The 144,179-nt window shown below is 35.0% G+C and overlaps 1 protein-coding gene and 3 long non-coding RNA genes across 11 annotated transcripts; 1 reads left to right on the forward strand and 3 right to left on the reverse strand.

Moving 5' to 3' along the window:
- Positions 1-8,225: 8,225 nt before the first annotated feature.
- Positions 8,226-86,068, forward strand: LOC116162620. 8 transcript variants are annotated; one of them, XM_031476268.1, is made up of 11 exons: positions 8,226-8,452; positions 22,116-22,244; positions 60,836-62,718; positions 62,764-62,892; positions 83,649-83,922; positions 84,002-84,028; positions 84,087-84,374; positions 84,431-84,504; positions 84,619-84,670; positions 85,083-85,091; positions 85,389-85,531. In XM_031476268.1, the coding sequence occupies exons 2-11, from the start codon at positions 22,149-22,151 to the stop codon at positions 85,395-85,397; spliced, it is 2,841 nt and encodes a 946-aa protein (XP_031332128.1). In that variant the 5' UTR covers positions 8,226-8,452; positions 22,116-22,148; the 3' UTR covers positions 85,398-85,531. The 8 variants fall into 8 exon arrangements, with proteins under 8 accessions (XP_031332128.1, XP_031332131.1, XP_031332129.1 ...); XM_031476271.1 differs by having other exon boundaries at positions 84,655-84,670; XM_031476269.1 differs by lacking the exon at positions 85,083-85,091.
- LOC116162622 lies at positions 84,721-85,392 on the reverse strand. The gene is made up of 2 exons (XR_004143567.1): positions 85,248-85,392; positions 84,721-85,169 (listed from the first exon to the last, which is right to left on the reverse strand). It is a non-coding gene; the product is annotated as an uncharacterized LOC116162622 (long non-coding RNA).
- Positions 86,069-100,653: 14,585 nt separating the features above from the next.
- LOC116163789 lies at positions 100,654-100,918 on the reverse strand. The gene is made up of 2 exons (XR_004143808.1): positions 100,778-100,918; positions 100,654-100,726 (listed from the first exon to the last, which is right to left on the reverse strand). It is a non-coding gene; the product is annotated as an uncharacterized LOC116163789 (long non-coding RNA).
- A 5,657-nt stretch (positions 100,919-106,575) lies between these two features.
- LOC116162675 lies at positions 106,576-106,840 on the reverse strand. Its single transcript, XR_004143580.1, has 2 exons — positions 106,700-106,840; positions 106,576-106,648 (listed from the first exon to the last, which is right to left on the reverse strand). It is a non-coding gene; the product is annotated as an uncharacterized LOC116162675 (long non-coding RNA).
- Between the last annotated feature and the right edge of the window lie 37,339 nt (positions 106,841-144,179).

Consider the following 144,179-nt stretch of genomic DNA (forward strand, 5'->3'; position numbering starts at 1 on the left):
AGGACATATGGGCGAGGGATAGAGTATTCTAAACAAAAAAATATTGTAGTTAGTTTGTGTTAATATGTTATATCAAAACTCATTACACAGGGCGTTCAAGATACACAAATATAGGTATATAGGTAAATTTCAGCGTAATCGGTTCATCCGTTCTTTTTTAAATGTTTTCTTAAATAAATGGCCGAGATGTTAAAAAGGCATTGTGAATTTTGGATCTATCAAACCCCAATTTTGGCAGTGCGCCTATTATATTGGTGTCGGCTATCCATATTGAAAACTCGTGCAATTCGATGCATAACTAGCGAAGATGTCAAAATGGCACTGTTTATTCTTTGGTCGATATTGCCAATTCTCAAACTCCTATCTACAAATTTGATAAAGAATCTATTTGCAGAATTACATTGTAATCGGTTGCGCCGTTATTTTTTAAATGGTTGGACGTGAACAAATCGAGCAAGCCTGCGATTTGGGATAATGCATAACAGTATCATTTAAGCAACTCGACGCTACAAATATACAACTAAAAGTGACAAAAGGTGTGACCCAATCTTTTGGCATTGCGCATTACATGTTTTTGGTATCTTGAACGCCCTGTGTAATGACTGTTGGTATAACATATCAACACAAATTAACTACGATATATATTTGTTAGAGAATACTCGCCCATATGTCCTCGCGCCCTTATGTCCCCGCGCCTTTATGTCCCGCGCCCTTATGTCCCGCGCCCTTCTGTCCTCGCGCCCTTATGTCCACGCGCCCTTATGTCTCGCGCCCTAACGGCCGCGCCCTTTCGGCGGCGCCCTAATGTCCTAGACCGGAGCTAGTATGGCTAATTGAATCTTCAAATCTCGGGTTTATCGTTCTGCAATATCAGATTGAGGTTGATAAACCGGAGTGTGGGACTGAGTGATCCCTAAATAATGGGCCACATGCAGAGCTGGGCAGTATTCGATTTTGTAAATACTTTTTAGTATTCAAATCCTTTAAAGTATTCAAATACTTTGTAATTAAATACTTTTATGGAAGCAGTATTGCTAGTTGTACACCAACTACTTTCAACAATATTAGTATTCGAAATATCTTCGCAAAGTATTTGAAATAGTTATGACAAAAGTTATGGACTAGAAACCAATTTCGAAAGAAAATTTAAAGGGCTGTAGCTTTTGATCTAGTAGCCCAATCTTGGAACTGTTTGAAATTATGGATTCTACAGGACTCATTCTATAAGAAAATTTTTTTCCGGGTCGACCTGAGACACTTTTTTTTTCGGGCCTCAAAAAAAGGCAGTGTATAACCTTCCTTTTTTACCAAAAATCGACTACCACATTTACCAACATCGACCACACGACGCAGGGGTCCCAATAGATACGACTGTAAAATAAACGAATTTTTTCCTGTAATCTGAACCGATCACGCGATATCCCACGACTTCCCTGCGCCTTAAGTTTTCAAACGCACTTAATCAGTCAGGAGATTCCACCAGCACCCGTCGTTCACTAAACTCCAACGTTGGTGTTGTGGATGACTGGCCGTTTGTTAGTCGACATCCAGTGTCCTCTGCGGTAGGGTTATTTTTTCCCGCTCTTATATCTCTGATATCAATATGTAATTGAATCAAAGAAATACGTAAACGGGTTCACATTACATAATCAAACAAATTATAAATAAATTCGCTTAATGTTTGTTTATTATACAATTTACATAAAAAAGACCTTAACTGTTGCAAGTAACAGCTCGTAATGTACTTCACCGAAGCGCGAAAACTTAATATAAAGAAAAGTATACGAAAGACGTATAAAGCCGGCTGTTATTTCTCTCGAGAACGAAGATCTACGGCATATTAGGGTATAAAGGTAATAATTGTCTCGAGCCTTAAGCAAATACGGTCGGATGATCTTAATGTCGGCAACACCGCGAGATGTGGAGTAGGTACGTAGGAAAACGTCGGTTTGGAGCTAATGTAAATATGGGGTTGAAGATGTTATTGGTTGTTGCTCGGATTATAGGATTCCGCATAAATACGATCATTCTGTTTCGCTATAATATGAGCGGATCATTCATTTAGAGCCCTCAGGATAGACGTATATAGGTCCGTGGACGAATAATTTAATTTGTGTACAAATAACCGTATCTCGCATTTTACTTTATTCAAAGTGACCCGATGAGGGAATAAACATTCCAATTTGATGTCGGAATAACGAATTGTGACATAATACCTGCATAACTTTAGACCAAGTTTTGCAAAGAATAGAAAATTGCAATTCAATATGCTTCCATTTGGGTTAGTAAATAAAGAAACATTTACTACAAGCAAATTGGAATATATCCCACTCGAATAATGTAAGGAGAAATGGAACTCAGACGTCTATGTTAATTTCTCCGTTTCCTTCCAAACGTTCCTGAAGTTTTCACTAAATTCCTCGTAATTGTTACTTTCACGTTCGCTTTTTAATTTCTTCTTTAATTTCTCACTCGTCCCATACAGTTTTTTAAAAACTCCACTGAATTGTACTTCCCATGATTTCCTCAAGTTTTCCTAAAATTTATTCTTAACGATTTCTAAGGAGTAATAGTGAGTGAGGCCCATAGGCCATTCCGACTTTTTAAACTTGTACTGTAACGCGTAATTAGTATAAACAGATTTAAATTTGTACTTTCTCTTTTAGTTGTTTACTTTTCTGTCGAAATAGATACGTCTTATTAAAGCTTTGTTGTAATTTCTTCCTTCAACATCACAAGAATTTAAGTGTTCTCATGGCATCTGATTGTATTTTTACATATTGTATTAAAAGGTTTATCTGTCCATTGCGATAAGAACGTTCGTTATCGCGTCGTGTAAGGTGACACTTAATTAGTTTCAAGATAAACATGTATTGTCGCCGATAAAAAATAACAGGTGTGCAGTTTATTTCGAAGCTGGCATTATTCAGATTTGGTTTTGATTGGTTTGTATACGAAAATGTAGAAGGAAATTTTTAAGGTGAAAGAGAGGAGATCCGTTAAATACGAGAACATAACGAAAGAAGGGACTTTCTTGATGATACACTGAAAATGTGCACGTTTTATACGTTTTTTTTGTTCTTCGGTTCTTCGTTATCCTAATAAAGTTTTGAAGAAAGATGTTTAAGTAATTGTGCTCAGAGATTTAATGTACGATGTCATCTAATGAAGCTTTAAGCGCTCTATCCGTATACGTAAAAATTAATAATTCGAGTGTAAGTGTCGACCAAGCAGCTTATTGCACCAGCAAAAAAACAGGATTCGCGTCTTCCTCTCCTATTTAAAATATTCTTCCCTCTCCCATTTTCCGCTTCTCCTCTACTTGAACTTGCGTCTTCGAACACCTTTGTTCTTATCGGTGAAACCTGCTTATCTTGGGACTAATTAGCTTACGCAGCGATAACTAATTTCTTATCACAACGAGTGGATTTAAATGAGATACCTTTAACAACTCATTTCACGCAATTAATTCGAGATGAACTTTTAAACACCCACTTTTAATTTACAAACACAATTCAAAATAAAGGTAACTACACATCATTAAATAAATAAATTTAAAGAAAATCAACAATGACTTCAAATTTAAATGATATGGTCGAGATTGTGTTCAATCCCAAACTGGCAATCATATTTAATGTTACGAACAATTGAATATAGACACATACTGTGTTAACACACCACCCACTATAAAGTAAAGGCAATAAAATAAATAAATAAAAAAATAAAACATACAGGGTGACCCATCATTATTATAGATTCTGATACCAAATAAAACGTCCCCATGCTTTTTATAATAAATTTGTACAGTTAAATAAAGCTGTTGTTCGATTACAGAAAAAGATTTGTCGAGGGGAAAAAGCAAGCAGTTGTAGTACAGTAAGGCCTTTCGTTAAGCTGCTCTTCTTATTAAAAGTTAAAAGTTTCTACCGTCCGAAATTATCAATGAATCGCTCCATTTGAATTATAAGGTAGTTATTAATAAAACAATATTGCGTGTCGCCGTGATCTTATAATTATAATTTTTGCTGATGGGTTAGCGATTTCGGAAATTCCGCAATTGTTTTATTAACAGCCACCGAAAATTTTCCATCTAATTCATCAAGCCAGGTTTGTCATCTAATTCTGTGTAGTAAAGCAAAGGGAGGTTGAGAAGCTATCACTGCTTGTGTGGTAGTTAACTGCGCCTAGTATCGCAAAATGTTTCTATCAATCAAACATTAATTTTAAGCCCTGTAGAATCCAAAACTCCAGAATTTTTAGGATTGAACGACCAGTTCAAAAGTTATGAACAAAATAGGAAAAGGAGGATAACTTTTGCTGTAGTAGTCCAATATGATGATCATTTTGGATTGTACACGCCAAAATCTATAAGAAAAAGTCTTTTTCTGCCCTATTTGCTTGCAGATTCTGTCGAAAAAATGATTTCGGTGTACCGATTTCTATCGTAAACTTGCCCTGTGCCAAATTAATTTAGTTTTGCAATCGCTCAAACTAAAAATAGAAAAGATATATTCGCACCAAATAAAATACTCCAAGCGTGCATTAAGTGATTCAAACCGCACCGAAGCTGCTGCACTTCGAAAGTAATTGATCCATTATCAACAAAGACGCACCTTGCCACTAGGAACGCTGGAGTCGTATAGATCCAGTAAGGAAATATCTTCTTTTAAGACAAATCTAATTACATATTCCGAACCATTGTCCATTCTTGTCAGCTTCATATACCACCAATACGAACTACGAACAAACGGCAACCCAAAAATAAAGGCTAAGTTTTAAGATTATAGTTACAAGTTGGCCGGCATTGAAATAAAACCTTGGACCATGGTAATGGCAAGAGAAAGAACTTTTCCAATGAATTTGGAAATGATGTTAAAATTGCCTTGTGCATAGAAACTTATTGTGTGCCAGAATTTTCAAATTTTCACCAAAAGTGCACCTCTAAGCCCAGTTACAAGTACTCAAAGTGTTTGCATTAATTGTACTCAAAAGCGAGTACCTACATTTTAATTAAAGTGCCAAAACCGTCAACGTCGCGTTACGCTGCACAACTTCAATTATCGAAACCAATTATTTTACAAACTTACATACTAAACAAAAAGAAAGCGAGTTTTCTATTCGCCGTCGAGACTCAAGCCGCTTTAAAAGCATTGAAGCTTTTGTCCACCCCAATGGCCGTTCGATCTATAGCGCTGGCCGAGAGGATCAAGACGGGACTTTGTTAGATTCGCTACCGGGTATAAAAACAAAAAAAATGCGTCTGTGTATAAAGACACGGAACGTCAGCAGGTTGAATAGCATAATGCTCCCTTTGAGTGTATTGGAAAAAGGGGAGATACGGTAAAGTAGATTTCGTTAAAGACCATCATGCTCGAATTTGCGCTTTTCTTGCACGTAGTAGGTACACATTTCAAGTGGAATGGGTCTCACGAACACTGTTGCGAAAATCAACACAAATTTGAAGAATTATTTCATTTGATTTGAACTTCCCATTGATTACCTACTATTTGTGCAGAAGGCGCGTTCTCTTTTGATATGTCTCAATGAAGGAACACAGAATAAAATAATATAATAACGTAATAGTATAATTCATAGAGATATTTTAATAGTCAATAATCTCGAATGAGCAATACTGAAATTGTTGTCAATGTATAAGGTAATTTGTTGTAATCGATTGATAAAAAAGCACGACAAATATAAGTCATATACAAATCATGATAGTAAATACAGGTTAAAAGCAACTGGCAAAAAAACTGGTTGCGGGGCAAGCAGGTAACAAAACAGTTCGCAGAATCTCGCCCCCGCGATAGGTAACCTGCCCTTCGTTCAGGGAATTCAAACCTACAGTTGAGAGTCGAGGTCGTTTCTGGCATTAGGTGTTGTAACTAATTGGTTACAGTTATTTGTCATTCCCATGACTGTTAAAGTAAGAATGTTAATTGTCATTTTGAACTATAAGGTTAAGAAGTAGGAGTTGTTGATAGAATGAATTGACAAAGTACATAATATTCTGTCAGTCAATTTTGAAGAATTGTATTCTTTTTATCCAAACAATAAATACATTTTTTGGCCAAAATGTTCGTTTAAAAATAAGGTAGTATACACATCAAACAATTCGATATCTTCCACAAATTTAAATGAATGACCAAAAATATAAATTTAAGTTGGGTCCAAGAGTATGTAATCGAAATATAAACATAAATTAGGCATTACACCAAAAACGTAAACGATTTCACACAAAATGTTAACGGAATTTTTCATTCAGGCTAAATTATGACAAAACAAAAATTTGAAGGTTAAAAAATATAAAATGTTGCATACAAAACACAAACAAATTATGAACAAATTTTGGTAGGGTAGGTATATAAACCAATGGAATTCACGTTAGTTACGTAGTATCGCACTGATACAGGGTGTTTCGAAATTCGCGTACACGGACTGTGGGATGGTGTTATACAACGAAAACTGAATAAAAAGTTCCTCTACCAGTTTTTGATCAGACCGGAACTTGCTGAAGCTTGTTTACTAGCAGACGGCGGACATTTTGAACAACTGTTGTAATTAAATACTCGTCATAATTATAGTTTATTTTTAACCTTCTTTTGTTTTTAAAAATGTGTTATTATTAAGTTTAACCAGTGACGCAGCGTAGGGGGGCGGAGATTTTTAAAACCGCGGTAGCTCGAAAAATAGCGGTCTGATGGAAAACTGGTAAAGGAACTTTTTGTTCAGTTTTTGTCGTATAACACCATCCCATAGTCCGTGTGCGCGAATGTCGAAACACCCTGTATAATGGGTTAGTGAAATAGGTCGGTGGACCTGACTCAAACACAATTGTCATTGTCTTCCGTAAATGCTCTTCATAGGGGGCCTTTTGAATCGATCGGAGGGATCCTTTTAAGGGCGTAAGCTGGGGGATTCCAACCAGCCTTATTTGGACCATTACGTTAAAAGAAAACCAGACTTAATGATACGCCCCTGTATCAGGGTAACTGAAAATGGAGACAAGCGTCCTTGAGAACAGGGCCGTATCTGGAAAAAATTGGGGGGGGGGGGGGTTAAACCATGGAATTTGATTTTGATAATAAATTAGGGATTTAAAAAAAACTGTCATTTTTTAATAGGTGTATGTGTATTATATGAAAATATAAAGAAAAAACAAACAATTTAAAATTTTACAAATAGTAATCATAGTAGCAATTGAATATTTCTTTGCTTTTCCCTCGCAAAACGATTTACCACCTCCTCGGTATCAATTTTAATATTTCTGTGAATGCTTAACAGAGCAAGTCCTGTTAATCGCTCTTGACCAGTAGAATTGCGCAAATAGTCTTTCAAACGTCTTAGCGAGGAAAAGGATCGTTCTGAGGAGGCAGTACATACGGGTAAAGTGGCTTCTTGACTGACTACTATTGTGTTGTCTGTTGTGATTAGTAAAGGAATTTTTTTATCTTGAATGCAGAAAAGAATGAAAAGATGATTTTGCAGTTTAGAATTTTCTTTTTTGAGTAGTAAAGCGATTCAAATACTATTTTAATTTTTTATATTTTACTTACGTTATAAGAATTTATTTTCGGGGGGGGGGGGGGTTGAACCCCCAAAACCCCCCTTTAGATACGGCCCTGATTGCTGATAGTCCGCTTTTGTTCTTTAAATGCTAATAGTTTCGTAGTTATATTACAGAACTGCAAAAGAAAAGGTTTTGTACATTTTCGCCTGTACATCAGTGGGGCAAATTTTCCTACATATTGTACAATTTTTGGAAATAACACGACCGATAACTGAAAATATAAATATCAGATAACTTAAGCCATGTTGCAGGGTGGTGAACCGCCACCGGAAACTTGCGGTGGGATTGGATAGCGTTCGCAATAATTTGTTACCTTCACATCTCATGCGTAGTTTGTGTGGCCTATCCAAGTGAAATAAATAATGGTTATTACCCTCTACACGATATGAACTATTTTAAATATTACAACAAATATTTTATAACTGCTTTGACCTCCCAAGTGAGGTGGGTCTATGATGTAACAGTGAAGATTCTTTTCGTTAATTTCTAATTGTCTGCCTTGGAAGCACACAATATTTCATCGCGAGACGACCGCATGCATGACACATAATTATAATTCCATAAAAATAAAAAATAAAACGTTATCGTCCCCTCTTTCGGCGCCGCCAACGAATACGTCCGAGATGTAGGAATTCCTATCCTATCGTCAGAGATAGTGAACGTGTAGGCCGTTAAATGAACGCAACGCGTTTCGCGTATGTGCCGCTCTTCCACTTGATATGTACATTATTTGCTTCAATTCTGCGGTCAGGTGGTAGCTTACGCATTTAAAATAGCGCGATAGAGCAACGAAAATTAAAAAAAAGACACGAAATCGTATAAATGTGATTATGAATAAGTTATTGTGTAAATCGTTTTACCACTATGTGCGAAAAAGTGCAGGTAAAAAATATGATTTACCAGCACCTACGTATTGATTATTGAAATCTTTTAATTTTGTGGGCGTTCCAAAATTTCAGCACCCTTTTTGTTCTCATTTAGAATTGCACGATTTTATTGCGATCAAAAACCAGTTTCATGAATTGTAATTTACCTTTGAAATACAATATGAATTCATTTTGCTTATAATCGTCCCCTGGAAACGCGAGCCCAGTTTAGGGCGGCAAAATGCCATTTCGCATAGGCAAGATTTTAGCAATATTGATTACTGGAAGCTGCGTACTGTGCGTCTTGCTGACGCTCGTGTTTGTGAGTACAAATTTAAAGTTATCTTCTGCTGGTGGTATAAGAGGTAACGGTGGTAAGGGGTGCCGTTTGGTAAGGGCAGTTTTCGCTTAATGCAGATAACATGTAGATATCAAAATGGTAACGTTCCTGTATAACATGTGTACGCATAATAATCTTATGTCATCTTACCTGTAAATAAAGATCCTTGAACTATAATATTGTATTCATTAGGTACGCATGAATCAACTCTTCAGTGTAAAGATACCTTGGTATGCAAGCCGCGTGTCTTGAATGTTAAGAATAAACAAATTAACAACGAAAGAAAATGAAATAATTTTTCAAATATTTCAACCAAAAAAATGACTTGTTAAGATCCGTGTAAAAATTGTACAACGTTTTCTAAATAACCATTGAATGAAAGATCATCAGTTACAAAACTAACAACTTTATCCTCATTTAAAACCCGAGTTAAACTCATTATTAAATAATTCTCTATTGCCTACTTATTAAAAATAAAATAATTGACGATTGTTTTAGGGGTAGCAATGAAGTAGGTAGGTCAAAAGAAAATCTGGGCGGTAGAAGGGACCAACGTAAAAATTTGTTATAAATAAACAGTCCAAAATGTTATGTTTGGGTGTTACCAATGAGGAAAATCATATTATAAAAATAAAATTAATTCACTATGCAGAATAGTGCAGGCGTTGGATGGACTTGAGTATGCAAAATCTGAGGACCGCATTCTGCTAATTGATTCAAGTTCAAAAAAAGCTTGTAAATTTAGGCTGGTTCACTTTTGTAAAAAACATCGGTTTAAAAAGTTCTAGGGGCATTTCAGACAACATTTGGCCAAATGGGCGTTTTTTACTAATAGTATACTCAAATACTAGTACCGTGCATCAGATATGTCATATCCGAGGTCATATCTATCCAAGGTTTCGACATTGAAAGACCTGTACGAGCGACGCACGCAGAGACGAAATTACGCCATTTATTTTTTCGATTTTTGTTAGATTTCGTCCTGAAGGAGAGGTTTTTAATTAATTGTGGTGGTATACTTTTTTAAACTAGACAAAATTTGCGACAATTCAACCCCTTAACGGACTGTAAGTCTAATAGATTTTGAGATACGTACAGCCTTTCAAAGATTCGTAAATTCTTCAGTTTTACAAGTTTGATCAAATTTGTGTTTTTTGCGCATAAAAACCTCATAAAAATTGTTATAATTTTGATCGTTTAAAGGGCCATAGAAGTCCATGAATTCGGACAGAAGGAGGTCGAAAGTTAACATCCTCTGGTTCCTCAGTTTCTGCCTCGGTTTCTGCCATGATAAGAAAGTTGTCATCTTCTTCGTCATCAAGATTCATCACCTGTTGGACTAATATGGGATTATTGAAAAACTTTTATTATTAATGAATAATGATTCTCGAGATCATTTATAATTTTGCACTGCTGTCTGTCTGTCTATTCCTCTGTCTGTCCGTGTGCACGATAACTTTGTTTAGAAACGTTCAATCGCTTTGAAAATTGGTTCTCATGAGTAAGTCGATTGACTGCATGATATCTAATTTTGGTGATTATTTTAGTGACAATTATTAGTTTTTTTAAAATAATTAGACATAATTAAAGGTTGGCAAATGAAATTAAAAGAGAAATTATATATTAACAAAAAATTCTTACATTGCTACTTAATAACAACATTATGTAGTGAAACAATATATTTATAATTTGGATTGGCGTTTATAATTTTTCACGGCCTACTAATTACTGAGAGGCTGTGAAAATCGATAAACATTGTGAATTATTAGAGATTATCGAGGAGATTATTGAATTACAACAACATAAATACCGACATGTTTATATCGCTAGAAAGGTAGGTAATGAAATCCTGCATTTAATGCAATAAACAAACTTCCATTAAAAAAAATCAAGTCAAGCAATTGCAATTTCGTTCAAAATGTGTTTAGTTTGTGATCTGCGTGGATGAGGCTGTAAATGCCAATAGACACATCACAGAAGACGAGATTGCCACCATAATTAACGGGTCGCTGTGTGATTTCCACGTTTTTGGAGCACTTGAAAGGTAGCCGTTTCATGTCGCACGCAGAGGGGCAGGACGAGGTCTATGATTGGATCGCCTCACGTCCGAGTGAATTCTGGGAGCGATGCAGGTCCGGGAAGTTAGCACCGTCATTGGAAGCACTAACGACCGGACCGGTCTCGATCGTTAGTGCTTCGTTAGTGCCTCTTCATACCTTGCATCAGCGCACAAAGCCGTTTCCAAAATATAGGCACCTTCTCATGCAGCGCTGACTACCCACACTTTTTGAAAGCACTAACGACCGGACCGGTCTCGATCGTTAGTGCCTCTTAGTGCTTCATATCTTGCATCAGCGCACAAAGCCGTTTCCAAAATATAGGCACCTTCTCATGCAGTGCTGACTACCCACACTTTTTGAAAGCACTAACGACCGGACCGGTCTCGATCGTTAGTGCTTCGTTAGTGCCTCTTAGTGCAGTAAATGCATTTGCCATGGAATGATTACACATACCTTATCCGTGTCTAAATTTGTATTTATTGACGCAAACGAATGTGGAAACACTGTGCTAGATGATATACCATTCGCCATTACCGTATTTGGGAAAAGATTGATATTGCGATCTGTTGTGGCATTCATTGCCCCAAACGATCCGTCAACATGCAACATAGGTCATTATGTTTGTTTCTGTAGAAGAATAGATGCAGTTTGGGAACGGTATGATGACTTGCAAAAAGACATACTTGTTGCAAGGAAGAATACCACACTTACTCCGCATTCATTGCTATATGCAATTTAATATGGAATAGAATAAGTTTTTTCAAAAGTTGCCTAAAATATTAAATGTCCTAATGTTAAATCTTAAATACGAAGTTATGCATATATCGACCTAAAACCGAGCCTAAAACCGAAAAAAAATATTTTGTTCTTGATTATGGTGAAAGAATATAATTTTTATTATCTATATTTGTTCAAATAAAACCCCCATTCTAATATTAATTAGTCGTAAATTATAGACCTATAGTTGTCCCTACCATTCATCCAGGAACTTAGTGCTCGTATTCTTGCTGTTCCATAGGAATTTGCATCACTGCTGCCAAAACGAACAGTGTGTGAAAATCAAAGATTATTATTCGTCGTTTATTGAACATACTTTCTTCAGTAGATATCCGCCGGACTAGGGCCATGTTTCTGTCTATGTACACCACTTCTGATTAGTTAATTTCGCGAGTAATTTCGCGAATGGTGTATCCAAATGTGCTGAAGTTTCTCTTTGGATAGAAGAAATCTGTACTTAATAAATTATAATAATATTTATTTTCAAAAACCATGGTAAAGAAATTTTATCATTAACCCCAGCAAAAATGTTAGCACTATAGGTCCAAACAGCTGAGTGAGGGTCATCAGCACTGCATCAGATGGTGCCTATATTTTGGAACGGCTTTATACGATTATGCAAGATATGGAGCACTAAGAAACACTAACGAAGCACAAAACGATCGACACCGGTCCGGTCGTTAGTGCTTTCAAAAAGTGTGGGTAGTCAGCACTGCATGAGAAGGTGCCTATATTTTGGAAACGGCTTTGTGCGCTGATGCAAGATATGAAGCACTAAGAGGCACTAACGAAGCACTAACGATCGAGACCGGTCCGGTCGTTAGTGCTTTCAAAAAGTGTGGGTAGTCAGCACTGCATGAGAAGGTGCCTATATTTTGGAAACGGCTTTGTGCGCTGATGCAAGATATGAAGCACTAAGAGGCACTAACGAAGCACTAACGATCGAGACCGGTCCGGTCGTTAGTGCTTTCAAAAAGTGTGGGTAGTCAGCACTGCATGAGAAGGTGCCTATATTTTGGAAACGGCTTTGTGTGCTGATGCAAGATATGAAGCACTAAGAGGCACTAACGAAGCACTAACGATCGAGACCGGTCCGGTCGTTAGTGCTTTCAAAAAGTGTGGGTAGTCAGCGCTGCATGAGAAGGTGCCTATATTTTGGAAACGGCTTTGTGCGCTGATGCAAGATATGAAGCACTAAGAGGCACTAACGAAGCGCTAACGATCGACACCGGTCCGGTCGTTAGTGCTTCCAATGACGGTGCTAACTTCCCGGACCTGAGCGATGCGGGACAATGGAATTCAACCACATTTATATCAAACGGTTATGTTAATCGAAACTCGGAACTCTATTCCATACATAATCCTATCGTATATGTACAGGGTGCGCCATTAGTGTGTGTGTGGAAGATTGTGGCGAAAATACGTGCTTATTTATTTATTTTCCCTCTCTAGTTCTGGGCCCTCAACAGGCTTACGTCCAATTAGTCATTACTTTTTAGAGGTGCCTCTGCAGACGGTCGTAAGTTGTTCTATACGACTCCGGTATTTATCTTACGAAGTAGGAAAACTGTAGGAAAACCTAATTCGGAGTAGCCGGTAGAATGACCGAAACTGATATAAGGAAATTCCCGAGGAAATTCCCAACTCTGGCACATATACAAAAATTCTTACCTCAGCCCAGGTTCGAACACATTCCGGCAATGTAGCTCGAAAGTAACTAAATTTCACTTTACGCAACGCGATAAGAATAGTTATCTGTGCAACCAGTTGGGAAAAGCACAATTTTTCGTAACGAGCGAATTTCTGCGGAAACGAGCGAAGGGAGTTCCGCAAAATAATAATAATAATATATATTTGTCCAACAGAAAATAAATCAAATTATAGGACAAAATAAGATTAAGTTTAACAAAGCAGCATACTATACAAAAATGAGAAAATATAAACAAGAATTGATATAAAAAAATACACACTATAAAATTAAGTAAAGGTAATCACATATGTAGCTCAGTGTATATGTATAATATACCATTTTGCATAAAAATGCCCCAAACGGATTTGTATCTTTTACTGTTTCCGAGTCCCCATAATGAAAAAAAACTCACCCTGTAATTTTTTTAATAAATACGTTTGTAGTAACAGCACTTTTTATTGTTTAATCGGGATGGGTGAGGGGAAGGGGGAAATAGGTTTGGGAACCACTGATTTAAAGTGATACTTTTCATGATCAGTTCGAAATATTTTCACAACAGTTGTGAAAAGTAAGGCATTTGACAACGTCAACGAGTTTTAAAGTGTCATTTTGAACGTTAACATTATAGATAAATGTTCTTATCGCAATGGCCAGACGAACCTTTTAATACGACTAGATGTTCCGACTTAAAACGTAATTACACTTTTACAACTAAATAAACAAATCGCAATAAATAAAAGTTAACTGTTAAACATTCAACAATTCTTATACAAAACAATGTTGAACTTCAAATTTAAACAAAAAGAACGAACTCCGTGTTTAATTCAAAACCACTTACACTTACTTATTACAAAATTGATATTCCACATACAGAGGGTGGCCCATTATTATAAGTGCCGAGCCCAAACAAACATCTGTGTGACGTTGTTTACACAACAGTATACGCTGCGTTTGGGGATTATATACTATTAGGTACATAAAAATCCGATACAACTGAAAATCGAACGATCTTCCAAATCTTCACGCATTCATAATTTCTACAGCTACGTAGCTGAAAAACAATAGCGAACTTTCTTATTGTGTACCAATTTTCAAAGCGATGGGATGTTTCTAAATAAAGTTATCGTCGAGGTTATCTTGCAGACGAACAGACAGACAAGTACAAATAATGTTTTTTGCCAAATTTTTATTTAAATAAATAAATAAAATAAAACAAACATTTATGGTTGATACCATGAACCATCCATTTTCTATTAGCGATTAACCAAATTTCTCCATCTTATTAGTACCTATCATGCAGATTTATGGCAATTTTGTTGGAAAATATTGCACTCATTTTGAATTCAAAAACAATTGGCTATACATGACTGTAATTATAAATATTGGAAATTTTTATTCCATACGTGGAAACAAAAATTTATATGTTTCCACTGTCTCAATTTGCTAACCAATCATCAAGTGAAGCATCATACTGCATCTGTGACTAATATCTAAATAGCATTGGCTTTCGACCTTCGTCATCATTTAATATGCACTTATATGGTCCACCAATTTGTTTACTTCCGCTCATTAGCATATTTTTTGAAGAAAAGTTATTCAAGGCTACAATTAGTGGTATAAAATACATTCTGCAGTCTACAATTAGTAGATGTTAATAAGGGATTTCCACATGTGTGTATCAACTGTTGTAAAAAAAACCTTCACAAGACCCATCAACTAACCATCAATCTATATTAGGTATTCATTTACAAAGAACGGGGCAATCACCGCCAAAATGATACTAATTGACAAATTAAACTGCAATTTACTCAATTTACTATTAACATTTACCATTAATTAAATAATACTGCTAATGATAACACACAATTCTAAACCTTTTTGTTGTTTTGTAATTATCAATAAAATTGTTATTTCAGCATGTCCACATTAGAAATAATTGAGGAAATATTTAAATCGGTACCGTTTGGTTTGCTGTAGGTACAACGCATAAATAGCCTTTGCAGTCTTTTTTATTGCACATATTCACTTTTTTAAAAATAAAATATTGCTTTTTTTCGAAAATTTCAACCGGTTTTCTCTAATTTCTTCAGGTTTGTTTTGCGGGAGTCCTATAATGGAATACGCCCTGGTTTTTGTTTATCAAAATAAATCCCCCATGTAATATTCCCTTTTTACATGAAGCCATTTGATTATAAAACCAGACCAGACAGTATTTTTTTAAAAAGCCAGATGTGTTACCCAATGAATAGGCAATTAATACGGCTAATTTGTTGATGAATATGTAATAAAACCTAACTTTAGGATACAAGACGCAATTACGTAAATGAAATTGCATTATGTACAATAATTACTCGTACAATTCGTTATGTAAACGTTAATTGTGCCGGATATTTCCCTTTCGTGAACTAGGAACTCGTGTGAAAAAAACTGCTAGAATTTATTAAACCTAATTTCTAAATAAAGAAAGTTTTGAATCTTGGAATCTTTGGTGCTGTGGAGCATTAATTAATGGGTACCGGAAACAAAACCAAAAAACAGAATTGCGAATGTAAACGATCTTAAATCTCATTTTACAGCACGTTTGAAATGTTTAGTGAATGGTACATCTTTACTTCACGTCTTTATCTATAAACGTTCTCTCAAGAAAAGAGATTCAATCAGTACCTATACTTTTTACACTATAACAACATGTGGCATCAGATTAGATTCGTGCTAGGTTTCACAAAGAAATAATTAATTCCGTAAATTCCTCAGTTTCTAGGGACCAATACTTAATAAATAATAAGTGTACAGTTTGTCAATTCCGAGGTCAATTCAAAAAGGCACCACCCCATAATATATGAGCCGCAACAAAAGATCCACGGAAAAACAAAAACACGTCAACTTTATTTTGAAAGGGGACATGGTCGTTCATGAGAACGAAGATCTAATGGGGGTAGAACCAATCCCAAAATTTTAAATAGGGAAGAAGAGTTGAGCGACCCTTCATGTTAAATGCAACTCATTTGTCTTTTCAAAAATATTACACACTTGTTGTTTCTGTTCAGCACTTAAAGAAAAATGAAGCAAAAACCGTAAATACGTTAAAATAAAACAAATAAAACTTCTAGTTTATTTTAATAAATTTTCGAATTGCTGTCCATTATTTTCTATGCAGTAATAAAGTCTCTTTTCAAATTCCTGCCTAACGTTATGAAAAACCTCTACCGGAATCTATTGACATGCCGCTGTGATTCTCCTTGTCAAGTTTTCCAAATCCAGAGGTTGTGTTTTATAAACAACTCGGCTCGGCGTAGTTTAATTGCCTTTTGTCGTACACTCAGGCGTGTTTTAAACAGCGATGCAGGTATAAGTAATAAAAAATTACACTGTCTCACAACCTTTGCATCCGCCACCGAAAGTTTGTTCATTGTCTTTTTTCCTTCCCCTTTTTGTTTGTTACAAAACTGTTGCGTTGACTTTTGTCAAAGTATACAGGATGCCCTTAAAGAAGTAGTAAAAATTGTCCCAGGAATCCAAAATTAAGAATAAGATCGCCAACATCAGACATGAAGATTGGGTATCAAAGCGTTTACGACTTACTAATAAAAATGATTAATTTTCCTCTTGAAATGTGCGTAAGTGTTTCCTTTTCTTACATACTACTGTTTTTAAGTTGTGGGGAAAATGTGCTGGTCACCTATATTCCTAACTCTTTTACAAATTAGCATGGGGTAAATATTAAAATGATCAAACTTAAAATGGAAGTTTCCTTTTTCAACCAGCTCATTGTTCGACCACTTATAGATCTCGAAAAATTATATGATGGGAGGGTTTATTTTTAAAAATTAAGTGGGGTAGTTATACAGTTTTGCAGTGGGACGGTTGTAGAAGTAATTGGTAGAAGTGCTTTTCATTCACTATTCAAGGTGACATGTTTTTACAATGTTTGTTTTCTTTTAAAACAACCAATTACACTAGTTCTTTTGTCCTCCAATGAAATCCCTGAGTTGAGATTTGCTACAAATGAATATAGAAACTTAATTTTTATTAAATTGATTTATAGCACATAACTCAAAGCCTCAATTTTAATATAATTTTTTACTGAGTGCACAATCTTATTATGATGGGAACGAGAGCATTTCTGGTGCTTCAAATGCAATTTACGTGCAACACGTTATGACACAGTTTAGCGATTGTCTTCCTGTCGTCTTTATTGTTTAGATCTGAACGTTTGACTGGCTGTGTTTTGATTTATTTTACTCAAAGGAGGTACTAATTTATGAATGTATGTATATCCTACTCTTTCCTTTTTCCTTGTTTCGTTTCTTCCCGGTATCTTCCGTGTCCCTTTATGGACGTCATTTCTTTTAATATGGCTAGCGAGATCACCCATTTTATTATTATAATGTTTTTTTATCCAGTATTCCAAACAAAATTTTCACCCTGTAAAATGACACTCGAATCCGTTGTTAAAAAAAATTGTTATTATTTATTGTAATTAATTTCCATTAAAATTATCATGATGCCTAAGAAAAAAATTCTTAACTATTCAGAATAAATGTTCGAAATTAGTGATGTAATTGTATTGTAAGTTATATTAACGAGTAAAATGAAGGGTGTAAACGAAAAATTCGAACGTAGTTGAATGTCCCCTAACTCTAAGAGGAATTTTAATTAGAAAGTGCATGTTAATGTAATAGTGTCGTGAGAGTTTACTCCATTCTAGGTATGCCACACCCAAATTAAATCAATAAAAGTGTAGGAAATATGCATCTCTTGTTGTAGTGAAAGTATTTTTATAGGTGTTTAGGGCCAAATTAATATTGTAGTATCTGCACAATATATAAACAAGGTATGTTGAGATAAATCTGGGCCCATAAAGACTATTTTGACACGTGATAACATTCAAAATATGTAAAGTAGGGATGAATAATACACGAAATGCCTATGCGTTGACTAAAATATTTTATGAAACACTTCAACATTATGTAAATGCGCAATGTGCGTGATAAGTGCAAAGTTACTTTATGAAATAGGCCCCAGGTCTCAATAATGGGTGTCCCAAGATTTTTTAAAAATTGAAGACGGATCGTTGGAAGGGCATTTTGTTGATCAATTTGACCGAAACCTCTTATGAATGAAATAAAATTTGCCTTGCATTTTTGGACGTGGCGCTGAGTTGGTACCCAAAGAGTTATTCACTGTGACAGTTAGGGTAGGTACACTTATATTTTACAGATAGGCCTCCACGAAGACTGGTATCCTTTAGTATAATATTCACAGCCACTAAGAGTATTATAATTATTAGCATTACCATCTGTCATAAATCTGTATGTTAACGCTAAATGGTGGGTGTTGTATATTCATTAGGGAATACGGAAACTCACTGGGGTCGTCCAGGGAAAACGTTGATCAATTACATCTTGCATTGTACATTTCAACGCATTTTTTTCTCAAAAATTTGTTAATAATGTAGCTTTTTCCGCGGTTTCTTTTCAAATGGACATGAAGGTATGCTGAGCTGAGCTGACGAAACTTGTATATTTTTTATTAGAAATTTGACTCTGAGAATGAACCCTTTTATCAATTATCAAAATGCACGATAAGTGAATGCTGGGTTTAAATTTACTCTGAGCTGCAGCTGAATAGGTATTACTTTATCGTAATGTCTAGGATGAAGCGGAAATAATGTGCGAGTATTTTCAGGAACCCCCCTCCACAAAACTCCACAATTAAACAAGACAAACTATCTTTTCGGAAAGATTCGATAACGGAAAAACTTCCATCCCTTTTCACCTTTCCGAACCATTTCCTCTTTCTTATCAAGTTATTGCGTCGTCGAAAAAATTCACTGTCATCTGTCTACTTTGGCGATAATACGTGCTCACCTTCAAATTAATTAGCCCACGCAGCGATAACGGAACTTCTTATCGCAACGACCGAACATAACATTTTTACAAATACTACGCAAATGTTTCCAGTTGAATAAAGTTAATTTATACGAGGTTGATCAAAAAAAGAATAAAAATTAAGTACTATCCAAACATATCAGAAAATTAAAAGAATATTTATCATTTTACACCAAATAAATGTGGTCATATTAAAAGTATATATGCTATATGAAAAAAGGTCCTATTCATTGCTAAACCTAGATCAAAAAGTAAAATTTAATTATTATTTCGAGTAAGCTTGTATACATTACCGAAAAAAAAGCATCAAGTGTAAAGTTATCTGAGAAACCATGGCTACTGCATCACTATCCAACTGTTCCCCCCGCATGAACGATATTTGGAAACATTCAAGTGATAACTATCGTCAGCGTATCCCTGTACAAACGCTACGTTCTCGTTGCTACAGAGTGCAGAGGAGTCCGTCTAGCACTAGGTCGTCGTCCCGATTGAGGATATAATGACCCTACTTCTGAACATGGCGCGGGTCTGTCTTACGTTTGACCCATTAATCCCAAAACTTTCAGCAGCCTGACTAATGGAATCAAAAGTGACGTTTTTAAACCAAGACCTAGGACTCCCCCCCCCCCCTTCGCTTTCCTTCGGCAGACATTATTTTCCTGCCTGTATACGAGACAGCGAAGAGCCGTCTACGTGGACATACCAGTCCTTTAAGCATGTTGGAATGGACATATAATGGTCCAAGGATCAGTATCCCATTCCTGATGTAGGCACCAGTTTCTCCAATGATTTTAAAAGAAACGATGATAGCCTGACCTGTAATCCTTCGCCATATAATATTTGGCACGACCCGGCTTAGGTAGCTACACAACTCTTACCTTTCTCCAGTTTTCGGTGAATACCCTAAAACTAGAGAGGTGCAACAAATGTAAGAGCAGCTATTCCAGGTCCTTCTGCAGAGACCCTTTGGTGGGTCTGAAGTTACGTATTCCCCAGAGCCTGGAAAGTGCGCTTCCAGAAGACATGTGAGAGCCTCACCCGCGGTAGACGTGTATCTGTCGCATGGAAGCCTCACTGTGCCCACTTTTTGTTCCGGGTCTTCTAAAAGGATATTCAGAAGTTTCTGAAATTCAGGAAGACCCTATGTGTTATCGAGGTGTTATCAAAGAAAGACCTCTTTGATTTATTTATTTATTATCCCTCTCTTGTTCTGGGCCGTCAACAGGCTTGCACCCAATTACAGAGTGACTCGCATAATGCTTTTTAGAGGAGCCCTTGCAGAAGGTCCTAATACTACTTCAGTATTTACCTTACAAATTAGGAAAACTGCTGGAAAACCTAATCAGAGTAACCGGCCCTGCAGAATACTCGAAACTGATGTAAGGAAATTCCCATCACTGTCACAGATGAAAAATTCTTACTTCAGGCCAGATTCGAACACCCGACCTTATGATCCTTATACGTGCGCTGAGCGATCTTGAGATCTTCCCAGTCCGCAGGCAGCTTAGTTCGAATGGCCCTATATTAAAGATCCTGTGAAGCTCTTTTTGAACTTTTTCAAGGTTCAAGGAGTTCTCTTCGTTCCCCGAAAGGTCTGCAGTTTAGAGCGGCTCATCAGACACCCTCCAACTCGTGATAATATGAGCTATTAAAAAGGAGCTCAACGTCAAATGGATAACCTCCGCACTGTGACGAAGGTAGGGTCTGCTCCCTGATTTAAAACATTCAACGTTGTTTGCAAGTACTCCAGAAGGTCGTCGGCCCTACGAGCTCGTATCCGTGCTGTCCCACGCACCATGGTGTGCGTTTGCACATGGTTGCAATATACTGTCAAATAAATTGGAATTCGTATGTCGATATCGATAATAGGTAGATCTTTTAATGTAGTGGGTAACTGGGGAACTTGGGGCACTACAATTTAATTTCGGCTAAATTTCAATGCCTTCGCTGATCCTGCGGCGTCTTTTGAAGTAATCATACACTTGAGTTTTTATCATCTCTGATTGTCTGATTTATCCCAATATCACTCTTACCTTTGGATGGAGTTCATTGTGATACGAAATTTGTACCATACTATTCGCTCAGATTTTCGGCCTGCAAAACACTAGTACATAAATTATTAATTATTTTCCATCAATTAAACATACCTGGTGGGTTTAATATGTGTCACATAATTCATTCTTCGATTCTGAAAGTCCGATAAACTCATTCCGGTCACTACTAAGTTACTGTGACATTTTGATAAGTACCTAATCTTATATTCATAATCTACATCGCCGTTTCCTATTAAATAGCTCATTAGTATACTTGTGTCCAAACATGATCGTTGGTAACAAAAATGTAATTTTAAATTCCCTTTATTACCTCAAGTGTGCAGTTTCGTTTACTATACTTATTAGTGAGTGTTTTGCTGGCACTTTTCGTCCTATGGGTAAGGTAAGCTCCAATGGGAGATCTATGATCATATTGGTTTTAATAGTGAGGAGGAAGAAATGTTTAAGTGGTCTTTGTTTGGACTAAGCCTCTTATAACATTTGATCGGTTTATCTCGCCAAGTAGATGAAATACAAATTATGTGTAATAATGTAAATATTGTGGTTAAACATCTTTTATTTTTATTCCTTTACCGAGTTTAACAATAAACTGGCAAAATCACGAGATTGTTCTCTTAATTCTATAGAATAACGCTGTATTTAGACAAAAACTTGTTTATGTAATAGCGGGTTGCGCTAATTGAAAATTACAGTTAATGCTTTTAATGCTTGGGAGAGACGGATCTTTTACGAGAGAAGGTCTGAAAATATTGCATGCGTCATATTGCTACACGTAGTTTATAATTATACGCTTTGTGGAAATGGGAACTAAAACTATAAATTAACTTTTTTTATTAAAACTGAATTCTAATGCACTTTAATTAACAGGATTGTTAACCTTTCATCAGTGGGAAAAGTCTCATGGGCCAATGTGTGTCGCGTAAGGCCGCCGGTGCCTTCGCCGCTTCTGCTGCTACCACACATAAGTCATCAATGAATCAGCACAAGAAATCGCAGGTGAGATTATCTAATACACTATGATTGTCCTAACCTCAGTCAGCATCGTTTTCTTGTTTACATAGAGACCCGAATTGTAATGGAAAGGATTATCTTTATTATGCCGTATCCAAGTGGATATAAAAAGCTTTTAGGTACAAGATTGTCTAGACTTAGACATTAGATGAGAAACTGGAGCGTTAATGACTTAATTTAAAGTAAATATTTTATTTTCAGCGGCAATGTTGAAACCTTTCTTTTTTAGCTATGCCTAATTTCATTTCTAATTTTACAAAGAAATTATATTGTGTATTCAATGCTTTCATTTTGAAACAAATCACCTGAATGTTGATAAAAACAAATCGCTTTAGAGAGTGAAGAGGTGATTGATCGAAGGTGTTCCCAAGGAATACCTTTATTGTAGAATTTATATTCTCACACCTTACCAGTTGATTTTTTAAATTATCAAAAGTAAGTTTGGAGTCTTTACTTCCATGTCCATTTTTTGTAGGGGCGAAGCCAATACTTTCAGAGAAAAAATTGAAGGGAGAACGCAAATTTCGTATATATATTTTTTTATAGTTACATACCTCTTAAACGTGAACCGTTGGTTTACGTTTTATTTTGGTCCTTTCTATCATTAAAGTTTTTTTGATCTGTTACTTCCTGATGTCCAAGATAAAAATGAACAGTACGAGGAGATTGGTTACCATAAAAGTTAGAAATCCGTATTGTATCGTAATTTTGCGAACTTGTTCTTGTAGTTTCTTTGCTTCTCTTGGAGTAACCTTAAAATATAAATAACGAAATTACGATATTTCGTATTTTTTCGAATATCTCGGGAAGTAAGCATAATTTTCTAATTGTCTAAACACCATTTTATTAAACCCTTCATTCCGTTTTCGAGATCCCTATACTTTCATCTTGGACACATGGTATGCTGAATACCTATATTGTTTTTTTGGAAGAAACCATTGCTTAATTAATTAAATGATGCAAATAATATCGTTGTAATTGACTTGCCCTTTAACATCAGCATTGGTATCTAAATATAAATTTGTAGTGGCTGTCCAAGTTGGAGTATGGAAATTAGCATAAAGGTGAGGTGTGAAATGTGTGACCTCTATTTCATATTTACGCACCATGAATGAATTCACTATCCCGAAAAAACTCTTAATTTTTAGTTTTGTTCGTTTTACTACTAACTGTCTGAACATAATTATTCCAAGTATGAAACGTAAAGTACGTCCATTAAAATATTGACCATTAATCTCTTTACAACATTGATCTAGTTTATCAAGTTAGTTTATACCGCGAAGATTTTACGCTAAAATAAATTTATTATATGATTACACGGCAATTACCTAACCTTCACGTTTATTTATGTATGCAAGGTACAAGGAAAAATATGTAGGTAATACACATAAGTATCACAATGTAAATGGAAACTAATAACATACTGCACGCGTTCAGACGATGACTGAAAATTGAAGAACATCACATTACCATGTAAGTAAATAAAAATGCGGTCTTCCCACTGCCCTTAGTCCAGAAGCGTTTTCGCGTAGAATGTTAAAATTTCCAATATTGGAGAAATGCACTTGGGATTTTCCACGCCAACTTCTTACACAGACAGGGTGGGATGGAAGGAATTCAGATGCTATCAGAATCCTACGAAATCGAAATGTATTGCGAATATTTAATTTCACCTATCTGTAGTTATTTCAATTAGAAGAAAGTTTTTAATTATTAAATCTAATGCATATAGAATCCGGTTAAACTTGCCTCAATTAGATCTAATGGCGATGCTTACTTAGTAATTATGTCATTAGGAATAGGAATACGTCATTTCTATTTGATCATGATCAAATGCGATACTTCATGAAAGTTACCTATTAGAAGGAATAAGGGTGGACGTTGACTTAGCAATTACATGAATTCCGCTTCCAAATTTCATCTTCTGGATGGTCGTTATTCATGGTATCATAGAATTTTGTAGCAGATGTTTTTAGGAGATATGGAATACACCTATGGAATTCGTAGGTGCGTGAATTAGTTAACACGGTAATAGAAGCAGTACCGAAATGTTTTGTGCCAAACGCTATTGCTTCGTGTAATTGTACATGAAAAAAATGCAGCGCACATTTACCCGTTTTGACGATACAGGGTATTCATATTCCGTGCCAAATACCAACATCTTTTTGACTCACTAAGGGAATATTGCGTCCCCGCTTCTGCTTCGTTGGCCCCTGATTGTGCAAAAAAAGAGCACAGAAGGACCTTGTTTGAGGCATGGGGTACCTATTTGCATTATTTTGGAAGCAATAAGAAAAAGTTACCTTTTAGTACTTCGTTGTCCACGCAAAATTTATTAACGTGAAAAATTTAAATGCAAGTAGGTATATCGCAAATATTGGATGAAAGCTCTATCACTAATATTGTACAGTAGCAGATAAAAGCCAAATTTCGTAATGTTCCCAATCGTATAATTCAAACAGACGTGTGTAGTTCCAAATTTTTGTTCCCACCGCCTTAATTCTGGTCGTTTTGCAGTTGATTATTGCTGCTTTTTGGTAGTAGGCATGATTGTTTTGCTCTTGGTGCTGTTGTTGGTAATGGCGTGGGTTTCGTAATTTACTGGTAATGTTATGGCATAAAATTGCTGCCAATCAAGCACGATGAGAAATATTAATTTGGTTTTTGTTATACCAAGACGAATCGGGATAAAGTGAAAATCCAAGATATCCCCATAAAATATAATGAAGTAAAATTTACAGAAGTTGTTTTCACGACATGTTTCGGAACGAACCTCGTTCCATTTTCAAGTGTTAAACGAAAGAGGATATAATAATCAATACATGCTAAAAAAAGGTTGTGAGAACTAAAGCCTATGTAGTAATTAAGAGAGCTTTCCTAGGGGAATAAAATTTAAAAAAAATAACAATTTACATGTCTGAAGGACAAAATTAGCCAGAATTACATAGCGGGGTCTTTAACTGGGCGACCCAGGGGCGACCGCATTAAACGTCCGATGACTTAGAATTAAGTAACAAAAAGCAAAGCCGACATTTGAACAAAATTAGAGGTTAACTGAAAGAAAGTTACGAGGAAATTGGCGAAACCAACGCAGAGTAGCCAATATAGATACCAACCTAAAGTTAACAAAATTAAATAACCAGATCTACAGGGAAGTCGGTAATATCGTTGACCAGCCCAGGGTCGTTTTTGTGTGAAAATCGTGACCCGTAGAAAGGATGTGTTCCGGCAAACGAAGATTTATTGCTTTTTATGTTGTTATTCTTGATGGCAAGGAAATGGTCTCTAAATCGGGTGGAAAAGGAGCGACCCGTCTGGCCGATGTAGAAGGATTGACAAGAGTGGCAATTTAGTTTATAAACCCCAGAACGGTCCAGTCCAGATTTGAAAGTTATATTTAGAGAAGATATTTCAATTTCTTATCACAGGAAATGTGGGGGTAGAATGGGATAGATCTAAACAATTTGTCCGTGGCGATATCTTGAGGGATTAAGGTGGTGGAACAAGATCTAGTGATCTTATTATAAAGTTTCTCAATGTTTTGAAGGGGATAACAGTTATTTATCGCTAGTTGTCTAATGATATTAAGTTCCTGATTTAAAAAATTATCACTTAAAGGTATTTTAATTAATCTTCTAAGTAAAGCATTGAACTCAGCTAATTTATGAGCAAAAGGGTGGGTGGAATCGGACTTTATGGTTTAAAATGATAGGTCTTAAAAATTTTATTTGTTGATGACTTGGCAATGTAATGAGTTTTGAAGTGAATATCGTATGCATCTGACCTAATCTAATCTAATATGCTCATTGCAATTGACTATAAGCGATAAATGGTTTTGTATTCTGTATTAGAACTTAGTCCAAATTAAAGAGCACTAATTATAAAAAGATTGATTGCTATAAAAATCTCAAAATCTGTTCTTCTTGTTTTTGGAAATAGTGAAAACAACAGCTAGGGCAAAATCTGCATTGCACTTGCAATGAATTTTAATTCTTTTACCTTTTTAGTAAAACATGCAAATTCCCTAAAATTTAAAACGTACCTCTTCTAGTTTCCTTACCCTATAACTCAAACAGGTATGGACGTGCTGTGTTACTTTTTCGTGCACAATCAACCACTAACGACTGGGACGTAATATTGCATTAGTGCTTACATTACCGGACTAACTTCACGCATCCGGGATTCGTCATCCACAAAATTAATACGTATATTTCCTCGCGTATTTCGTTTAGGGTGATTGATTTATATTAAATCTTGAAGGTTTTTCTTTAAATCATACAAGAGAGCTGCAAAATAGGTCTCGCTCTAAACAATTTTATACAAGCATCTTACTAAATGGCGTGCATATTTTTTACATCTTTTGAAAAAAAAATGAAATTCTGGATAAAACATCCTCGAAAACATCACTTAGGTAACTCTCGATGAGGAAAATTAAAAATTAACAAAAACAAACATTTTCTATCTCAGAAATGGAAGCGTTTTTTCGACCCATTCTATACAAAATTAAAGTAGACCAAATTTCCCTGTATTTTTCATATATATCACTTTTTTGTAAGGCTAACCATTTCACCGCTAGAGCGCGGCAAGGAAAAATATATTGCCGGACCGAGTATATCCCTTAAGTACTACATCAATAATATATTATAATAAAAATAAATATATATAATAATACTTAGGAAAAGTACTTGAAAAAATGGAGTTAATACTAAAATGGTAATGTACAGTATATTATGGCCAGTAGAACCCATAACGTATACTTATACAGTACGTTCGAGACGAGGTTCGAGATAAGAGGGTCATTTTAATATGTCTTGAACCGGAAATCGATGCAACTTTTGTTTCTCAAATGCAATGCTTATATTTTTTATGATATTTTAAAAGAGCAATCAATTTGCTGTACGAGAACATAAAATATCCATATGGTTGATAAAAACAATTAGGGGAATTCGTTATTCAATATTAGCAAAATTTATGAAATCTAGTATGCCGTGTGCTGTCAGGATGCACGGCACACGGAGAGATCGTATCGTGTAAAAGTAAATCTCGAGGTAAATCTTAAAACCGAAATATTGATCAAGTTATTGCAGGTCTTTTCTGTGTGATATGGCACACGGCGTGCTAGATTTCATAAATGTTCTAAATATTGAATCACAAATTTCTCAATTTTTGTGTATATCAACCATAAGCATATTTGTTGTTATACAGGAAATTGATTGCTCTTTTTAAATATCGTAAAAAACATGTTACGAATTCGAACTAACCGGCTTCAAATTCGAGAAAGCAATACTGGAGATCGTGATTACTTATATTATGCACAGAAATAAAATGCCAAATTTTTCGATGTGTTGATATTAATTTTGCCCACTAGGTTTTATTGCGGGTAAATGCATCAATTAATTGTCTTTAATTTCCCCCCAAATGCATTCGTATACACAATGTTATTAAGCGGCAGAGCAAAGCGATGCAAGCTTTATAGGGGACTCGATGGTGATGGTGATGGTGGAAACATGTTTAAATTTTCTTCTGCTGAACAAAATACAAATTACAAAAAATATACTTTTTCAAATTCTAAAGGGACCCGTTAATACAATACGCACGACGCCAACGCGTTGTTTTTGAATACTTCGAGTAATTACATTGGGAAAAGGGCAATAGTACAATATGTAAACAGACCTTTAAGTATAATTACCAAGCAGTTTCCCCTACAAAATGAATTAATAAATAAAGATTTTGATCTACCAAATAGTCCAATAGGCGAAGGCGAGGACGAAAGGTAGAGTGATCTGGCTGGTCATGGCAGGGGATGAAGATTGGTTTATTCAAGTCGAGTTGTAGTGTGTTTGTGCAAAAGAAAGAAAATTGGATGTTGAATACTTTAAATTCTATGTTACGCTCCTTGTGCAACTAAAATAATTGAAACTGTGAAAAAATAGCTATTTGTATAACAAGGGAGGAAAGTTAAAGATTCCCTCCCGCGTGTGAAGTTTAATGCCCGACGCGAAGCGGAGGGCAGTAATCACACAAGGGAGGGATATGTACTTTCCTCCAGAGTTATACATATGATTTTTTCTACTACCTCAACTTTAATTTAGCAAAGATTTCTACGGTAAGATGACCGCTTGCCATCTAGTTACACTAAAAAATTTAGGATGTATCCATGGTGAAGTTATGTTGCCATGGTAGCGGTATAAACAGTAGCTTGTGTACTGGTCGTTTCTGTAATTTTTCATCAGGAAATATGGAAATAGAAAGTGATTTAGAGGAAAATATTCCCTCAGACATTTTAGAAGAAGCTAATCAGGCATCGCTTGATCTACTGCCTGCAAAATCTAGGGACAGATACAAAAAAGAATATACTGCTTTCAAAAATTGGATGATGGGGAGAAAAGTCAAGAAAATTGCTGAAGAGGTAATCTTAGCATATTTTGCGCATCATTCTAAAACCATCGACGATGTGGAGTAAATATTCAATGTTACGTACCACATTACTTATAAACGACAACGTTGACATTAAGTATGCAAAAGTCATAGCTTTGCTTATACGTCAAGGAAATGGGTATAAACCAAAGAAAGCTAAAATTTTCTGTAGGAATGACCTAAACAGATTACTTTCGGAGGCGCCCGATGACTATTACTTGCAAATGAAGGTAATTATGAGATGATTTGAATTTGATACATTATGAACGCTATATTTTGTTCGTAGGTTGCTTTAATTATTGGACTTGCCGGAGCTTGCCGTTGCGATGAGCTAATTAAATTGACATTGCATGATATTCAGGATAATGGAGACATATTAGTTGTGAAAATACCCGATAGCAAAACAAAAATGCAAATAACATTTGTAATCACTAACGAAACCATTAATGGAACAAGTGTACATGGAATTTATAGAAAATATGTTTCATTACGCTCTGCTAAAACTGAACATACAAGATTTTTTGTTAATTACATAAAAGGGAAGTGCACCATCCAAGTCATAGGGAAAAATACAATTGCCAAAATACCATATAAAATTGCAAAGTACCTCGGTACAGCTACCAGATGCAGAAGGTTACACTGGGCATAGTTTTCGGCGCACCTCCGCGTCTTTGTTGGTTGATGCTGGAGGAGATTATTGAGTTTAAAGAGACACGGAGGATGGCGCTCTACCAACGTAGCCGAGGGCTATTTAGGAGAATCAATCGTAAAAAAAAGTAAAGTTTCTAACCAAATTATATGCGGAATGCTCTCCCCAAAAGTTTCTGGACATCAAATGAACTCTACAAACATTGACAAGTACAGGTTTCAACGTTAATCAATCTTCCTCACCTTTTTCTGGTAACATTACTTTCAACAATGTTAGTAATTGCACCTTTAACTTCGGTTCTTCTACTAGCACTGAGAATAACAAGTACATATAAATAAAGTTAGTTGTAATTGAAGGGTATTTTGTTTAGTTATAAGCTTAGGTACGTTATATGGAGTTGAGGGAGGAAAAACATTTTTCCTCCCTTAGGGAGGAAAAGTGCAGCTTTCGACCCTAAAAACGGGGCGAGAAATGATATTTTCTAAAGGAGGTGCTTAATACTATGCCTTCGTTAAAATGAAGAAAAAACCGTTTACGTCTATTAACGTTTAGTTGATTTTCTTCCTTTTTGTCTTTGCGTGCTTTACGCATTTATATTTGTTGAATTTTTGACGATCTAAAGGCAACCCTGCATGTACGCACTTACGCTTCGAGCGTTGCATGACATCAATGCTGGCGATGCACGAGTACCATTTTTACCCTAATTAAGAAAAATGCAGCAGTAATAGTTTTTTTTAGATCATTATGAAAAAAAGTAAAAGAAAGAAGAAAAAATGATATTGGGTAAATGAGTGGTACAGAAAACGAGGTGTGAGTCATATTAAAGAAATTAATTAATCACTATGAAGATTACCAAAATTACTTCCGGATGGATATGTATAGATTTAATACACTGTTGGAATTAATTCTAATTAATTCAGTCGATAGGTTTCCAGCGATGACGAAATTATTATGGTTTATTCCTACGCGTTAAGCACCGTTCAAAGTTTTACTCTCTCATTCCATCCAAATGAATATATTGTGTCTTATTTCGAACCTTGTATTCGTGATAGTAACGGCACGTTGCAACTATCTTTGTGCCGGGCCAAGTTTTCCGATAGATTGGAAAACATCAACACGAGCCACGTGGCAAAAAAGTGCTGCTCGTCTCCTCCCTTCACTTTTGAGCTTTGCATGAATTCGTGTTGAGTGATGTTCGTACAGGCAAAAGCTTGATCCGAAATGTGTACGTGAAGGGATGCCTTAAGAACACGGTATAATAAAAAAATAAAAACTTAAGAAGTAATCGCTATATGAGATTTCTACAACATATAGAATAACAGATAAAAGGAGCTCCCGGAAAGAACCACTGCCATATAGGGATCGAAGAACAGTTCCAAACTAAAACTAAGGGTAAGGGTCTTATTCGAGCATAATTCCATCTATAATTAGCAAAAATTTCACTAAAACAATTTCCGAAGTAATTCTGATCGATACGTTAATCGTTAATGGTTTCTAAAGTCTTAGTGCAAATTTCTACATTAAAAATTGCGCTGAAAATGCTTTGTATTATACAGTTAATTATAAAAAAAGTTTAGAGAAGAAAATATTTTTGTTAATTAACACATGTGACGAAGTTGCAACGTTGATTGATATTTATCAATAACGGTTGCAACATATTGTAAACTGTGAGAATTTAGACCCATAGGGCACAAATCGAAGAACAAATAATTACTTATGCAAATTATTATTTTGTTGTGCTTTGTCTTCCTATACTACTGGATATGTTTTTTATAATTCAAACTTTTCAGTAGAAAGTTACGATTACGGCTATAAAGCGGACCAACTGCACTTAATTTTTTTTCGAGTAGGTAACTGAGTAATAAATTTATGATAAAAACGAATTTAGGTCTGAATATATTAAAATACTGTTGAAAAGAAATTTAATTGCTTATAATAAATGAACTTATACATTCAATTCGATGCAGTGGCCTACTAAAATTTGGAAAGTGCATTTTGTGCGAATGTTAACTCGAATGTACAGAAATACTTTGAAATTTTCGGCCGCGGCGGAAATACAAAGTTGAATCTTTTACAAATTAAAATCTGACGACGGACTGATAAATGTACGAATTGAAAAATGCACTGGTTTTGGCGTTTGTGTTGATTTGATGAATGAAAATATGCCACGATGGCCATAATAACCGAGTAACACTATCTTTATAGAAAGTAATGGCTATTTCTTTTGCTCTTTTGAGCCCAAAAGCCCGATTTCATCACCTGTTAGTATAAATACTAACATTATGCACCTGTCCTCCAGAAATAGAGACATAATGACTAGACATATTTTTGTTCTCTTCTGGACACATGACGTACTTCTTCACAATTTATTTCCGTTTGCGTATGTCATCAGTAATAGTGATAGATAGTATACATGTCGGCTAGAGTCGTCAGATATAGTTTATTTGTATATTAACTTTATTTATATTTATATTTATGTGTAGTTGAACGATGCTAATGCAGTTCCTATAGATTTGGTTATCTATTTATAAAATGAAAGTTTACGTTTGTTTCTACTAATTGTCTTGACAACAATTAGACATTTCCAAATTGCAGCCCAGTTTCCTTTTTATTGGTCACACCAGTAAATAATAACCTAATTTATCTGCAAGAAATTACAGCAATTCGTAACGTGGGAACTGTTTAGTTTAGAAAAGTGTCCGTCATTCCAACAGACACACAATAGTAAGATACCAAATAGTATACAATTTAATTTACGGAACTCCCGCGTAGCTTTAATTCAAATAGTGTTAACACTTCATGTTTATGGCATGTTCTCAGCTTTTACTATATGAATAAAGAAGGTTGCACAGTTACTTTGGACAATGCATAAAATGGTTTGGGAAGTATTCTATTGAATGCGGTTGTGTATATTGACACAATCTTATAGTAAATAATGCGGTTGTTGGTACATCACCGTTACCTACACGATATTATATTAAAAATAATAGGTGAGAACTTCTGAAAGAGCGACCACTTGACGGCGTACATCTAGTATTCATTGTATTTGCGGAAATGTATTACTGTTATTAGCGCTAATTGGTAAAAAGTAAAAGTAGGTAAGATGTAGTCACGAATTAAAGAAAACATTTATTTCTTAAGGTTTGGACATCTAATTATTTATTTACATAAAAGGAAGCTATTCCTTGCAAAGGGATATGGATAAGTTTTTCATTTAATTAGCATAATAATAGTAGGTAATAATTTATTTCGTATTATTTTATTATTCCTTATGGTAGGTGATTACAAGTCGTTACCTATTTGACTCAGACAGACAAAATACATTTAAGCTTCTCAGGAGGCACCAAAACAGTATCCCTGTAGTCGAGTGTCGGGACGAAACGGTGCTACTGCTACACATTGTAAATGCCGTCACATTTCTGAACAGTAGAGCTCAGGGTGTAGCATTAATACCCCTTGAGAAAAGTCCTTGTATAGGAGACATATACCTTAAAAGTTTATTCAAGAACTAAGGGATTTTTTCGTACTGAATTTAGGGGAAATTTTCTGATTTAGGTGATTTACGTACATGCTTAGCAATTTGTTCCCGATCGATCCGAGTGGGGTTGGACACGACCGAAGCCAAATGAAAGGTGGACGCCCAAATAAATCGAAAAACACCCAGCACAAGAAGCGTGCGGTTTTCGCCCTTCTGCAACTGCGATGGGCTCTGCGTTTACACTCAAAACCTTAACTAATGACCTCATCCCCTCCTCTCAAAAACTACAAAATCGGTTGGACATCTGAAAGAGCTCAGAATTCAGATTATACCTATGAGTGTCATAAAAATGTTATGTGATGTAATTACTTACCTTTGTAGCTAATTATACAAAGACATTGAAAAAATCAATAAATATAGAAATCTGCTAGTTAGCGCCTGAATTGATAGGCACTCCCACTCATATGGGCTTTCCACAAAAATTAGGGTGTATTAGATGAAATGTCCGATTTACCATTTAACCATTTAAGTAAGGAGATTTTTTGCAACCCCGCCGGTGTGACTATTATCATCGATAAGTCGCCAGTTATAATTCCCCTTCAAAAATACGCATGGTGCAATAGACAATTATCTTATTTGCGGAGCAATTTTTGTGTAGACCCCTCTAATAAAAACAAACAAAATGGACGTGACAAAATATTTTTATCGTCTCACTCATCTACAGGTACTATGGCAGGTCCTAACTACAGCGTCACATTCTGAAGCTCATTCTGAGCGAGATGCTTTTTTTTCTTTTTGACTTTGCTTTCCTTTCTTTTGAATGTTTGTTTGTCACTTATAATTGTATTTTACCGAGTAAATTTGGGTTGTTTAGGTAATGAAAATCTGTTGCATAGCAATTAGGCGGAAAAAACTATCATCTAATAAAAATGCGACCCCGAAGGATGCACATACACAAATCTGAACTTCTACTTTTAATGTATCGCCCCATCCGTTGGATTTATTCATATTAGACCACACATATTTATATATGATTATTGCTACTTGCAAAGATTATATCTCTAATTCAGTTAATTAATGTTAATTGAAAATAATTTACCATGTATTGCAATAGTGGGTTCGCACTGAATATAGCTAACAAAATGCTTCTGAAACTTGTAATTCGGTTCACCCCTCCTTCCATCCATCAGTTTTGATATGCATCCCAGATACGAGGAATTAGAATAATGTATGACATTATGAGGTCTCAAGAGAGTTTGTCGTGAATGATTTTGCGGAGTGAAAGCTTTAGTTTTGCTGCTTTGCTCAGTGAACCACTTACTAGATCTAAATCATGAGAGGCAATTTATCCAAAAGCCAACATAGTGCTGTTTTGTGGGCGGTTTTTTGGTATTCTTGATCTTCAAGACAAACTTTGAATTAATCCACTTACCATTTTCAACGCGGCCCCGTTTTCGCCTTTTCTATAGCTTGAATCTATTCAGTCATCCTGAAAAGCGCCTGGATTTCTGAATGTTACCAATTCTATTCTTGATTATTGTAGCGAATATTTTAGAAATACTGATAGACATCGAGGCGCTATAAAACATCGGCGATAAGAAACTAAGGTGGATGTGAGGCATTTGGGGAATATGACGTGTTTGTTCTAGAGCGTTCGGAAGGGTTGGGAGTAGAGAAAGATATCACATAATTAAATTTACGTTTCACTATGTATGTGGTTTCATATACCTACAGTATGTCCCCAGACTGTTTGCGCAAAAGGAAGAAAACATTTGTTTATGTGCTTTCTAAATAACGCGTAATACAAAAATTCTGCATTATCTCAAAGATTAACTGACACAATTTTAAATACCCTTTTGGTTTCTAGTAAATAAAACTTTTATATATCTTGTAATAGAAATTTTGCCAATATTCAATAAACAGATATAAATTTCAACGAAACGAACGAACGAAAAAGTAAATGTGGATCGTTTATTAAAGTTAATACAAAGAAATGTGGCTATTCACGTTGTTATTCAAATAAGCCTCCCCGTTTTGAGGGCACAATTATGGAATTAAACGTCTTGTCATACTGTGAATGCTGCTGTGATGGATTTAATATTTAGTGGACTTTGCCAAAATTTCGATTACAAAGAAAAACTTTCTTTACTGTCAACTGGAATTTGAAAATTGCGTCACCCTTTGAGATAATGCAGGCATTTTATTGTAAATCTCCTTGTATGAGAAACACAAAAACAAAATCTTTCTTTTTCTTGCACGAATAATCCGGGACATATTGTACGCAGTATATAAACTCATTTACCTTTACCATGCCAATAACGTAAATATAAAAAAAAGCGGCACAGTAACATATTTTAAATTCACTTGTTTTATTGATCGTCACATTCACAGTGGGTATGTTCGCATAAACTGTTTTTAAGTAAATACAATCTGGACAAATTTGGACTAAATCCAAGAGCCAGAAATCAATACCTAACAGGATTGTGTCGTATCCTCTTTTAAGGGCGCGCCTGGGAATGCTAAAGTTTAAAGTTTAATTGAATTGAATAAGCATAGAAGATGTTTTTGAAATAAAATCTTTACACGAGCGTTAAAGGATTAAATAGCGAGAAATATTTGCTGTCAACTGACTCTCGAGCTATGTTGCCAGTAGGGAGGCGGTGTATCAGCATAAATAGCTCTAACTAGTATAGTCAGGGAGATTAGGAAAAAAGTTCGCATGTTTTAGTACAGCTATATAAACTGACACATATGCTCATTTGCTCCTGGAACGAGGGGGGGGGGGAGGGCTTGCTTACGCAAATGTTGACTGGATGAATAGATGATATGATCTTTGGCTAATCACTTACCTTTGTGGCTACTTATGCCAGTTTGGAGCAAAAACAAGTAAACATATAGAAATAGGCTAGTTAGCTCCAGAATGGGTAAGCAACTCCTACTCATAAGGACTTACCCGTGTCCTAGTAGTCGATCCCAAATATTCTAAATATGTTTTCACAACCATAGAGCTTAGTAGAACCGGAAAAAATGGTCCAGTCAATAGTAAACAACATTTGTGTAGGCCAATTGTATGTGCCAATTTTCTTAGCTTTACTTAAAAGTGCGAACATATTTAGGACCTCTGGTAGTTTTGCCATAATGCTCAATATTGACCACTGCTGCCTAGAATTGCTATACTAATCGGTCATAAACGGTCATAAACGGTGTTCATAAATCTTGCCAATTATGCCGTTGTCTCCACTACTGGAATAAAAATGAGGCTCCTCAACAACCTTTACGGTTTATTTATTTATTTATTATACCTTTCTTGCTCTGGGCCCTCAACAGGCTTGCGCCCAATTACAGAGTGACCCGCATAATGATTTTTAGAGGTGCCTCTGCAGAAGGTGATAAGTTGTTCTATACTACTCCGGTATTTACCTTACGAATTAGGTAAACTGCAGGAAAACCTAATTCGGAGTAGCCGGCAGAATGCTCGAAACTGGTCTAAGGTAATTCCCATCTCTGCCACAGATGAAAAATTCTTACCTCAGCCCAGGTTCGAACACCCGACCTCCAGGCAATGTAGGCAAACGCTCTACCACTGAGCTGCACAGTCGGTCAACGTAACGAAATTACAGAACAGATCCTCGGTCTTTTCGAAGTTTCATCATAGAACACATTAGCCCCAGCAATCAGTGCAGTGAACGATATGAAATGATGATGATCATCTGGCGACCATAAAAAGTAAATAGAAGGCAATTGACTTCATAATCATATTTTGTTCCATAACGGTGTTTGTTTTTATTAATTTACAGCCTAGCAAGTGGTTAATAATAGTGATTTAAACATGTAGGATACGATCGATTGTTTGCCTTTCTAAAGTATCTAACGTATAATCAGATATGATTGTTTTAATCTGTCATTATAATATGAGAAACGTTATACGGTTGCTAAATTACCGTTCACTAATTTATAAACAATTTTCGACATTTTTCTGTTTCCTTTAAAATTGCGTTATTGACTTGCATAAGATTCCGTTTAGTGTATAGTATGACTTTGCAAAAATTTAATTACACTATAACGGAAGTTCTTGTCTGAAAAATGAATGGTTTTGAAAATTGCTAATTTTCCTCAAAGAGTCTTGTTTTACAGTTAGCGAACAGATGTGGTTAACGATAAAATTGTCCGTGACATTAATACGTTCTTCGTGGAAGTATTCTAATTATTTGCCTAAGACTGCATTCTAATGATCACTCTACAGGTGTATGTAAACTCATATCGCGTTAATAAGATGCAAATGATTCAATTACTCGACTATACGACAGTTGATTGAAAGTGAAGTACATACAACCATTGAAACGGAATTAAAATATGATTTAGAGAGTGAATTAATTACATATCCTATAATAAAACGAAACGATTTGAGAAAGTCAATGGTGCATCATAATTAAATCATTTTGATATTCGAAAGTAATTTGGGAGTGTTTATTAATGAATAACGTTCCGCGAACCTCAATCAATCAAATCTGGGTAATTATTTTTTAAATTATGACAATAGAATTGATATAATCGGTAGGAGCGGAGGTTTAAAATTGAGAGTAGATTTAAAAGTTGTTTTTCGTGATACTATTCAGATTTGTTTGTATGGGTAATTTGATGGACTAATCAGTACGGATAAAGTTTGTGATTTACATATCGTAGTTCAAGTGGTCTTGGATCAAATAGCATGTTGGCAGTTAACTAATAATTACACTTAAAAGGCTCAATATGATTAAAAGATTAAGATTAAAGATTAAAATTGCTTGTTACTTTTTCTCCTACTAAATTCTTATACACTTGCACTTGTCGAAGTGATCGCCTACATATTCTTCAAGTGGATAAATATATTATTACTGTGGAGACAGCTTCATTAATCGTGATCAGAAACTTCTTAATACTTATTTTTCCAATTTTCCAATCCATTACATTTCGTTTCATCCTCAGTTTCATCTCCAACAAAAAAAAGTTTCATCTCGCAATAATGGATAACATTTCTGTCTTATACTCCACGTCAACACGTAGAACGCGTAGATTGCGTGATTTCTTACGCAAAGTCTTATAAGAATCTCATTCTGGCCCATTTGAATCCCCTAGATGATGAAATTGTTTTGAAGCACTTCTTTAAGAAGAATTTAAATATGGTATAGAATACCAAAACGACTCAGAACTTGTCTTTTATACCCGTTCATTGTATTTTAAGATATAAGAATTAGGTATTCGACTTCATGTTCGAGCATGGATCTTTGTAAGGGTAGGTATAGTGAGCATGAAACACCAAACGATTGGAAGACATTATGGTAATGACTAATTATTATAAACGGTCTAAAGGCCGTTTACACCGACAAATTTAGGCGAGGCCATTGTCGCAATAATCATTGCCATGGATTTTAAGCTATTCGCTTAAGCTTTAAACTTCGCTTAAATTTGTGGGTGCAAACGGCCATTTATCATCTCTTTTCCGATTACTATTTACTTCATCATTCATTCATAATTTGAAGAACGTTGCACTGTTGCACTGTAACAATCGAACCGATAAGTATATCTGATTCTTAAATTGCTTCTTAAGGCCGATTCAGAGTTCCGTAACGGTAAGCGATAAGAGGTAATGATCAGAAATAAGAAAAATAAACATTTAAATTATAATGGTGACATTCAGAGTTTTTCCGTAAGATGCAAGACGTAAGTAGTAAGAGGTAAGAAATGGATTATTTCATTTCATACCTTATCTCTTACAGAATCATGTTTTGTTTATTACGATGAGAAGGTATTCGACCGTTAAACATTTGTGTTGAAGGTGTATTAACACTAGAAGCGCTATGATTATGATGTCACTATCCATATTCGTTTACCTACGTCTATGAAAAGCAAAATAACCTTTGGTACTACAATCTCAAACGTCAGTTTGACAACATACGACGCAAAAAAGCAAATCAAATCGCGCATATGCAAGGTACCAATTGTTTTACGGTCTTCCCTTACCTCTTACGGACCTACGTTACCGCTTATTTCGTATTTCGTACCTCATACCGTTACGGAACTCTGAATCGGCCTTTACACTTTTTCTATTTCCAATAATGAAAGAAATATATGCTTGGACACGCAAAATCAATCACACTGTATATTATATTTGTTTGTACTCCATATTTCAAATGGTTATTGCTCGAAATGCATTGGATCAATAAAAATAATTAATAGAATTTTTTTGTAGAAAATGTTATAAGAAATATTTTTAGTAAGTATAAAATATATGCGACCAACGGTTTCTGAGAAAAACGAGAAAAACCATCGCAGTGCGTCTCGGGGGTGGTTTTTGGGAGTGAAGCTCACACTTTAAACTCAAGAACTCTTTTGATTTTGAAAAGTCTCCTTTTGATGCGTCTAATCTCAACATACCTATACTTTTTTTTCTATTCGACTATTCTAGGTCTAATATAAATGTACACCAAATGAAATTTACAGACTAATGAATAATGATAGATTCTGTCAATGGCTAGGACCTCGGCTAGCACGGTGTTTCTTTTTTTTTCTCTAATTAGATTATCTTATTATTATAAGATATCTTATAATTAAAGAAAAAATCAGCTTTATGCATCTAACCGTAACTTAGTTATATCCGTAGAAAGGTCGTGAAAAACCGACCAAAAATTGTTTGTTACGGAGTTATCAAATGTCGCGATTTTTTTAAATATTTTTTAATAACTATTATCAACGTTTTCATTTGGTGTATAACTTATTTTCTCCAAGAAAACCATTTTAAAATTTTGATCGTTCTCGTTCAGTGGATTTCGAGCTAGCTTCCCTACTATTAGAGACCCATTTCTTAATAAGCACATAGTATCCTATCCCACCTAAATTTCATCAAACTTACTATCTAATTCTTTGTCACAGCCCAATACTATAGCATCATAATCAGCCAAAGACACACAATTTTCTGATTTGGACGTATCTTTCATTCTTTGTGCCAATATAAATTTTGGGTTAGGGTGGTACACTGGCACTTGACGTAACAGGTTTTGTTCGACTGTTTATCAAGCCGATTAAAGTTGGAATGCGCGTGTGCAACATTTTTTTTGTATCTGCATAGATGCTTGAAGTTTAAGGAATATTTACTGACACAGAAAACCGCACATTCATATGTTCTGTGTAACAAGAACTATAAAAAGTACCCTTTTTTAGAGGTTCAGGCAATTTTTGGGTTTAACTTTTTGGCCCGTTAGTCTACGTAACTGAAAAACAATAGCGATTTTTTTTATATCCTTAAAAACACGTGTAGGTACCAATTTTGTGTTTCTCAGTGTACAGAGTGTCCTAATTAAATTTTACATTCAAATACCGTAAATGTAAATTCACATTTCATTATTAATCAATTTTTAACAGTCATTAAATAGATTGACCTTTAATAGTTAATTATTATTTATTGCAATCATATTTATAACATGTAGATTTGTCACTCACGAGCGTGAATGTCAGTATTATCACTTCGGGAATGATGATGGAACTGCTATTAAACACAATTGAATTTGCTTATATTGGAAACGGAAAGTTTCTAAAAAAATCACGGAACATTATCGAATAAACACATCATATTTCTCCAGAAAGAACGCTTCCGTTCCTTATCGCCGGTGGCTAACCTTTTATCGGCTTGATGTCGCCTTGATAGCGCTTAGTAGCGCCACGATGTCTCTGTAGATTTCAAAAATATTCGCTTTCAATATCATCTACGATTTAAAAAAGGAGAATTACCCGGAAACTGTAAATTTAAGTCGAGACACATCTATAGATGGAAAATAATTTAATAATCATTTTTATATATCCTTTCAAGATAACGGAATAAAATGTGGTAGGTACCTACTGACCCTTTGAAGATGTCACCAATAGCGACGCTTTATGAAAATGATAGTAACTTTATTTTCGAGTCTACACCACTTCCTAAGGAAAATGGAGACATATTTAAGTGGGTGTGGGTATGGCAAAAGAATATCATTGGAGTTGTTATACCTGCCCGACAAAATATCCCCGCTCGCACGTCACTTCATCTGTCCATATTTTCAGTATTATTGCCTATTGATCTGAAAACTTAGGAACGTGATTTTCGAGGTGATTTTTATAACAATGGTCACACTATACAGGGTTCCAATTCGTGACTTACATGGGAATGATTTTTGAAAAATCATTAAAAATAACTGAGATATCAGCAAAAAACTGAAAATGTCAAATTTCGTTTTCATTTTCCCTAGCTTAAGCAGAGCAAAGGCATTAGCCACGTTTGCTACAAGCTCCGTAATTATGGAGAAGAAGGAAGATCTCTCATTGCCATAACCCTTCCGGTATAGTGAGGCCGTTTTAATCACGCAGATAGCAAATAGTTCAACTTAACTGAGGGGCACCTTTGTCTTGCGAAAATCGTGACTATTGCTCCGATGGCAAATGATTTCGTTGGCTGGTTGCTAGTGCAAGTGCCGTCAAATGTACCTGGCTGGTACCTGGTACCTGGTAGTATAGAGAAATTCTATTGGTCCCGTCTCACCTTGCCTTTACAGTACAGATTCTTATGCTTAACAACGATGCCAACTGTCTACAACAGTGGCCCCAAAAGTTGACTGGGTTCCGAACCGTCTAAAAAAATTTCAATCTTCGTTGTTTTACAGAAAAGAGAGTATAAATTTAATATTGATAATGCTCAGATTCCCTAGTGGCTAGTTGTGGAACTACTGTCTTATTTGTTCTATTTGAAATTTCAAATTTAGTTCGTATTTTTTTTATTTAGGCCTTATACAGTGGTGAATCGCCCATTAGGGCCCATTCAATACTCGTTCGCGACCCACAGTTTGGGAAATACTGGTCTACAATATAATTTGAAGAAAGTTCGACCGGGAAAAAACATTTTCTTATAGAATTTGGCCCGTGGAATCCATAATTTCAAACAGTTTGAAGATTGGGCTACTAGATCAAAAGTTACAGCCCTTTGAATTTTTTTTCGAAATTTGTTTTTTGTCCATAACTTTTGATTGAGAAGTCTGATCGAAAAAGTACGAATTGTTTTGGATTCTACGCACCAAAATTAATAAGAAACAGTGTTTTCCCGAGAAATTTTGGTGCAGTCGATTTTTGGTAAAAAAGGAAGGTTATACACTGCCTTTTTTTGAGCCCCGAAAAAAAATTGTCTCAGATCGATCCGGAAAAAAAAATTTCTTATAGAATGTGGCCTGTAGAATCCATAATTTCAAACAGTTCCAAGATTGGGCTACTAGTTCAAAAGTTACAGCCCTTTGAATTTTCTTTCGAAATTGGTTCTAGTCTATAACTTTTGATTGAGAAGTCTGATCGAAAAAGTACGAATTGTTTTGGATTCTACGCACCAAAATTAATAAGAAAAAGTGTTTTCCCGAGAAATTTTTGTGCAGTTGATTTTTGGTAAAAAAGGAAGGTTATACACTGCCTTTTTTTGAGCCCCGAAAAAAAAATTGTCTCAGATCGACCCGGAAAAAAATTTTCTTATAGAATGTGGCCCGTAGAATCCATAATTTCAAACAGTTCCAAGATTGGGCTACTATTTCAAAAGTTACAGCCCTTTGAATTTTCTTTCGAAATTGGTTTCTAGTCTATAACTTTTGATTAAGAAGTCTGATCGAAAAAGTACGAATTGATTTGGATTCTACGCACCCAAATTAATAAGAAAAAGTGTTTTCCCGAGAATTTTTGGTGTAGTCGATTTTTGGTAAAAAAGGAAGGTTATACACTGCCTTTTTTTGAGCCCCGAAAAAAAAATTGCCTCAGATCGACCCGGAAAAAAATTTTTCTTATAGAATGTGGCCTGTAGAATCCATAATTTCAAACAGTTCCAAGATTGGGCTACTAGTTCAAAAGTTACAGCCTTTTGAATTTTCTTTCGAAATTGGTTTCTAGTCTATAACTTTTGATTGAGAAGTCTGATCGAAAAAGTACGAATTGTTTTGGATTCTATGCACTAAAATCAATAAGAAAAAGTGTTTTCCCGAGAAATTTTGGTGCAGTCGATTTTTGGTAAAAAAGGAAGGTTATACACTGCCTTTTTTTTGTGCCCCGAGAAAAAAATTATCTCAGATCGATTCGGAAAAAAAATTTTCTTATAGAATGTGGCCTGTAGAATCCATAATTTCAAACAGTTCCAAGATTGGGCTACTAGTTCAAAAGTTACAGCCCTTTGAATTTTTTTTCGAAATTGGTTTCTAAGTCTATAACTTTTGATTGAGAAGTCTGATCGAAAAAGTACGAATTGTTTTGGATTCTACGCACCAAAATTAATAAGAAAAAGTGTTTTCCCGAGAAAATTTGGTGCAGTCGATTTTTGGTAAAAAAGGAAGGTTAAATATTCAAATACAGCGTGTTTCAAAATGAATAGAGGGGTTTCAACATGTTATAATATTTGATAGATGAAACTTACAGCCACAAGTGATATATCAAATGAAAGAGAAACTCAAACAGTTTTTGTTTGTTGGCATCAGTGCGTATGTTTCCGCCGCAATCCGCTAGAAAGCGCTAATAAATTGGCCGTAAGGGGCCTAATGACAGGGCTTGTTTCGCATGGCCTCCACGGTCACCCGACCTAACCCCGTGTGATTTTTATCTTTGGGGGTTTATTAAGGACCGTGTGTATGTGCCTCCAGCCAGCCGACCTTCCCGATTTAAGAAACAGGATTGAAACAGCTGTTGCAGCAATTACTAATGAGACACTCATCAAAGTTTGGGAAGAACTAGCATACCGTTTTGACGTATGCCAAGTGACGAATGGTGCTCACATTGAACACTTGTAGGCTATTATGTAAAACTGTTTGAGTTTCTCTTTCATTTGATATAACAATTGTGGCTGGAAGTTTGATGTATTAAATATTATAACATGTTAAAACCCCTCTATTCATTTTGAAACACGCTGTACTTTGCTAAGTATTCGAATACAAAATATTTGTGAAAGTATTTGAGTTACAAATAAGTACAAATACTGCTTCCATAAAAGTATTTAATTACAAAGTATTTGAATACTTTAAAGGATTTGAATACTAAACGGTATTTACAAAATCGTATACTGCCCAGCTCTGTGTATTGGGAACTATATGTATACAATTGGAAAACCCAATGGCCAATTTTCGTCTTTTACAAAACTAGAACTGTCCATTTTTTTAGGTACTCAGAAAAAGAATAAGAAATTAAAGATGTGAGAAAAAAATATGTTTCTGGGGGAGGTGACATAATTTAACTGACCCCTTCTTTGCAGGGTCATATATACTTCGATTTGAATAAGATATAAATAGTTCGTATACGTACTACAGTATTTTTGTTATTATGAGGTAATAAAATGGTTTGATTTGGCACTAACCCCCCTTGCGTGACTATAAATAATAATATAATCAAACCTGACGCAAAGCGAAAACAGCTTGACCCTGAAGAAGATGTATTTACACCCGTTCATTTACGTATTGATCTAATGGATGAGGATTAAGGTCTTCCGCTTGCGTAACTTGCGTCACTCTTTTTCATGTATAGTGATAGGTGTCTAAGTTTGGCGTGTATTATTCTAAAAATCGCCAATGCATTAAACCGTGATGTTCTCGGGGGAAATTGTGTAGGGGTAGTTTTTAATAGGCGCATGTCGTCCCGGCGCCGACTCCAAATAACGATCAATGGCATGATTTCAAGACTGCAACGTCGCATTTGACTGTTTCAAAGCATAAAGTACGTATTTACTATGAATCATAGGTACCATATTTTATACTTAGTGGGGTAGAAAATGAAAAATTAACTCTGATCGGTGATATATTGTGATAAAGATGGATAACTACAGAAATTTGTTAATTGACGACTGCCCTCCTCATCTTCAAGTATGTATTATTTTATGGAAATTAAAAATGTACAACATTATTTATTGTGCTTCATTTAATTTTTTTGCAACAGCTTGCAATTGAGTGTTTTAGTGTAAAAATTCTGAAATCGTGCTTGAAATCTGACAACAATTCCACTTTTTTCACACATTTCCATATTCCATTTTGATTTTATAAATAATGCATTAAACGCTACCCACTGCTTTGACTTTGATTTAGAAAGTGTAATAGCGATAATTTCCGAATCAATGTTTAGAAAGGTAGTAATGTGAAATATGGGGAAAGAGGAGGATTTTGCTCAAGATTTTGTTATCGATTGAAACCAACCAAATGTGAAAATATCCAAAATAATATCAGTGTGGATTACTAATTTAAAATCGATGCACTTTGACGTAAAAGTGGTATTAAATTTCAATAACGAAACATATTAAATTACATTAATGATACTACTGAATGTACCTACGTGTGAAATCGTGTCTAAAGAAATGGTCCAAATTTAAAACATGGGAACTTAATTTGGCAGCTGAAAGTTTCTTTATGCTAAATAATAATGAAATTTGTTTATTGTAACAATAAATACAGGTATGGGAAATTCGTCTTTTAACACGATTGCGCCACATCTGTCACATTACAATACTATAATTTTCAATGTAAATTGTTACGCACCCATTGCGGTATGTGGTTTAAGCCAAATACACAGATGGTGTCCTTGTGTCGATATTCAGCACTTACCTTTTTTAGTCACCACCGAGTGTTTTCACTACAGTCCAAAATAAATGCTTACTCATACTACTCCTAGCAACAATAGATGCTTCTATAGTACATATAGAATAATAATAAGCTCGGAATTCCGCTCATAAATATAATTATCCTAAAATAATATTTTTTTGCTTCATCGGAATTTGGTAAAAACAGTTGTGAATATGTCGACTTCTTGCATGAGAAAATGGAACATCATATTTAAACAATTGCTTTTGGTACTTACTAAAAAATTGTTTTTAGGTACAAAGCATATTAGACAATTTCTTCTTAGAGATACCCTAAACTAGCAGTGACATATACATGTCTTTTAAACCCATAGATTGGAGTCAATAGCTCTTTTTGAAAGAGGAGAAACATTTGGGCCAAAATTATTTTTCGTTTACCATCTTTTCCTCGTAACAACACAATTAGTGTCGTGTCGTGCTTGAACGACGAAAATATTGCATGCAGCATAGTATGGCTATTTTTTAGTTTGAGCAATTAGCATCACCAGTTTGCCATTATACACACAAATTTCATCATTCAAATGAAACTGTTGCAACACTCTCCCATACAGTCTACTAACCCATGTATTAAGTTTCGATTTCCAATGATGTGACTGTAATAATACATGTTTTGTAATTAAATTGCTTCATCAAAGAAGTGCCTAAGTTAATACACGTATCTCAAAGTTTTCTACAGGTTGGTTTCTCCAATTTACGCCGATTTACTGCTTATAATTCATGATCATTTACTTCATTCCAGCAATTATCTTCGTGCATTCATTATAATTATTAACTTATTCATAATTTACCAACGAAGTTCCTGTTTAGCAACCAAATTATAGGGTATATAACTATATTATGTCGGTTTAAGGCAACACAAAATTTTCCACAATCATAATAAACAGTTCGAAATGTGTTAATTGTGTCACCTCGTATTCGTGGTTGGTTTTAAGTTAGTATTTCTGAAGTGACTACTTAATTTCATTATAGCCACCAAAATGAAATAAAAAGTTGGAGAGAGTTGTTTTTAGGCTTGAAACACCTAAACAAGTCCCGAGAGACTGCGGCACTCAAGTTCAAAACTTTTCCACCCATACTAAATGAACCCCCTGCCATATGATCGTCTAGACAAAGCGACCTAACCTAAATAACAAAATACTAGGACCACTTACTACGTTGCGTTTTAAAAAATCGGTACAAGACATATCTGTTGCATGCCGAAGTGTGGATCAAGTAAGGTACACAAATTAAACGAGTATTTGACGCCATAACATAAAAACCAAACATTAAACATTATAACAAATTTACATGGGTTGGAAATTAGATGGCTAGTCAAAATATCCCACACATCATACAGAGTTGTCATTTAGTTACTCTTGGTTCAACAAGACGAACACATATGGATAACATATTTGCGTCGGCTTAGAAAAAGGTTGACCCAAACCTACATTCAGTGACTGCATGTCAAAGGTCAATTAAAAGAGTGGATTAGCAATATCAGCAAGGTGGCCCTTTTCTCAGACACAAAAACAAGTATGTCAGACGGACTAAGTCCTTTTTAGCTGCAACACTCAAGGCGATATTATCGAAATCACATATTCGAAACAAGTCATCCTGCTAAATATGAATTTTCAGTATTATTATTATTTGAGTACGTTCTTTCCGATGTGGTACATTTTTTAAAAGTCGTAGAAAACCGCATACCTAAACCCGAAATTTGGAGGTAATTTTTTTCAATTCGGTTTTGGGGGACCAAAAGCGCAAAAATTTGCGTCTTTTACGAGGTTCTTGTTCAGTTTTTGCAGCCCCGCGTGAGATGTATCGTGTGCCATATCACTTCCAGTATAGTCGCGGCAATCCTCCTTTTGCCAGTCATCATGGCAAGTTGTTTTCCTGGGGATCAGTGTCGGCCTTCGCGGTCTCATCCACGCGTCCACTTGTTTAATCGTCCTTGGCAGCTTGCAGGTCGCCTCGTCCTTGTCGTTTGCGTATTATTACCGTGAGGTCGTCGGCAAATTTCGCCATTTCTACCCCATTCGAGGTTGGCATCCTCAGCACCCCATCGTACATCACGATCTACAGAAGCGGCCCGAGAACTGATCCCTGCGGCACTCCCGCACTAGATGTAAACGTGCAATCTTCACCTGAAGGTTTTGTTGCGTAAACGACACGGTTTATGAGGTAGTTCTTCACAACCCTCATCAGAGAATCCGGCACTTTAAGTTCAATAAGCGCATTCACACTGGTTCTTCTATTCGCTGAGTTAAAGGGATATTTAAAGTCCATGACTTCATTATCTTTCCGAAAACCTTACCTGCATAGTTCAAGAAGAAAATCGGCCGGTATCTTCCTTCACCCTTAGGAATCAGCGCTATCTGACTCTTTTTCCACCTCTCGTCCTCATCATTTCGTTAGAGATGTTGGTCCACATACCCTGGGCGATGGGATGCCACCGCTTTCACCACCCTCGCCGGATTTCTGTCTGATGCAGAGGCGCTGTCATTCCGTATAGTGCGTCTGCAGCTGTCCTCATTGACCTTCTCGTCGGTAATCGTGGTGGTTTCCTCCGTAATTGCCATCTCCTTTATCAGCCCTATATTTCCTAAACTACGATGAAGGTCTCGCTTTTCAAAATTCTGAATTCGGATCTGAATCATCTATGGCCAGCCAAACTGTATGACCAATCTAATAATATTTGAACCAATTCCATTATGCATTTCATTTTGCAAGACCCTACAACTGACGTCATGCGATAGTTCTGTCCACAATTTGATTTTATCCATGTCACTTTTACACAATAGTTAACAATTACACTTATAACAGAATAGAACATAGAACATTGGATTTATAAGTAAGTAATTGGGAAAATTGCAGAAAATCAGTTCTTTCAAAATAACGCCGCAGCGGTGGGTCTTATGAAAAAAAAAGTTAAAGAAGGTAAAATTCCTCACATTTTTTGTAAAACTTTTTTTGTGCTTCTACGTATGTTGCGAGTTGTAGCCGCGGAAATATTAACATTTTTGTAAAATCCCCAATTTTCGGCGATAAAAATTGGACTTATTTTTAATGTTTTTTCCACGCCACAATAAATCCCGTCTAGTTTCGATGCTGACAAAGAAAATGGAACAGGCTGCTGTTAAGGTTGAACAGGCGGAAGAAGATGCAGAAATCAGCAGGAGTCTGTATCATCATTAGAATCTTCAAACATCGTGGTGCAACACCAGAACACATCGCAGACGCTGGAGCACCTTTTCTCGTTGCTTTGTGTGAAAGAGGACATCTTGGAAGAAATCCGCTACCAACGTTTCAGCCAATCTTCCACAAAAAGTAAATTCAATATTGCTTCTTTGTCACCAACAAAACACGCTACGCGATATCATGCGTTCAGGACATACCATCAAGTCTAAAGATGGAATGGAATCGAAAAAGCGAAAACCCGAAGACTCTGGGGCTGGAAACTTGTTAACAATGGGCTAATTGCAGAAATATGGGTTAAAGTGCTCAGTTGTGTGGGGCTTCTGCAGTTCGACTGGACAGTGAGGAAGAAGATGACGAAGACTTAGCAGTGGAAAAACAATGTATTGTCAGAAGCACTCATAATGATGACGAGGAAAACGCTGATAATATAATTGCGTGACTCAAGCGTCATTGCACGACATTGTGGGTTAGGCGTATTGGGGATACCACAATAAAATAAATGCACCACGTTCTGTACCTCAAGGTGGTGTTGAAATCAGTACACTTTGTATTTACAAAATTGTTATAATTGTACAGGGTGCCCATTATGTATGGAAGATAGATATATCTCGGGAAATATCGACTGTATACAAAATTTGTCTATGTGAAAGTTGTTTAATATATTATTTCCCTTAATAAGGCAGCATTCAGTTGTTCTTATTTCAGAAAATAAATGAGCAACGAAAAACACTGAATTTTTTTAAATAGCAATTTACCCTTTCATTACGTTCATTTTTCTCTTTTCGATGACGTAACAGAAAATTTTTCAAAAAAAACAATTATAATTACATCGATAACATTAAACTAGATATCCTACATAAAAATTAAACAAATGAACGTGTATGCTCTGAATGCTGCCTTATTATGGGAAATAAAATCTTAAATAACTTTTATATAGAAAATTTTTTTTCACAGTCGTTATTTTTACTGATATATGTATACTATATTCCATACATAATGAGCACCCGGTATATAATACTCAAAAACATCCGAAAAAACACAAAAAAATTGGAGAAAATGTTCATATTTCCACCGCTGTAACTCTGAACACCCCATTTTGTAGGGCAAAAATCCCTACTGACTGGACTGGAAGCCGTTTGATAGGAATATTGACTGGGGAATAAAGCCTCGAACTATTCATAATTTGTTGAAACGCATTTACTGCGCAAGAATTACCGTTGTATGGTTACACCCAGTACCTAAGTGAATTTATAGACAAACATTGGATGACTTTAAAATAAGTCACTTGTATACGTGTACTGCACTGAATACTAAATACAGTTACCACAGAATGCTAGGTTGAAAGGGCATTTGTTAAGTTTGAGTAAACTACACATCAGTATTATCTGCACCAAGGCATTAAAATTGAAGCATACTGAAATAATGTACACTTAATATTACAAATTATGCAATGTCAATTGTGTCCTAAATGAAAAGCACACCCACACGAATTAAAACTGTTGCTTAGATCTTATGAGAGCAGAGCAGAGCGTGAGAAAATAGGTACTCAATACTAGAATTTGTATACCACCTCGAATGTTTTCTAAATTATGAATATAGAAAGTGCATCATCCTTAAAATACTTCACTTTCAAGGTAACAATTTTTAAAAATTGAAAAAGGCAATGGCCATGTCTTGGCACGTTGTACTGAATACCTGAGACTGATGAAAGGAATACATTTTTTTCTTCGACCAATGCGAACACAACAATTTGCTCTCTTCTCATAATAATAAATTCAACACTGAATTAATATCAGTTCTCACGTTGCAAGGCAATTTCCTTCTTCATCCTTGTCATGATTTATGCCGTCGATTGAACTTAACAATCAGGGAGCGTCCGCATTTCATTTCCTTCACTCGAGAGCACCTATACAATGAAATAAATGGTTTAAAAAAATAGTAGAATTTCATTAAATGTTAGTAGAACGTTGAATTTTCAACATTTCGCTACAACCTGGGCTGTAATAATGTCTGAAAGTATCGCAGTGAAAGTTACTTGATCTCGGCAATGACCCTTGATTAATTATTGAAGTACCCATCAATTTTTACGTGAGGATAATTTGTAACACGGACAATTTTTCTTAGTTCACCATGATTAGACCGTCGAGGTGATTTACGACCATCTCAAATTTTTATTGATACGTACGATGCTAACCATCGTTAATCACTCCAAAGTCATTGATGCAAAACAACTAATTACGCGAATGATGGACTATCATCTTGACATTTCGATAGAAGCAAGCTCGTTTATTCTTGAACCTGTATTTTTTTTAAATGAAGTTGATGACTATTCATATGTCATGAAGGTACTTCTGGTATGTTTTATGCATAGGTAGATATAATTTGACTTGGGTATACCGTATAGTAGAAGGTTAAGTGAACGGCTTTATTTATTTAAATCCATCAATCGTAATGTTATAACAGTAACGTCTTGATCGAATGAATCAATGGAATTAGAAATTAAATACCGTTTTACTGTAAATCTATATCATTACGTGCATGTTTCTTTCGATCATCACCGATAATTTTTTCTGGTTCGTCATATCGCTTAAATACTTAATCATAGTTTATTAGATCTTAACCGTTAAATTTGATCATTTCAATTGATAAATTCTTCCATTTCGAAATCTATAATTAAATTACAAATGACAAACTAGCGCCTGCACATTTCAGTTTTTTGCAGGAGATTACTCAAAAGTTTCAACTGACTGAGCACATTAATTTCAAGGGAAATTAAAATATCGTACAAAATACACCATTTCAGTGTCTATTTTTGTTTTTCTGGGAGTTTTAATTTCAAATACCTACCTTTTTACATAAGGCATCAACTTTTTTATACCATCAGGGTCACTTGAATTCAATTATAGCCTTAAAGCTTAGTTATAGAGTTCTTTGTACTTGTTTGTGTTTACGGTTTAGGTATGTGCTTAATTTGTTCTATGGATTTTTATAATTGTTAGTTATTTTTATTATTGTATATATGAATTTTAGAAATGAAAGGCTTTGTATTCGTGTGAACCCGTTTGCGAAAGGGCATTTTTCAAAATAGGCAATAGGGATATTTTATTTTCTTTTTTTCACAATTTTTTCTCGCATCTTGACAGATTCAAGGCATCAATTTAGCGTTCTAAGTAGGTATCTATATCTTATCGCCACTGCTTTTGTTATTCCACATAAACGGGGGTCGATTATGATATGTAATTAATCGATTGGTGTAATCGAAATTTGGCCAAGTCCATTAGTAGTGTTTATGTTCGACTGATCAATGTATTTCAGAAAATATAGGTTCTTGAGGCAGAGTCATGCGGTATCTAAAAAATAAAAAACCTTGAGTGAATAGGTTTTTTTTGTTTTCAGGTTACTTGTCAATCGAAATTGTGGTAGTTATGTTTACATTGCGACACTGTTCATATGGGTCCCTAATATGTATTCTCTTCCATTGATCGGAAGATTCTATGTAATCATACTTAGTGATGACTTTATAATACACCGATGACGTGCGTGTAAAATACTAAAAATTCGAGTATATACAGGGAAGTATTAATTAAATAGATAAAATTTCAAAGAACATTTTATTGGTTATTTTATTTTATCTATTTAACCTATTTGGAGAAAGAAACATCATGGAACAATTCATTAAAAAAATATATACAGGGCCATACATATGGCCTATACTAGGTATCTATACTTAAAAAACGCATCAAACGCAACACTGCTATAATAGGCAATACACGAATTTATTTCAAACGATAATCTGCGTCTGCTATGGAAATAGTAACTTGATTATTTAAATATTTAATGTCAAATTAGGGTTAGCTATTAGCCTTTATTTTGAATATTACCATCAAATTGTAATTTTGTAACACAAATATGGATAGCAAAGACGATAAGGTTGAAATACATGGTATCAGGGGGGTAACAGTTTAAGAACTGTAAAAACAGCTCCAGTTTGACGCGTGTAATGTTGGTTGCCTCCAGATATCTATTCAATGCCGTGATATTAGTATCATGGTTCGCATGTATTTGATCCGCTTTTTTAGTGTACATTGTATACATTTAAGAAAAATTCCCTGTATGTATTATATACTAAAGGGACTAAAGTGTGTTTTAATCCAGAGGGTGCAGTTTGTTGCTTGAAACGAAGCACCCAAGGGATTAGGACGCATTTTAGTAGTGTGGTATATAGCCTACTTTTTGTACTCTGGCAATCAGCTAAGGGCACCACACACTTCGGTTATTTTCATCCAAAAATGTCGCTCAACATGGACGAAAGATTGGTTTAGAAACCCAGTACATTAAGTCATGTGAATCTGGTCTCAGAAATAAGGTTGGAATCGGACGATACTGAATTAAATTTTAATTAAACCGCTGTCGAATTCGACAACACTGAAAATGCACGACGGATTGTGTCCACACCACACACAAAAAATGAAAATGTTGTTTCATTATAGGATCAATATACCTTCTAATGTTACGATTGATAGGATAGAATAAGCAATGTCAGTTTAATTTAAAGATTCATGTACAAAACAACCGTGCAGAATAGGTAACATATTATGCATCATGTTCTATAAACGATGAGACACGAGTTCTATGATTGGCAGGAGCGGAGCGACTGCTTAATAACGAGGGTCTAGGGAAGTTTATAAAACGCATTACGTGGGCACTATACTTTTTTATGACCAAATAAAACAAGCAACTTTATTTTCGTCTAACGATAAATCCGTTTCTAATCAATAATCGTATCTACGATGACGTTTCGCACACTATATGCTTGTGCTATTTTAAAGATGGGAGTAGACAAATTGCGTCCCAAATCCAAAAAGAACCAAAATGTAGAATTTAATGTAACTGTTAATAATTAAATTGTGTTTGACGCTTCAGTATTGTCACTTTTCGGCACTCATCGCATTTTAATCCCTCCGAGAGAAAAAGTGACACTTTAGTCTCTTAAATGGAAGGCAAAACACGGGCATAAGGTACAAAAGAATCATCTATCATTAGATCAGAGGAAATAGCCGATAGAACTAAAGATATGGTTTCGTTGGTTAGCGACGCACAATAAACCTTTGTTTCTATTGGTTATTTCTTAATGATCTAATGATAGTGAACTACTTATTAATTGTATAAAGTCGCCACTAATGTGGCACCCAGCAATAGCGATTATAATGATTATCATTAAGGGTGGTTATTAACCTTTATTTGATTAAGAAAGCAATCGCTGTATATAGTGTTACACCAATCACAAGCACTGCACTAGTGTGGCCCAGGTAGAGAATTCAAACTTCGTGTTTCCAAAATGAAGAAGATCGTTTTGCCAGTTCAGTAGTTCAGTTTTTCAAGATGAAGGGAATATGGATCAAATGGGGGTGGGAGTGGGGGTGGGGACTGCGTCTGTATGGAACATAGTCATGTGAGTCGTAGCCTATCGATAGATCTAGCCGTGACATTGATTTAGTGACGTCACAACTTGAGATGGGCCACTGCAACGCGATACTATGTGTTTAAATGCAATTTGATTCGCGTGCGTACTCATTTAACGCGAAAACATTAAGTAATTACTTATTTTGAGCCGCAGGATTGTTATATGTTGTTTCCTAATTATAGACACGTGTTATTATGCAAAAATTTTATTAAATACGTACATCAACAACAAATACTCACTGAAAACCGAGCTGAAAACAAATAAAATTTAAACATTCTAATACACACATCTGCCTTTTTTAGCGTAACACAACGAAGTTGAAGTAAGGCTTATGTGCTCGTTGTTCCCTCGTCTGCCTATCTGTCTGTTCCATCGAGATCTCGGCCTCTGGACCACCTAGAGACTACAGATTTTCGGTCATTTGTAGTTGCAAAAGTCTATATTTTCCCGTAACTCATCATTTACATCCTTTTCATATATGATGACTGATTTTCAAAAATGGTGGGATACGTGTCTTCGGCAAGTTTAATCTGGTCTCGTGGAACTGTTAATACTGTATCGTCTTATCTAGTCATCTTGTCTACCCGAATAATGAAAATGTCGGAGAAATGCTTTATATAAACCCTGGGGTAACTAGTAATTTCAAAATTGTCCCGGTGAATACATCTTAACCACTTTTTTTTATGTCTTCATTTTTCGGAAAACGAAAAACCGTAAGGAACCTTGTCTCTTGAACTATAATTGCTTTTGCAACCAGGGACGCAGCACGTATTTGGCATTTTCTTACTTATTCTGTTCGAATACAGTTAATTTAAGTGTACAACATTAAACTACTTGGAATTAATTACATTAAAAGTCGATATGACGGCCGCCGTCAGTTGTGACGTCAACGCAATAGTGGGGATGAGTGTCACGGCTAGTTCTATCGGTAGGCTACGTGTGAGTCCGCTCCTCAGACAACGGGTTGGGTGGATTCTCTATAATTCATTTTTCCATTGATATCTTGCTGTGAATTAGCTTGCGCTGCGTTAATATGTCTTCAGAAATGAGTCATCTGTTCCAAATGAACCAAACTCGTTAATTCAAGAACAGCTATCCAACCATTTTCACTTAAGTACCTACATTTTTTGGACACCGTTCCATATTAATATAACACCTACTAAGACGATTATCTACGATTAAATTACTCAAAATCATTTTTAGATTGGAAAAATCCTCCCGCTCGACCATGTCAATTGAAATTTGATGACAACTTCAAGTCGCATATTTTAATTTTGAACTCAAAGTCACTAAAATTTTACGAAAAATTCGAAAAATCAGTGACCAAACCCTCCTATTTACAGTTGTTTCATTTTTCTGTACCTCAGAAAAATATACAGGGTGGTTTTCCACCGTTCCCACAAATATAAAAGTTAGTACCAATTAATATTAATTTACAAACTCCACTTGATGAAATACCCCGTTTATACTCCCCCATGCGATAATCATTTATGATTTAATGATCGAATATAAATTATTAGACTTGTGTCTGTTTTTATACGGTACAGATGGCAAGAAAGAATTTAATCTGGTACGTGAAACCGGCGTTCAGGACAGAAATTAAAAAGGATCTGATGATGGAGCCCTAAAAGAAACATGTAAGTAACATCTCGACTAACCGATCCCTCACGTACCTCAATTAAATAAGAGGGCTATTCGTAAGACAAATGAATATACCGCTACAGGTTCGATTCCGCAGTTTTCCTATAAGAATGCCAAAATTAACCAGGTGGAAGACACAATGGCTGTACAGAGTGTCCTATAAATAAAGGTCACATACCATATCTATGGAATCGTTCATTGCACAGCTTGGGGAAAAAGACCAAATCTATGAAAATCGGTTAACCTAAATCCGAGCCTATACCGAAGATACATTAAACTCCTTAAATAGATGCCCCCTCATTAAAATAATGCAAAATTCATACAAGATTGCGAGGCATGTATTTTTTATCCAGGTTTGTTGGGTATATTTTAGGAAAAAATCATTTTTCTACTTACCGGCACCCCTGGAAACTTGAAAATAATTTCCATCGATTTCTCTTGGCCTCTTTTGTTAACAAATTTTTTTCCCCAAGCTGTGCAATTAACGGTTCCATAGATACGGCCTGTGACCTTTATTAATAGGACACCCTGTACTCACTTGATCAGTAAGTGAAAAGAAAATCCACATAAGTCCTCTTTCACCCTCTTGAAAGAAAATTGCAGATACCCCGTTTAAAACAACTCCGATCAGCAACAAATACATGTTCAATCGCTAGTAATTGGATATTGCACTTAGAACCACATGGTTTTTTCAACTTTCACTTAACGTGTCCAATCGAAGGCGTGCTGTAGTACAACACGTAACCGGAAGTAAAAATACTAAAATGCGGTCTAAGTGGTGGCCACTACACAACGCTTAAGATTGGGGAAAAAGATATCTTTCCAATAGGACCAATTATGTGAAAATCGATTAACCTAAACCGAAGTTACATTCAACTCCTTAAAGAGATGATCTCGGAGATGTTCTCCTTCCCCAAACAAAGTAATGCAGTGATCGTAAAAATAACTGTGACAAGACTTTTTTCTTTAATACCCCATAGCTTTCTTATTATTAAAGATAATCTTTTTTAGAGCACATTAAATATTCATCGTGACACAGTTCTTATGATCACGGTAATGGATTTTTTATACGACCACCCTAAACTACACTTTTTCATAAGAGTCACCCTACATATTTTGGAGATTTTGAAAAAAGAGTAAAATTTCCGAAATTTTGACATTTATTCCGTTCGCACCACTGATTTAAAAAAAATTGAGTTCAGGCACCTAGGTTGATTTTTTCTATCTCTTGAAATAAAGGGTGTTTCCATAAGAAAGTGTCCAATTTGGATCACCTTGTACATACATATATTTACAAACAAATTTGAGCTTTGAAGAAATTCCAGCTTTGGATCAATTTTCCTGATCATTTAACCTTCCTGGCCCTCGGCGATTCTCAATACTCCTGATACCGCGTGATTTCTCACCCCACTTTTTTTTTAAATTTTCCGATTCTAAATTTGATTGAGAAAGAAACTGTGAACGGATTATTGTTAGTTGGTAATATTTGATACAGTATAGCTCATTTGGGCGGTTCAATAAAACAAGAATTTAAAAAATCTTTACTAAAGGATTAGGTATACCTACGTTATGTATAGCGATACACTTAATTTCACATTTTATACACACTTGTATTTATACCCCTCAAGAAATTGCACAACGTCTTCCCACATTTTTGTGTCTATGATACTCATTATCTCATTTGATAGTGAATAGTGTCATAAGAACTTTTATAAATAATAGGTCGCCTATTGGATTACTTTCATTCGTTTGTAATAAAAACACATTAGCGTAATTATAATATTAGCACAAATCCGCTAATATGTGAAACCCTAATAATTACTTCCTTCCATAACAAAAACAAATGATCAGGCGGACGTCTGATGTTAGATTTCGTGTATATGCCTTGAATTAAAAAAAAAAGATTTAATTCTCACAAGGTTAACACTACATTATCTGAGATTTCTGCCATTAGTATAAATTTAGGCCTCAAAAGCAAAATCGTTGCCACGCCACTGGGGATTTAAACCATTAAAAATTAATAACTTTAACCTTTCAGATCACTCTCTGAGACATTTATGTCTCTTTTATTACGACGATGCTGTTCTGGCATAACAAATATTATAGCAATGGTTTTATTTGATATGAACAAATTTTTCACAGTGAACATGGGTATCTACTCGCAAGATATTTGGGGTACTACATATAACTATTTTACTTCTTCAAAACACGGTTGACTTCCCTATAACGTACAGTTTCTTCTCTCTAAGTTCGAAACGAATACCTTCGATGAGGCTTTCTAATGTTAAGTAATAAACACAGAAAAGTTATGATTTGGTATGATTCAACCCATTTTATTATTATCGAATGACTTTACCTACGGATATATTAAATTATTTTATACAAAAGTAACAGAATTATGCGTCTTTAATTAATCTCATTGTTTACATTGCAGCGAAGATAATCGTGCAAGTGAAACAGTGGGTCGATAAATTTCAATTATAACTAACTTTACTTTAATTTAACAAATAAAAAGGCACACTACTTTAATCAAAAGCATATTAAATCAGGATTTCAGTTCAGAATTAGTCTATAACCAACCCCATGTAGACTCAATTAATATAATTGATTCAGTTCCGTTTGACCTGTATTATAGAAAAACAACCTTTTGTGTGGTTTTTACGCATGGATCCATTAAATAAACTACTATGTAATATTTGACAAAATGTTGCGGTAACTCCGAATAATCTAATTTAAAATTTGAAACAACTTTGCTTTATTCGCGCTTTTAGCAAAGTTCTGTTTGAAAATGAACCGTCCACGTAGAAGCTAAAATTACAATTGAAGATCGATTTTTACCAGCGCGTAGAGTTATTACCCCTACAAAACGAGTTATATTAAGATTAAGCAATGTTAGCCCCCGTATTGTGTTATAGGAGGAACTAAAAAATTTAACTTAAAACCTTTGTCTGCTATATCGCTCATTGGTGCAGGTGTAAACGACCCAAATTACCAGCACGTGTATATAGTTTTTGCAGACACGTATATACAGAGTGGCCCAACCAGAAGTATACAGAGGGCTTTTAGGGTATTAAATTTAGAAATTTCGAAAAATCCTCGAACACGTCAATTTTGTATTCGAGGGGGACAACTTTTGGAATACAAATCACGAACCCAAGTCTTCACCCCTCTACGTAGGGAGCTTAACCCCTAAAATTTTAAATGGAATCCTATGGCAAATGGCACATTATTTGAAAGCCAATTTAATCGTGATTACTAATCTGTTTTGCTTTTTAAATTCTATTGATTCGTTTCGGAGATATTCGCATTTGAAATGTTTTTTTCTAAAAAAACCAAAACAAATGGGATCTAAGTCATCTTGTATTAAAAAAGGTTTAAATTGTGCAAAAAATAACAAATAACTTTAAACACACAACATTTATTTCAGTAAATGCTCGAATTACTTCCCGCCTGCTTCCATGCAGTAATAAAGATTTGCTTCAAAACGCTGCTGTACATGTTGGAAGATTTCAGGGGTAATCAATCGAAATTGTTGAGTTATACCATAGTGTATTCTATTCTTACACTATGGTTATACGTGCTCGCAACCCTTGTAATGTTCCGGGCCGAGTAGCATAAACTTTATTCTTTAAATATCCCCACAAGAAGTAATCTAAAGGACTTAAATCAGAGGAAAAAACATTTCAAATGCGAATATCTCCGAAACGAATCAACAGAATTTAAAAAGCAAACCAGATTAGTAATCACGAATAAATTGGCTTTCAAATAATGTACCATTTGCCATAGGATTCCATTTAAAATTTTAGGGGTTAAGCTCTCTACGTAGAGGGGTGAAGACTTGGGTGCGTGATTTGTATTCCAGAAGTTGTCCCCTCGAATAAAAAATTGACGTGTTCGAGGATTTTTCGGAATTTCTAAATTTAATACCCTAAAAACCCTCTGTATACTTCTCGTTGGGCCACTCTGTATATACGTTTTAGTTAGAGGAAGGATCCCAACTTTCCGCCTTATATGATTTCTTCGCGAATGATGAGGTGCGCTGTTTCTCTTGCAAATTAATAGAACATGTCACGAGCAAATGTCCTTCAAACAAAAATTTAGTCACTGGGCAATTTACAGCAATCTAGGTTCCTTGCCAGCATATGATCTCTTTCCACCGAAAATCGGGAATCAATTGCATGTATACAGGTAAATGAGAAAAGCGTCCATTAGAATCCTCCGCAGATCTAGGATCTAGTGTTACGGATGAAACAAGAAACTTGAAGAAACCCTCGTTTGAAAAAAGGGAAGAAGAAATCTTTTCCAAACCAAACAGATCTCGAAATAGATGATTGTGCCGCTTTCGAATAATTTCAATTATTTTTTTAAATAAAGTACAGATTTTTGTGAGTTTCTCATGAAGGTTAAGGGGCAAAAGGACGCTATCAGCATAACTAAAGGATATTCAGATAACGCGACGGATATCTTAGATCTCGTCATTCAAGCACGTAGGCGTCGAACAGCATTGAATTTATTTATTTATTATCCCTCTCTTGTTCTGGGCCCTCAACAGGCTTGCGCCCAATTACAGAGTGACCACTAGTCTTAGGGCCGGTTGCACAAAGGCAGTTTAAACCCCGTTTAGATTAACGCAATGGATTAAGACATGATTATTTGAAATTTGGCAAAACGTCAAGCATATCGCAGATGTAAAAGTTAGATATGGGCATGCGCAGGCTGCGCAATGTCAACTTTCTTATTTATGCAGATATTTTTTTTTAAAATTTTAACGAAAGATTCTTCCAGTAAAGGCAAACATATCACATATTTTAAAAATCAGGTGTGCGCATATCCGCAGATTGTTTTTTATTTATAAGAATGTTTGTGCCATAACTTATTTTCCTTTGTACACACAAATAGTCTGTTACATGATCTTTCGGGCAGTAGGATCAATTTTTGGAAAATCATAATTGTTGCTATCACGATTTTGTATTACTGTTGAAGTATTTATGTGTGAGTTCCAATTTAAAATGACACAAATTTCTTATAATTTTTTAATCTGCCTTATTGAATTATGTATTTTTTCGTTTTGGATCGTGTAGATATTAATGTCAACTTTTATTTGCAGAGCCCAGATTACGATGACAATAAGGAAACGACAACAAAGAATTCAGGATTACATTCCAAGGGGGTTGCAACATCCTTCGGTTTTCGGCGTCGACCAGTTACTGCACCGGCAATATCCGACAACGCCACAGCAGCCAGAAGACTTGCCAAACAAGAATTGATAGATAGAAATGGGAACGGCGATACGGCATCACTCGCCAACAATGCGATACCACCCGGACGAACCACTCCTCGATTGGCACCACCACGTAAGGAAGCCAACGCAACAAGAGTCAGTCGCTTCGGTTTTAGAAAACCCAACGCAAATAGATTAAATCGAGTTGCCGATCTTAACGTTGATAATATCGATGTTTCTTTCGGGCCACAGAGTAATAACAATAGACTTAATTACAAAACTTCAATGGCGGTGATCCAAACGCGTACCAAAGCGACCGTCGATTCGAACGATAATAAAACAAGAGCAACGTACGCACAACCGCAACTAGGGAGGTATACGTTACAGTCAAGTCAGCTACCGAGGCCGCAGATGCCAGTACGTGTGGTAGATAGTAAAAGTGCAAAACAATTAGCTAATAATAATAGAAGGGCTTTTCGCGCAATGCAACCGAGCGAAGACTCTTCCAAGGAAGGTTCTATGACTGAAGATTCGGGTGTTGGAAGTCACTCAAGTGCGGGAACATGCGAAACCGATACCTTGCAGGGTGTTGAATTACTAGATATCTCGCCAACTGGTGCAGTAGACCGAAAAAGCTTTCCTCACAAAGCTAAACATTATGAAATGGTTGTATCCGGAAAGAATTTCGATCTTCGGGATTTAGATGACACTGTGGAACCAAGCGTGCCTCTTCCACAGTTGCCCAGCGCTTTTCAAAGTAATTACAATACCGGCTTCGTACGCGAAAGGCGATTAGAATATGAAAAGCACATAGAAAAATGTAGGCGAAAAATTTCGATTACCTCTTCGGAAGGATTTAGTGATGATTATGTAGATGGCGAAGTAATTGTACAAAGGAATGAATGTAATAACGCTAATAGTCTACCTCCAAAAAACTTCCTTAAACCTAAGTCGAAATTATTAGATAATTCCAGCAACTTGAGTTCGGATGAACAAGAATGGGGCCTTGGGGGCGAAGCAATGGCAGATGACGTCAGTTACAGTTTCAGCTCGAGCGATGAAAGTAAAGATAGGGAATCTATGAATAGTAGCAGATACAGGCAATCCGCACCGTTAGCATTACAAAATCTGATGAACGCTTCCACTTTACACCCTCGTAATGCCGAAATCAAAAATGTTCTCCTTACAATAGAAGATCCAAAATTCGCGGCCGTGGCGGCTGCCAGTAATAACGGCGCACTGTTGGAAGACGAAACTTCCCCGGTCGATAGTTTGATCTGTAGTTACTCAGAATCCGAAGAGATAAAGAGAAAATATATGAATAATGACATCAAAAAGAATTCCCCAAACGGTTCCTCTTCGAATTCTAAAGATATTAACGAAAAATTGACAAGTCCATCTAGTCCAGGAACACCCACCAACGCGTCCAATTCCTTGTCTCTTTCCGACGGAAAAGATTATTTCGACGACGAAATTGCCGATCAACCTGCGCTAGTCTTTGATGATACAATTCCCGCAAACGAACCTATCAGTACTTCTCAGCAGAACTCCGAAAACACCCCAACTTTAATGGACAGTACACCTAAGCTTAGAAGGAAACAGACGAATGCTTTCGAATACAGCCCCCTACTAATGAGAAAGAGAACGCTTTTGCACAGCCGAACGGATTCTGTGGATACATTGTCACCTTGTGAGAGTATTACTTCCGATGATCTTATGTTAGATTACGAACAAAGTCAAGGTAGTGGCGTGGATGAAATTTTTGAGAGGTGAGTTGTTGAGTGTAGATTGATGTATTAATGTTTATGTTTTAGAAGCAATCGTCGAAGCAGCGAGTTTCATTCTTTTAACGAGACGCTTAGGGCCGATGAAACACAGGTTGGGGAGCAATTACGGGAGTGGGCTAAGAATGTTGCGCCCAATTTTGGCAAAGACGCAAAAAGGTAAGCACTCAAATTATAAATCTTTTTAGATGGCATGGATAGGTAGATTTTATCATATAAAAAGGAGTTCTTACACCAGAAGAGGGATTTTGAGGATCTTCACGAAAATTATATTGTGTTTACTTGAAAAATTCATTTAGGAATATTAAGTTATTTTGTTATAACACATGGAAAGATGCATTTGTTAGAGGAAAACTACTAAAACTAGAGAAAAGTATTCAAAATCTTGCAGGAGACCAGCAACATTGAGATGTATAGAAAGTTGCGTATTGTAAGCAGCCTGTCTAGCCTAGGTCTGCGCGTTGCCTACCTACCTTCCAGCCAATATAGATCTATGCGAATGATTCTGCGTTACTGGCTGGCATAATAAAAGAATAGGAACTAGTAACGTAATTTAGAATGCATTGAAATTGAATTATGAATGCAAGACTTTTTAACTTTATTACCTATAGTTATAAGCGTGCAACAAGATGTATATACAACGGTGCAACCAAACTGCACTTGTAAATCACACGTAACCGCTGCCGTTAAGGCCAAAATATCAAAATGATTAAAATAACGATTATTTTGTCAAAAAGCGATGCTTTCTTGTAGTACAATCCGCTTATGACTGGAAGGTAGACACCGCATACATATAGGGCGACTGAGTTGCTCAACTCTAAAAGCATTTAGTAAAAAATTTTAATGCTGAAGGTCCGATTGCCGGGAAGTATGTTCCGTTAGTTAAAGGAAAATTTAAAAAAATGCTTATTTCCGCCCATTTTTAGTTCGAGAATTACCTACTCTTTTAAGATAACACCCGCCAATTTCCTTAACTCCTAACGCTGTAACATCGTTGGAAAGGTCTTCTAAGAATTTGGGACCTTATTCTTTAGCTGCAATCTTTTAGTTTCCCAAATGTTTTGAATTGAAAGGTGTTCGCATGATTATTTACTCTAAAAACAAACTACGTTAAAAATAATTTTTCTCTAATTTCGTTGGCCGTTAGATGAACATTATTCTACACGGAACGACGTTTTAAAACATTTATATGATATAATGATCGCTTAAAAATCATTTCACTGATATACAGTGATAGTTATTAAGAAGTAGGCATAGGGATTCACGTGTATTGTTTTTCCCTATGTCTACTTTTAAAAGAAAAAAATCTCTTCTGAAGGGCGCCTAATTTTATTGTTTCAACACAAGGTATATGGCCTGTCTGCATACATCATAGAAAAAAATCTCTTATGCTCTTTAAACTATTACCGCCACTATACCAATTGACAATATCAACTTTGTCTTCAGTTGAATATATCGCACACGATAGAAAATAGAAATATACGGAAGCCAAAGCAGCAGTATTCAAATTAATGAATATAACAGCCAGATCTTGATTGGTTTTAAGAAGTTATGCTTGCGTTAAAGGAAAAGATGATACCCGTAAATCCCTATGCCTATTGCTTAATAAATATCACTGTAGATAACGAGCTTTGAATGCGTTTGCAATGAGGAATTCTTTGCAAACGATCTTATCACCGTTTTCGATTTTTCAAAAATGAACTTTGGAATCGTTATTTTTTGAAAAAAATTGTTCGTAGAAATCGGAAATTTTTGGGCCATTGTAAAACAAAAATAACCAACACGTGAATGATAAAATAAACTTACCAGGCCTTTGAGTATTTCTATATTTATTCAAAGAAAAGATTTTTACCTTTTGCAGAGGATAAGTGTTAAGTAAGAGAAAATTTGCATTAACATGCGTAATTTCAAAACCGCTAGGGGATAAATCGAGGGTTAAATTTTTACAGTCATGTATAAGGGCTCTATTAATATAACTATTAATCAATGCAATAAAGATGTCGATGCGTTAAAAAATACGTAGGTAATTTAAAAACAGTTACCTAGGGTTGAATTTTTATATTCATGTATAATACAGAGATTTTGATGCGACACAAAAGAGGGTCGCTGCTTGAAAAGAAAGAATTATTTACATTAAAAAATATGAAATTTCAAAACAATTAGGGGTTACATTCAAGTATACGTTAGTATACTGATAAAAGATATAACGATTTTGATGCGCCATAAAAAGCAATAACCCTTGCAAAGACAATTTGTATTTAAAAAAATACGTAATTACTAAATAACAAAGGCCTTAATTTTGATAGTACTATGTAAATAGGGTTTCTGGCCCATCCCATTCGCATTATTAATCAACGAAATAAAGATTTTGATGGGTCACAAAAGAGACACCACTTGCAGATAGATAATTTGCATTAAAAACTACGTAATTTCAAAACAGCTAGGGGTTGAGTCTTTATATTCGTTTCTATAGTGTTATTAGTGGACTACACTGCTACAATTAATCAAATAAATAAATAAATAAACTTTTGTAGCTAGTAAACTCTCTCGAGCTAAATTTTTAAGTCGTTTTTCCTACCTAGATAACTTATCTATAAATGAAGTTGGAACAATTTCCAAAATTGCTATAAGTTCGTAAAGCTAGGCAATAACGCCAGGAAAATTTGTTTCCTTCTTTCTTTTTCAAAATATGGAACCCTAACAGCCCTCTCCGTTACCCCTAAAAAAATATTATTTGAAAACATTTTAAGAAATCCCGGCGTTATAGCCTTCACCTTTCCCAGGAATATTTGACCCCTTCTTCATCTTCACTCAGAATTCAGATATCGTGGAACGAAATCAAGCGTTTTCGGGCAACGAAACGTGTGTACTGCTTCTGCAACTTCAACGGTGGCGGAGTGGTTAATGAAAATTCTGCACTTATCCTCTGTGAGGGATTTCTCTTTTTACTCACAAAATGTTTTATTTCAATTTAATTAAGTGAATATAAATTTCGTTCTTTCTGTTCGTATTTTTTATTTAAAATTTTATTTTTTAATTCTTTAGGTCCTTTCTTCAAGAGTTATCGTACCGACCGACGGGCAGACAGATTCTAATAGGTCCTTTTAGTTAATTTGTATGAATATTAAACAAAAATTTTAAAAATAAAAGGGGGTACTGTAATAGGAGTCCGTTCAAGTGTTTTTTAGACAGGGACACAGGGTGAACGGACGTCTTATTGTTGTCGTCAATTGGTTGCATATTTTACGTGGGAAATGTATGTGTGGCAATTATTGGCGTAATAAAGAAGAGAAAAACAGTCGGCTAGTCTGTATTCAACCGTTTTACCATAATAACTATTTAACTGGGCAGGATTTACTTCCGTGTTGACGTCTACAATCATTCTTTTGTGCAAAAAAATTTTTGTTATATCGTGTCACCTTTACAGCGTTTAAGAATAAGAGGCGAACAGCGGATAACGCGAATGTGACTGAATTAAAAGCACTTATGGACTGCAGACGCCACAGATATTCATATTCATATTTTTATTCAAAAACTAAAATTAATCTTATTTTTTATATGATTTAAAAGTAGAATCCGAATTTTAGTACTAGCGGACATTTCAGTCGTGTTTTTGTAACATACCCGTTACAGTTGACGCCCAACATGGGGTCAAATTAACGAGAACAGCCCTGAGCTTAGATTTTTTTATATTTACCTTCGTATTTCGAAATAAAATAAGATTAATTAAAAAGGAGAATTACGAAAAAGATGAACTAGTTTAATCTTGTTTTACTAAGAAATAAAAAGTACACTTGCAGCAAATATTTAATTTGTGACACTTGTTTACTTTCTGGCATTTTTTTTTGTTTTGTAGCCTACTCCGGTGTATAAACATGTAATTCCCACTTTTGTCAAAAATATTGAATAACCTAAAAACTACGGGGTTAAGCACAGGTCACCTCTTATAAAAAATGAGAGAATACGAAACACTATCGAATAGCGAAATAAAGTAGCGATAGTTCCATTAAAAAAAATAGTTATGGCATTGTCGATGTTTCCATTTTAATTAGTGGATATTATTGAATAAGAATACTATGTATCACCAACTGTCTTTTTTATTTTTGTCGTTATCGATTTCGGACTTGTATGTCCATCTTCGGGCGATGCGTCATTATTTTATATTAATGGCGCATCTTCCGATGATGGACATAATAGTCCGAAATCGATAACGACAAAATAAAAAAAAGACAATTAGTGATACGTAGTATTTTTATTCAATAGTTCTGGCACTTTGACATTGGCAAATTTTATCATTTCACTAAATCCAACTTTGTCATTATCAAGGTGTTGCTTTTTATTCAGATTAAAATTATTGATCAAATGTATTTTTTAACTTCAAAATCAAGGTAGCTATCTACTTATTCATCAAAGTGAGGCTTGCCTATAGGGAATTATTCGGAAAAAAAGCAATAAGATGACATTGACAAAAAAACAAAAAGTGAATAGGTTTTCACGTAGAGGTTAATAAATGACATCGAAACAACTAAAAATATATAGGGTGTCTCTGTACTTTCAAAAATAATTTCTGTATATGCGCAACTATCCATAGTGACATTTGCACAAAAGGTTTTTTAATATTTTTTACCAGGTATGAGTTACGAAAGAAATACGCACTGTTGCAGGACCCTGTATATGGTAGACATTTCTTTGAAATTGGAACCATAGATGCTTTTAGTAAAAAAAAAACATAACACCATTATTTAGGGAGTTAATGTTTGATGATAATGGTAAGGGTGAAGTGGGTGAGGGTGCATGTTGTACAATACTGGTTGAGCCATTTTTTTAAAAATGCACAGGGGGTACAAAATTATTGCATCATTATTTGCAAAATTATAAACATATATGGAAATGTTGAGAAATCGCTTAGAAATCGCATCACACAGGGAGCGCATCTGCTCTTAAAATTGACCGGGGTTCTTAGGGGCGGCGGTGTGGAATGCCGGCGGTGCAGTGGGATGAAAAATTAACCGTACTGAGAAAATGCTCGAAAATCGGTACAGGATGCCTCGAGGTTGTGGTATGGGGTAAACGAAGGTAACTTTCGAGTTTTTTTATATACAAAACCCCCGAGTAACGATTTCCGAGCAGTTTTCCGGCACGGTTAATTTTTCACTCTACTGCACCCCCGTAGCGCCACCCCTGATCACCCTCTGGAAATTTTGAAGGCAGATATGGACTCGGCGACCTCGAAAACACCCGACTAACAATTTCCGAGCAATTTCTCGGCAAGATTAATTTTTCACCCTACTGTACTCCAGACACCCCGTAGTAGTGCAGCAGCCACCGCCTTTGTTTTTTTTGTGATTAATAAGAGGCTGAATCTTCCTGAGTCAGTTTTTCCCCTGTGAAAATTCTCGGTAACGATTTGCGCATCAGGTGTTAAAAACTTCCAAGCGTATTAGGACTAGAAAAATGTATGTACTGATTTTGTAGGACTATTTACAATTTTCTTGTACACACATTTACTAAACTCCATACAAAAGCTTATCAAAAAATGGTTTTTTTACATTTTTCTTCGTATTTTTCTGAACACTATGCCGAAAACCGCATTCCCATACGAACTGTTTGCAAAACTTTTTCCGACTTTTTCCGTATTTCCCTCGTCTATCCAAATAACCAGCATTTCTTGCGTATTATCACAGTGAAACATGGTGCGTGGCAAATATGTACTTGTTGATTATAAATACAATGAACGAATGAACTTGGTAACGAATACTATGCAAAATTCAGCCACGTTGACCAAAACAGTGAATCCTCAGAAATTACTTGAATATGTAGGTATACGTCCGACAGTATACATTTTTTAATGAATGATTAGGACAATGATTAGTCGAGTCTTTGTTGAAACTTTATAGTAAAGGCCAAGAAAATCAAAAATAATATTCACCACAAGAAAGTTGGCGGGGACTCCAAAACTCCCTCTGTGTCTTAGACGCTTGGGGCTGAAAATGAAGGGCGGGAGTCAGATCTGTTGAGCGTCCACTGCAGCGTATCCATGCAAATAAAACTGTTAGTTTTTCAAATTCCTGGTGAAAGTTGATCTTTATCAATTAGTTACCAATTCAATTCTTTGTTTTCTTTCCGGTTTCGTAAGTCATCCATGTTTTCATTTCAAATCTAGTTCAAAGTTATTAAATACGTCTAGTATCGTGGTACTAAAACTTAATAGTTATTCTATACTACCTTTTGCACTTTCAGATTTCTGTGTTAATTAAAATTTTTTGTATAATTATCCAATTTATAGCGCCTTTGTTACGTTAATTATCATGTAAATGTCGGTCCTCAACAATAAGTTAAATGGAATTGCTTCGCAATTTTGAGTAATTTTTTGAGCCAAATTGACATAATACTTTCTTACTCATCGTGCTGTAATAATTTCGATGCGGTCTATTAATTTTACTTTTTAATGATTTATGCGGTAATTTAAATTTATGTCGAATTGAGATAAAAGTCTTTTCCTTGTAGAGCTTACGGGATTTGTAAACGCTTCGGTACTTTCACCTTGAGAATCATTATCTATTTGTTTTGAATTGATAATCGTGCTCTAGTAATTACGCTCGATCTGTATAACAGGCAACGAACGGCTCACGATAAGGTAACGAAATAACGTAGTGGTTTCATTGACTTACCCTACCTTTATGGTACGTTGCATAAGTTAGTTGGAAACCGTACCGTTCCGCGAGCAGGTGTAGTTTAGCCAAAAACTTTTGGTTTAGAAACTGAAAATGTGTTAAATGGGTTTTTCTGTAAAATGTCCAAACGGCAGTTAAGTGCAATTTATTGGATCCAATCTCTGTTTCTATAATTGGTCATCAGTGGTGAGGAAGAGGAAAAATATGCTGGGCAGCCAAGTCCAAATTTGTCATGTAAATGGAAACTCGCATAATATTCGGAGGTATGTTTTCAACCCCTTTCGCTCTTTGTTTTTTGTTTGAAAACGTGTAACCTCTTTATCCTATTGATTAGTTGAACGTATTGATTAATTTTAAATTATGTACGTACACGAAAACGAAAGCAAGCTCCTTATTGTTGGATTTCTCTCTTATCCACTTGACGTAACTTTTGATATGCTTTGTCGACACTGATCATAACTGATATGAATAAAAAGTTATAATTTTGTGTTTCATTTTTTGTATAAATTCCTACTGAATTTTAATTAAATTTTTATGCATTGCAAATGCATTTGTTACGGTGGGTGTAAAATACTGTCTTTCGGTGATTACTGAATCATTCAAGTCGTTTGCGGTTTTGATGACCTAAATGATTCACAGTTATAGCTACAAGGCATAAGACAAAAACATGATCTACTACAAGATATCAAGATGTAATGTCTAGAATACGCTTTATTACCGTTGGGTTCGATTTGGATTATAGCTTCATCCGAATTAATACACCTACCTATATAGTTGAAAATGCAAATTAACTACATTCAGCATCTAGATCTAATATTGTTTTTACTCTCTGGTGTAGAAAGTTGAATGTACAAACGAACAAAACGCATGGTTATAATTATTTGAATCAATTGTTTCATAGCAGCTTCTGTTGTAATCGCTTTGTAATGATTTAATTAAGGTGAATACCTGCGTTATGACCTTAGTTTTACTTAACATAGGTAATTCGTATAAAACCTTTTGTATAAATATAACCATTTGCGATTTTTTTATAAATAATTATACCACACCTCTTGACCTTTGCATAGAAACGATCCCCAGAAGTGTATAACTATAAAGAGTAGGTAGTTAAGTGGTTTAATGTGTAAACGTCACATGACAGATTTTACAATACTAAGAATGGAATTGGGTCTAGGTGGATTGAATTACATTCTGAATCACTGTAAGTAAATGGGGTAGGGACATAAATAAAATGTCTCTGGATTAACAAAACGCCTATAGGGATCCTATAAGGATCTTACTGGTACTTATAGACTCCACTGAAATTTTATTAGTTGCTTCAAAAACTATAAATTAAAGACTAATTAGTGCCAAGTTAGATTTTCATTATTTAAACAATTTACAATAGCAAATGTCTCGTTTAGACGCTCCACTTGCCCTTTATGAGTACTATCTTACACTCCGCTCTTGAGATATAGGAAATTATCACCGATCACGATAAGGGATCGAGGCAGAGGACTGTCGTGGGTAGAAACTAATTCCTTTCGTTGAGACGTTTCATTAGAATACTATGAAAGACAAAATCCATTTCTAACCCCCACCCTTCTCTCCTCGTCGCTCAGTCTTCTCAAAAAGTAGTCGCGGAGGAAACTATCGTTTGTAGAAACCAATTCCTTTCTATGAGACCTTTAATAATTATTGCCTTGTTTTCCAGAAGTTTATTAAACAGTGTTATGCCTCCCGCCCCCAATCATTCACTTTTTGCAATGAATACTTGCTTTGCAAATTAATTTGTACACTAGTGGATGGCCCCGTACGTTAGTCTGGAGGTGGTCTGGATCTCTTCTGACCATTACTATTTCAGAAATTCTTCTTGTACACTCCTTTGGATTTCTTGTGGTTTTTTGTACATTTCTCTTGGTTTTTTGTACACTCCTTCGGTTTCTTGCTGTTCCCGTCTAGTTTCTTCCTGAACTTTGATGCGCACCTCCATCATGTTTTCCAGTTTCTGGTGTTCCCCTAGTGCGTAGCTCGCTTGTGTTTCTGATCTTCCTTAATCTCACTAACTTTTTCTTCACCTGCTCTGGGTTACTCATTTTGCTTACTGGGTCACTTACTTCAGTATTCTCCTCTGGAATTTCGTAGCTCCCAAAGAAGTCTTGGCTTTCTTCGGACAATATTTTACTAATTTGAATTTGAACTTCTTGTATTTTATTTCTTTGTTCGACTCCTCTAGTAGGTTTCTTAAATCCTGATCTCAATTCCATGCTCATATTACAAAAGACCTACCTTGGTATCCTCTTAGATATCCAATAAATTCAAAAATGTCAAAAGTAGATTCCAGAAAATTTAAAAATTCCTAAACCCCTTTTATAAAAAATCATACGCTACCACTGGCTTATTTAGAATATATTCCAAACTCCTAAAAGATCATAGAAGTCGAACCCCCATTCATAATATATTTCGCCACCCTTGGTATTAATAAATTTTAGTTCTAACTTCATTTTTACATTTCAGGGTGGAGAAATGATACAAGGTTTATAGGGGAGGCGATATGTCCGTCTGTCCGTAACAAGCCTATTGAAAATGGGTCAAATTCAACGACTCCTACGAGAACACCGACCTGCTCTGCCGCTTTTTTAGATCCGCTTTAGGGGTTTATTAAAATTTTGATTGCTAAAATGCCAAAAAAAAATGTTGTACGACTAGCTTAACCATCTAAAACTACATGATTTGAATTCCTCTAATAAAGTGGGCTTATTTACCTGAAAATTCAAAACTGAACTCTCCGCTGTCGGCTATCTTGATGGCAAATAAATACGCAAAACTAAAATATTCATTGACCTATTGAAACTTAAACTCAGACGTTTGCATCTTTCTGTCGGTCCGTCCGTCCGTCTGTGGACTAGATAACTCACGAATGGTTTCGAATTTTCCAATTCTGTTTTCAGTATTTTGTTTATGATCACCCTGGGAAGAACTGATTAAATGTTCAGTGACCCAGGAGCTCGTTTGCTATATTTGTAACAAGTTTATTATTTATCTTTCCCATATCCCAAACTTGACACTCTTTTCTAACACGTGTCCACGTTATTTATCATTAAATTAATTACTCCCTAAATGGACAATGGAAAGTTACGCAATAATACCTGTTTAGGAAGCTACTGTTACGGTCATGCTAGTTATATCAAAAGATTGATAATGAGAAAACAAGTAGTAATTAATATTGGATCCGAATGTGTCGTAAGTACTTATCTGTAACAATTGTTCCTGCCCATTCTGATTTCTTCTTGTACCATTCAAAGGATAAGGACATTCGAAGTTTTTCTATTCGAGATTATTGGATTTCGATCTCTGGGATGTCGAGATTATTGTTTTTGATGTGTTATTAACGAGCTCTTAGCGAGTTCATAATTTTGCGATGTCTGTCCGTCTGTCCGTTAGCACGATAACTCGAAAACGAATGAACCGATTATGATGGAATTTTGCAGGTTTGTAGATTGTGATTTTTCAATGTGGGCCCTTCTGACATCTCCGTTAGTTATAAACCGAATTGCACGAAACTCCAATCAGCAGTGCCACGATCTAACCATACCCTGAAGCTCGTTTGGTATATTTGTTTACATATTTATTTATTTTTATGCTTGGACTTTGTTTTTAAGTGGCGGGATTTCCGCTAAGGGCGCTCTACCAATCCAACCCACTATACATTTACAAATATCCATGCCCGAACCTGGATTTGAAATCAGGAACCCTTAGTACCGCATGAACTCCATTGCGTCGCAGGGGATTTTTGTGTTTCGGTCGTTTTTCATTTCAAGATTGTTTATTCTTCGAGATTTTCACCTAAACTCCACTGAAAACAATTCACCCTATATATATACTTCATTTTTTAAAATCTTGGTGTGAACTGAAAGGATTCGAACCCAAGATTCTCTCTTGATTCCGTATGGCGAAAGCGGAAATAAATACAAACTAGAGGAGATATGGTAATGATAAATAAGATTCTAGAAAATCAGCAATGGATTTTACTGCTCTTGAGTATTTGTCTTAGAACTAACATTTCAATTCACAATTCGCTTTTTTGACAAAACATGGCGTGCACTTGATCGCTTCTACATAAAGATCATAGCGAACAGATTTTTTCGATTGACTGAATTGCTTTGGAAGCTGTTTCAGCAACTGAAGGAGCGGTGAAGCGAAAATATGCAAAGTGCACAATATACGCAAGACGAAAGCTAAGACACTGATGTAATGAAACCGACGAACGAAACTGCAATTACAGCCAGGAAATTAAGTGGCTCTTAAAATTGAAAATCAATTAAGTTTTGAAAAACACACGCCTCTGCATTTTATTAAATTCCAATTCACTTTCAACGGAAGCTATTCATTACATTATCTTTACACGTGGTAATGTAGGAGTAATAAATTTGATTGCCCTTTGTGATCGACTTCATATAATAAATTTTTAAATATAGACATAATATGCGGTCAATAACATTTGTACGAAAAACTTCCTCTATAAAATTAGCATGAGATGAGACTTATTGAATTCCGTATAGCAATCGCATTTAGTCGATTATTTATTCATTGATCATGCCTTTTACGTATCTAATAAAGTATAAACCAGTAATTGGATTAATTAGAGTACATATTGAAAGGTAATTGGTCGATTCAGAGTAGGTACTGTGCATTAGAAATAGAGCAAGTAAGTTAATACGTGATTCATTTACCCTATAAGTATCATGCATCATGCGTAATTTATTTACCTTATTTCATTGTGCGTTACTTGCCGAGATTTAATTACTGTGAAGTATGAACAGGTTTCAAAATTATTTTAAGGTTCTTCACCTATGTGTGTATGTTTTCTTCGAATTAAGAAGGCGTACGTAATTGTACCTTGCGGTACGTGTTTTTGCCAATTAATGTTTAAGAACTGTTATAAAGTTGAAAGGTGGAACGTGAGAGAGTATTGATATATCCATCACCATCACCATCTTCACGTATGGATTTTACGAAACCATAATAGATTGAGAATCATTAATTTGGTTGTAAAACAACATTGCCAATAACTTCGATTAGACGCGGATTATTTCCGCTGCATTTGCTTCATATCGACATTCAGCTATAGTTGATTAATGTGAAAATTGCATTCTGGGATAACGAATTTAATTCCTAAAAATATGACGAGAAACTCTATGGGGAAACACCGGAATTTTTCGAATTGGTTCACAATACTTGGGGACCTGCTCGATAAAGTTTACAAATTTAACAATTTTTAAAAACAATATGCGTGGCTAACTCCCAATTTTAACATATTCATCTGTGCCTACGCCCATATACCTACTCATGCAATTGTTTAAAAGTATTCAACGATCACTGCTAGGGAGTTTACTTTTTGCATTTTTGATTTTGTAGTACGGAGGTTGGTTACACAAAGGACAAACGACAAAGATATATACATGTTCGACAATCGACATGAGTGCCAGAATGTGAAATAAAAAGACATACCTATGTTAATGTTCATTTTTCACAATTTCTGGATTCCTAGATACCTATAGGTACATTTCTGAATTTTTGTTCATGGTAAACGAATAGTACTACACATTCTAACCATAACATTATTGAGACACCTTTTATGGAGAATTCGAATATGACACCCCGTTTTTAATAGTTCTCAAGATGACGGAGAAACACGTGCCATTACTTTTTGCCATATTCGAATTCTCCATAAAAAAGTGCCTGAATAATGTTTTGGTTAGTTTATAGTACGATTCGTTTAAAATGAAAAAAATTAAAAAAGGAGATCGGAAATTGCCGTTTTTTTTGCGATATTTTCAAATCTATTAAGGATATTTTAAATTTCGTTTCATAGTATTATTCACTACGAAAATTCGCAACTTTGCTCCCATTTAAATCAACTTTCTATTTCTCAAGATAAACGAGGTACCCATAGTGGCATTTGGAAAATGGACACCCTGTATTAATGTATGACGCAATAAACAGATTTTTTTAACTTAATTTCTGTTCCGTTCTTGGTCTTTTTTGGTCAGTGCTACTTTTGCTTTTAATTTTTCTCGACTTGTCTATCTTTAGAAGTAGACACTTACTTTTTGACACAAAAGATCAAAGATCAACAATTTAAGAATCCGCGCATCCTAACAGCGCACGGCATGCTAGATCTCATTATTATTTATTTATTTATTTATTATTATCTTTTTCTTATTCCCCTACATAGAATGCAATCTAGTGGCCATAAGGAGAAGCAGAACAAATGGGAATGGAGGATAAATTAATTAAGTAATTCTATAATATTTTAAAAACATTTCTCATTTCCAGAAAAAAAGTTCTAAAGCAATTTTGAATTTGTACCCCTTTTTCTCAAAATAGCACAAAAACTATAGTCACAGTTGGAAAAAGGTCGGAAGTTAATGTAACTTTGGGACGTTTGGGAACATTTTTTCAAGTTTTGGACCTCGAGGACCCTGTGCGAAAAGAGGAGGGCGGGGGGAAATGCAACATTTTTTACATTCCTCCTTTTTACATTTACGACTGTTGACGTCCAGTGCGAAAACGAAACTTTCGGCGATTAATAGTTTCTGAATGAGTTGAGTGAAGATGAGGGTGCACAGTGCTTGCCAAACAAGGTACACAACAATGAGAAATTGATTTCTCTCTTTGCCCGTCGTGGATATTCCTTTTCTCGTACCTACTCTGCGATTCCAAGTTCCGAAATTCGATTTCAAGTGTGACCATGCAGTTGATATTTGCATACCTTGACGAGAACAATGATGAATATCAGTTTTCCATTTAGGAGCTGCTTGAGGGAGAGAGTCGAAAGTGAAAAGTCGTTTTTAGGCAAAATATGGGGACCAAATCATCATTTCAAAATCAAGGAAAGAGACTGTTGCCAGACTGGGTTGGTGACAGAATTCTGTAGAAAGGACACGCACAAGAACAAAGACGTCGAATTGTGGAGGCAGCTGAAAAAATAATCTTGGAGGACATCCGCTCCATAGTGTTCAACACAGTTGAGTCTTGAATGGTGCAAGGTTATTATTACTGCTGAACATCTAGACATACTTATTCTATTGATCTATTGATCAACAAAAAAACCTGTGTTTAAAAAATCGATAAATAAAGTAACGAATATCAATACCAACATGACGTGAATATTGAATATTGGTGACTTTCATCAGAGAAAGAAAATTGGTGGTGAATTGGTGTTGGGTGGTGGAAGGAGGGAGCGGAAGTGGGGGTGAGATGGTTTAAAGTTGGTGATTGTATCCGAGAACGGGGTCGTAAATACAACATCTCATACTAATTATAGTATAACGGAAGGAATAAGCCACAATTCTATATTTATTAGCAAATTTTAAAAATCGACGATTTTTTGAAGTGCCATATCTAGGTAACGAATGGACACACAAACGTGTTTGTCAACTTTGCAGGAAATGTAACGCTTTATTAAAAAAAAAGTATAAAAAAGTTATTGAGGAAAAACCGGAGGAATGTCAAAACTTATAGGGTTCTCGGGGTTAAAAATGTTAACTAACCATCCCTTAACAACATTTTAAAGTTTCATTGACTTGCGACATTTTTCTGTCTGAAACTACCTCTGGACTGTACTACTCAGCAAAAATGCTCAAATAATCAATTATCAAAGATGCGTAAATTGACTAATTGTTATTATTGAGTATAAACATTTAAGGGATTTTATTTTAAAAAATAAAATCCCCTAAATTTTTATAGTCAATAATATTTAAATTTATAATTGTAAATTCAAGTAAAATGATCAAAAGCTACAAAATTAAGGGCGAGATTTTCAGGGTGCATGGTTGTCAGACAATCGATTACCCCAAAACGACGTTGTACTTATTATTAAAAACATGGGATGTTACTTGCGAATGTGGTACACTCGTCCTCCGCCTCCTTCCTATAGGATTTTTGCTTGGTTTTTAGACAACCCATCCGATTTTTGATATAGTTGGCGATTGACTCATTCGCAATCCTATACTTATGTCCATTACCAACGCCTGTACTGACCCCGTACCCTTTTCTATCATGTCTTTTCCTTACTTAAGCGTGAAAATAAAAATTATGGTTGAGACAATTCCAACATGCAGTCTGCAGTTAATTAAGATTAATTTTCCGCTTTGATTGTTATTGTAATGTACTTCCTAATGGTTTCTACAAGCACTTACAAACTGTGTTATTAAATTAATGTCATTGCAAACACATTTTCCACATCGTTCCACGTTATAGGTACTTATAGAAAATTTTACTTGTCATTTAAGTGCAATATACTCATGATTAACACTTCAGGATATATTAGAAGATATTCCAAGTTTATAAAAACGAATAGTTAAGAAATAGGTATCTACTTTTATGATGAGGATGTCGCAATAAGATTGTCCAAATGATAATACAATCTTATCGTAATAATATCTAAAGTGCTGCAATCATTTTAAACTGTTTTATTCTGTAGTAGATAACGTTATATGAAATATTATATTGTTATGAAAAAATTATGCTTAAAAGAGAGGATTTTGTCGTTTTCGGTAAAATATGAACATAGTTCCCCTTTGTTATGAGGGTTCAGGACTTTGAATGTCAGATGCCTAAACAATAAACATTTATACGTGACTTAAACTATTTTGTCATAGTTTAAATTTATGAGGAGAGATGTTTATTGTTTTTAATAGTAAAACGCTCATGTGTTGGTTGTACCTAAGGATGTTTATCATGGGATCTCGTAAACCACAGAAGATACGACGATGGTTAAATTAGGGAAAAGTTACACAATTAAAGAATTATTATCATGCTTTAAAGAAAACTAGAAAACTCCAATTACTTCCAAAGATATTCCAGATAAACCTAAATTTGACGGTTTTGTTTTGAATTTTACTGGTGTTTGAGCAGATACAGAAAAATAAATTGCTTGAAATGGCGGTTAATTCTTCAGTCGTTAAGGTAGAAATATCTATGGCGTATTTAACTTGTAATAGCGTTGAAATTTCAATGGAATTCTGTTTGTACCACATTGCGAAAATCCAAAATTCAGCGTTTCCACTTAGAAATATCGTTGTTAACAGCACAATAAGGTGGATAATCAGGAAGCAATGAGTTAATCCAAAGTAAGAAGGTAGAAGGAGGAAAGAGCCTAAAATGGATATTCAAAGTAAAGATAATAGATAATAGATAATGCGTAATGGATAACATACCGTAAACGACATTAAACTTGTAAGATAATAAGAGAGAAACTTTACTAATCTTAATACAACACCAGTCTATTCCATAAAATGGTAGACAAAAAATGTCAAAATGGTAAAATTGAATACGAGTTTCCGACAAGCACTGCGCGCGCCGACAAGAATGGGAGAAAAACGAACGACAAGAAATCTACTACGGGCGAAGATCATAAAAGAATCTTCACAATTAACGAAATAATCACCTAGATGGCGTACGGATTGCTATATAAAGACAAGAATTCGCATAATGTTATTTGAGCAGGATTCCACATCGTAATTTAAATGAATGGATTTGAACCTGCGATATCTGATATAGAAGGCTAGCGCGTAACCATGGGACCTTTAAAAATTGTATAGTTTGAGGTTGAAGTCAGTAAGCAAGACAGTGTACTTTAAACTTTAGTCATTTTTGCAAACTGTGCTCACCGTTCAAAGTCCATTACTCGCCTGTTAAAGTTCATACTCACCGTTCAAAATCCATTTCTCACTGTTCAAAGTCCAAATGCTAGTCGTCATTAAAAGTCTTAAGGTTCGTTGCCGGTCAAAGTTCAATAATTGTGGGTCAAAGTCTAAAGGTTGGTGTAAAGTCCAAAGATTGTGGTAGTGCACCGCTACCCGCACTTTGTCAATCTAAAGTTTCTTGGTCTTTTCTGCTGTTTTTTTCAAAAATTTTTAATGCGTTTTTAGTTACAAAAAGGGGAAACTTTGCCCTCATTTAACCCTACACTGTATCTATCACCGTTACGAAGATCCCAATGGTGAGCCACGAATTTGACCTTGTACGATAAAAAATATCTCTGTCCGCGGGTTCGTCAATCGTTTCATAATCTTCCAGGTTTTTGCTATAGATCTAAATTACACGCACAACCAAGCTTCCCTATTCACTCTGCAGTTACTTTTACTGGAAAATAGTATTAAAATGAAATGTTGGTGGATTAATTATGTCTGGGACGCATCAGTAAAGTGAGCTGTAGGTATGTACACTGTACAGTACTTGTTTGACCATATAATTACGTACTTACAACTTTCAGAAATAGATTGCGTAAACAAAGCTCATCTCTAATTTCAAATTAGCACTGGTCTTTGGTATTAATTATAATACGTTGAAAATCTCATCAGGATTGAATCTCATACAAAAAGGTACATCGATCTCCTTAAGGCGAAAACCTTTTTTCTTTTTGTAACTTTACGTTTAAAAGTAAATTGAGCACTAACACCACATCTGTTAACTTTCAAAAAATGTGAGCTCGCAGACTAGCGTTATTCATGATGTTATTTATCAATTTGCAATGATGGTCCTTTACGGTTATACAGATACAGGGTTGTCCTTAGCGAAACGGTTAAGTTAATTGTATCTGCATAAGCTGCTTTTTATGATTTTTATTTTGTATTTTTGCAAAGTAATCGTCCTCAAAATACCTGTCATTTATGCTACTTCCAGAAAACTTATAAAATCTGTAAGTACCTACCTCACACTTTACTAATTCACTAAATACTTTATACTGAAGGGTAGATACGAATCTCTAAAAACGCAGTTCGGTCCCAGGTTCAGTTCAGTGTACTACCTGTTTTTTCGACTTGAGATCCGTCATCACCGTTTTATTTCGCAAAATTTACATGAAATTTGAAACCGGATCCGGATGGCAGGTTCGCCCAGTTAGGAAGTTCAATTCAGTTCACCTCACTTATTTTTGTTATGAAAATTCGCCCTCGTTTTTTTTTCATTTGGAAGTGTATGTCATATGTATTTTCTATTTGACTGCAATTTCCTTTTAATCCCGCATCTTTGCTTACAACAGCGGATAGTTTGTGCGAATCTAGCAGAAGCGCATATCCTCATAATATTGAACTGCTTGAAAGCCTGCGCAAAATTTCGCGGATGATCACTCCTTGTATTTCGCCATGACAGTTACCTTCCATTTAAAAAACATGCATATTGCTATTCTTATAATGTTTATTTAGCAAATTACGAATAATATATACAATATTTTAGTACACCAATGTTACCTACAAATATAACAGTGATGTGATGCTTAAAGTGCCTTTAAATTAACTCGTTAGGGAAATATACAAATTATTTTTTAATTAATAAGCTACAATGCCAATCAGTTCCGCAGCTAAGAAAAATGTTACGAGCGTGAGTGAGAATATTAAAAGCACATCCCCTGGCGCCATTCGCCGAACTACAAGAAGTATCGATTCGAGTTCAAGTTCACTTAGATCTCAGGGGAGTGAAAAAAGGTACCTATTCAGAATTCTGTTTAACGGTTTTAGCCTGTTCATTAATTTAATTTTGACTGTCACTGATCGAATTAAGAATGGGAGCGTCAGCGTTGCCTCTGCGTAAAATAACAGTAATGGATTGGGGTAGATACAACCTTTCCCATTTGCGTGTTTAATGCAAATCAAACCTTTTATTATGACCTTATTTCCTTCAGATTGAAATTACGGCTTTTCAAAATCTGTACTTTAAATTATATTTGATAGTCATTACCTTCCAAATTTTAAAATTCAAGGCGAAAATGTTAAAAATAGAGATTTCGTTTCAGAATCAGGTCTTAATATATTATTGTGCATCCTTCAACCCCAAGGGTTTAAAAGATTTCAATTGAATTCTATATATTTCGTATGCCCACAAGTAACCTAAAGTGCTTTCTTGATAGCCCTGTCCAAAAACGCGCTAGGCTACGAGATAGTCCTCTAAAGCAACGATCCTCAACCTTTCTGTAATCGCCACCCCCTATTTTCTGGGTCTGATTGGGGTGGTATGTACTTAGTCACTAGGTAATTGTTACTGAATACTTCCGAGTACTTCTAAAATTTAAATTAATGATGCAGACCGTGGTGTTTAAAATAATGTTGATGACCCCAAAAAACCGAAACGTCGAACTGTCGTAACTGTCCTCACGTCCTTGGGTGTCATTATCTAACGGACGGAGGATTACAAATAAGGGTGGTTCGATGTCTAAATTCTTCTTATACAGTATGATTCTCTTTAAAATATAATGAAGTTTAGTAACGTTTATATTATAATTTTTTCTCTATGGCTATCGATTTCGGCAACATTGCCATCATCAGGCCTAGCTATAAATATATTCTGTATTATATAAACAACATAATCTTATACTTGTGTTATACAAGTATAAGATTATGTTGTTTATATAATACAGAATATATTTATAGCTAGGCCTGATGATGGCAATGTTGCCGAAATCGATAGCCATAGAGAAAAAATTATAATATAAACGTTACTAAACTTCATTATATTTTACTCTATTCATAACGTTTATCAAAAATGGAGACGTACATCAAAAACATGATTCTCTTTGTTTTTCTCTTTGTTGTAGTGCTTTTGGGACTTACCTTTTTGGATTGGGTGCAGTTAACTTGGTACTCTGAGTAAAGAACTTACGATGTGCGCAGCTTGGTTTCTCTGTCATACTTCTTTAAAACTTTTCAGACCAGCAGAATAAGAGTATAATGCAATTTCGAGCACTATTATTAGCCCGTTTATTTGGTATTTAATATGGACAAGTACCCACTCTTCAGTTCACACTTGTAACTTATTTTTCTTACAAAGTTATGAAATGCGCGACGTGGTATCGCACGCTCTTAAAGCTCGACTCGTTCCACTTCCATTCATTCTCTCATTATCTCTTCCACCACCACACGTGTTTATGTACTAACGTTTTAATAAAATCCAACATGTTTGACAAAAATACAATATGCATTATTTATACCTATAATACTAAAAAATTTCTTCATCCCCAGGAACAAAAAGCAGGTACCTGTAACTGAAATTAATTACACCCGTTACAAAATTTAATTATTCCAGCTTGAAGGGGAGAACAAGTTGCAATGGGAAGGTCTCTTTTGTGTTCAAAAAGCTTTTGAAATGGTCACAAAAAATATAAAAGAAATTAAAGAATTTCTTCCGTTCTAGGCAGCCTTAGATTCGAGAATAAAATATGAAATTTCGCTTTTATTTTACATTTGAAGTCGATACGAGTTGGTCATCAACAACGTTACCCTGATGGGGTACTATTCCAATTAAAATTTGGAGCTCTAATTGGAAGTGCTGTACCTACAATTTGGAAAGTGTATAATTAAGACTTTTATTTGTTACTCAGTTGTAAACGTTGATTAACAAGACAAAATGCAAACGGGTAAACGTCATGTTTAAACGCTACTGACTTGTAAAACTGACAGCAGAGTTGTAAAACTGACAGCAGACCTGTAAAAATTTTACAAGTTAGTAATCTAGTAATTTCATTGGCCAGAATTAATGCGAAGTCTCTGTTACATGGATTACATGATATTTTAGACATTTCTTCAAGATTAATTTAAGAACTAATTATTTACGTTTACTATTGTTTACAAATGAGTAACAAATAAAATATTGTACATTATACGCCAGGTAATAGTTTTTACTGGCTCTAGGAGATAACAAGCTCGCCTAACGGCTCGCTAGTCAACTTCTCCTATCGCCAGTAAAAACTCACTTACCTGGCTAATAATGTAAAATACTATAAAGCAGGCGCAACGAGTTTAAAGGCAAGACTTTATAGTTGACCTATCTATTGGCAAAATGTAGTTTTTGGATTTTATTGTGTCACCATTTCAAAATTGTGGGTATTTAGTTACAGCGGCGAAGAATGAAAAAATAGTTCGTGAGTATTATCGCCCCACAATCCAAAAAAAATTGACGTCTCAGCATTTTTACAAAAAGATTTCTATCTGAAGAAAGTTCTGATGTACCTATTTACTTGATCTTCTATCGTTTTAAGAAATGACAAATTAACTACTTAAACTTGCTAGTTGCTTTGGGGACTATGCCACAGAAAGATTTCTGCATTTGTTTGACTAGGTAGTTATCAAGAATTGTGTCACTGCATCACACGCGATGGTCTCCACTCGATATGCATGCGGTTAGCCACAATTAAACCAAACCGTGTCCACAATTTTTGTTGCGAAGATGTTTTACTACTAAGCCCTGTCATTTTCGTTACAGTACTGCTCGATCAGCTCGCCTTCTACGATCAAGGGCAAGTACACCGAATTCGATCTCAGACTCGCCTCATTCTGTAGAAAACAGGGTGAATTCAAGGACCTCGCATTCGGTGACACGAAGTCCTATGAGACTACCCCGTCCATCAGTAAATTCGCCTGCCGGTTACGATTCGGACGACTCCATCAAAATTGATCGATCCAGCCATGGTGCCATGGTACAAGATATTGTACAAATGAAAACGATGCTTTTTAAACTTAAACGTGTTTTAAATGAGGTGAGATTTTATGCTCAATTTTGTTTCTTTTTTAATTTGATTTTTTGCATGTTTTTTTTTTCGTTTTGTCTGTGTTCAGCAAGCAGATGAAGATTGTTTGAAGAAGGTAGTGTAATGACACATTTGACTGCAGTTTCAAGTAGTTGTATGTTATTAATTTACAGTCTGAAACTCTCAACCCATTCGAAAATCAGTGTAGTCTGAAGAATGGGCTCTTCAATGGTCTTAGCTCAGAAATGGCATCTACAGAAAATGTTTCCTTGGAAGGCGGAAGCTCGCGGCTCGAATTGGCGGATCTCAGACGACAGGTTCTATTTCTTCAAGGGCAATTAGATGATCGCGATCAAATGATTAATAAACTCATTACTGATAATGAAACGGCTAAATCTGCACCTGCGTCAACGATCTCGTATGAAGTAAGCACTGTTAATGCTGCAACACAAACCGATAGGGTACGACAAAACGTTTTAATTTCTGCAGTTTTCTAATTTGAATTTCATCTTAATAGCTCCGACCTATATCAGCAGGTCCTTCGTTACTTCAAGTTTCTCCTACAGAAGGAAATGTGGGTTCTCTAGTCAGGTAGAGCATATTCCATACCTAATTACGTATTATTGTCGATGTAAACGCGCCAAGGGTGTCTTTCCACTTTCTGATGTTAATCAACATTGAATTAACACTAAAATGTTTCTTTATGCTGCTATTGATACTCGTATATATCTATTGGAACAGCTTCAGGATTGGGAAGGTAGTGTTAGCTGATTTGTTGCTTGGTGTTTGCGTTTTATGTGCTGTTAACCTTTTGTGCCTCATTAACCTTCTGTATTCCTGTACTTCTTGCTTAACAACAATGGATCAGTAGTACTTGCATTAACACTTTGATTTTATACCGTTTCCTTTATTATCATTTTGCTTGTAGGTATGTAGATCCTTGTAACTTTTCATCAATTTATATTAACATTAATTTTTACACAAGCACCTGTGATAAAAGTAAAAAATAAAAACGAGTTAAGGAAAGTAGTATAATATTATAAGTAAAATTCTGCTATTTTGTTATACTGGAAACCTTAAAGAAGCCTTAAGTACCTACTTAAGTATTTCATAGGTAGTGATAACAAGTACTTGTAATAGTTAATTTTTCTTACATGCTGCTTGATCAGCAATTCCGGGTAAGTTTTGACACAGGCTGGGATATACATGGAATTCCCTCCTACTACGGAATGCAATCCCAAGTTGAATAGATTACGCTACAAAGTATTATAATTAGTAATTAGCGAACTTTAGCAAAATTGTCGTCTTTTTAGGGCAGAAAGGATTGTACCTACGTCAATTGCTTTCGCCACATTTGATTGTAGAGGTGTTTGTGCATGACTGGAGCTTTATGAAATTTTCTTATAAAATCGACGGAATTTGATTTAATATATTTTGGGGCATGAAAACAATAAAAACGAATTACTATATTACAGTGTGAATGAAAACTCGAAAAGATCTCGTCCATCTCCAACTAGCGAATTATCATCCCCATTACAAAATAGCAGCCTACAGAAGTTACACCCCAAGCTTTGGAGAAAGCCCGGGGAACCTCCATCACCACCAATATACGGCTCTAATATGTCCACTTCATCCATTCCAAGGCGCGCCAATAGTCGTACTAGAGCCCCATCTACGCCTTCGTGATTACTATTAATTTTTATAATTTTATCTGAAAAAATCTTTTTTTAATTGTTAGTGTAGATATATAAATTTTGACTGTGATTATAATGTATAACTGTTGTAAATTATTATTGTTTTGGTTTGTAAGTAAAATCTTAATTGTAAACAGGTGTACATACTATTTTTGATCACATAATAATGAATTATGTTTGAGACTGAGTTGTAATTGATACTTGTTTATATCTGTATGATGGTTATGTTGAGTTGAATATGATTTAAACTTCTTTTTTTTATTCCAAATGAAAGTAACGTTCACTAATTGTTTGTTTTTGTTTGCCATAATTGAACCAGTTGACATTTCATAAACATTTAGTGACAAATATGTACTTGCCCTTAAGAAAGCTAATGCGCAATTTGAGTTGCTGTTATAAAGTATTACTAGTATAATTCTTGTAACTATTAATTTATAATTAATTAAAATTTTTGAAACCAGCCTTATACCTTATGCGTTACACTCCTACCCCCGACATCTAATGATACATTATTTTTTTGGATTTTTTGAAATACTTATTACCTTGTAATGTTCCTAGGGGGGGGGTTTATCAAGCCTACACTGGAAACGTTGACTTACTATATACTTACGTCTGGCAAAAACTACAAGCAGAGCCACCTACCTTTCAAGTCGAAACGACGGTAGTTTCGCAGCACTTTTGAATTTGGATGACAGTCAGTTCGATATGGATGGCAGGAATGGACTCCTACGTTGTGTAATCGGTTGTTTTATGTGTTGGGCCGTGAGACATAATCGGGAAGGGAATTAAATAAAAGACAGAACTTCTGTGCGTAAGAAATGACAAGATCAAATAAATATATTAACGCACACACAAGACCATGCCAGGGAAACCTTCTACGGGACTAAAACCCTGGCACAGGCCACACAAATACATGAAATAAATCACCTACAGCAATAAAATGCAAGAGAAAATACACATAAATAAAACATCGCAAATGGTATGATAAAAATCAGATAATCAAATCAAATGCAATTAAACAAGTTCATAAAATCAAAATTCACAAGACATCATAAATGCAGTGGAAAACATGATAAATCAATTCAGTACAAAAACACATCAAAATACCTGTACGATCAATAGAGATATTACAACTCATCAAATAAACAAATTGCATGTACATAGGAAACATGTAAATGGTGTGGCTCTACTCCATCCTTCAGTTAACATAATTTAATTTACCACGAAAAGTACATGTGAGAATGCCATTGGTCAATAGCAAGTATTCATGTGAAAATCGATTATCGCTCAAACAGAACATATTTTAAATAGAGGAAATGTTACTGAGAGGGCCCCCATCTCATATTGCGAAATGCAGCGCGTCACGAATCGGCAAGTAACAGATACAGCGAACCATCAAACTGTATTAGGTACTTCCCTCACGGAATAGTTACGGGTCAATCGAACAGAGCAACATCACACCGATAATCAACTCCTCATGAATAACAGAAGTAAATAACTTAATTAAACAAAATAATGGCATAATCATCTGTACAGTATTACAAACACGATTCATCTAACGGTACCCAAAACAAAGGCATGGAGTACGCCATGATTCAGATATCATAGTTTATGTAAAATCAGCAAAATGTAAATAATATCAAATTGTGGCAAGCATTCAATGATTAAATAGCTAGTACAAGAAAGAATAAAATGGTTACTACCTGTAAATACACCTTCAAAACACCATCACCCAAAATAATCAAGAATAATCAAAAAAAAAAACCGGGAAAGCGTGTGCCTTCCGTCGGCCTCGTCGCCATCTTCTTCCCATTCTCCCCTAGCTTCGTTACCAAAATCCCCTAGTATTCGGCATCTGCGCAAAACGGTCGTTGTTTATATACAGAGTATATTATATTTTTGTTTCGGATGTAAACGTGTGTTGCCTAACCATCAGGGTGGATTATCACAACCTATATAAATTAGATAGATTTAAATAGAACACCCAGTATATTTTTGAATACAAAATAAAAAACCACGCACAAAAAAAATAGCAACAATGTTTTTAATAGAAAACAAAATTAACATGCATAAATATTAATAAAATAATCGTTTTAGGAAATTAAAAACATTATTACGTCGGTTTTGAAAAGTTTTAAGTGGAATAAAATTCCTGTTTTGGAACGTTAATGTGACAATCATTTTTAATTTCTGTGTAATGCATTTAACATACGAGTAAAAACATTGCTGCTAGTGCTTTTTTAATTGTGTATTCAAAAATTAAAAATACACACTATTCCAATAAAAAAATCGGGTTATTTTCGGCAAGCCGGAAGTGAAAAAGATTTGCATTGATACTAATGAATTATTTGCGTTCTGTTCTAGAGTTTTACCATATTGGAAAAAAATCGGTTTGTAGATGACCAAGATATTCGACCGTTCCGGGATTTATGGCGCACTGTGTATATCAGAGGCCTTCGCAAAGTATCCTTTGAGGTGCCCTTAAACAAATCTCTCCTTGTACAGTATTTGAAAAATATCAATTTCGAGAGAATATTGCACAAAATTTGATCATTTCATAAACCAAAGAGGAGAATATCATGAATGGGCTGCATGTCAAATGAAAAGGCCGTTTAATTCTACAGTTTAAGGATATAAAAGAACGTTTCGTGTTAAATATAAAGAAGGCTATTTGTTCCTTCAATTACGTGTTTCCCTCCTTTTTAACAAGCGCCACAGGAAGAAAGTGAAATGAAAGGAGAGTAAGGGCGGTACCGCCGAGAAAAAATACACAAATTTACCAGTAAAAGTGACGCTGTTTTTAGTTCATATCTCAATTTTAATTGTTATTGCGTACAATCTTTTATCCTTCGTTTCGTTTAACAAATCGTATGTTATCTTAAAGTAGGTATACCGCAGAACTTTATTGGGGACCGCAAGGGTGGTAAAAAAAAGTTATACGGGGTATGGACAGGGACACCTTGTCGACTTGTGCTTGACACCGGATCGCAGAGTATTATTATATTACCACGCGTTTAGTAAATAAATTAGGATTAAAACGCAAACGATGTATCTATGAAATTATCAGGTAGGTACTGGAAGTTCTCCTAGGGAAGGTATACTGTGAGATTTAAATCCATACACAATCCTAAACCGATTTTTAATTTTGAGGCTATAACGATGTATTGTCACGTATTACATCAAATTTTCCAGATTCAAACTTAATGAAAGAGATTAGAAAAGGATTTGAATGTGTTCAGTTATAGCAGACCCAGAGTTTAATATATCATCCCCTGTGGATATATTAGCAATACAGCAAATAATTAGTCACTCTTTGAATACAGTTTTAGACTAAAGGTACACAGCCTTCCAATGCCACACCTAGCGCTTATTTGACTTTACTTGAGTGGGTAATAGTGGGAAACGTACATCAAAATTCTACAATCACAAAATAACGAACCTTCACTTGACAACATTTTGAGAATGTTTTGGGAATCTGAAAAAATACCTTTACCAAGGTTAGTCGCACCAGATGACCAATTTTGCGAAACTCAGTATCAAATGTCCAAAAGACGCAACGAAAAGGGTCAATTGTTTGTTTTCCATTTAAAAAGAAAAAGGGACTGGTAGCTTTAGCTTGCGATATTTGTCAGATGTTTAGATGGAATATGGTACCTACACCCCGAGGACTGTAAATATTTCCATATATTTTGGCGATCAAGTTCCAACGAACCTATAGGGGAGGTCGGGGCACACTCGTGTTATTTTCGGAGCAATATCATCATTGTTTTTGGCAAATCCTAACATACTATAAGACAACTTACATATACGATGAAGGTAAAAATTATCCTAAAGCAACGCTAGCTAGGAGCTTTTAACAAATCCGAAGTCTATTAATTGAGAACAGGAGGTTTTGATTTGGGAAAATGGGCATCTTCTGACGTAGACCCAACCATTACAAGGCTCTGTAGAGGTCACAATGGGAATCATACAATCTGCTGTTAAGGTCTTATAGGAATTTAGTTTGATACAAAGCGCGATGTATTTCAATATAAGGTACAAGATGTTAATGAGCCTTTAAGTCATTTTACGTTTTTACTTAAATATTTAGTTCAGGTGTTATGGTTGCAAAAGATAGGGTGGGATGGGCCTTTACCAACCGATATTTGAGAAAAGGGGTTGCTAGTTAAAGCACGTTGACCTTTGATAGATAGTATAACCAAAGAGTATCCATTGGTAGTATCTTGTGCGAGGTTAGTAGGTTTTTTAGATGCTATATAAGCCTCTCGCCAGGAAAGATTGCCGGTCACAGAACACCTGAACCCGGTCTACAATCTATGTTTTTCTGAAGATGTGAGCGACTTCAGGGATAGTATCGTGTCAATTTTGAACGAAAAGACTTTTCGTTCAACATTGGCACGATCCTATTCCGGAAGTACGAACTTCCACTTCCAACGCCCTTTGAATAAGGTGGCTTCTACGAACAAACGGCCAAATTTGGAATCAAACAGGAAGACCGCAGTATTTTCAAGGTGTAATATTTATTGTTTCTAGAGCCGCTTTTTTTTACATACCATGTTTTCCAAAATTAAAGGCCACACAGGCGTTTCACTCTCTGTAATATTTAGTCTGTGGTAATATCAAGAAAACCATTGAATCAATAATCAGGTTCCTTACTCAATGGTTTGACAATAAAATTAATTGGAATTGAACATTTCCTGATAAAACGTAAACAAGCGTAACGCAAATGCTGACTAATGTTTTATTTACGAAGGACCAAGCACCTACTTTTTTAACGGCCCGAAGAAAATTCTGAATCATTGTTCACGAAGGTTCACAAATATAGGTGGTAAATCTGAAGCACTGCAATATACAAAAATTAACTATCCGAGGAAGTAACTCTTGAATTTGAATAATTTAAATCTGACTTTAATCTATTACACAAATTTGATATGCTCAAAAGTAGCCAACTCAAATAGATCTAGAAGTAACTCTACGCCTTTCCCATTTGTGAAAAATAACATTGCTCTCTTACATAAATTAATTGAAATAATTAGCCAATCCAGAAGGTATCTGGAGGTCCTCGATACGGAAACCTTAGACTGAAGTTGGATTTCAAGATGAATGCCGCTAAGTGGGTTTAACACTCCAGCATTTACCTCTGCACGGCCGAAACAGTTAAATTCATTTAAAAAAAGGCAGATTGATGCACAAAGAATTGAAGTCGCTAATTAAACTAAACGAGTTTAAACATCGAAGGAACTGGCCAATATTAAACAAATCAAAATAAGAATAACATTGAAAATAAAACAATTAAATAACAAACAAATTCAAGGGTTACCTACCCCTAGTTACCTAGCTGAAGTCAATTCACAGTAATACGAAGAGTTACAATTAAAATTAAGTAGATTAGTACCTTTTGTTATGGCACAAATATTACACAAAGCTTGACAATTAAAATTCGAACGAAATCAACTTACTGAACGCAGAAAGTAGTGACGTTAAATTTTACAATGGACCTGTAAGCCAATGAATTACAACATGAAAAATCAGCAAAGCTTAATCAAGACACTATTTTCTACATATACAGATTAAAATCGTTTAAAAATTGCTAATATAAGGAAAGACTCCCTGATATTTTGGAAGACGGGCCTCTAAAATGAAGTTACGCCACTGAGTTACTGACAGAAGAGACAGACAGAGTCGACTGTCTTTCGTAATGGAATGGCTGCGCATTAATCAAGGTGTTGTGGTAAAAAACCGCTCATTTAAAAATGAATTCACAGAAAGCGAGAAAGTCAAAATCGTAGGTATCGGTTGAATGGGTCTTGGTAAATTCAAAAACTAATTCACAAGTCACAGATAACTAAATAGTAAGTATCTATCTAAATAACAAACTAATCTGGAGGATACAACGTAATTAAACTAACATGAATGAATCCTCGGATGTATTTTTCGGGAACGACAAAATTAATGTACGGAGAATCAGAAATATTGAAGAAATTCGCAAGAGCAATAATCTCCAAAAGGTCTCGTTATACTTGCGGTTAAACAGGAACAATAATTCAAATTCACAGGTGCAAAGATTTCGAAGTAGGTAAGGTAATGTATCACGTGATGTCGCCAATGTCAATCTCACTAAGATGGCGGATCCATGTAAAAATGCGATGTCATCCAGGTAGATAATAACGAAAAAGTAATTCTGAAAAGAAAATTAGGAGAGTACTATGTAGCATACGAAGCCCTAAAAAATTACGTTAAGAATAATGCTATTTGCAAATATAAATCCGCTAAGCGTATTTACAGGAGCACCTACAACACATTAGAAATAGAAAGAAACACTCCAAAGAACTATGGTAGTATCCAATACAAGCGCCCTTATTCAGTAACAGTAATGGCGGATTAAGAAAAATTTGCAAGTAACCACTATGAATGCAGAATCTTCCTTTAAAACGAACAAGTATAGCTTCTACGAAAGACAAAATTAACATAACGTGACCTCTAGCGGCGAAATAAAGGGCTACTGTAAATTAAACCTGAAAGGAAATACCTAGATGGCATAAAAACATCACTTAAATGGGAGTATATTTAACATTGTGAAGGAAGATGCCACCTACATATCCAATACACATGTGTCTTTTCCATGCGCTACTTAATGACAACCGTACGGTTCCGTGTGAAAGAGAAGGATGCAGCATAACACCTGCTTGTGGTGTACGCATCGATACATGGGATAGAAATGAACAGAAATATTAATTACATTCATTTTAATTAACGGTAGTCTTGACTTAATTTTTTCTAGGAAACCCATTTGCAATGTGTTTGTTTACATATCAAGATTGCTAAAAACTGTATTTCACTCAGGGACTATAAAGATGCGTACGTCATCGTATCTATCAACAAAAATAGAAAGGCACCATTGCAAAAATAGTAACGAATCAAAATATAAATCCAAAATAAGCATATGCGATTGTTTTATTATGCAAGATTTTTGGGAGACGAAAGAGCTGACCTCCTCGTGGTGTCTCCTGGGTAACGCTAACAAGCTCTATTAAGGCTACATGCGATATATCATTATAGTGCAGATTCATTATATTATTTTACCTATTGTTAATTTTGTAAAAAATATCCTATCCATTCCTGAAATTGTAAATAAAATAATTTGCACACCATGAAAAAGGATAGTCTGAATGGTATCCTGCCTCGGCCCATAACGATAAACGAACTTCCGGGAATAATAGGCCTCGGCGTTCATGTCCTCGTGGTAGTCGTTCGTCTTTTAGATTCAAATCGGAGCACTCCTACTTTAAGAAAACCCAAGGAACTCCCTATATGGATAATTGCATGCATTTTACCTTTTCCCGACGGTGTAGCCCATCCCTCTATGACAGTTATTGCAAGTCGATGATGTAATATAATATTTGGTAGGGTGTGATAAAAACTTTACAGAAGTTGTGTACGGAATTGGACGGTTCGATCGATGTGAAGTCGTCCAAACGTCTTTTTTTCGGTGCTTCTGTAAACCCGGCCCCCTTCCCGGTGGTACTTTGGCCACGATATTCCTTTTAACACAACAAAGACCAAAATATTACTCATTCCTTTTTTAAAAACATCATCCTTGTACTCGGTTTTATTGAGGAAAATGGTGTGAATATGTACATATAAAAAGTTAGAGAAATAAAGTTAACAATGGCTGTTATGTTGTTCCTTTTCGTTTGTATAAACTCTCTGTGCTTTATATTCAACCATCACATATTTGCAAACTTCCATTCGAACTGTAAAGTTGCAGCTGTCGTTCATAATGAAAAAGTTTCGAACAAAAATTTGTCTATAGATGAAGAGCCGTTGAAACGAATCCTTCGAATACTAAATCCTTTACTTATGGTACAATCAATCAGATTATGTTCACTCGTGCGAAGGGCTTTAAAAGTGATATCGGAATTCTCGAAAATTTTTAGGTCAAGCGTAAACGTATGAAGCTTTTTCTATAGGGGTTCGCCTCTCTTGAAATAATTTCCTACTGTTTAGTTTTCTACCAATTCGGTAGGTCGGATTTTAGATCTTTATATGCAAATTAAATTTTACGGCAGGGCAAATGACTCCATGCGTACCCGCGAATAATAAAAGAAAATATTTACCTGCCGAATGAGAACTCTGCTATCGTTGACAGTTTTAAAGATTGAGTACGACACACAGAATATTGTTCAGAGTATCAAAAATACAGGACAATATAACACGCTTGCATCTTTACATGTCGTTCATCAAGAAGAGTAGTAATAAAATTAACGCTACAATATCCAGTGTTTTATCAATTCAGTTGTAAACAGAAATTAAGCGCTCTAGTGCGTCAGTTAAATTAAACAAAAAAGCTCTCTCTGGAATATTACAAATGAATTTTTAACTACAAGGCTGCTCCCAAACCACTTGCCAACAGAAAATAATTTTCGTAATCGATATATTGTGGCGAACGGAGCTCATCCTACCTTTTTTGGCCATGTCATTCTGCGAGTTTTAGTGTTGGCTCCATTTATCAACGAGAGCATTTTCTCGCAACCTTTGGCGGAAGTTGCAATTCAAGATGCGTGTAGGACGTTATGTCCTTCCGATCTACGATGCTCCCTCGGCAGTCCATTCAATCATCGCTCAGATCAATTCATCATCCTGGATACAAACGCTTTTAAGCGGACGAAACGTATTTTGAAGTGGGTATTGTGTACACAATTTGAGTAAATTTAATTATTCTGTAGGTCCTAAGGGCAGCATAGCCGTGAGGGTAATTTTCTTTTATATTAGTTAACTTTTCACATTAGCATATAGTGTATAATTAGGTATGCTACCACATCTTTCTAAAAGCACTTTAAATTCATTAGGCGTAGTGTTAATGCGTTCAGTTAATAGCCTCCAGACTATAATGCACAAGAGAAATAAATGAAACTTTAGCCCTTATTGTATGTGTACTTGCACGCAATTTAATAGGGTATGCTGAACTTGTAAAGCGATATTGCTAAAGCATGATCTCGTCGTAAAGATGCATTCTACCGTGAATTTCAGAAATGAATAAGTAAGTCAGGTGTTCTTGGCTTTGGATTTTTGCAAAATTATTGATACACTTTGGGAAGATATTGAAAGGTTTATTGGGAAGTACAGTAGCCAGAATAGGGTAGATGACAAATTTTTTAAAACCAGTTATAACTGTTCGTATACCTCTACTATAACTTTAAAATATGATATTTCAGCAAAATAAATCATATTATTGCGAATTTATGCAATTTAAATTGTAGATTTTTATTCCTGCGCCAAAACGCTGTTTTGTGTCATGGCGGTGTCTGTGACGTCACAGTCCTGACAATTATAAACACGTAACGCCAGCGTAAATAGTTTAAAAGATTTCGTGATGAATTATAACTACCGTAAGTGGTGCCCTACCATGGAGTACACTTTGTCGTGGTGTAGGGCTCAGTAGTCACATTTTTCTGTGGCACAGCTAAGTATCCCAGGCGGGTAAATCTGGTTCCAAGGATGCTGTATCATTCAAATGCTTCATGGAGTAGAGAAATCCAAAAGGGTTTCCGACGATTGCTCATTAAACGTAACATAGAAAACTATATTGACATGAGTGGCACATTTTTCACGTACGTTAACTCCTGAGGTGTGGGGTAGACGGCATTTTGAACAACTTTCGATTCCGATTCAGCCATTTGCCGATACAGGAGTAGAATTTCGAATAATCGGACTCAATCATGACTTGTTACACGTGATAAAGGAGACTTTATCGACACTCGTACTCCTTTGGACTCTGAGGGGTTGTAAAAGTAGCTTAATGGTAGGGCAAAGAAAATAATTGTTTTCTTCGTCGACAACTAAGGAAACTGCATACAGCTTTGCGTGAACCGTATGTTGAGGGCAAATTTTGACTTAACTGTGAATAAGTTGCCAGAGTCTTCTGTTCGACTGATGCACCCAATGTACGGTTTCGTACTACTTTATAAATTTAGACCTTCATCTACAAAATGTTCATAACAGAAAACTCTTAAAGTGGACATAGCTTACTGAATCATCTCCATACGATAGCTTCGATGACCTAAAAGCGAAGCACCTTAGGTATACACATTCCTCTTAATTTCTTGTAAAAAATCTAAGTTTAACTTAAAAACCTAAAAGACTTATGGCAGTTTTCTGATGAACAAAAATCTGTTTGATGCAAGAAATATTCCCAACATCATTTCATCAATGTTTGGCAGATTTGCTGCTGTCAGCATTCGTATATCCACTTTCCATTCTTATCGGGTTTTAAAAACTAAACTTTAGGATAATGTAATCACTATAAAATGGAACAAGCACTAAATTAAAAACCGTAGACAAACTCTACAAACGCACAGAGAATTAGGATAATGACGTCACGCGCTCTGATTGGCGTTTGATATCACGTGACAAATGTCGTTATTTTTTAATTTTAGTTTTACTAAAATATAATAGTTTCTTGTGTACATTACCAAAGAAAGTTATTTTGCGATACCCTGACACCTTACTCTATCTTATGAAACAAACATTTATTTATTCTTTTTCCACTGTCATGTACCCTGGAAAAATACGAGGGTCATGTGATGTCTCGGTAGCTCAACGTACTTCAGACAGGGTTTCCCGCAAAATTTTTCTGGGCAGTATTCGATTTTGTAAATACTTTTTAGTATTCAAATCCTTTCAATTATTCAAATACTTTGTAATTAAATACTTTTGTGGAAGCAGTGTATTGGTAACTCAAATACTTTCACTATTTCATTATTTAGTATTCGAATACTTCGCAAGGTATTTGAATACTTTGAGAAGTATTCGAATACTTCGCATAGTATTTGAATTACTTAACCTTCCTTTTTTACCAAAAATCGACTATTCCAACATTTCTCGGGAAAACACTTTTTCTTATTAATTTTGGTGCCTAGAAACCAAAACGATTCTTCCTTTTTCGATTAGACCTCTCAATAAAAAGTTATGGACCAATTTCGAAAAAAAATTCAAAGGGCTGTAACTTTTGATCTAGTAGCCCAATCTTCAAACTGTTTGAAATTATGGATTCTACGGGCCAAATTCTATAAGAAAATGTTTTTTCCCGGTCGATCTGAGACAATTTTTTTTTCGGGCCTCAAAAACTCTCAAAAACATAGGCCCTCGAGCTTTTTAACTCATCGCCCTCGAGAATATAAATATCACTATTATGCCCTTAATACATAAATAACTATTTTTTTCCGGGTCGATCTGAGACAATTTTTTCTTCGGGCCTCAAAAAAGGGCAGTGTATAACCTTCCTTTTTTACCAAAAAACGACTACAACAAAATTTCTCGGGAAAAACACTTTTTCTTATTAATTTTGGTGCGTAGAATCCAAAACAATTCGTACTTTTTCGATTAAACTTCTCAATAATAATAATAATAGGTAATGTTTATTGTTCTACAGATACAAAGTATCCAATAACAGAACAAAATTAAAGTTTGTTACGTTTGCGCAAGCGGCACTATAGACAAAAAGATAATATGCAAGATAAAATAAAAATAAGAGTAAACCTATTACAATGTAATTAAGTAACTAAATTAAACCATGACATTATCAAAAGTTATAGACTAGAAACCAACTTCGAAAAAAAATTCAAAGGGCTGTAACTTTTGAACTAGAAGCCCAATCTTGGAACTGTTTGAAATTATGGATTCTACAGGCCACATTCTATAAGAAAATTTTCTTTCCGGGTCGATCTGAGACAATTTTTTTTTCGGGGCTCAAAAAAGGCAGTGTATAACCTTCCTTTTTTACAAAAAATCGACTATACCAAAATTTCTCGGGAAAGCACTTTTTCTTATTAATAATTTGCGTACGTAGAATCCAAATCAATTCGTACTTTTTCGATCAGACTTCTCAATCAAAAGTTATAGACCAGAAACTAATTTCGAAAGAAAATTCAAAGGGCTGTAACTTTTGATCTAGTCTTGGAACTGAACAGGCCACATTCTATAAGAAAATGTTTTTTCCCGGTCGATCTCAGACAATTTTTTTTCCGGCTTCAAAAAAAGGAAGTACAATTTAGAAATGTTTAGGGAAAGTTTCCATTGTCACAAAGTCAAATATAAAAATCCGATACAACAGAATACCGAACGATCCTGGAGTGAAACTTTTTGACTCGATAGTCTACGTAACTTAAAAACAATAGGGACCTTTCTTATATCCTTAAGATCATGTGTACCAATTTTCAAAGCTGGATACTTTTGAATTGAAACCTTTTGGCCCACGACCTAAAACTTATATCTATTATATATAACAATTTTTCATTTCGGGAAGATTTGCAACGACTGATTTGGAATTATCACTCGAAAAATGAACACTTCACTTTGGCTGACTTACTAAGGGACGCGCGGGAAAATTTTGATTTTGATAAGGGGAAAACTACCTTATACAACATTCTAAAATCAATGGGTTATAAATACAAACTCGTAAATGGACGTAAACTTCTCTGTGAACAAAAATATGTTGTTGCATCCAAAATTACATTTTTGAGGAAATTCTTGCAATACCAAAATTCAAGTGAAAATATAACATTCGTGCGTCTGGACGAAACTTGGATTTTTTAAAATGGATCCAGCGTCCGAAAATGGGTACACGATTCTGAAATTAAAAGTAATCCGTCTAAAATTAAATCAGAAGGGAGCGTTTTACTGTTTTGCATGCGGGGTCTCGTTTTGGATTTTTGGAAGGGTGTAATCTATTACAAACTTCAAATAGTAACGAGGTAGAATCCATAATTTCAAACAGTTCTAAGATTGGGCTACTAGTTCAAAAGTTACAGCCCTTTGAATTTTCTTTTGAAATTGGTTTCTAGTCTATAACTTTTGATTGAGAAGTCTGATCGAAAAAGTACGAATTGATTTGGATTCTACGCAGCCAAATTAATAAGAAAAAGTGTTTTCCCGAGAAATTTTGGTGTAGTCGATTTTTGGTAAAAAAGGAAGGTTATACACTGCCTTTTTTGAAGCCCGAAAAAAAATTGTCTCAGATCGACCGGGAAAAAACATTTTCTTATAGAATGTGGCCTGTAGAATCCATAATTTCAAACAGTTCCAAGATTGGGCTACTAGTTCAAAAGTTACAGCCCTTTGAATTTTTTTTCGAAATTGGTTTCTAGTCTATAACTTTTGATTGAGAAGTCTGATCGAAAAAGTACGAATTGTTTTGGATTCTACGCACCAAAATTAATAAGAAAAAGTGTTTTTCCCGAGAAATTTTGGTGCAGTCGATTTTTGGTAAAAAAGGAAGGTTATACACTGCCTTTTTTTGAGGCCCGAAAAAAAATTGTCTCAGATCGACCCGGAAAAAAATTTTTCTTATAGAATGTGGCCTGTAGAATCCATAATTTCAAACAGTTCCAAGATTGGGCTACTAGTTCAAAAGTTACAGCCTTTGAATTTTTTTTCGAAATTGGTTTCTAGTCTATAACTTTTGATTGAGAAGTCTGATCGAAAAAGTACGAATTGATTTGGATTCTACGCACCCAAATTAATAAGAAAAAGTGTTTTCCCGAGAAATTTTGGTGTAGTCGATTTTTGGTAAAAAAGGAAGGTTATACACTGCCTTTTTTTGAGCCCCGAAAAAAAAATTGTCTCAGATCGACCCGGAAAAAAAATTTTCTTATAGAATGTGGCCTGTAGAATCCATAATTTCAAACAGTTCCAAGATTGGGCTACTAGTTCAAAAGTTACAGCCCTTTGAATTTTCTTTCGAAATTGGTTTCTAGTCTATAACTTTTGATTGAGAAGTCTGATCGAAAAAGTACGAATTGTTTTGGATTCTACGCACCAAAATTAATAAGAAAAAGTGTTTTCCCGAGAAATTTTGGTGCAGTCGATTTTTGGTAAAAAAAGAAGGCCTTTTTTGAGCCCCGAAAAAAAAATTTTGTCTCAGATCGACCCGGAAAAAAAAATTTCTTATAGATTGGGCCTGTAGAATCCATAATTTCAAACAGTTCCAAGATTGGCTACTAGTTCAAAAGTTACAGCTCTTTGAATTTTCTTTCGAAATTGGTTTCTAGTCTATAACTTTTGATGAGAAGTCTGATCGAAAAAGTACGAATTGATTTGGATTCTACGTACGCAAATTAATAAGAAAAAGTGTTTCCCGAGAAATTTTGGTGTAGTCGATTTTTTGTAAAAAAGGAAGGTTTATACACTGCCTTTTTGAGCCCCGAAAAAAAAAATTGTCTCAGATCGACCCGGAAAAATTTTCTTATAGAATGTGGCCTGTAGAATCCATTAATTTCAAACATTGGGCTACTAGTTCAAAAGTTACAGGCCTTTGAATTTTTTTTCGAAATTGGTTTCTAGTCTTACTTTTGATTAAGAAGTCTGATCGAAAAAGTACGAATTGATTTGGATTTTTACGCAAGCCAAATTAATAAGAAAGTGTTTCCCGAGATTTTGGTGTAGTCGATTTTTGAAAAAAAGGAAGGGCTACTAGTTCAAACGTTACAGCCCCGGTTACAGCCCTTTGGTGGTTATTCAATTACTTCCATCAGGCAGCTGCTCTAAGACTAAAAGTATCACGCCAAGCGCGATCAAAAAAAACAAAATGAATTTTTTTTTGTTGTTATTTAATACCAACCAAGTATCGAGTACCCTTACAATTTATAGGTTTTTTTTTATGAAGGAACACAAGAATTATAAGATTAAACGGAAAAAAATTAAATAAAGACGGAAATAGCGCTATCGCAGAACAAATATAAAATTAAGTAATTTACATTGGATTATTAAAAAAACAGGTGGGGTACTTATCAACTAAATTACGTATCATTTGTATCATTTGGTATGGAAGATTTTAAATGAAATATAGTAAATTGATGATCGAATGGTGAAATGTTAGCTAACCTTGCGTTTGATTTCTGTCTCTTGCCGTCGTCTGAAGATGCAATTAAATTTTTGACCAGTAGATAGTGACTTGATTATCGACGAACACTCCTGAAGAAGTTGCTGAAGTTGGTGAAGTTTTTTTTTTTTTATTTAGAGCAAACTACTACTGAATTTGTTTTTTTTGGTAATACGGAAGCTGCAGAAACTAATGCTCCTTCTTTCTGTTCCAGGGGCCCAAATCCGGTATGTACAAAAAACTAAAATGTGGTGAAATGTTACAAATTTGAAATAATAAAATTAAAACTTACGGTTCTATGACCTTTTCTTTTTAAAATTTATCCTCAATAGGAATATTCAATGCAAATTGATTGGAATGAAATTTTCTTAAACGCAACTAAATAAATTGCAAATTTTTATCCGCACCAAACGTAGGTACGAAGACAAGTGCGTTTTCCGAATTCCTGATAGCAAGACCAATATTTCAAGTATAGTTTAAACGCCAACGACATCTTACGACACGTCATAACGTTACACACCCCCAACCAAACGTTTGAAACCACAGTTTTCAAACTAATACAAATCTGAATTTACTAAAGTAATGAAACGATATGAAATAATTTATGTGTCTTATTACCGAAAATTTAACTCATACATACGACAATATAACAAAAAACACACTCATCCATGCAACATTCGTATCACACACATACCCTTGTTTTTTCACTCATTTTCCTCTACGTAATAAGGTTTGAGGTCTTTTACATGATAAACCCCTAAGTTCTTGCCTTCTTCCGATATTAATTCATATGTAAGTTGACCAGTAATTTTTTTTACTTTACACTTCTGATATTTAAGTTGACCAGTAATTTTTTTTACTTTACACTTCTGATATTTAGGTGCTAGTTTTTTGCTGTAATATTTTGACGCATCCGAAAGAGTATAGTTCTTTTTCCAAACAGTGTCCCCGACCTTAAATTTTAATGGTCGTTTTCTTAAATTATAAAATTTTGTATTTTTTTCGTAGGCTCGGTGCAAACGCTGATTTACGTCTTTGTAAATATCTGACAAATTATGTATATCATTCACCAAATTTTCTCTATCGCCAATTTTTAGATCGTCTTCTTTCATAATCTCAAGTTTGTTGTAATAATCCCCTGAAATAGGAACAATGCGCCCAAAATTAAGGAAAGAAGGACTATAACCTGTAACATCGTGCACGGAATTCCGAATAGCATGAGCCACCTTGAATATTTCTAAATCCCAATTACGATGGTTGTCCGTAACATATGATCTAATGGCGGTGCCAATAACCCGATTGACCCTCTCTACAAAATTTACTTGCGGATGGTAATTAGCATTATACCACACTTGAGGAATGTTATAATTTTTTATTAAATGTTTAAATTGTGAACTGATAAATTGTGGTCCATTATCTACCATGCATATTTGAGGTACTCCAAAAATTAGGAAAACATCATTTTCTAAAAAATCTACAACTGCTTTGGCATGCGCTTGTCGAACTGGTTTAAGTAATACAAATTTTGTAAACCAATCTGCTACCACAATGATACTCGTGTTCCCCTTTAATGAACGAGGTAATGGCCCTATGATATCAACTGATAGGCATTGAAATGGATAGCAAACTTTTTTTTCCTGTCCCATTAAACCCGGCCTACTGAGCTGAGAAGATTTATTCGCAGCACATATCTCACAACGCCTAACATACCGCGAAACGTCCGCCCTCATCTTAGGCCAATAATATTGTTCGGATAATTTTTGGTACGTTTTTAGAGCTCCTAAGTGCGAAGAGGTTGGATGGTCGTGCATTTTATTTAATAATTGGTTTCGTTTGGATTTGGGAACTAATTGTTTCCACTCAGTTAAATTTGAAACTACATTATGCTGATTTGGAACATATTTAAAGATCAGTTCATTTTCACACCGCCAATCTGGAAATTTTTCTGGGAATTTTTTAATTTCGTTTAACATCTTTTGGTAAAATCCATCAAAATCGTTAGGTGTAATTTTAAGTGCACAAACTTCTACCGGCGACCTAGATAGGGCATCTGGGACAATATTTATTTTTCCCTTGCGATGTATAACCGTAAAAGAATATTGGGAAAGTCTCATACTCCACCTAGCTAATCTACCTGAAGGATTGCGCATTTGCATTAGCCAAATAAGGGAGTAGTGATCGGTGATAACATGGAAATGGGTACCTTCTATGTATCCCCTGAACTTTTCGATACCAAACAAAACCGCTAAACACTCTCTTTCTGTTACCGAGTAATTACGTTCTGTATTTGTTAGCGTTCGCGAAGCATAAGCAATAACACGATCGTCATCTTGTGTCAACACACAACCCACACCATAACCAGAGGCATCACATTGCAGACTAAACATTTTATTAAAATCAGGACTAGCAAGTATCGGAGCTGAACATAAAATAGTTTTTAAAGAGTTAAATGATTTATCAGCTTCAGTGGTCCAATTAATCTTTTGCCCTTTGAATTTCCCTTTTATGAGATCGGAAATGGGTGCAGAAATGGTAGAAAAGTCTTTAACAAACCGCCGGTACCATCCCGCCATACCTAAGAATCTTTTAATTTCCTTGGTAGTTGTAGGTTTTGGGAATTCGCGAATTGCTTGAACCTTACTAGGGTCAGTATGTAAACCATTTTTATCTACCAAGTACCCTAAATAATTAAGACTCGACCTGCAGAACTGACATTTCTCGATATTAATAGTGAGGTTGGCTTCTTGCAGTTTAAGAAAAACTTCCTTTAATAGAGTAATGTGTTCCCCGAAAGTGGATGAAATGATAATAATGTCATCTAAATAACAAAAAATTTTCTCCCCCAATAGAGGCCCAAACAAAGTGTCCATAAGACGCTGCTGTGTAGCAGGCGCGTTAGCGATGCCGAAAGGTAGCACTGTGTATTCGTACAGCCCTCGACGAGGAACCACAAAAGCTGTTTTCTCACATGAATCTGGGTGTAACGGTATTTGGTAAAACGCTTGTTTTAAATCAATAGAGGTTAGATACCGCGCGTCTCGCAAACCGTCCAAAATACTGTTTAGATAGGGCAAAGGGTAAGCATCCCTTTTTGTAACGCTGTTCAATTTGCGACCGTCGAAACATAAACGATATTGTTCAGGATTACTGCCTTTCTTGCGAACAAGTACCATAGGCGAGCTCCAAGGTGATTTGGATGGTCTCACAATACCTTCTTTTAACATTCGATCTAATTCAGCATCGGCATGTTTTTGCATGGCTGGTGAAAGAGGATAAAACCGCTGTTTGATCGGTTGCGCATCACCTACATCAATAAAATGTGACACTAAATTTGTCCTACTTAAGCATGGTCCCGAAATATTTTTAAAATTATCGATGACTGTGTCTAATTCCAACTTTTGTTGTTCATCCAAATCATCGATTCCGTGAAGAGCACGCAATGCCGAAACGTTTGTTACTTTAAAGCTATCGGTACTAAAATCAGTTTTGAATCCAAAAGCATAGCACGCGTCCATCCCCAAAATTAGTGGATTTAAAATACTTGAACATGCTATAGCATTAATAGATTTACAAACGCCATCAATAATAATAGGAAGTTCAACAGTTCCCAAAACTTTTTGATCTTTACCGTCAGCTGTCGAAAGGTAATATTCATGACCATTACTTTTCAGAATAAGATTGAATTTTTTAATTAAATACAAACCATTACTTCCAAGAATAGTCTGGTTTGCACCCGAGTCGAACAGAGCACGAATTCGTTCGCCGCAAATAGAAAGTGATATGTAAGGACGGCTGTCATGTTTGTTATGTACAAAATTGGAACAAACTTTTGGAAATGGTTTGTAAAATGTATTGACAGTATGCAGCCAATTTTTCCACGATTTAGTTTCAGCCATAAGATCATTACATGACAAGGAGTGGCTGCTAATATCCTTGTCCGTAATTAGTTTTTTGGATTACAACGAGGACAGCTACTATAATAAACATTTTTATGACCGCAGACGTAACAAAAAACTTTTCGTTCTTCCAAGCAAGTGTGAAATGTATGCCCTTTATTCCCGCAATTGTAACAAGAAGTCGTAGGTTTGGCTGTATTAGGTTTAGAATTAATAGTAATTTGCTTTTTTGAACTTTGAGCACCGAGGGTATTGACTTGTGTTTTTTTCAATGCAGGCTTATACATTAAATCGGGTTCCAATTTAAATGACGGTCCCGCTGAAGGATTACGATACCGTGAATTTTGTAATCTAGTCTCTTCAAGACGTTTACAACACTTATGAAGTTGTTCTAAGGAATTTATGTCAACTAGACTAAGTTGAGTTGCATAGTAGGGTTGTAAATTTCGCAAAATGTATTTTAACTGACAATTTTCAGAAGGTCTTTCTACTAATCGGTCAAACATGTTTAGCATTGACGCTATGTAAATACTTGGTTTTTCATCCTGCCCCTGCTTACGGCGCTTTATTTCTTCCCATAACTCATCGTCGAAATTTGTTGGTAGGAAATCATATCTTAATTTATTTACTAATTCTTCCCAAGTGGACACTCGGGTTCTGATAGCACGAAACCAAACTAAACCATCCCCCTTGAAAAGATCAACAGCACTATCAAACAACTGTTCGGTAGAAATGTGCCGAGCAATTCTCAATTCATTTACACGTTGCAAAAATGAGTTTACACCTAATTCATTTACGTCCCCTGTGAATGCCAATCCCCATTTATACACTGGCACAGATTTTGACCCGGTTACATATGACGCATTAGCATAATTTCGGTTGGGAGGGAGCTCTGTAAATTGAAGACGATCTAGCTCTCGTCTTAAATGATCCAATCTTTGCGAGATATTAACGTCATTATTATTATTAGCTAGCGCACCAACCTGGGTTATTGGTTCAATTTCTTCATTAGGGCGTTCTGCGCTAAAAGATACACGGGGAATGAATCGAGAAGAATGAGCAATAGGTTGATAATCGCGAGGCAAGCTATTTTGTTGTAATTCACCTTGATCGCTTTCATTATCAGCGTCCTGAATTTGAAGTGAATCATGTGCATTACCAATTCTATCAATACATTCCAGACAACGTGAAGTTATATTATCATACGCAACTTTAAGAGCTTCATCTGGTCTTAAACGATTAATTCTAGCAAGAATATGCGATAAACGTGTATGTATTCGAGTATAGAATTGTGGTGATGGGTTTGAAAGAAATTCTTGAACTAACATCTCTAACTCAGACACTTTCAATTCACAATCATTCAACTCAACACCCACATCATACTCAACAGGAGCATAAGAAATTAATACTGATGGATTTAAAGCTTCCATCGCTAACTTTGAACGTAACAGCTTCCGTTTTTGATCCACATTAAAATCAGTAGCATCAATATTTCTGAAGCGCAATTCTTCAGTCAATTCGTCAGATTTTAAAGCATTGACATTCATTGTAAAATTTGTTGATATGACAGGTAAATGTTGATATAAATTGACCTTAAGGTTAAAATGGCGACTGCGATTAGAAGTATGCAAACACAAGAGATAGCAACAATCACAGTTTCTATTATTTAACGTTGGGCGCCAAATTTTATCACGCCTAGCGCGATCAAAAAAAACAAAATGAATTTTTCTTTTTTTTGTTATTTAATACCAACCAAGTATCAAGTACCCTTTACAATTTATAGGTTTTTTTTTTTTATGAAAGGAACACAAGAATTATAAGATTAAACGGAAAAAAAAATTAAATAAAGACGGGATAGCGCTATCGCAGAACAAAATATAAAATTAAAGTAATTTACATTGGATTATTAAAAAACAGGTAGGTACTTTTCAACTAAATTACGTATCATTTGTATCAATTTGGTATGGAAGATTTTAAATGAAATGAGTAAATGATGACCGAATGGTGAAATGTTAGCTAACCTTGCGTTTGATTTCTGTCTCTTGCCGTCGTCTGAAGATGCAATTAAATTTTTTTTTGACCAGTAGATAGTGACTTAATAGTTATCGACGAACACTCCTGAAGAAGTTGCTGAAGTTGGTAAGTTGTTTTTTTTTTATTTAGAGCAAACTACTACTGAATTTGTTTTTTTTTGGTAATACGGAAGCTGCAGAAACTAATGCTCCTTCTTTCTGTTCCAGGGGCCCAAATCCGGTATGTACAAAAAACTAAAATGTGGTGAAATGTTACAAATTTGAAATAATAAAATTAAAACTTACGGTTCTATGACCTTTTCTTTTTAAAATTTATCCTCAATAGGAATATTCAATGCAAATTGATTGGAATGAAATTTTCTTAAACGCAACTAAATAAATTGCAAATTTTTATCCGCACCAAACGTAGGTACGAAGACAAGTGCGTTTTCCGAATTCCTGATAGCAAGACCAATATTTCAAGTATAGTTTAAACGCCAACGACATCTTACGACACGTCATAACGTTACAAAGGTTCTCCAAAGAATAGGAAGCTACCCGTCGTAAATAGGATTAACAGAAATGTACTAATCATCAAACAGCACAGACGGAAAACAAAAGATCCAAGGAAGATACATTCCAATGGCACCGTAGAAGCAAGAACTACTCTCAAACGCAGTTAGGTATCTAGCTATTACTAAGCATATAATTGTAAGTATATAACAGCCTTTTGAAATTAATAATGTTCATTAGAGCCATTTGCCTACTCAATAAAGTATGAAACGTATTGAGCAAGTTGTTTCTCATGAAATTTATACGTATTAACCTATATCAAAATTACCACAAAATCCAAAACTAAATCTGGCAACTAGGTTTTGCACATTGACAGGAAATTATCATTTTGTATAAAATGGACATAACCTAATGAGTGACAGCACATATACACAGGAATTTCATCACCCTAACATGGTCTACTACTTGGACAATAACTATTGAACGGAGTATATGTACCTTTTTGCGTCGAATGCTAAACTATCTCGTATTCGCACGGATGTTAATGATTCAGATGTTTGTTTTACGTGAAATCATTGACAGCTTAATGGTGTACTAACACCAAAATATTTATCCAACAAAGATTGATATTAACGACCATTGTACACGACCCTTGTTACATATTAATGTGAGACCGGTTGATGCGCGACTATAAAGCAGGAGACCAATTTGTCAATTACCACCCTTTACGTTGGCATTATTCAATTTACCTATTTAATGTTGAAATGTTGTAAATCAAGGTAAACTTTGGAAAAAGTAAAATTAATGTAGTACCCCCATGATGATGAAGGCTAAAAATGTCATTCATATTAGTAGGAGTATAAGTGAATACCTTGGTAATTCAGCTTAAATTGCAAGCGCGCATACAGAATGTTGTGAAACTATCAATTGTAGCTGTGTTGAGTTTTACAGCAGGGTGTAATAAACTGCGCTTCTATGCATGAAACTATATCCATTATCATCGTACCAACGCTTCCATAAATAATATCCTTTGGGAGCTATGATGTTGAATAGGAAAGTAGAAGACATGTACGACTTCCGTGTCATGTAATTATAATTATAATGCGATTATATTATATTGTAGTGCAAAATCACGTGCTCATGTTTAAATGCAAAGCTCGAGGTATCCTTTAGTTTCTTAAACAAATCCTTCTAAGCTTAACTGAATTGAAATGCTAAGTATTATCACGAAAAACTTCGTCAAATCCGTATTTCATTTTAACTTCCTAAGCATATTACGAATAAATTTCAGTGTAAACTGCAATCTGTAGAAGCTGAAAACAACGCAACCGCAGCTTCCAGCGGACCCCACTACTACTGCATCCTACAGCTTTCAGTAGTCGGAAAAGCCTCCCTCATCTCAATTTTCAGTCCGTGGAAAACTTCTGCACCGTATGCCCCTTTAGATCAATTGAAACGAAAACAAATCGCGATTTATGTGAGTACCGAAAGCGTGCCAGAGATGATTGCATTCCGAAATTTTAATTGCCAACAATGATCGGAAAAACTCGGTGAAATGTTCCCAAACCTAACTTATAGTAATAGTGATAGTGCCAATCGAACCATTTCACCTACGGCGAACGGGGAACGCAGTAACATAACTTCGCACTTTTTTAACTGTCTGCAGCCATTTACCAGATTTTGGGGCATTTTCACATCCATAGGTAAGGATTTTCAATCACTTTGCGAACTAGGTTAAGGAAAAGAAGCACTGATCCAAAACAAAGGAAGTAATCTCATTAATCTTGTCTTGATCCAGGAGTATAGGAGCGCTGCACGTTGTTAGTAAACAACTTCATTTAATGTTACACGTTTCACTATCTTATACAAGGATCTTTTTGTAATGCGAACAGTGTCTTAAAATCTAACATTCCTTTAAGCTCTTCTTTAAATTATAAAATTCAATTATTACACTAGCACCTGTAGATGTCAAGTTATAATGTTAGTTTTCCGAAATGGATCCTAAAATAATACTCTGGACGATGGGGATGTGTTGTTTTACCATTACAGAATTAAGGTCTGTTTGGAAACTTCCAAACACTGCTCTAATGAAATTTAGATCGAATGCTTGCCTGCTAATAATTTTCAATACCAATTTCAAAGCAAAAGCCTGATTCGGCATTCAAGAGGTTTTTATGGTTTCTGCGAACGTCGTTACTAATGCCTGTCGTTCCTCATGACAGGAAAACATTACACAAACACTTCCAGAGATACACGCTGCGTTTAACAATTGCGGCTACACATTTCATATCTCGCCGGGTGTCACGTAATTGTCTACCCCCGAAATTTAAGGGACAATCGTGTAAAGTGCTCCAAACCCTAAAGTAAATATTTGAACCTGTATAACACCTAAAACATGGATCGCTATTTACTCGTGCGTTGTTGGTTTCTCACTTTCTGTAAAATTGTCCATCCTTAGCCATTAATTATCAGCTTAGAGTTCTGCTCAGTTTATACCCTGAGTTCAGATTACGTTTGACATGATAAAATACACATGTCGTGACATTTACAAAAAGAAATAGAACGGAGACGTTTTGTATCAATTATTTTTTATCTTGTACCATTTTATTTTAAAGACATTAGTCATTGTTATTAATGAAGTTTTAATGGACTTGGTCAATAGATGTTTACAAACTGCCCTAATAATCTGTTACACTGAAACTTTTCTTATGTGGAGTTCTTTTATTTAATAGTGCACGAAACATCTTTATGGTCTTGCGAACCTGAGCTTTTCTGTGTAAATAAAAACACGGCATTAGCACAGTTCAGAGAAATTGGAGAAATCAGATCGCATGGTTTTATTATTTTTACGTCGATAATAATTGTAGTTCTAATTCCTTGCCAATTATGCCTTATTTTGCGGCATTCGACAAAAATTACGTTAAGCTATATAAAAGATATAGTCCTCGATATACATATATGTTCACTGCGACTATGTAAGTATTAAGAGATTTGGGTAATTAAAATTCGCCACAAAAAATAATGCTAAACTATTCTTTAGCAAATCTCGTTTACAAATTACGCAAAAAATTCAATAATAATGTCCTAAGGGATTAAACACCTTTTATATTACCCCGCAAAGTTTAAGTACACCACGAAGTGGGGTGGTATACTACATTCGGAATGAAAACAGTTTAATTATGTAACAGATTTCGTTGTAACTCACCTCGCTGATTTACTGAATGAGTAAAAAAATAAAAAAATGAAATGTCTAAGAATTACGCAAAATTTCAGGAGCATAATAAGTGAACCAAATAAAATTTTCAACCATTTATTCGTCTCTGAAGAAAGAATAGAAAATTTGCTATCTTTACGAATAACGATTTAACTAAAATTAAAAATAAAACACAAAATTTTGCTAAACTAATTAATTTGCAGAGTTCTAGTATTATTATGCACATCCATCTAAAGAAGTTGCCTCACATTTGGCCCTTAAGGGACAGTTATGTGTAAACGTGTATAGCATAAAATGTCCCCGATAGTTTCCGTAATAATCTATTGTGTGCGTATATAGATTAATTAAGAAACATTCAAATTTAAGATTACGAAACTGGTAGTCGCGAAGTTTACCGCAACTCACAAAAGAAACGAATGCTACACCCTAATTCGTAGTATAGTGCATAAATAGTTAAACGCCAATAAATCATTCTCTGAAACTGATATCCTTTCTAGGTAGTCTGTAAAAAAAATCAGCTTCATTCATACAACGGTAACCTAGTTATATCCGTAGAAAGTTCGTGAAAAACCGACTAAGAATTGTTTTTTTATGGAGTTATCAAATGCGCGCGATTTCTTTAAATATTTTTTTGAGCTATATCAACGTGTTCATTTGGTGTATAACTTATTTTCTCGAAAAACAACCTTTCAGAATTGGTACCGCAAGAAGTACCCGCAGCGTCTTAAGTCATATGACCTGAGGCGGCAGACGATGGATTTTAGCATACTCTGATAGGACAAAATGGAACTCCATCGGTTAAAATTTTGATCATTCTCGTTCAGTGGATTTCGTGCTAGCTCCCCTACTATAATAGGTACTTTTATTTCCATAGTACATATAAAATAAATATAGGTACAACATATTTATGGAAACCGGAAACGGATCTGTTTTAGTTTACAGTGTAGGTTCACTACTCTTATATCATGCCCTTCCATATCGACTCCTATTACTATTAAATATTTAGTAAAAATTAGAATTAACTGTTACCTAATAGTTGCTTTAAGAACAACCAAAATGTAAAACGGAGCTATATGTGATTGATAATGGTTAATGTTTATTGACAATGGTTTTAAAATTATATTTCAAACTCGAAATGGATAAACTTTTTAGCGAGATAGTTACTTTTTTATTGTAATAAAGTGCGATATTATAGGAAAGAGCTTTTGAAAAATGTAGTTTTATGATAAGGAATGCTGAGGGATGTAGATAATAGAAAATGTCTGTTACTGGTATCACTTCCAAAAGAGGCTTTCTGAGAAACAAATAGAATGGGGGTTTTCACCAATTATCTTGAAATAAAAAACTGCAGCATGCCATTTTGTTCTATTAGACATGTTTAGCCAGTTCGTGTCCTTTCTTTTATGGGAGGTGTTATCATATCTGCGAATACCGAATACAAGAATTTTGTGTTGGTTGAACTCGCATTCTAGTATGCGCAGTTATTGCATAAGTCGTGTACCATTAACAAAACTCTTATGGTTACCCGGGCAACGCGAATATCATTCCTCCCCTCCAATTAATTTTTTCAAAACACCGAATTTTCTATTGCAAAAGAAATTTTCCCTCAGTAATACAAATTCTTTCTAATCCCAATCGTACCGTACTTTTTTTAATTTTATAATACACGATTGCTAATATTTCTGCACCCCATACAACTCCACATAAAAACAAACTGGAACGTTTATTGTCCCTTACATTTGTCATAAAACCCCAAAATCAATCAGAAGCACTTGTTCTTAAAATAAAATTAGTGTAACAGTTTCCTTCTGTTAGACTGTACTTTCTTCCAATTCTCAAACGGTACTTCTCTTAATTTAGTCCACACCAACATGTTTCTTCGTTAACTTGCATAAATGGTGCATACATTTGCAAAATCTGGAATGAATCCATCCATATCTATTAAGATGCTAGCCGTCGTCGTCGTCGAGCATTTAATCGTTGTAGCAGCAGCGCGGGCGGCCCGCGTTCGATTCCCGGCCGATCCAGTATTGTTTGATTTTATATATTGTTTAGCATTTCTACATTTCGCCAGACTAATGCTGATCCTTGAAGTAATCTCTATAATCCTATTCCCATCATAACAATTCCGTCTTTGCCAATCTCAAATCCTAAAAACCTTACCTGTGCCTTAACAAATTTGAAATAAATGTAATAATACGTTTAATAAAACGAGGAAATAAAGTTTATTATTATATTATTATTATTATATCGTCTTCATAATGCAAAAATGAACCCAAAAAGTCGCAACACGAACTATCTTTGGGTTAAACGGTAATTTGATATCGCTAAAACCAGTATACTTCCGGCATTGCTCACTGAATAAAATCAGCAGTGATGCAAGTGTTATAGCGGAAGCGGAAGCAGAAACAGAAGACAAAATATTTTTTGAAGAAACGGAAGCAGAAGCAGAAATGAAAATAATACTATACCTAAATTTGATAAAAACTACAAATATAATAAAATAAAAATGTAGTTTATTAAACTGTGCGATAAAACGCATCATTTGTTGCAACGAACTAATGAGATGAATGAAAGTGAACAAAGATAAGAAGCTGCGCTCATTGGACAAATACACGTCTAGTGCGCCAAAGACACTCAATTTGCAACTTGTTACATAAATAGCTACTTTCATTGTTGACGGTTTCGCGTACGTTGTCAAGAGCAACTTTACTTATTAATTAACCGTTTAAAAATCTAGTACTTCGTGTTTCGAAATTCGTCAGAAAATGACAGGTTTTTTGACAGATGTAGAAAAACGTTATTTTGCTTAATATCTCGATAACCCAATGTTTAATGTTTTTCGAGAGCAAATTTTTTATGCTAATTTAACAAACTTCGTAACTTAAATGATAAAAAAATTATCAATAGGTACCTCTGGTTCTCGTTGGAACCCTCAATACACTAACAGCGGTATCAAACTGAAATTTGTAAAAAAAAACTACCCATTTCTCCACCTAATACTGGTTTGAAATGAAATGGAAAACTTTCTCTGATCTAATTCGTATGGAATACAAATACAATCTACCTTATTTATAAGGCGTCTAAGTTTACTCTTCGATCAATTCAATCTTGGAGAATTTTCTATTTTAGGGTTTGTGGAAATGGCAGATCGTTGTTTAAAGTTGCCCCCCCCCTCCCAGCTCGTAGGGGAAGGGGTCTTCTCTAGTTATAAACTCCTACAGAATGCACGGCGTTGTGTAATTCAATGACGGTAACTCTCCCGGCAGCTACAATATCTAACATAGTTATAATCACAATTCACAATTGTAAGGCAAATCTTGTGAATTTGAGTCAATCTGATAATTTTATCATACCATTACAAAATTAAAAAAATCTGTGACAAATCCTGCCTTTGTCTTCCTTATTCATTTGGGAATTATCGATTTAGAATAACAAATTTTGAAACCCCATCTATCTAGTACAATTACATCCCTAACACCCAGTTAGCAACTAAGGAAGCTGATCTTTCAACCCTACAAAAGTTAAAATAACATCAACCCCATTTTTCAAAATATTCGTTATTTGCGAAAAATTTTCAAGATTTCCTATTCCAATCCTAAATTTTTGAGAGGTATATAACATTTTCCAAACTGATATATCCGTCGGTATAGAGCCCGACAAGTGAAACTACTTCATTTCATTACTCACAATAAAATATGTCTTATAGAGGTCCATACAAAAAGCTCATAAGTAAATAGTAAATAACCGTAACTAAAAGGCATTTTCGTTTGATCAATAAAAATGAACATGAAGCTATGTATCTAATACATGGCTTGTCTATAACATGAAAACGTAGAGACTCTCACACCACATAAAAGCACCCCTCTAAAAACAGACGTGTAAATTTCTGCCTTGTTTCCAAATCCCTCTACTTCACCTGGTTTTATTTCAGACAATACAATCGACGTCTAACATTATCCAACATAGCGGATTCCCGTGTTAGTTAGAATGCATTGTGAACTGAATAGAACCCAATTAGTTTTTGCGGATAATTGGGGCATTTGTTGTAGTTAGTTTAGTACGGCTCAAGTTAGCAATGTACGTTAAAGCTGATGTAAACCCAACCACGCTAGGATTAGAAATATTTTAGCTCCTCGTTATTTCATAAACCTACATTTTGGGAAATTCGATATTGTTCAACCTTGTTCGAGGCTTATTGGGCCAATAAATAATGAACGATCGACGTTTTTGCGAATGTGTCTCTTTGTGTTGATGCCTAATTGTGATTTACTGCACAAAAAAATTACTTTTTTTTTTGTCATTTTCACCGATTGATTGCCTCTTTTGCACGTTATTGTTACGGTTTATTGTTACGGTCAATGACGAATTATTTTATGCGGGAAAGGAAAAGCGCCCGTGCAGATTTATTAGAAAATAATCAGCCCTCTAAACCTCGTGCAAATACGGCAACAACAACTGATTTGTTGTTTTTTAATCTATTTTAGTTTGCCAAAGTATTAGTTTAGGGTCAGCTAAAAGGTGGAACGGTGGCTGAGCTCAGTTGGTGCCCCTTGCGTGATTAACTTAAATTTTGTCTGTTAACAACTGTCTACATTTTATTAACGAGCGACAAAATTGATGATTTGTCTGCCCGTCTGTCTGTGTACATGATAACTCTATCCGCTTGTGCAGATGATAACTCGCGAACGGTTTCGAATTTTCTAATTCTGTTTTCAGTGATAGGTGGAGAATGGTCAAGGGACTAACTAATTAAATTTTGGCCATTTAGACTTTCTGTCGGTCCATCTGTGTACATGATCTCCGCCCGCTTGTGTACGTGATAGCTTGCGAACGGTTTTCCAATTTTGTTTTCAGTAATACGAGTAGGTATAGATAGACATTGGGCAAGGGATTAACTAATTAAATTTTGGTCAATACTCGTCAACCGGAAGTGGGGATGTCAACGTTTTTCAACAGTAGGTAGGTACATTTTCGTAAAGGCGGTATCGCATTGTACATTTTCTCATATAGTTTCCTGTATCAATAATTGAATAGGAAATTATATGTATCTTCATGTAGTACAGCTTATTGCGTGCATGGTATGCCACTATACTTTTACAAGTGCTCGTATTCGAAATTGCATGAAATCTTGCGTTTGAAATGTTAGAGCTATATTTCTACTAGCATGACAGCCGCACTTAATCTAGTGAAGATATATATACAAAAGTATAAACAACACACAACACTACTTATAAACTGATATCTGAAATTACATACATCCTATTTGTGTTTTGGCCCTGCTAAACCTTTTGTGAAAATATCAGCTGGCATCTGATCTGTTGAAATATACTCGCAGCATATATCTTTTCTTTCAACTGCCTCTCTTATAAAATGATATTTTACATTTATATGTTTAGTTCTATTATGAAATACAGGATTTGAAACCTACTTCTCTGCACTTTGACTATCATTACATAACAAAATAGTTTCATCTATTTGTAAAATTTCATCAAAAAAACCTTTTAAAAATATATAGCTTCTTTAGTTGCTTGACAAATATAGATACATATTCTGCTTCAGTACTAGATAAACTTACTGATGCTTGTTCCTTTGATTCCCACGAAATTGCCCCTCCTGACAACAAAAACAAATAACCAGTACCTATATGATTTTCCATCGATTAAATTATTTCCCCAATCAGCATCACAAAATCCTCTGATTTCCAAATCACCCTTTTTGTAAATTAAACTCTGATCAATGGTCCCTTTTAAATACATCAAAATTCTTTTAGCATGTTGAAAATGAGGTATTTGTAGCAAGTATTAAACTGGCTTAAATAGCTTACAGAGAAAGCTATAGCAGGTCTCGAACTAACTACTATTTTATAACTTTAACCATGGTTCGATAGGAGTTGAAACTGGTTTACAGACTTTCATACCAAATGCTTTTGATTATTACTCTTAATCCCTGCTTATTTTTATCTATTTCAATGTTTAAATCTAAACATTTCTTGACTTGGCCCGTCCCCTGATAAAACACCCTTTAATTTTGCAACGTCACCAGTATTATTATAGAAAGTAAAAAAAAATCAACATATAAGGCAACAATGACAATTGTTCCTTCAATTCTTTTGATATAAACGCAAGATTCATATTTAGACTTATTGTAATCCAATTCTGTCAAAGTTTGCTCAACTCTTAAATTCCACATACGTGAAGCTTGTTTAACCCTAATATGGCTTTGTTTAATAAACATACCTTATTATTTTTAATATAACCTTCTGGTTGAGCCATAAAAAACCTTCGTTCAAATTACCAGATTTCTGTTCACCTCATCAGGATCATTTTTTCTCGATTGAAATTGATTTCCGAAGAAAACGACATCTCTAGATTTGATGATGTGACCTGGTTTTTCAATATCAAACAGTCTGCAGGCTTTAGTATGTTCATCGTAACCCACGAACACATATTCCTTGCTCTTTGGGTCGAATTTCTTTCTTAATTGTTGCGGTATATGAGCCTGTGCGATACAGCCAAAAACTTTTAAGTTATTGAGATTAATTCTCAATCCTGCCCATTTTTCTTCTGGCGTACATCCTTTTACAGTTTTGTGAGGCGATCTATTCTTCAAATAAACTGCGGTGTTGACAGTTTCAGCCCACATCCTTTGATCTAGATTTGCATCATTCAAAATATACATCTAGCTTTTCTACTATCGTTCTATTCGTCCTCTCTGCTAGACCATTTTGTTGAGGTGTGTAAATGACAGTGGTTTTATGATCAATGCCTTTCATTTTGAAGTAGTTTGTGAAACTTTCATTGACATACTCAGTTCCATTGTCACTCCTAACCTTCTTAATTCTCTTACCCGTTTGATTCTCAACAAATATTTGAAATTGTTTAAAATGACGTAGGACTTGACTTTTAGATTTCAAAAAATATATTTCTAGTATAATCATTAATTAGTACAAAAATGTAACTTGCCCCACTCCAAGAGGAAACTGGCATAGGGCCACATAAATCTGTGTGTACTAATTCTAAAATATCTGTAGCACGCATACCTCCTATCTTATTAAACGGTTGCCCCGCCTGCTTCCCCAGCAAACACCTTTGACCTTGGTCCCCTTTTCCATTGTCGTAGATTATGGCATCAGCCATTCCATTTTTCAATAGCTGCATACCAACTCGATTGAGATAACCTAGTTTTCTGTGCCACAATTCTTCGGAATTTGGATTTGCCACAGTAAGCAAACTCTACTGCTCCAAAACTACCATCTCGTAGAGCCCACCGTTCATGGTCGCAGTAGCCACAGCCTCGCCTTTGATATGGAATTTTTCATTGTCATAAATAACACATTTATCTTCATTAAAGACCACAGCATGTCCTTTTTCTACCATTTTGCTCAAAGTTAGCCCTTAATTCTGGAACATAGACGATCTCGGATATTGTTTTGGTATGCACTTGAGCGTTTCCAATACCTGCGCCAGATATCCTTTGATTGTTACCAACTACAATCTTGGAATCTATCAGATTTTCAAAATCTTCAAGACAATTCCTTTCAAATGTCATGTGTGTAGTTGCCCCGGAGTCAATGTACCACTTCTGAGAATATTGGACACTGTTGTTGGTCTGCAATGCCTTATCGGATTTGGAATGATCCTTTTTATCCTTTTGGTACTTACTCTTTCTCTCATTAGACTTTTTATTTTCTTCTGAATTTGAGCTCCTATAGGAACACTGATTTTTATAATGTCCCATGCCTCCACACGAATAACATCTTACTACCTTTTTTCGATGTCTTCTTATTTGATAACAAAGCAACTTCATGATTTTTCTTGTTGTATTTATCATCTTGAAGTAATTTAGCTTTTACGAAACTTGTAATCGATTCAACACAATTTTCAATTGCCATGACCATGGGATCATATACGAAGTAAGGTCATTTAACAAAATAACATCCAAAAACTCATCATCCACTGGATGTCTTGTATCTTGTAACTTTTGAGCTAGTGACATTTTCTCATTTATGTATGTTTCCATAGTTTTATATTCTTCTAACGTAATTCTTACTAACTGCCTGATCAAACTCAATCTCCTGGACAATCCCGTATCTTCATAAGCTTTTGATAAATTTTGCTAAGCTTCCTTCGTAGATCGAGCATTTCAGACAAGTGGGTAAGTGCACGGTTGTACCATCAGACATATTTTGGCTAGAGCTTTCTGTTCTGACTTTTGTTTGACGTTTTCTTTGGTTGTGTCATCCTCTCGATAGCCTTCTATGGATCCCCAAAGCCCTTCATGCATAAGCGCCATTTTCATACCAAATTCGCCTTTGTTAAAGCTCTCCCTGCCGACTAATTTCTCGAATCCTAAGGATATACTCGAGTTTTCTGCTATTTTATATGGATTTTCTGAACTTAACACTTCTCTGGTCTATAACGTTGACTTTCGTACTTATTTTTCTATCGATTTACACTAAAACGCATACACGCACTTCACAATCTGGGCGCATAACCTGTGAGAATATTAGCAGAATGTAGTATATCCACATCCCCTGAAACTTCAACGCTATTTTCGGATAGCAAATTACTTGTGGTTTTAATGATTACCATTTGGAAGGTTGCCAAAAATTGGCCCAGTAGTCACGTATGAAAAATGATTCAAACACTTCCACGAGTGTGACGGCTTTACTACCTCCACGGTGAATAATTTACCACTTCACCGTGGTATCTCCTCTTTTATACCTCTCTTCAATGGTCATAATTTCTCTCTAAACTTTCTCTTTAGTGATTTTCTGAGGTTAGGAACTACTGAAAATATTTGTTGCATAAGCAATTAAATTAGGTATTGTGCATAATACTTAATGAGTAATACTATGTTTGCATCTTGCGTTTTCTAATTATACGGACTAGATCTTAGGCAGATATTTATTGGATCACACTTTTAAGACTTTTCGAATTTCTCATGTGTATTGTAAAGGAAAGCTTGTAAAATGTAAATTGGATTTTGTGGGATATATTTACATCACAATTTTATATAAATTGTATTGAATTTTGTCCCTTTATTATACCTCATAAATATGGCTTATTTTTAGCCAAAATCACATTTACATATCATTATTTTTTGTTCTATGCTAAGAAAATATTTTCCGTATGCCGCTTGATTGATTACCGAAAAAGAATTTCACGGAGGTCGTTGAAATAAAAATCTTCTAAGGTTGATAAGTTCAGAAATCGGGAACTGAAAACTAGAGGTAGGTAGTAAGCCAGCATTCGAGTGCGGAGGACTAACGGCTGCAATCCCCAAATTGTTGAAATTGACAGAGATAATAGTTTCTTGTCTAAGAAACGGTACACGAAATGAACAATATAAATGCAATGTCATGGTTATATACTTCTAACTTGCAAAATGAATATTCCTAAAATATTATTACCGCATCCTTTGTGTTTATTGAAAAGACTCATATTTGGACTTTTAGAGGCATATTTTATACCTTTCAAATGAAGCATTCCTCACCCCACCTCCTCCAGATCCCGTACAGGGTAACATATAGGTAAACATGAGTAAGGGAATGTATTTTCCAAATGATCATCAAGTCCCTAATCGGCATATATCCTCAGAGGAATTATTTCCCATTTATATTACTTTGTAAATAGAGATAAAATGTAGTTGTGTAATGGGAATTTTATGCTAAAACCCTGGTATCAACAATAATTGATGCACAATATCTATACAATTAAATCATTACATTCGATTGTAATATGCCAACGGGTTCACCCCCACCCCTTACGCTTTTTAATGAAATGGTAAAAATGGAAGTCAATAAAATAAACTGAATTGTACAATAGATACTCAAATAACGTGATTGCGTATAGTAGGTTCAAAAGATGCGCTTTTATTTGGAATTGTGAAAGTTCGAATGTTAAAACATAATCGTCAAAGGCTAAACGTACGTAATGTGGCGTGTAAAGCTCGAGTAAGAATTGTAATTTGGAAACGTGGCAAATTGCTACCATTATATCTTGCGAACTACAGAAGCAATGAACTCCAAGTGGCTGAAACCACTAAAACAAATGACCTTATTTGAAGTTCCATTATGACGTTAACGTTCAGAACCTGAAATGTAGAAGCTGCAGACGTTAACACACCTCATTTAATAACGTTTCGCGCACTATTCAACTAACATCCGCGAAATCTGATATAAAAATGAAAATATAAGCGGAAGGGCTGCTTTACATTTAAAACATTTCGTCGTGGATGCGTTTATGATTGCGTACTCTCACTAAATTGGCATTCACGGTTTATACTGCAATTTAAATTTTAATCAAGTTTATTCATTTTGTATTCATAGCTGAACCCAAGCAATGTCATAATAACATTTCCAAGTTTCAACCTGGTTTTAATATAAGAATTCTCGGTGCTATTCTCAAGCGTACATCTAATCAAACTAAAGGTTTCGCAATACTCGAAGGAATATTTATAGAATAGAATCTATATAGGCGACCTAAAGAAGAATACACGGAAACGAAAACAGAATTTCAATTCGTAGGAATTAGCATTCTACGGGATTTGGCCTCTAAAACTTATTGAGTGCGTGCTTGCTAACCATCATATTTCATACTCTGAACCATATAAGTCGATTTGACTCGTGCAATGGAGGGTAAATTGTTCCTTTCCACACCAATTCGTTGATCTTCCTGTTACTCCGATTTGTAATATATACTCGTACAACAAACATCTGTGACGTCGTCAAACTCACAGTAAAATGTTCTTTACTAGTCCCAAAGTCACAATGGACAGCGACTCCTTAGATCGAATATAATATGCATAAACGGCCAACTAGCGCAGGGTTCGAAAATAAACCCCTAAAGAGCATCTAAAAAAGCGACAGAGCACCTAGGTGTGACCCTACGTGGCTATTTTCAATTAGCTGGTTACCTGTTGTTAACTGTGCAAAGTTTGAACCGAATAGGTTCAAGCGTTTGACAGATAGGCGTGACCCTACGGGGTCATTGGATTTGACCCATTTTCAATAGGCCTACATGTGGCATATAGGTCAACTGTGCAAAGTTTGAACTAAATCGGTCCAAGCGTTTGACACGTTCACGTTTGACGTGTTCACGGACGAACGGACAGACGGACACCATCGACTCCTCTATAATGCTTACATCGCTTTGCTCTGCCGCTTAATAAAATAAAAGGTTAGGATCTGTCACTCTCCCCGTATCAACGTGAGAAGATACGAGGACAGTAATAAGTTAATAACAGTAATAATCAATTTAGGTACCAAAAAAATGCTGGTTTATTCCAAATATCAAGTAGCAAAGATAAAACAAGTTAAAAAGTAATCGTAAACGATTTACATAAAGCGCATTTCCACTTGCATTCATTTCCCATTTGTAAGATGCAACTTCTGTTAAAATCGTAAAAATCCGGCCACAAATATGAAAGATAGCGTTGCACATGGGCAATCCATTGTTGACGTGCTACTTCAATTTCAGTTTATGAGAAGAATTTCATTTCAATGCTTTTCTAAATAAGGAAGTTGGAACTGCGCATGCGCAAACCTAAATTTTAAAACTAATGTTAGATTTTCCTTTGTTCCAAGCGCCTAAGTATCAAATTTCACTTAAATAGTTCCATAGATGAAAAAGTTGGCACTGCGCATGCGCAAAATAAAATTTTGAAACTGGCGCTAGATTTTCCTTTATTCCAAGTGCCTATGTATCACATTTCATTTAAATTCTTCCATAAATATAAAAGTTGGCACTGCGCATGCGCAAAACCAAATTTTGAAATTGGCGTTTGATTTTCCTTTATTCCAAGTGCCTATGTATCAAATTTCATTCAATTACTTTTATAAGTAAAAAAGTTTGCAATTCGGTTTATAAATGGTCGAGATGCGAAAAGGGCACTGTGAATTTTGAATCGATTCGATTCAACTTTTGGCATTGCGTATTATATGGTTAAAGCTATGTCCATATTGAATTTCATGCAATTCAGTTCATAACTAACGGAGATGTAAAAGCGATCGAACATTTCTAAACAAAGTTATCGTTCACACGGACAGATAGATGAACAGACAGACAAAGGAACAGACGGACAGACCAACCGGCAGGCGACAGATATAGCAATGCAAAATTATAAACGATCTCTAGGATCGTTAATAAACGGCAAAAGTGTAAAATTATGGAACATGTAAAAAACGGTTTTTTTTTTTTTACAATAACTTTTTTTGTAAGCGGTACAGAAAAAATTCCTTCCTTGGTACAAGACTCGACACCATAACGAACCAAATAGCGAAAAAAGGAGAACAATAGCTCTTAAGATAAAAAACTAGTAGCGTCGCAAAGTTAGCGGACGGACGGACGGACGGACGGACGGACGGACGGACAAAGTGGCCACAATAGCGCATTTTTTTTAATTTTTGTGGAAATGCGCTAAAAAATGGTCTCCACAATTTGATAGCGTATCACACAAATACAAAATATTCACCCAAATAATCAAAATTATGACTCACAACTCTTAGTAACTTCACTGTACAACTAAATTTTCCCAATTTACCAAACCCCCAGTCGATAATGATCGATTCGTACTTAATTGACTATTTGAATAACACATGGTTTCCAAAAGCAAAAGGAAATACGATCAATTATTGTATGTACCTTGATTAAAACTCTATCCCCGTAGAGAGGTCTGCGGTTAGCGACTGTAACAAAAGAAAATCCACGCACCTAAACTCAGTGGTACCGTGGGGAAGTAATTACTGCCTGAATGGCCAATGCATATTACTTGTGGTCGTCCAAGATCGAAAACATATGCACTCAGTGCAGCAATCAAAAGGATACTATACCCGCAGAAAACATTAATGAAACTCACCCTTTCAAGTGGATCATGAACTACAATGCATAACTTTTGCATCTGCACTATTTTCACATAACCTCCAATTTTTCTAGAAAAACCGGAAACACTGTTGTTTTCGGTTTTTATTCTTATTTTTTCGAAAAAAGTCGTAGAGGTTTGAAATTTGGAGGACACAGCTTGTTTTATGATAAAAAAAGGTAATCTATTTTTTTCATCGGCCAGAGGTGCACGGGGTCGCAAAATTTTTGGGAAGACTTACGTTTTAATAAACAAAAATAAAAAAATACAATTTTTTTGGGCTTGGTTTTTGCTCCAGATAGCAACATTTTCGTAAGGACTTATATTTTAATAATAAAAAATAAAAAAATGTTACTCCAATAGAAAAATTTTAAGAAAAACGGCAAAAATGGGGGGAACAGTTTTAAGATATACCGTTTTTGACAGTAGGTAGGTAAATAGCTTTTTTTGCAACTCAATTAACGTATTGGATCCGCGTTAATAAAGAGTTTTTGAAATCTTTCTTCTCTCTCCTCTTTAATGTTGCTAACATATTTTCCTTTGTTTCCTAGTGCCCAACTGCCTTAGTTAAAACATCTTTATTATTTCTTTTTTCTGCATTTTTACCGCAATAAAAGCAATTCGAAGTAATATAGAATTATTTTGCTTCCTGAACTATTCCTCCTACCTGTTTTACACCTGATGCGATTGCTCTGGGCCTGTTGATCGTTAATTTACAGGAATTATAAATAAAATCCTCACGAAGTTTATTCCAGGTTTTATATCTCAAATCATTTATTGTCGGTAAAACTAACGTTCTTATTGCATATTTTGCAAGTTTTTTTAACAGACCCAGCGTAATCGTATCAGCTGTAAAACAGGCAGGAACAGTTAGTGAACAAAAACAAATTGTTCAGAAAGCAAAATAATTCGATTTTACTTCGAATTGCTTTTATTGCGGTAAAAATACAGAAAAAAGAAATACTAAAGATGTTTTAGCTAAAAAGTTGAGCATAAGGAAAAAAAGAGAATATTTTAGCAACATTGAAGAGAAGCAAGAAGCAAGATTTCGAAAAAATCTTTATTAACATTCAACACGTTGATTTATCATGTCAATAACCGTATATATCATAAAACTGTTTTTCCAGTTTTTGGCGATTTTCTCAGATTTTCTATAGGAATAATATTTTTTTATTTTTGTTTATTAAAACGTAAGTCTTCCCAAAAATTTTGCGACCCCGTGCACCTCTGGCCGATGAAAAAAATAGATTACCTTTTTTTATCATAAAACAAGCTATGTTTCCTCCAAATTTCAAACCCCTACGACTTTTTTTCGAAAAAATTAGAATAAAAAACAAAAAAATCAGTTTTTCCCGTTTTTCTAGGAAAATATGAGTTTATGTGAAAATAGTGCAGATACAAATGTCGTTCATTTTTTATTCTCTATAATTTTTATATTGAACATTTTAGCCTAAAATTTTGCTACAAATTGCAAAATACCACTTTCCACCCCTTTCAACCCCCGGGATTTCACCCGCGGAAAAATTTAGCTGTTTTAATTATTTTTGCCTAATTTATAATCATTTCACCTGCATGAAAAACCCGGTTTGAACAGGTAACTAATCTTTTGGTCAAAAATATACAGCCTGGACTATGTGTTAGCGTCATTGGTTAAGGATTTCGGAACTTACCTTAATTATACTCTTTTACTTCCAGTTAACTCAGGCTCAGTGCAATAAATGGGTTAATAACAGGGGATAATTTAGTTAATTTCGTTTTCATAGGTATTTCGTTAATGCCAATAACTTGTAATCAAACTTTAGACCAGAAGATGCTTCAGAAATTGATACTCCCCTATGCCCAGAGGAATTACGCAACTTTCATCATTCGCAGTAAAGAGTAGTAGTTAATAAGGATACATATATTTTAATTGAAACACAAAGAAAGCAAATATTTACAGTGATGTTGAACCTAAAAATCTAATCCTAAATGATTTTAATTAATGATCTAAACAATTCTAATTTTTTAAGATACTCTAATAATTCAGTCCACGGGCTAAATTCAAACTTCATTTTCTCCCGCGATTATGACACCATTATTGCGCGCTTATACGAAATCGAACACACTTTTTACTGTTATATTACTGCCTAAAATGACAATGGGCTTATGGCGCATTTAAACTATTTCGCAACGCTAAAAATGAGGCGCATTATGTACTCTGTACTTTCTCAACCGCCAGTCCAACTGAATCCCCGCTAATTATTTCCCGTCTCTCTCTCCGCTGCACTATATTATAATTATTTCAGCCAACGCACATACCACCTAATCTAAATTTAAACTTACAACAAAATAATACGTCTACAAAATTCAATATACATTATATACATCTAATTACAAATTTGTATTCCTTCACGCCCAGATCAAAAAGCATTATTTGTAATTGAAAATATTTACACCCATTACAGGAGCCACCTATCAACTTGCTTTAAAAATTACGGAGGTTATTCAACAAGTAATAAACCGTAAACCATAATAATGCTTCGTAATGTTTAAAAAATGAAGTGTTACAAAGCATATGCCCCAAAGTAGCTCGTTACTGAGCTACAGCTACTTGAAGTTTTTATTTATTCAATACTATAACAATGAACGGAAGGATGTCAAAAAAGAAGTGTGTACCTGAACACCTTGAATAAAAAGGGGAGTTTGTGTCCGATTTGGAAATGTTTTGTTTTATTTGTTTACCCAAAATCGTCCTGAAACCTTCATTTTCATGCCTACTTTCTGTCAGGAAATTTTAGTTTCCATGACAGAGGCAGAGCAGACTACGTTTCCTGCCGCTTGTTACTTTACTGGCCGCATTTGTGACATTGCTAAATGTCTATATTGACTCCTGTCATCACTGACAGATTCACATTAATGAAAAGTTCTATATGAAAATTGAAATTTTATATTAAAATACGATTTCGGGTAAAATTTAATACAAAAATCGTCAGTAAAATGACATTACTTGACTCGGAAATTAAAGTACTTGGCCCCGAAGGGGCCTCGCACTTTAATCTTTCCTCGCCAGTAATGTTGTCATTTTCCTGACTTTTATGTAAATAACTATTACCTATTTGACTGATTGCAATTAGGTGTGTAACATAATTTCATTCAAATGTTCGCCACAGCTTCAGAGACAGCCTTCGTTCCGTTTGTCTACGTTTCCGATAACTTGGGCATATCAATGTTCCTCCACGGTGTTGATCGATGTGATGACAGCCGCCTGTAACCCTTAAATGGTGTCTGGTGTTTTCGGATACACTTGAGACTTCAAATACCCCCAAAGGAAGAAGTTTCATGGGCCCTAATCGCACGATCTTGGGAGCCAGTCGACATTAACATTTCGGAAGATAATTCTGCCATTGTGGTTTCGGCTAGCTGCCCGTTTCCACAATGTTAACGTGTCGCTCGACCGTGACCGTGTAACGCGCCATAGTTTAATTTGCCAATGTTCACACAAATGTAAAAAAAAGAAGCAAAGTAACATAATGCGATAATACTTTATTCAATGGTACAGTGGACTTTTGACACCCTACATTAATATGTTTAAATTAGTAGGCGAGGTCCCCATTTAACAATAATAGTGGTTAAAGTTGTAAAGGTAGATAATGTGAAAGAAATGATGGTACATTTAAACGACATCCGTCGTTATTATTAAAAATAGGACGCGGAGCACGAAATAAAATGAAGTTCAGAACAGAAAACAATATTGTTTCCATGAAAACGACGGAAGAACTTGCTACTTTTGACGTAAAAATTAAATTAAGAATTTTCAGGAATTTTATAATGGTACATGGTGTTCTGCTTTAAAATAAAGTGTTTTATTATACACGACGATATAGGAAAACTAACCATTTTGTGAAAGTTAATTCACTCGATGGTTAAAACAACCCCTTATCGTCTTGTATAATAAATAACTATTAACACTAAATGCCAAGTGTGCTTGTTTTTTATTTCCTTTTATAACTACTTTATGCAAACCTCGTTTTGAGGTTTATTATGTCACACAGGGTGAGCCAGAAAGGACGGATGTTTTAAAAGCTACTGAAAATATGTGTATGTGTGATCACTTTTTGTAGGGTTACCTCAAGTCACGCGTTTACGACCATAAACCATGTATACTTGAAGAACGGAGGGAAGCAATTCATGTTCGTTCAAATTGACAGTGCAATTTTACAGTGTCAGCCAACTTCCGAGAGCGGCTTGTGCATCACTCACAACTGTCGTCACCTGGAAGATGTTGTTTTCAAGCATTAATTATTAAAATTGCAACATAATAAGAGTATTATTCTGTAAATATTTTTTTTACTACACAGGTAACGTCAAATTGTTGATGTTTTCTAAAACATCCTTCCTTTCTGCTTCATCCTGTATAATTGTATAATTTCGGAATACGACGACTTAGAAGGAAGAAAGTAATTTTATCGTATGTCCTTTGTACTAAATAAATTGGTTCGTACTATTGTTCTTTGGTTGCTTTATCGTTTTTTTTTTATTGCAGTTTTGGTACTGTTTATATTAGTCTTTCCACCGCTCAAGAAAAATGCTCCCTCGATTTCACTGCTTATATATCATGTTGGTAACTGGAATGTTATCCCCTCCCCTCTCTCAGTAACGCGATGCAAAGGGAAATTCTCCAGAAATTCGAGATTCCAATGCAGTTCTTCCAAAAATGCGCTATGGGGTTTTTAAATAATCAGCAACCCCGAAACCCTAACCAGTAGGACGCGTTAGGCTTAGGTTGGTAAGTGGGTCACAAAATCCGAAATGCGGGATATAACAGCAAATTATTCTTGTTCTTTCAACAGGCGTCTAGGTTTCCTGGTCCTGGTATTGGCAAGTAGGTAAACTTATATAAACAATAAGTAATAATAAACCATTCTTCTGTGCTGTCTCTGCACTCTTACCAAAATTAATTTAAAAATACAAAAGTTTCCACTGTTTTATAATTTGCAACCACTACTGTCCCTACTATATCGGTTGCCTGGATTTTGCTTGTGTACCTAACCGTTGAAGATGATAAATGACCGTAAGATTGTTGAATATATGGCCTATTTAAACAAATTCAATAAACTACCTTCTCCTTCATCCCCTAACCAATTCTGAGACGTCAACAAACGAAATTCAGAGAATCTCGCAAATTGCGAAAAAGTCCTTATATCTGAATGTTCAAGTAGGCCTGTAATTCATCAAAGGGAATACACTACCTGCACCCTTTGAAACATGACTATTATTACGAGGGAATGGAAAGATTTTATCATTTATTACGTATACGCAAATAAAGCGGTTCATTGAACTTTTATGTACTATGCTACGCATCCTGAAAGTACAAAGTGAGTTCTTTTTTGTGCCCAAGACCATTTCCAATAAATTAATTTCTACGCAAGTGAAATGCCTCAATGAAACTCTAACAATGGGAAGAACCTTACACAGCCAATGACCGCAGATCTCTCTCCCTGTGGATTTGCTCAAACATATATCTGTTTCATTTCCCGACTTTTGTACATTTATATAGCTTTGTGAACTGTAGAGCAAACCTCTAAGCCCCTCAAGTGTGTACCTACTACTATTTCCTTTTTTGTCAAATAATGCAATGCAATAAGCGGCGGTGGACGCCGTTCTAGCGATCAGAGTAAAAAATTTCTAGATTCAATGAAATTAATGTCGTCGTAAAAATGTAATTCCACACAAACCACACGGGCCGTATATCTGAGTGATACTGAAAATACAAAAAAACTTAAAGAAGATCCTAAATAATGTAAGGCTATAATGAAATTCTGAACAAAAAAAAAACGTCAAGGGAATAAGGGAGTTGAAATATTAGTTCAGGAAAAGCTTTTTATAATGTGGTTGGGTGACAAAATACAGACCCTGTGGCATTGGGAAATAATACTATTAAAATATTCATAATCGAATATCTTGGGCATAAATTATTAGCGATTTCACGAATAGTAATGTAAGGCATTGTGAGAGGTGGCGTCTTTTTACTATGCAGATATAGTTATATTAACTTTAAGCTATGTTTTGTAGAATCAAGAGCTGCCTTATATAATTTGTTTTATTTTATAGCAGAAGTTATTGATATTTTAATAGGTTCGATTGAGTAAGCTAAGTGTCGCTGTCACTTTGATTAAAAATGGCACACGGCTAACGAAATAAATTGAAGTTTAGAACGGAATATAAATATTGTTTCCTTGGAAATGACGGGAGAATCTAAGCTTACTATTTTCGACGTCTAAATTAAATATGTACCTATAGAATTTTAAGAAATTTTATAATAATTTCTATGGCTTCTGCTATAAAATAAAGTTTTGTGTTATTCACGACGATAAATGGAACATATCTCTCTTTCTTTGCTCACTTTGTATATTTGTTATTTTTGAAAATACAATAAAAAACCACGTTCGAAAATACGTCGCTCGGAGTATTACTGTTCCCTCAGGGAATTATACTCTTGTTTTATCCCTTAATACATTATCTACTATAATTCAACGCATTTCCATACCTATCTGTTGTAGTTTTTAACATATGTCAATTTTTCTCTAAACATTTAGAGGTGCAGGGACCCATTCAAATATTCATATTTCTTAAACTGTTGAAGATAACCGAGTGCTGTTGTTTATAATCCAATCCTTAAAGTCTAAGGAAGTCTTTTAATGACCGCTGAGACTCTTAGGCTGGTTTCCAGGGCTGCGGCGATTTTTAAAAATTTTCAATCAAAAAACGTCAAAAACTTCAGTTTTTTAAATTGTGCAATTACTATTTCTGATGCCAGAAATGAATGTAGATTTGAATGTTAAGGTCACTTTTATTAACATTTTATGTGGCTATATCCGGAAGTTTTTGAGTTATTCGTATTTTTTGTAAGAAATATTCTTATTTTTTTATTAAGGTGTCTAATCCAAAATTCATATCTCTTAAACCGTTCAAGATAAGTGAGTGAATTTCATTTGGTAAACTTTATTTTAGAAATCGATTTAAAATTTAAAAAAGGAACAACAAAGTAAGAACTTAATAACAAAAATAAATGTTTCAATACAAATGCTCAATACACTCCTGAACAGACTGCATTGCTCGCCGAATTTTGAAAGTTTCCAAACTGTCAAAAGTTCGAATTGTTCTTATTCTCAAGTTTATGTAATCTACAATTGGATTTGGGTACACTCATTCTTTGACCCGACCTCACAAATATAATTCTAAAGGAGACCGAGCGGGCCAAAATGGCGGAACACCAACGATCTTCAAAAAGTTGACCTAATTTAACATCTGCGGCTCTAGTCGACTGAGCTGGAACTTCGCCCATTGACCATCAACGTTTGAAAAGTCGATTGAGCTACATATCTTCTAGGTATAGTTTTCCACAGTGACTCTTAAAATTCTGAAGTAACCTTCGCTATTCAAATTTTCATCGTACGCATTGTCCATTAAAAATAGACAGAAAACATTAATGCTAAATTTAACTTGGTTTTCCACCTCCATTAACAAAACGGGGATTTGCGCGAGATTTTCAAACGGTTGGTGCTGAATTGTTATATATCTGTTTTATAAAGAGGTTTATACAGCACAAAAGTATGGTTTAGTCCTAAGGCAATGGATGAATACGTACACTAACTTGTTCGTTATACATCCAGTAGACAGGCATCATTTATGAAAGTTTTTAACCTGAGTCTTGTGTACTACGATAATATTTAAATTTTCGCGGCGCTATGGCCCCGCCAAGGGTTCTTTAGATAATTTGTACGTTAATATGTATGTGATTATACTTAAGCTTGCTTGGCTCTATCAACGAATACACTTAAATTACCATATAAAGCACTATTTAAATTCCCTTATCTTTTTCAAGATTTATGTACGAGTTAAATTCAGGTTTTCCAACAACTACGTTGAATGTGTTTATGGTACAAATGTAAAATAATCTAATTTAAGGTATTGGGGTTGAAAAAAGTTTTCCCATAAATCGTTTAAATCAAACGAACGGAGTAAATTACGTTTAGGACAATACCGTCGACCGGAAGACATTTCCGAATTAAATAGATTCATTACACTACTAAAGAAAAGTCAAAAGTTTAAATTGAGTTACCTGATTAAGTTATATAAATTTGTTGTACCTAAACTTGATGTGCTCAAGTTGTAATTCATTTAGGGTCGCCATTTCAAGTAAAATTGTGTTATTGATAACCCCGAGGTGTGTGGCGGCTTTATTTATTAATCAAATCGATTTATGGCGAATAAAGTTTTTAAGTGCTCATCGTTTTATTACCAACTAAAAAGCCGCCCTTATCTAACCTAAATTCGAACGATCTCTTACTGCATAATTTACACATATTCATACCAATAAAGTATTTTAAAGCCGTTCTGTGATGAATAATTCAGACTGGTACCTACATAAAAGTCTTTCATACTACTTTTACTCTTATACATATTTTAGTGCTTTATTTTATTGCACTAGCGTTCTCATAATCGTAAACGACGCTATTCACAACAAATTTGGAATGCGTGGTCGCTATCGATCGCGTACCTACATGTAACTGAGTAAAAACATATCCTTTTAAGATTCAATCTAAACGTCGAAAATGCTAGGTTGGAAACAGAACTACCCCAATAACCACAAGGACGTTTACTAAACGTTATATTTTTCCAACTACCATACGTTAATAATTTATATTTTGTGCTAGTATAATATACGAAGCTCATGTCGTGCTATTAAACATATATTTAAACGTATATTATATGTATAAAACATTTAAAAATACATTCTTTTTTTATGTATTTAGCACCGAAATCGATACGTACATTTTGAGTTTGGTGTGTAGTATTTGAAACGTAAAAACAACGTAAAATTAAACCATTAATATTTTTTATTATAAACGCGTAAAATTGGTATGCAATATAGTTATATTATATATATAAAATATTTAAAAATATACATATTTTGTTATGAGATTGATATAGGTATTATAGGTTTAAATACATGTTTTTCGTAATGTAAAATCAACCATTAATATTTGTTAATACAAACGTTTAAAGTGGCAGTATTAAACAAAGCCAATCAATTGTCAAACAAAGACAATCAATTGTAAAATGTAGATTGTGTTAAAAAGTCTGAGTTTATATATTGATTCCGGATTACGATTTAAACGCCATATAACCTCTATTATATCTAACGCGTTTACCAACCTAAAATTGATATATAATAACAGACACATACTCAATAAAAAAGTAAAAAGTATATTATGTGACTCAATAGTGCTGTCGCATTTTAACTACTGTGATTCGGTGTATGGTGCATGCCTCGACAGTACCGATGTTAGACGTATACAACGAATGCAAAATTCTTGTATGCGTCTGATATTCGGAATAAGAAAATATGATCGCATTTCCCATAGATTATCTGATCTGAAATGGTTAAATATGGCGAACAGAAGGAAATACCATTCTCTATTTTTATTTCACAAAATAATCTGGAGCAAAATACCAAGGTATTTGTATAGTAAGATCCTTTTTAGCTCGAACCCTAGATTCAATCTCTTGATTACACCCCCCTTCCACAAAACAGCACTATTTGAAAGGTCCTTTACCTATAATATTGCGAAGCTGTATAATGATTTGCCGAGTAATCTAAAAAAGTTATCTGTTAGGTCCTTTAAAATTCAGTTACACAGTTTCTTAATCAATTCTCAAAATCATTCGTAATAAATTTAAATAATATTAATCTTAAGTACCAATTTTGTTACAGAATACGCTTCTTGTTTTGTTTTGTTTTTGTTTTTTTTTCTCTCTTTTTCCTCTTCCAATAGAAATTTTCTTTATCATTTTATGATTTTATCTTTCAACAATGATTACCTAATGTATGTATTCGATCCAAATACGATATTACGTTTATTTTTTTGCACTCGTACAAGATAAATGGTTTTAATTATAATTTTTCAGTCATTTCACGTTCATTTATAGTTATAAGATGTAAAATTATAATAAGGGTTAAGTGGTAGAACAGGGCTTGTGGTCGAATTTCGTCACTAGCATCTGAACTTCGCCCTTTTAGTTGCGTACATAGTATATGTATAGTAAACAATGTTTTATCGTAAAAATAAGTGTACGTGATTAATAAATGGCATTATTATTATTATTATTATTATTAAACATATTTTTATGTATGTAGTTAAAATATTAAAAATGATACCATTTTATGCTGTAATTAGTAGTTTCAAAAAATACGTATTATTAAGGAGCTCCTATCGAGTTTATAATTTTGCGGTGTCTGTCCGTCTGTCCCTCTGTACGTTAGCACGAAGACCCAAGAAATGATTTGTTTAATCAACTAACGGTATATTCAGCCAATTTCTTCCTAATTAAGGGGTAAAATAAGTTTCTGACTCTAAAATTATGAGTGCTAATAAACCTTGACCAGAATTTTTTACTTAACAAGTACATCGCCTTCACCTACTGTTCTAACTTTTTGACCAGAAACTACTTTCAGACTAAAATTAACACTAAATATCGTTTTATGTGCTAACCATTGTTTAAAAAATATGGGCTACTGCCCTAGATGCTCCCGTGTCAATCTCATTATTAACTTGATTCCTCTAAGCATTTATACGCACCTTAAAAACGTTTTCTTTATCACTCCCCTCACCAATACAATTTAGTTCAAATTTATCTTCCACCTCCGATTCGGTGTCTTCTGCCATGTTGATGTTTGACTCCTTGCATACTCTGCTAGTGTGTCCTTTAATCTTGCACATAAGACACTCCCAGGATTGTGCCAACGAGCGCAACGATAGTACCTTTTACTTGACTGCTCACTGGACTGACTACGACTATTCGACAAACTGCTTTGATTCGACTGACTTAGCTTTGCTCTTTGCGACTGACTATTTTGACTTCTTCATTTGTTTGACTATACTATTTCTCTCTTGACTTAAACAAGGCCAGTAAAAGATTTGTAGGGCCCGTATCTTTACCTTTTCTATACCGATGTGACCTTCGTGCGATTTAATAATTTAGTGTGCATTTGCTGAGCTTCAAGGGCACTACTAGCTTAAAAAATAATAAATTGTCAGAAACAACAAGGAATTATCTATACAATTATTATAAATTAAATAGTACACTTGAAATTAGGAGTCTGTGGCCCTGCGTCATTGATTTCTGAATCAAGACAAGTTTTTTTTTATCGATTTCGCACACTTGATATAACTCTCGCCAGGAAAGATTGCCGGTCACAGAACACTTGATCCCGATCTACAATCTATGTTTTTCTTAAGATGCGAGCGACTTCCGGAATAGGATCGTACTAATGTTGAACGAAAAGTCTTTTTGTTCAACATTGACACGATACTACCCCGGAAGTCGCTCACATCTTAAGAAAAACATAGATTGTAGACCGGGATCAAGTGCTCTGTGACCGGCAATCTTTCCTGGCGAGGGGTTTATATGTTACCGTTTTACCGTATACCTGCGTATGTCTGAAATTGATTCAGAAACCAATGGAACAGGGCCACAATCCACATACTCTTGATTTCAAGTGTACAAGATTCCACAGGTCAATCTTCGCCATCTGTTTACCGAGTGAAATACATTTTTTTACATTCTTAATATGTAAACAAACACATTGGAAATGGGTTGCCTAAAAAAATTAAGTCAAGACTACCTTTAATTAAAATTAATGTAATTCATATTTCTGTCTGCTTCTATCACACGCGTAAGTGACTCACTTATGTAGGTATGACATTAAGAAAATTAATCTTCAAATTAGACTGTGGTATAAAATTAATGTTTTTCCGTAAATTTTGTTTTTGTTTTAGAATGGAATATAAAGTAACGTAATTTACATCATTTTCATTTTTACGATTGAGCGTTTTTCTCCCCTTTTCTGTTTATCTTAGCAGATGTTTTGGTCGGTTTTGCGAGGTAATAAAAATTAAATAAGTATACATTTTTATTTGTGGTAAAGTATAGAATTAAATTTGTTTTGAAAGTAATGAGTTTTCTGGGCCAGATACGAATTTAATTTATATGGAAATACAATTAATCATCATTTATCATAAAGGAATATCTGAGACATGAATACTAGCATTGCACATTTTCAAGATCTGTCGTGACTAAGAAAGGTCAATTACAATATACAGACTAATAATCCGAAATTCAATTCAATTTTTTAGGCCTTTAGGAATGAGCGCTCAAAAAGATAAGCTGTTGCTCCTCAGAAACTGACCTGGCCGTTTTGAAGAGAATGCTCAGTCACACCCAAACAATTTCAACCTTGGTGAGGGATGATTCTTCCCTTTGAAAATATAGGTTCAAAATTACTGTTTAACCTTCTCTTTTTCAGTGTTCCAACGCAGTATAGTGAAGTGAACAAAATTTTGACGTTTCCTTCAGGGTCCTATCCCGGAAGTCGCTCGCACTGATCGTGGAAGTCACCGCTCTGATAATATCAAGCGGATTTTAATAGAAAATAGATGTCGAGCTTTTCAGTTGAATTTTACTACTGGCTAATGACAAAGGGGAAAACTTTGACTTTCTATTCTTCGATTTGCTATTACACGTAATCTTTTATATGAATCTCCTGTTTTCTCTCTCTTTTTCTTTTTTTATATTATTTCTTAGATGCCAGGACCTTTAGTAAGTTTACTTTCCAAGTCTTAGGTTCTAACTCGCGCAGATATTCGGTTCTGTGTAAATAATTTACAATAATTCAGTAAAAAAAGAGGTGTTTATTTTGATAACGCGTGCTATGCTAGTCATTGAGCTAATGCATAACGCGAGATGAAAAAATTGAGACTTTGCAAAGCTTTTATTTGATTTAGCACTTACGGTTACATTTGTATCAGAGCTTACGTTATAAATCAAGTCGCGAAAGATAAGAAAAACCGGAAATAAAATTTATATGTACATTAAAAATTATTCCAGGCAATAAATTTCGTTTCAATCCCTTTCGTACGTTGTATAAAAGTGATATGAAAGTGGGCAACACAAAAATTCGGTGACTATATACTAAATTTGCCCAATGCCGTAGGTATATCAAATAGTTGAAACCAAACCTTGTTTGTTTGCCCACAATAGGTACATTATGACAATGTTATTTAATTCATCACATGCTCTGGAATGTTGGAAGGCGCCTTTGTTGATCAACGTGGCGTAGAATGTTTCGCAAACAACCTCTATTGAATTGAATCAGAAACCATGAGGCTTCATGTTACTGTTTTGAAAGACAATAGTTCAAAGTAAATTGTTATCTAAATTAAATTACTTCCCTCCATGACAATAGGCATTTCGCGAGTATAAATTCCAGTGTATCTATTGTATTAAGTATATACAATACTATCGAATTTACTCTCACCTTATTAGATGAAAAAAGAACTCATTCCCTAATAATTTATGCAAGTAGACTACATTAGATACTTACATTTTAATTTTCTTATTGTATACTGTGTTTTCAGTTCAAATCGAACCTTATTGATTCGTAATTTTAATAAGGATAAAAGGCAGTAATTTCATGGTAGCCGGTAGGTATATTTTTGTACCATCCACTCCCTCCTATGTTGTTGTGTAAACAACGTCATGTAGATGGTCTAAACATAAAAAATAATAACGGGACACCCTGTATAGGACAATATTTCAATTTATTAAGTGTAAATCTGGGGGATTATTTACGAATAAGCCCAAATTTAGTTTATTGTATTTGAACTTGCTATCTCAGTGTCTTTTTTCCTTTTAGAAGCTTTGTAATCGCTTTTGTAAATTGTTTATTTAGATTTGTGTATTTAATTGTAAAATTTGCGTGTTAAAATGCAGGCACATCTGGTTGTTTGCGATCTTACGGGACGAAATTTAAGTAACGCACATGTTCTTATCACTATCAGAAGATGCAGGTGTTTTACGATGTGCGCGTTATTTCGGAATAAGTGGGGTCGTTTCGCGCGTTTCTTCGAAGCTGGCGTTTAATTGTGATTGGCGGTGTTTTTTAAAATCCTGAACGAGATTACAGATTGAAGTGCTGTTCCTTAATACGGGAATCAACGTCACAACGAGGCGGCTGCGGTTTCCGGGATTATTAAAGAGTGTAAATTTGTTTACCCAAAATGTTGGGCAATTGGTCCCATTTGCCTAATTGAAGACGCAGTTTGTCCGTTGCGAAAGTAATTTTAATAAAATATTTAAGTTATCGCCAAGTGAAGTAGTAAAGCCCGTGGAAAGTTTTAAATACGGCTTGTCCGCATTCAGAAAAAGCTAGTTCGAGTGTGAGTAAACAAAGCAGTTGTCTGTCTGCTTAGTGAAAGTTAAAGGTTTTTACGTTCGAGTCATTGAGTTCAGCTTCTTAAAGAGAAGTTCCTGAAGCTGTTAGCGAGTGAATTGTGTCTTTGATAACTGCGCATGAATATTAAAAACCAGATTATTTGGATTATTATGGGGAAAAGTAGTTTAAGTTTTATTCTTATTTTTAATTATCAACAGCAAGCCGCCCTCGAACTTTGGCAAACGGCTTCTTCGAAGGACTGCAGCTCGGCCTTGAAACTTGGTGAACAGCCACATCTGAATGCATCCTGCGATATTTAAACGGTCTTCCCTTCTTCTAATATATCCCGATTAGATAACCAATTACAAACTTTTGGTAACTAAGCAAACCAATCACAGCTTGTCACATGAAATGTGAAATTGCACGTATGCCAACTTTTACTTGGAAGTATCGCCTTAACTAAAATATTTCTACGAAAACAAATCAGTTTTTTTTTGCTGATAATGTCAACTTATTTCTAAACAATTACCTTAATCTTTTCTAAGATAAGCCAAAAGCTCAATAAATCAAATCGGAGCTGTCACAAACGCATTCAAGCAATAACATCCCTACTTTCAAAACAAAAAAAATATATTAAGGCACAACCGTCTATAATTACAAGCCGTGCTGAGAATTATGGCAACACTGCATGGTAGGCCGATTTCCTAATTCAATTTGGCAGATTTCAGGTGTATTTTATACGTGTTTTGGGTGTAATATTCCTATGTACCTGTTTTAACAGAGTGAAATTGCGACAATTTGTGTTACTCTGTATGGAATGAACAGAAATAATTATTCAGGTAAGTTGCTAAACGAAATACATCGATTTGTTGTCATAACCTCTAAAGCAGGCTACTCCTTGCTGGGCCCTTTTCAAGCACTTGTATTTGTTCAAAGTACCTGTACAAGCTCAAATATGACCTACACACTACGTGGTACGTAAGTACGGTAAGTGTTTATCGTGAAAAAATACAATTAGTTTGTATTTCAGGTATTTTGGCACGGACATGTCCCTGGACATGTCAAATCGATTTTCTGAAGGAACCTTTCAACTTATCCCCAAGAGTTCATGGTACGGGAATTTGAAGTCTACGGGGCTCCCCTCTTTAAAAGCTTCGTACCTAGATCCACTGGAGTAGCGACTGGCTTAAAATCTGCCATTCCGAATCACACCTGGTCGTTGATAAAACCTCGCTGATGCGCAGCGATTTACTGTCATTTTACCGAAATTAAGTGCTCAAGCGTGTGCTTCATCTCGACCTCTTTCGACAGAAGTTCACCAATTTCGGAGATCTCGATGGAAAACACATTATGATGCAGTTACCAATTTACAGCGTTCCGAATTTTAAAGTCAAATAAAAATGTTATTATCCATTTTTGTAAATAAATAAAATATATGTACAATTATAAGCTGCCTACGTATCTTTCTTCTGTACCAAGGCGAAACACAGGAAAGAGGAAAAATGCAATTTTTGAAGAGTAACAAGACTCCATTAAAACCCCTATCGGCCCACCGATTGACTTTTGGACAACGTTGCCAAACTTCTCAGCATGGCTTGTAATTATAGACGGCTGTGATTAAGGTCGGTTTTTATTTCAGCCCCAGATGACAGTTTCATGCGTCATATTTGAAATAAGGCTGCTTGGCAACTTGTAAAACGCGGCGTGCTTTAATCGCCTGTTTTCGCACGCTCAACGGCCATTCTGATGCAGGTATATAATACTCCTAAAATATACCATGTTCAAACTTCTGTTGAACTGTTTTGCGAATCTTTAAGGAAGCGGAGATGATGATTGGGTAAAATTAATCGTGATGCCCTAAAATCGAGAGTTCTACTTCCAACTTTTGAATAATGAGGGTTGCACTTGTATAAACGCATTTGATTTGTGTCCCTCGTACACTTGCAGTTGGCTGTATTCGGATGTTTCCTTCATAAAAATAAATTTTAGTTTGGTAAGGACCTTTTAAGAATAATCAGTTTAAAAATGCATATGGCCTAAACTAATATTATTTCGACAGGGCGCTAAAGTTTCAAAGCGATCTATAGGGAGAACGTGCAAAAGGTAGAATGCAAAAGTTTGGAAACACATGGGATCACGTATATAGAGGGTTCCTTTAATATTACATTTCCTGTATTAGGAGTGCCGAAGTCTTCTAAAAAGAAGAACTTTCACTTAACGGCGTCGCTGTAAAGCCCCGCAACTTCACTCATAAATTTTGTCAATGTCTAAGAAAATGTTGCAGCTTTGCTGACCTGGCGCTTGGTTACTTTTCGATTATGTTTATCATAAAATGTATCATCATTTTAGGACATACCGTCGAAATTCACGCTAATTAATTGGTATTATGATGCATTTACGGAGAGACGTCTAATTATAGATAAGTACTCGATCGACAAGGAGTTACTGAGGTCGAATATTATAATCTGCAAATTAGAATCAACCGTCAGTTCCGCACGGGTTTGCTTTAAAGCATGATATTTCATTTAATAATTCTGTTCGGTGATGTTTAAAATTTAATTATAAGGGTGTTAGCACAGGTTATCGATACGTTAAATGTTTCAATACATAATAAAATTAATTACTTTTTTTAACTTTAATTTAATTTTTTTAGTGTATGACGTTTTGAGCGCTTGATAATTTAAATTAAGACCCTAGCGTGTTTACATACAGCACCCCTAAAGTATATTTAGAGCCAAGTGCTGTTTGCTTGAGAAGCACTCTGAATAAGTTCAAAATGGCGACTATCACCAACTCTTAAAATACGACTCAAACCAACATTTTAAATATTATCAATATATCAATATACAGGCATATTTCAGGCAGTTTTGTGTAAAATACATCATAATATACTGATACATAATCATTTTATGTCAGTACCCTAGACCGAAGAATTTCTCAAGAAGATGTTAAAAGTATGAACTAAATAGAAAAATGTTTTCCAATTATATTATTGCAGCGTAAATTTAATTACGTCGTTTCTTTATTTCTAATTAATTACCAATAAATTTAAAACAGTCTGAAATTTAATGTATAACAGCAATTACAATTTATCACTCACATTACAAGAACGCATCTATGTTGGAACCAACTCGAAACATAATTCGATTTACTAAGCAAACAACATTCTTTCTAGAATGTTCTCGAGTGTTCAAGGACGCCAAGAGTGCTCCCGAACAAACGCGTCATATTTCTCGGCAAAATTACGTCTCATTCGCCTTCGTTCTTTATCGCCGATGACTCATCTTTAATGGCGTCTCGATGTTTATCGTCATTTCTGGAATATTCGCTCCATTATATGGAACTGTTGCTGTAAGACTAATGACAAAATGTTAATGGGTCGTAGACGATTTATTTAATTAGGTAGGAGTAGCATGACTGATTTGTTTTAAAATTTATTTAAATTCGTTTGAGCTTTGGCAAAACATCAGTCAAAAAGCTTAATTAAACAGTAACAGTAAAAAGGAAACGTTAAAAAATGACAATAACAATATTAATTTGGATTTTGGCGTCCAGTTGTGAATCAGACGCTTATGCTTTTCGCTCGTTCATTAGCTCGCTCGATGGCTTAAATGTCAATTAATTTAAAAGAGAACGGATGGACCGATTACGATGAAATTTTGCAAATGGATTTTTTATCAGATCTGTAGATCGGAGTTCGTGAATTGTTAATGGAAACTAAAAAATAAGGAATGCCCTTTTGATATCTCCGTTAGTTACGAACTGAATTGCATGAAATTCAAACTGGGCGTAGCTATAGCCATATAATATACGCAATGCCCAATTTCAATTATTCAAAAACATACACCATTTGACTTGACCTCTCCTTCATTTATGAATCGAATTGCATGTATTTGAAACTAGACACAACCAGTAGCATATTAAATGTAATTTCACTGCTTTGGTATTATTTATTATGTATCGTCAGGGTGTCATATTCTAGCATATTCAAATGACGTCTTTATCCCATCAGGGGCGGACCTCCGCTAACAACTTGACGCTAACCATAATGCCAAGGAGGGCATCTATTGAACCTAATGTTACCTTCATTTCGAAAAAGTTCTTTTGAAATAATAAAATCCAGAATCGCCTGCCTGCGTAGGGCGCCTGCGCGTGTCGGTCCCTTAAATAAGATGGCGGAACTTTTGTCCCTACTTTAGTACTCTTTTACTGTAAGAATCTATGATAGAATTTAGTTTTTAGTTTTAGTTATTTGAGTTTGCACACAATCTGGATCATATCAGTTAAATTCGAAATCAATGTTTTGTATTAGAGGTACAGTTATTAATAATACAAATTCGATATGAACATCATAATCATATAGAACGTGTACGCCCAAAATTAAATCTATGACGGTCCAAATAGATTTTATTCTCATCTTGAGTTGAGTTATCAAAATGTTTTCGTAAATTAAAATTCAAAATTATCATGTTTTAAACGGAAGCGTATTTTACGTTTACGAAGAAATTTGTCGGAGTGTTGTGTTTATCGACCATGTATCGCATATTGAAGCATTTCTTTAAGGTGATTCCAGTACCCGTTAAAGGGAGTTTTTTCCACCATCAAAGACCCAATTTTACATATGTAATTACAATCGTCCAAATAGTAACTTAAATGACTTTCCGAAGTATTATCACTGGTATTTGAGTTTGTGCGTCATTTAATGAAAATCGCATTTACGCCCCTATATTATACTGGGTGAGTTTTTTTTTTTATTTTAAGCATTAGGATCTCGGAAACCGTAAGACAAAGAGATTCGATTAAATGAGGAAAGAGTTGTCGTTTTAAGATCTTATTCAACATATGCTTTTGTTTTTTGAAAAAAATCCACAGTTTACTAAATATGGGCAAAAACAGATTTAATGATTTTTCTTTAAAATGTAGAATCGTTAGTATTAGAGCTACAGAAATATGTAAAGAACAAAAATTGTAGACATCCGGCGGCTATCCAAATTAGACCCACATTCCAATCGAGCGAGGGTGACTAAGAAGTAGCCATGTCGTAGAGGAAACCGATACAATTTTGTATGCAACAGCAACCACCGGTTTCAGTGAACATTGTTTTAGAAAGGTACTGTCTAATTTTCAATTACTTATTGTATAGGTAAATTAAATTTAATAATTTAAATAGTAAGAAAAAAAAATCATTGTTGTAAAATAGTAATTAGAATGTTGCCCGATTATTTAACGGCACCAATTTTCTTATGAAAACATTCAGTAATTATGTGCAAGGTATTTATTTAAGGGTCTATTAACAGGGATGCAAATTCTGTTCAAGTAATAAATTCCCTCATTTTTTTATTCAGTAAAATTACCCATGCCAATGAACGAGAATTTATTAATTTAAAATTAGTAAATTCAGAAAGCTGGACACAACAATTGAGCTGATCGACAAGATGTTATTTACCTTCTTTGTTTAGCAAAAAGTCTCTGAACGTTTAGACAATTCCCATGCAACAATAGTACAATAAAGTAGGTACGTAAAATGCACGCGTTATCTGTTGAAATAATATAAAGACTTAAACGGAAGTCTATCGTATTTTCAATTTAAAAAGTTATCTTATCGAAGTTCTCTTGAAGTAATTTAAAGACTTTTTTTCAAACTTCTAATAAGACCACAAACATCTAAAGTGAAAGACAGCACCAGCAGTCTAGCACGCGTTTCGCCAAGTTAACAGTTCGGTGGATATTTAATTAATCAGTCCGGATTAAAACATTTACATTTCTAACAGAATAATTACAACACGTACAAAATCGTGTTCAGTATTCTGTTTATCAAAATTCTCTTGTCGATTAGGCATTAATTATAAAGTGTTTGTTTACAAAAGAGCGCGAGATCAAATTAAATTGAAACCACATTTTTTGGGGATGTTGCGTGTAATCAAATTTAATGCTAGGATTAACATTCATATCCACTTTGTGCGTATGTATAATCAGTATTTTCCCTTGCTTTCAGGGACTGTGGACTGAGTGGTAATTGCCTACCACAAAAAATTAATGAAAACGATGTTTACCTTTATTTCAAAATCAAATTTACATTTATATTGTGTGCCTAATATGTATGTATGTATGATTCCCTTTATCTATACGTTCAGAAATTATTATATGAAGAGCTTTATTGCGCTGAAGTAAGATATGAGAAAATTGAGATTCTATAAATCCCTGCTAACACATCTTAAACTTTCAGTCAAAAATCGAATTGACTTTTATTGGTTATAATTTTCGTCAAAATGTCATTTTGTTTCATTTTTCACTGCAAATGTGGGTTAGGTGCGCCTTTTTTAATAAGGAAACGCTAGTCACTCCGTTTCAAAAATTGAGGTATGTGGGTTATAGATAGATACTACACGTAGGCTGGTTTTGAAAATATTACTTTCTATTATAGAAACTTACAATTAAAGAAATGGATTTTCTCATTGCTTTTCTATCGCCAAATCATACATGGTGAGTTTTTTTTTTTCATTTTCACTGTGGTGATTCGTAAAACGTAAGATAAGATGCTGATTAATCTTCTCATTCAAAGTTTTTTGTAGCTCCACCAATATAGCGGCATTTTTTAAATGCGCTGGCGTTAATTTATTATCGAAGACATAAAAAATAATTTTAACAAACAATAATTTCCCTTCGACTATCTTCTGGTGATAAAATAAAATTATTATGACGTGGGTAAATTAATTACATCAACATTATTATTTCTTATGGACGCCATATTGGATTTTTACGTCACTCTATGGAGAAAACAATTACAAAACCAGTGATACTAATGACTTAGGCCGACGAACAGTAAACTCTTGTTTACATGCATTTCCTTATCTCAACCCTCCACACCTGAGCCTTGCTTATCTCATTTAATTTAGTTTCACTTTGATTAAGTCCCCTTATCAGCATTTGTTCATTAA

The sequence above is a fragment of the Photinus pyralis genome, unplaced genomic scaffold (genome assembly GCF_008802855.1).
Source record: "Photinus pyralis isolate 1611_PpyrPB1 unplaced genomic scaffold, Ppyr1.3 Ppyr1.4_LG2, whole genome shotgun sequence".
NCBI lineage: Eukaryota > Metazoa > Arthropoda > Insecta > Coleoptera > Lampyridae > Photinus > Photinus pyralis.

Bases quoted from the DNA above. Each gene is read 5' to 3' on its own strand.
- LOC116162620 (XM_031476265.1), top strand. From the start codon at position 22,149: ATGGGCCAATGTGTGTCGCGTAAGGCCGCCGGTGCCTTCGCCGCTTCT. The intron at 22,245-60,835 runs GTGAGATTATCT...TTTTATTTGCAG, and splicing joins ATCAGCACAAGAAATCGCAG to AGCCCAGATTACGATGACAA. The intron at 62,893-83,648 runs GTAAGCACTCAA...TTTTCGTTACAG, and splicing joins TTTGGCAAAGACGCAAAAAG to TACTGCTCGATCAGCTCGCC.